This window comes from Phacochoerus africanus, chromosome 11 (assembly GCF_016906955.1).
Source record: "Phacochoerus africanus isolate WHEZ1 chromosome 11, ROS_Pafr_v1, whole genome shotgun sequence".
In the NCBI taxonomy this organism is placed as follows: Eukaryota; Metazoa; Chordata; class Mammalia; order Artiodactyla; family Suidae; genus Phacochoerus; species Phacochoerus africanus.
In genome coordinates this window covers 1,756,822-1,878,717 of record NC_062554.1, presented here as the reverse complement: position 1 = coordinate 1,878,717, position 121,896 = coordinate 1,756,822, and the positions used below count along the sequence as shown (strand labels likewise).

Sequence of the window (121,896 nt, the reverse complement as noted above, 5' to 3'; positions counted from 1 at the left end):
TCCCCTTTTATAAGGACACCGGGCGGAATGGATCAGGGTCCACAGGAATGCATCGTTTCCACCTGACTGCCTTTGTAAGCCCTCCATCTCCAAACGAGGTCACGGATGTCAGGACCCGACGTATCGTTTTGGGAATTCTCCTGTTAAACCCTGACTCGTACACTCTGTGGGCATCTCTTTCTCCAAAACACCTTACCTGACGTATTGGATGGTTCAGGTAGGACATTCCACGTCTCCAGAAACACTGATTCTTTCTCTAATCCGGAGATACTAAAATCTGAGTATAAGCATAGCAGAGTTGCTCAGATCACACAAGCAAAACAGAATTATTATATGCAGATTTCCGGGGCATCTCAGTGAGTGGGGCTGTCTGGGTATTTCAACTGGAAAGTGGAGTATTTTGCTAGAACCTGGGTTTGCCATAAGCAGCCGCTCACCGCCTACCAAGAATGAACAACTTGAGAAGCCAACAGTTGGCTTTGCAGGGTTTGGGCAGAGTGTTCGTGGGTGTGACAACTTGCGAGGAAGCTGTGTCTTCAAGAGTCTAGGGACCGGGGAGGTGAAGAGCTGTCATATCTCTGAGCCTCCCTTTTGTGTCTCACTTGCTCATGGCCAAGTGTACTTTGTCCGACTTAATCCTCCTGCATTCGCACCCGGCCTGTGTTATTCTCTCAGTGTAAAACATGGAGGAGCATGAGTCTTAAATGACTCTCAGATCACACCTCCAGCAAGGACAGGCCAAGACTGATCCTGATTCAGCGGATTCAGCTGATCCTCATCCTTTGCAGATTCCGTGTTTTCGAAGTCACCTGCTGGCTAACATTTATTTGTAACTCCAACCCAATTTTGCGCAGATACGCGCAGAGCAGTGAAGCATCTGAGTCACCTGGTCCCTGCGTCCTGGCTGAGGTCTAGGGAGGCAACAACCTGCCCCAGTCTCAACTCATAAACAAGCGTCCTTTCCCTGGTCTGTTGGCACCACCTTCTGTTTTGTTTTGCTTTTGTGTGCTCTTTGGTTTTGCTGCTTGCAAGGGCCCTCGGCATAGTGCTGAAGTGCCATCTAGTGTTGCCAAGGCCAAAGGGCCTGGGCTGTGCCTTGAGGAGAAAAGACTGTGATGGAGAGGCTTTGTTCGGAGTTATAGGGGCCCTGGCCAAGTTCAATGCTAATGCATCAACAATACATATGAGAGAGGGTGACCTGAGACAGCCACGCACATAAAACCGGAGACTGATGGGAAACCGCGTATCCCCGGGATTCAGCCGCGGTGAACAGTGACTCAGCTGTAACCACGCCGGGCGCCACAGGCTGCCCTTTTACCACAGCGTCAGGTGGGGCTCCATCCTCTCACCTGTTTCCGGGATGAAGGAGACGGCAGCCTGAAAGCCTCTGAAGGTCGAGGTTTCGTCCGACTGGAAGGTGACGGACATGACCTGGGAGGGGCTCACCACTGGGGCAGGAAGGACAAAGCCACACAGCCGAGCTGGTCCACGCCCAGTCCAGGCATGACACAGTCGAGGGCCCAGCAAAGAGACGTGGCATTGGAGAGAAGAAAAAAGTTGTCCGTTAGGTAACTGTGAAGAAATAAACTTGTCCAGTGGATGTCACAATTCGTTTTCGAAACAGAAAGGCAGAGGGCACCTTTTTACTGTGATTTAACCGCATGCATATTTCGATTCTGTTTATCCCCAAACGCTCCCACCGGGAGTGCCAGTAGGGGAACTGGGTCCAGCCCCAGGGCCTACTTCAGTGGCTCTTTCCCCTCGGACCCCTAGGTCACCGCGGGCCTTCCACATTTTCTGATCCAATGGTTCTTGGATTCTCCCTGAAGCTGCTCCCGCCCCTGAGGTAGGAGGCGGGGTGGTGCGGGCACAGGGAGGGATGGAGACGGAGCGGGGGGCGGAGGAACACGGGGCCAGCGCCCTCTTCGTCCCTGAAAGGTTCCCAAGGAGAACTGGGTCCCGACGCGGGGCAGGGACGCGGAGGCTCGGGGGCCACGCACCGATCTCCTCCTTTCTTTCCACGTCCGCGTGCGCGCTCACGTAGTCGGAGGTGCAGTCCCCATTCTCCTCTATCTCCAGGCTCTGAAAGGAGAGCTGAGAAGACTCCACGTTACATCCAGGGGGACTCGCGGGAGGCACTGCCTGCCCTGGACTCAGCAGAGGAAACCGGAGCGTGGGCGTCGGTGAGAACGGCAACGGCTACTCGCGAGTGGGTTACACCGCTCAGGAAACGATGCTAAAGCAGCCTGCCGCCCCTTCTGAAGCATCTAAGCGTCCGAATACAAGGGGGGGGGGGGAATGTGCAAGAGTCTTTTGGTGGGTTGTTTTGCGTTTTGAATTAAAGGCTCCTCTTTGGGTGTTTTTGTTTTTTCGTTTTGAATTAAAGCCCCCTTTCTGTGGACTCATAATACTACACCAGTCTGGTTCTCCTCCTGGGTCTCGGAGCTCTTTTGGCTTCTCACATGTACAGAGCGCCGAGGTCTCTCTCACTCTCACTCCTTCCCCGTTATTTTGTAACTACTCTGTCTCCATATACTCTCTTGCTTTCAGTTATGATTTTAAGAGGACAGCTTCTAAATAAACGCCTAATTCCAGCCTCACCCGGACTGCAGTGTCCAGATGGCCCACTCGTGTCAAGTGAGCCACCACACAGACAAATGGCCACAAGCACCGCAAACTGAAGGCCGAATACACTCCGCATCCTGACGTTCAAAGCCCTCCGTCCTTTGAAATCAGCCTCGCCCTCCTTCTGTCATAGCCCGTGCCAGCCCCTGAACCTGTTCAGCGCTACACTTTTGTTATCCACGCCCCACAAAGTGTTTTGTTAGCAGTGTAATTGATAAGGAAGAAACGCTTGTTTCTAGAAATGACCAGACCCGGATGAAACAAGCTACCCGGTACAGATGAAGGCAGTGTGTTGACAAAAGTGCACTGTTGCCATCTAGTGGTAGGTGCGGTAATTACAGGGATACTTGGCTGGTCTGTTAGTCAAGTGTTTATCAAGAGCCTTGGGTGCCAGGGGCTAGGTTCTCGGTACTAAGGATACAGCAGCGAAGACCTCAGATAAAAACCTCTGCCGTCATGGTGTCAACGTGAGCAATTCTTTGGCGATGCAGAGCAAAGTCAGGGTCCCCAGAGTCTGTACCTTCACTAGATAATGTTTGGGGGCTTGAAAAATCCAGTGGCAGCTGGCCATGTTGCTGTAGTCTCGGGGATAGTGAAGACTCTGTATGAGGCCTTCTTCAAACAGGATAGTTAAGGAGCTGCAGCCTGAATCTGCAACACAGCACAAGGGAGAACGTCCAAAAGCTGGCATCACCCGGGAACAGGGGACCCTCTGCCACGGATTGGACCTGAACTGAGTCTTCAGGCAGCACTATTGAGAAGGGAGAGGCCTGTGCACTGGTTTTCAGGAGCTCAGCAGGCCCTCTCAGCTCACCTGGGTGCAGCAAGTGTGCGTGAGCAGGACTGCGGAAGCCTGAGGTCTTCCCTGCAGCCCGCGTCTCACTGGCCTTGGGCTCCGCTCTGCTGTGGAGCCCAGTGGGCCTTGGGATAGGGCTTCCAACCCCTCTCCTCCTTCCTATGGGGCCTCTACTTCTGCAAAAGGCCTAGTGTGTGATGAAAGCAAATGGTTTTACCAGGAAGGTAGTTTGGGTTAAGAGCTTTATAGGTGAGATTAAACCCAGCGGCGTCATCTGTGGCGTCAGAGATGAAGCTCAGCCTTACAGTGTTGGAGCCAATGAGCACCGATGAAGTCAGGACCTCGCCGCAGAATCTCCCTGCAAAGTAAAGACGGAGCGTCTTTGTTCAGAGCTGAGAGAGCAGCACCCGTTACAAGGCTCAGGGGGAACAGACCTTTCGGGATAGTGCAGGCTTGTCTAAACTGGGGCCTCTGAAATCAGCACTGCTGACATTTGGATCTGAAACGTTGTGTTCAGGCTGCTCCACACCCAGTGGGCTCTTCTGCAGCATTCCCTGGCCTCTGCCCACCAGAGACCAGGAACACCTCCCCCAGTGGTGACCGTCAAAAATGCCCCTACGACACTGCCTACTGTCGTCCAGGCAAGATCATCTCCAGTTTAGAACCACAGAAACACGCCTCCATTTCTGCTACTTTTTTTCTTTTTACGTCTGCACCTGCAGCTTACAGAAGTTCCCAGGCTAGGGGTTGAATTGGAGCTGCAGCTGCTGGCCTGCGCCACAGACACGGCAACCCTGGATCCTTAGCCCACTGAGTGAGGCTAGGGCTTGAACCTGCATTCCCGTGGACACTACGTTGGGTTCTTAACCCACTGAGCTACAATAGGAACTTCATTTCTGCTTCTTATATTAGTAACCTTTGTCTCCTACTCATGGTTATCTGCTGGTCGAGGAAGGTAGAGTCACTTTCATGCTTAGGGGAGCAGCATTCTGCCTGGGAGGCACTGAGAGGCACTGCGGTAGGTCTACATTTTACTCCTGATGGGCTCCAGGTCTGGCAAATGAGTCTAGGAAGCCTGGCTCCGTGGCTGCTGCTGCAGCCCCTGGCATGCACTTTGGCCTTACAGCCGTCACATGGGCTCAGATTTTACCCCTCTCCACCATCAATCCTAAAGTGGGAGACAGGAAGCGGGGTGTTACAGAGGCCTGAGGAGCAGAGCTATGGTTCCCGGGCCCCATTAAGTCAGCGCTAGTGTCCACTTGACAACATGAAAAGCCACTCACCCACGAGTATGTCTTCTAACGAATAGACTGACAGGTAACTGTGGGGACAAGATTCTGCATCAAAGTCAGCAAAAGTAAGGAGCAGGTGCATCCCCTCTGGCACCACGAGGGTCCAGACACACAGCCTGCGGGGAGATACAGAGAGAGGGTGTGACTGCTCCATAGCAGGCGGCTGTCACTGTCCCGATAGTGGGGCAGAGACAAACGGGAGGTGGGAGCCGGGGGAAGGGGTGGCCGCAAGGGCTACTCACTGCTTGCGCTGGTAATACAGGAAGGGGCTTTCTGGGAAGTGCAGCTCCCCCTCTGATGCTCTGATCACACGATCCTGCTCACCGCATGAGGCTGGGAGGCAAAGCCCTGGAATCAGGCCCACGGTGATGGCGCGCCCTCTCCTGCCAGAACCTGTAGAGACGCTAGGGCTTGCTGGTTCTTTGCGCATGCTTCCTTTCTGCAGGAAACCTTTTCCTGTCTTGGCTTTTAGGGTACCCTACTCTTTTTTGTTCCTGGTAGGTGACTGCTTGACCTTGAGACCCTATGGCTCCTCCTTTACTCCTCTTTCTCCGACTCCATGATCCCATTGGATGAATACGGCTGTTTCGCAGCCTCTCCTCGTGGTCTGCATTCTCTCCGTAGGAGCCCTCTGACCATCTCATTCACACCTTCCATTTCAAACGTTTCTATTTCTGCCTTTCGGAACCTCTGATTTTTCAGCCGCCCCCTGTGCCGCCAGGGGGATTCCGCGGGGTCGGCCGGACTGCCTCCGCTTCTCACGTGATTACCTCGCCTGCCCTTCCTCGGCCTTTCGTGCTCGGAGCTCAGCGCTGCTCTTCTTCTCTCTTCTCCCTCACCGCCTCACCGCAGGGACCAGCCCGTCCTGTCCTTCCCACGTCTGTGCCCGCCACTGCCCGAGTCCAGGCCTTATTTTGTTGTCTTTTGAGCTAATGTATAATCTCATAAATCCCCCTTGAATTATTTCCCCTCCAACTGAATCCCCTTATGGCAGCATTACAGTGTAGCTCTAATTTATTTATCTAATTAGTCAACTTCAGACTCAATAAAGTCTAAGCTTTTTTGGGGGGCATGCTCGACGCATGTGGAAGTTGCTGGCGAGGGAATCTGGGGGTCCTGCTGGGAAGGAACTGTCCTGACGGGCTGGGGATGAGTGGCTGTGGATGCTCCAGGTGACGATTTTACTCCAGGGGAACCGATGTTCAGAAATGCTAGAGAGAAGTTCCCGTCGTGGCTCAGCAGCAATGAACCCGACGAGCACCTGAGAGGACAGAGGTTCAATCCCCAGCCTCTCTCAGTGGGTTAAAGATCTGGCGTTGCCGTGAGCTGTGGTATAGGTCACAGATGGGGCTTGGATCTGCTATGGCTGTGGCTGTGGCTGTGGCCAACAGCGGCAGCTCTGATTTGACCCCTTGCCTGGGAACTTCCATATGCTATGGGTGCAGCCCTAAAAAGACAAAACAAAAACAAAATGCTAGAGATTAGTTCATGCTCCAGGCAGGGCAGGCTACAAGAAATACCCACCTCTGTAGCTCTTTCTCTGCTTCCCTGGGAAAGAAAAGAAAGATGTGATTCAAGTTTTGTGGTTTCCTGAAAAATATTTCAAGAAGTTAACATCTCCCTGGCTCAAAAGTACAGAGGTTTTTAAGTGGATTTGTAACTAAAGAAAATATAATCTGTGGAAAGAACAGAAGGGACAAATTGACAAAGCAGAAAAGGGGCCTTTGTGTTTTAAATGACTTCGCTCTTTTTATTAAGCCGGCTGGTTAGCTTGGAGAGGACACAAAGCAAGAAGAGGACATCTGGTCTACCCCTCTAACGTTGCATGGAGAGGGAGGCTGGAGGTAGATATCACACACAAGCAACCACAAAAGAGATGCAGGGATAGCTACCAGCTGAACGGAGGACTCCAATGTGGGCTTGAAAACAAACTCAACAAACTCAAGTTCCTCCTAATTCGAATTAACCCCTCTGGGAAAAAATAAAAGTCTCACAGACGCTGGAAACCTCCAGGTCAGAAGGCAATTACGCTGGACTTGTAGTCCAAGATGAAGTTGAAGTTCGCTCAGTGGTCAGTCTGGTGGAAGGGTGTGCGAAGACACCATCCTTTTCAGACCCACAGTGCCTGGCTCTACGCGTGGCACCCAGCACAGCTGCCGTTTTGGTCCGAGTCACTCTCTGCTGTGGGTGGGCTGTCCTGTGCACTGAAGGATGATCAGGAGCATCCACGCCCCACCCCCAGATGCCAGGGGCACCCCTCCCCTGTCGTGACAACCCCAAGTGTATCCAGACACTGTCCCCTGGGGTGGCGGGGAGAGGGGGTCAGAATTTCCCCGGTTGAAAACCACTGATCCCTGCTATAGCTGCTGAATCTTGCTGGTATAGTTGAAAAGTAAGTGGTAGAAACTGGTTACCAGATGAAGCCAGTTTTAATTAAAGGCAAGTTGGACAAAGTCCAGGGTGGATGTATTCAAGTTTCACGGAATATGTGCATGCTGTACCACACAGCTTAGTTTATCCTCGTTTTAGACTCAGTAAATACCACAATCCCCATGTGAGACAATAAGAACAGAAAGCAGAGGTTGTCTGCTCAGTGGTCCTGACTTGACTCTGCTGATGCTTTCTCTGGCTCTAGTTTCTTGACCTTACATGCTGGCTTGATTACCAATTTGGATGTGTCTGTGGATCCAGGGCAGCACTTTAGTAAGATCTGTGAAGATCCCAGGGGATCCTTGATCATCTTTCTGCAGATTTTTTCTCCAGCCTCGACCGCAGCCCAAACCCCAAGAAGTCACGCCCGCCAGTGTCCACGTCCCTTTCTTATTCCGGCACATGAGGGAACCCCCTGAATCTCCCTGCGGGAGAAAATATCTGTTATCATCACTGTCCGTGTCTGTCCCCAAAGTGCTCCGTTTCCCCCTCAAAGATGCTAGATGAAGATCAGTGAATTTCCTCACTTCTAATTCCTGGAACTCAGAGACCTGGGGGACCAGGGAATCACAACTCGCAGGCGATCTTTAAATACCACTGAAGCCTATCAAGTCTACCTCCTTCTCCCCCATCCTAGGCTTTCATCAGATATCAGATTTCCCCTCTCCTGTCTTATTCTACAGACTCAGAGAAATCTTGTCCAGCAGTACAATCAACCTCAGGTGTTGGTCAGCAGGAGGGACAGAGGGAAGAAAAGCTCCCATTATATACAAACTAGAAACCTCTGAATAGGGAAGTCACGTACCCTTCAGGGGTGGAGTACCCTGAATTCATTGTTGATATCGTCTCAGTTATTTGGTCCTTTGGCAAAAGCAAAAGTCCTCTGAATTCATAGTCTCTGGTAAAACAGGTTGTTTAAATGGTCCCTTTATCACTCCTGATCTTTCTTTCCAGAGTCAGTCTTAACTACATCCTTCTTTCAGCCCCTCATCTGATGACAAAGCCAAGGGAAACCCTGCCTGGGACCTGCCAGCTCGACCATTCCACCTACTTGGCATGCATCTCTTCCTCCATCTGGGAAGCCCGTGCAGAGAAACGTCTGCCCACTGATGGGTTTCTGTAGTGTCAGCAGAGCTGTGATACACTCGTCTTGGGTCAAAATGGGCAGGTCCACTTCCTGCAGGACTTGCGGGGCGATGCCATCTAGGAAACACAGAAATGAGAACCCCAGCAAGGCACTCTTTCACCCTTCCTGAGTTGAAGCTGTCCCATTCCCATTCGTGTCTTTTGTAAAGATCTGGATTGCTAAGTACAATGTAGTATTCTCTACTTTAAAACTGTTTATGCAATGGTCTTTTAAAAATTCTATTTTCTGAGTACCCACCCGAAAGTTCTGAGAGCTGATCAAGAGTAGTGCATACAGGACTCACCCTCATTCAGTCGGCCCCAGCCTGCAGTTGTGCAAATAAATCCAGGTGCGAATCGTTCCCCTGGCTCTGGAAGACACATGGGCCCCACAAACTGGTCTGCAGAAAAGAGAAGGGCTTGTTTCACCCATGGAGGAGGGGACACCATAGCTGCTCACCAGTCGGCATCTAAGTGCGTCCCCAAAGACTTTGTAAGGATTGTGATATTTCTGTCTGGCACCTTCAGGGGTTACCAGTCAAAGAGAGAAAGACCCTCTACTGACCTCACCTAATCCTGCATCTAAAGCCACGAGCAATAAGGGTTTCAGGTAGGGGAACCCCCACCTCAAATTCCCGTCTCCCTAATTCTTGATCATATGGTACATAACTTATACTATAGGAAATGTACTATGAAATGGAAGTTCTGGAGAACATGGGGCAGACAACTCAGAATAAGCTTCAAGTGTTTACCAAGGAAGTTCCCAGTGTGGCACAGTGGAAACGAATCTAGCTTGCATCCATGAGGATGCAGGTTCGACCCCTGGCCTCGATCAGTGGGTCAAGAATCTGACATTGCTGTGAGTTGTGGTGTAGGTTGCAGACACTGCTTGGATCCCGCAGTTGCTGTGGCGGTGATGTAGGCCAGCGACTACAGCTCCTATTCAACCCCTAGCCTGGGAACCTCTATATATCATGGGTGTGGCCCTAAAAATCCACAGCAATAACAACATGTTTACCAAAGTGGAAAGCTCCAGCCATCTTCAAAAGAGCAATGTCATAATCCATTGGTTTCTTGGTGGAGAAATGTGGGTGTGTGATGATGGTTTCAATGGTGAGGGTTTGCTCTCCCGGCTCGGTATAGCTCAAGTCATATTCTCCAGCAGTAACGTTGAATGTTGATGCAATATTTCTATGGGGAGGAAACAGTAAAGGGGGTGGATTTCATTGAACCTTTGGGTACAGCTGTAGTGGTGGCTAAACCGACCTCTTCCAAATGACAAGAACAGAGAGTGTAGGGGTGAAGCTGCTGTACAGAGAAAGCTGGAATAATTCCAAATGCAGACGTTCCCAATGCGAGCGGGGGACTAGGAAAGACGGCCTCGTGTGAAGCCAACGATGTGGTACATGGACTGCTCCTCACTGCTCTTTGTTAAATGTCTAAAAATGCAGGTCTGCTGTAATTCAGGGCCCAACGCTCTGTTCAGCTCTGCGAGATGGTTGGCCTGGCCTCAGCCTCAGTGAGATCCCTTGGGAAGTCTTTGGGATTCCTGCCAAGTATGCGGCTTTACCATCAGAGATCTAATGCATAACGCACACGATGAAAGACCATAGACGGCACCATAGATACACCGTAGCTCTGATGTCCCATGGAGTTCACTCCCTCAGGGCTCTGCGACTGATTAAACAGTGGCAAGTGGGAACCTTCCCTCCTCTCCTTCTGTTTGTGATTCAGAGATCTAGCATGACGTAGGAAACATTACTCTATTTCCTTTCTACCTGCAGCAAAGTTGCCAGAGAGGAAATTGACAGGATAGACTGAAGTGGATTAAAAGCTTTGGGCTTGCCAGCCTTGGGGATTTGGAAGTGATGGCTTTATACAAAATCAGAAAGGGCATCATTTTCTCTTGGTATACTGCCACTGTTCTGGGCTCTATTAGGTACCTAACCTAATACACAGCGTCTCTCTAGCCTAACCACCTGCCACACTGCAGTGGAGTTGTCAGCTGACTCTTCTTTAGACTATCAGCCCTCTGGGGGCAGGAATCATGTCAGTCACCTTTGTGTCTTTGGTACCCACTAGTGTCTTGCACTAAGTATATGTCCAGGAGATATTTTCAGCCTTTAAATGAAAAAGGGCGAATGTGGGGCGTGATCTTGCAGCCTTATGCGTGTCGAGAGCACCAACAACAACAGGCCGTCTGGGGCACACCGATAGCAGATGAAAAAGCGAAGTTGTTAGAGGGCAGCTCCGAGAGGCAGGATCAGGGAAGGAAGACACAGGAGCCTTCCTCATGTCTCACTGGCCTCCCCTCACTTCCTTTTATCCACCTACTAAGATGCATAATGAAATGGATTGTTTTCACTGAAATTCAAAAAAAACTAGGAGAGAATTTTCACAAATCAATCTTTATAATGCTTTTTCCCCACTTGGATATTATTCTTTATTAACCTCTAGTCAATTTTAGGGAAACAAAGTATTCACTCCCAGAAGGAATGTATGTTTTTCCACCAAGGTGAGTACCCTCTGGCCACATCAATGGGCCCTGTTTGTGTTAAGCAGTTAAGATGTTCCCCCCCTAAAGTGTACACCACACAGTTTTGTGTTTTAATAGTTATGGCTGCTGATTATTTATTTATTTAGTCACTTAGTTGTTGCTGCTGATTATTTAGTTCGTCAGTTAGTTGTTGCTGCTGATTACTTAGTTCGTCAGTTAGTTATTGCTGCAGATTCCAAGGGAGAATCAGGGTAACCAGACTTTCGAGGATGGGCTGGGCCTTCCCTACCTGTTAGCAACGCAGTGAGCAGCTGTGATCACCCACTGTGGAGAGATGATGGTCCCACCACAGACATGCTTCTGCCTTCGTTTCAGAGACACCTGAATTGCAAAGATCTTAAATGGCAACAGGTTAATGCCCTGGGATCTCCCCAGACTTGGAGACTGAGCATATTCTGAAAAATAGATCCAGATATCTTACTCATAAATATCAGAAATCACGGATCTTACTCATAAATATCAGAAATCACAGACAGTGAAAGGGTAAAACACACTACAGCTCAGAAAGAAGAGAGATGCTGGAGACGGAATATTCCCACCCCTGGTCTATGGGGGAGCTAGTTGATTTGAGGGTATTGGCTATAAGGTTTTAGTAAAATTGGTAGTAAAAATTGTATTGATGTATGTATTGATTGATAAATGGTACTGATGTATTTATATGATGCTGTTGACTCAGACTGCTACTCTAAAAATGTGAACAATACGAACAATATCTGTGAATGAAGATAAAGAAAGAGAAGCATAAGATGTAGCAGAGTCCAGAAGAAGAAGTTTGGGATCAAGGCAATATGAAGGCTGAAGGGGTCTTCCAGTTTCTGTTCCAAACCGTCCAAGCCTCCTAGAGAGATAGTCTGGATGTACAACTTTCTCATACTCTTCAATTATTTGACCTCTACAACTTCTTCAAGCTTACTTTTTAAACCGCCTCTACAATATATTTTCTTTTCTTTTCTTTTTAAATGGACATATTGCTGCATATGGAAGTTCCTGGGCCAGGGATTGAATCCAAGCCACCGCCGCCACCTACACTGCAACTGTGGCAATGCTGGATCCTTCAACCCACTGCACCGGGAGGGGGATAGAACCCCTGCTTCCACAGCAACCTGAGCCACTGCAGTCAGATTCTTAACCCACTGCACCATGGGAAATCCTACAATGCATTTTCTGTCTTTGGATTATCCTACTCATGGCATTTGGTTTGACCCCAACATGACTTACAGGGTACAAGTGAACACTTTTAATTCTACTGTTGGAATCAGAGAAGAAGTGATTTATTAGAACTGTCTCCTTTTTGACCAAAAATTATTCCATGAATAATTGAAAAAAATTAATACAGAGAAAAGGAGAACAACAAAGCACAAGTGTGAAAAAGGCAATGAGTCACCCTGACTATGACTTGAATATGGACTTCTGAATTGACTAGATAACCAAACGACCAAGTAAGAAATGGATCATTCAACTCTTCACCCAAGTAATTAATTCGTCAGTTAAAGAAATGGCAATGACTCAGCCATTCCACTAGCCCACTGGACACAAAATCAATCAAAAACCTTTACCAAACATGCACTGATCCAGAAGTTAATATGATTGACTCAAGAGAAGTAAAAAGAGAGAGCTATTGTTCTACTTATAGAATGAAGATGGAAGAATACAGCTTGGCTCCCAGGGTGAAGAAAATTGGGAGACTTTCAAAGACAGAAAGTGTGAACATCAGAGGCTGCAGGCAGAAGCACAGGCATTTCCATGGTGTGGGAGAGCCAGGACATTCGACTGAGACAGAATTCCTAGGACGTTACCTACTAAAGATGCAGCACTCCTGGTCATTCCCTGAGAGGTCCTATGGTGTAGGCATGAACCTCACATCCCAAACGCAAAGTAGACCTGTGAGTATGACAATGCTGACTTCCTTACCATCTTTAACTATAAAAAGATAAGTATATTTTAAGCATATTTATTGAATCAGAACATTTTTTTTACATGGTACATTTGGAGTGGAATTTTTGTTTTAGGGACAGAAGGTTTGGGATGGCATTTCCAATTTTTGGAGCAAGCCAACAGTGCTTGCAGCTATTGTGCACACATGTTTTCTAGAACTCAGCTGATGCATATCACGAGGGTCTTGGATCACTGTACACACTCTGAGATCACAAAGAACATGCACATCACCATGAGATCTCGGGGAGCTAAGCAGAGTGGAGCACACTCGTGAGTGAGTGGCGTGGGATTCTGAGAGGTCTCATCCTGAGACCCACTTCTATTTATCTGTCACTTCTCTGAGCCTCACCTGCCAAGGGTAGGCTCCCTTTTCCACTTGGCTTCCCCCAACAATACGACTGAAAATGCTAAGGTGGCTCAAAGGCTGTACCTTCATCCGACTCTGCCCGCAAGTGGGAACTAGGGGGGAAACAGGACAAAAAATTAGTGATTAGACAGTTCTGAGCACTAAGGGGTACAGGAGACTCTTCTGAGTGAGAAAGTAAAACATGGGGTATGTAGAAAATTTCCCAAAATGGCTGTAATTGAGGGATTTGCTGTGAACTGCAGCACAAAGAACATGCATGTCATGAAGAAATCTGTTTTTCTAATATGAGGCTTAAGGGTCTCAGAGGTAGCTACCCACTGGGTTAGTGCAAATACAGCCTTTTCGGTTCTAAATATTTTCTAGGAGAGTCTAGAATGCCCTGCTCCTAATCACCCCACTCCTTTACATACTTGAATCCTCCCATGCCTGTTCTTCAGCTTGGAGATCACCTCAACTGAGCAGTCCTCTTTGATTTATGTGAAACGTGTCTCCCCTTTTGTCGTTTTTGCCCTACAGGATTGTTATAGCGCATTGTTTGTCTATCGCCCTTCTTGCACTATGAGCTACTTAAAAAAACCTTAGGTTTTATTCAGCTCTGTACTCCCAACGTTTAGCACAATTCATAGCATTCAGTAGACACTTAGAACAATTGGAAGATGGACAAGTGATTTTTCTTGAGAACATATCCTTGAAAGCATAACTGTTTAGATTATTATGTTAAAATATGCAAATTTTTTGAGTAACTTCTCATTTAATCCCCATTCTTGGCCTGTGAATCAGGCACTCTTACCCTCACATTACAGATGGGAAAATGAATCAAAGACATGCAAAGCTAATTAATGGCAAAACATGGATGTAACACTGTCTGTTGATTCTGAACCCAATATAGGCATGGCATTGAATCAAAAGTTAATTTTCTAGCTGTTTCAGTTGAATGAATTGTAAATACCTTAGATATAAAATTTGCTATTTCCTGAAATCATTGGAGCAAAGACAAAAAAAAATGATAATTCTTCAGGCTGATACAAATAAGAGTATAGAGAAGCATGCCAAGAACTGTTCTCAGCTTATGTTACTTAAGGGGAAAAAAAACATTTACATATATACAATACACTACAGTGAACATGCTTCATGTTTCCCAGAAATATAATTTTTAAAAATATTACAAGGGCTTCTAAATTTATGCTGATTTCCCAAATTTGCTCCATGAAAGGGGATGGGATTGTGGAATGCGTCCAAATAAGTGACCAATCCCAGTTTTCTCTAGATCAGTTCAACTTGTCCCAGTTGTGTTCCATAAAAGTTCTATTCAGTTTAATATGCTGATTGTAGGAAAGAAGTCCAAATTAATTATATGAAAACCAACGAGGTCTCCGAATTATATTTGCCTCTCCTGTTTTCCTAAATAAATATGGAGGGAAATATGTTCATTGCCAGTCAAGGTTCTTTCTTTAAAGGTAGCTATAGAATTCACTTGGAACTTACCTTTGGGGAGATCGAGAGTTGCAGATTTATTTTGTCCCAAGAAGATCATTCCAAGTAGTAAGATGAGCTTATTCTTGTTCATATGCATTTTGAAACTCAGGGTTTTCCCCTGAAATTTTAGAGAGACTGAAGAGAACCAGAATAGAAAGCCTTGAGAGCAGCAATATACCAATCTAAAAAAAAGTTATTCATTAGCCAAGATCAAGGCATTCAACCATGTCCATATGATATTTCTGAATGTGGTTTCTTGCAAAGATCTCTGCAAGATGTGGGGGGTCAACCACAGAGACAAAGTCTTGATCAAGCAGCAGTACTGGCCCATTACGCCCACGCCAATGCACTGCTTCCCCCAAAGACTCTCTGGCCAGCCAAGAGATTGCTACCTAAGACTTCCATCTGCAAACACTACTTGCATCTTGGGAGAAGTTATCAATTTCTAGAAGACGACTGAATATCGAAGTTGTCTTTATTTGCAAGGATAAATATTTCTTCACTCTTGTGAACAACCCATTAGTATATGCTAAAGCACTTGTCTTTCTCCTGTTTCCCAAATGTAAAAGGGTGATTATAGCCATGTATTAGAAGAGAGGAAAGAATTTGGTAGCACACTCAGGAAGTGAAGCTGCTAGATTGTCATTTAGGATACTGTCATTTAGGATACTATCCATTTGGGGCATTTGTGAATTTGCATGCTTTCACCATTTTTTTTTTGTGAGTGTGTTTATGGAAAGCAAAAACTAAATTGCCTTCACTTTTGCACCTGGTAGGTGATGTGGCAGTGGCATGTGGCTCTGATAACATTCAAGTCTTCCTTTTCTTTGGCTGAGTTTCTGGGCTGTGGTCAGTGTGTGGAGAAACACTTGTGGATTGACCAATGGCATCCATGAACACACTGTAATTGTGATAGCATCTATGAGATTTTTTTTCCTGTCAACTTTTACAAATTACCTCCCCTAAACAGAAAATGTCAAACCAGAAGCCTCTAACTTCCTTGTGGAGACTTTCACCCCTCTACAAAATAAGTCTATAAAAACACAATACATACACATAATATACAGGAAAAACAAAGGAGTTTTAAACTTTGTGAGTATTGCAAATTTAGGGAACAGTCCAGACTATGGCCTTATGAAAAGAGGGAAACTCAAACACCAGTTGAGGCTTTATCCACAAATACTCAGCAAGAAAATAATATCTTCGAAATGCTGAGCAAAAATAATTATCAACTTAGAATGTTTTGCCCAGCTAAGAGATCACTTAAGTCTAAGGGTGACATAAAGATATTTTCAGGGAAAAAAAACAAACACTTGAAAGGATTTAATGTCTGTATACCATTGCTAAGAGAGCCACTAAATGAAGAAAGTACATCAGAAGAAAGAAATTGAGTCTATAAGGAAGGAGAGGGATGTAAGAAGCAATGATGAATAAAGAAAAAAAATGGTAAAGCACATATAAATCTAACCAAGAATAACATAACAATAGTAATAATACTGTAATAATATAGTAATAATACAGTAACAATAGTAACAACCAAGATGAGGTTATATGGTGAAGTTTTCTAGTTGTCTATCCAATGTATAGTCTCCCCTTTTTTTTCTTGGTAACAGAACCCTGATTTTGTTGAGTGCTTCAAAGTGTTCAACTTTTTTTTTAATGGGCCAAACCCATGGCCTATGGACGTTCCCAGGCTAGGGGTCGAATAGGCGCTGCAGCGGCTGGCCTGTGCCACAGCTCAGGGCAATGCTGAGTCCTAGACCCACTGTGCGAGGCCTGCATCTTCATGGATACTAGTCAGGTTCATTATTGCTGAGCCACAAGGGAAACTCATGATTTCTGAATTTAATCCTAACAAATCTCTATTTTATAAGTAAGGAACCTGAGGTTTAGAAAGATGAGGTCACTTGCCCAAGGTTACACAGCTGGAAAGTGCCAGAATCTTGATTCCAAATCAGTTACTCAAGCAATCTGGCTCCAGAGCCCCAATTATCCCTCCACATAATTCCCACCTCTCCCAGGACTGGCCAGACCTTGTAGATTATCAGGCTGAAGACCCACCCATGCTGGGGTGGTCTATGGGCACTTCACTGTCATTCCTGTGCTGGGTGGGAAGGTGCGCCATCACTTCCTGGGGGGCGAGGGTGCCAAGCAAGCCACCCCAGGCTTGCCACCAGGACCTCCAGCCAGGAAACAAGTGTTCAATTTTAAAATGTTTTCCTTGGATATATACCCAGGAGTGGAATCGCTGGATCATAAGATAGTTCTGTTTTTTAGTTTTTAAAGGAATCTCCAAATTGTTTTCCATTGCCGCTGCGACAATTTACCTTCCCACAAGGAGAGCACAAAGATTTACTTTTCTCCACATCATTGCCAACGTTTGTTATTTGTGGTCTTTTTGACTACATCCACTCTGATGTCTCAGTGTGCTTTTGATTTGCACTTCTCTGACAATTAGCAATGTTGAGCATCTTTTCAATGTTACTTGTAGGAACCTGTATATCTTCTTTGGAAACATGTCTATTCAGATATTCTGCCCGTTTTAAAATCTGGTTGTTTGTTTTTGATGTTGAGTCGTATGAGCTGTTTATATATGTTGGACTCCAACCTGTTATTAGTCATGTCACTTGCAAATACCTTCTCTCACTCAGTGCTCTGTCTTTTCGTTTTGTTGATGGTTTCCTCTGCTGTGCCAAAGCCTTTCAGTCTACTTAGGCCCTGTCTGTTTAGTTTTGCCTTTGTTTCCCTTGCCTCAGGAGACTTAGCAAAAAAAATGGTGCTACCATATATGTCAAAGAGAATTCTGCCTATGTTTTTTCCTAAGAGTTTTATGGTTTTTGGTCTTACACTTAGGTCTTTCGTCCATTTGAGTTTATTTTTGTATATGGTGTGAGAAAGTGTTCTAATTTCATTCTTTAGCATGTAGCTGTCCAGTTTTTCCAGCACCATTTATTGGAGACTCTGTCTCTTCCCCATTGCCTTGTTGTGGATTAATTGACCACAAGTGTGTGGGGTTATTTCTGGGCTCACTATTCTGTTCCATTGATATATGTATCTGTTTTTGGGTTGATGACTAGCTTTGTGGTACAGTTTGAATTCAAGGAGCATTGATGCCTCCAGCTTTGTTCTTCTTTCTTAATATTATTTTGGCTATTTGCACTCTTTACGTTTCCATACAAATTTTAAAATTATTTGCTCTAGTTCTGTGAAAAATGTGATTTTTTTTAAAGGAATTGCATTGAATCTATAGATTGCTTTGGGTAGTATGGTCATTTTAGCAATAGTAGTTCTTCCTGTCCGTAAAAAATGTGTATCTTCCATATGTTTGTGTTATCTTCAGTTTCTTAGTGTCTTATAGTTTTCAGAGTACAGGTCTTTTAACTACATACTTAGGTTTATGCTTAATCTTTTTATACTTTTTGATGAAATGGTAAATGGGATTGTTGCCTTAACTTATCTTTCTGTTCTTTGTTAGCATATAGAAATGCAACAGATTTCTGTGTATTAATTTTGAATGCTGCAACTTTACTGAATTCATTGATGAGCTCTAGTAGTATTTTTGTTTTGTGTTTTTATCCTTTTCTATCTATAAACTTATAAGTTTATTATTTATTTCATCTACAAACAATTCAGTATATATTACATTTAAGAACTCATAAAAAACATAACCACGATAGCATTAGTAAACCAAAAAATAATTATTTAATATCAAATATTTGGTGTTTGAATTTTCTTGTCTTACTTTTTTTTTTTTTACAACTGTGTTGAGTTAAAATCTAAAGACAATCTACCCTTTTCATTTAGTTTTGTATTTTGTGCCTTTTTAAGCTATAGCTTCCTATTATCTTGCCTGTGCAATTGTTTTTATTCAATAAATTGGTTAGTGTCTAGAATTCTCTACATTATGTGTTTTGCTGATTGCATAGCTATTGCATTTCATGTGGTCCTAAAACCTCTGTGTGAACTGTGAACTGGTAGGTACATCTAGACAGAGTCTTCACCAGATCCAGGTTAGATTTTTGGCAAGAAATTTTATAGTAGTGTTGTATATGTTGTACATAATATGCATATATAACTTTATAGTAGGGTTTCTATTACATCATACCATGAGGCTCATAATATCTGGTTGTCCTTTCTGTGGTTTTAAAGTTAATAAGTATGTTCATATTCATTCAGTATAAAGTCCCTCATATTTTTTCACTTACTGATTTTAAACGGCCTTTGATAATCATGACCTAGATCCATGGTTTCACTAGTGGCGATAAAATGATTATATTCTAGCCTTATTCCTTCTGTGTTTATCAACTAGAACTATTCTATAAAGAGTTTTTTATCAATTATATAAGTATTTTACAGTATATTTGACATAGGAAAGTTAAGGCAAACGCTTGTTTCTTTAAAAAAATTTTTTAATGATTTTTATTTTTTCCATCATAGCTGGTTTACAGTGTTCTGTCAATTTTATACTGTACAGCAAGGAGACCTAGTTACACATACATGTATACATTCTATTTTCTCACATTATCATGCTCCGTCATAAGTGACTAGACATAGTCCCCAGTGGATCTCATCACTTATTCATTCCAAAGGCAATGGTTTGCATCTATTAACCGCAAACTCTCAGTCCATTGTGATTCCTTCCCCTCCCCCTTGGCAACCACAAGTCTATTCTCCAAGTCCATGATTTTCCTTTCCGTGGAAAGGTTCATTGGTGCCATATGTTAGATTCCAGATATAGGTGATATCATATGGTATTTGTCTTTCTCTTTCTGACTTACTTCACTCAATATGAGAGTCTCTAGTTCCATCCATGTTGCTTCAAATGGCATTATTTCATTCTTTTTTATGTCTGAGTAGTATTCCATTGTGTATATATACCACATCTTCCTAATCCAAACATCTGTTGATGGACATTTAGGTTGTTTCCATGTCTTGGCTACTGTGAATTGTGCTGCAATGAACATGTGGGTGCATGTGTCTTTTTAAAGGAAAGTTTTATCTGGATATATGCCCAAGAGTGAAATTGCTGGGTCATATGGCAGTTCTATATTTAGTTTTCTAAGGTACCTCCATACTGTTTTCCATAGTGGTTGTACCAATTTACATTCCCACCCACAGTGTAGGAGGGCTCCCTCTTCTCCACAGCCTCTCCAGTATTTGTTATTTTGGACTTTTTAATGATGGCCATTCTGACTGGTGTGAGGTGGTACCTCATAGTGGTTTTGATTTGCATTTCTCTAATAATCAGTGATGTTAAGCATTTTTTTTCATGTGCTTTTTTGGCCATCTGTATATCTTCTTTGTAGCAATGTCTACTTAGGTCTTTTGCTCATTTTTCCATTGGGTTGTTGGCTTTTTTGCTGTTGAGTGGTATAAGTTGTTTGTATATTTTAGAGATTAAGCCCTTGTCAGTTGCATAACTTGAGACTAATTTCCCCCATTATGTAAGTTGTTTTTTTTTTGTTTTCTTTTTGGTTTCCTTTGCTGTTCAAAAGCTTGTCAGGTTGATTAGGTCCCATTGGTTTGTTTTTGCTTTTATTTCCACTGCCTTGGAAGACTGTCCTGAGAAAACACTTGTGAGATTGATGTCAGATAATGTTTTGCCTGTGTTCTCTTCTAGGTATTTGATGGTGTCTTATGTTTAAGTTTTTAAGCCATTTCGAGTTTATTTTTGTGCATGGTGTGAGGGTGTGTTCTGCGGGGAGCCAAGGAAATGCAGGAGGCCAAGGAAGGGAACTAGCTTGACAGCACAGTTCTGAAGGCAGGTTTAGAAATAGGGAAAAGGGCTTACCTGGCAGCACAGTTCCGAGGGCAAGTTCTAAAAATAATGAGGCTCACCTGCTAACCCAACAACAATGTCTACAATAACAAAAGGAAGGCTTTGCACAACAGTGCAGGAATAAAAATCGCTTCTTGGAAAAATCAGTCTTTCTTGTTATTGTTTGTTATTCTTTGTTATTTTCCTATATTGTTTTGTGACTCAATAAAATTGGAACAACAAAAAATTGGAACAGTAATAAAATAATAAGAGCTTTACTTTGGTTAAATTCCCCCTATTCAGATCCAATGTAGGTAAAAACAAGTATTCATTAGTTTGTTACTAGTAAGAATAGGTTTTAGAGTTAGGTAATTGTGTATGTACAATAGGTTAAGAATAGGTTAGACATACATGAAAAAACATAATAATAATCTTGCTTTTAATGAATTTTGTAAAAAAGCTTTTAAGTTTTAGGAAATTAAGTTGCTTTGATATAAAAAATATTTTCTCATACTGTCCCCTGACCATAACGCTTTGAAGTTAGTACCCCAAGCTTTAATCTAAAAGATGAAGCTTTGTAAATGTCAAATTCTTGTGCTTGTGACCTTTCTAGTTGTTAAAGATTAGCTTAAAACAGTAACAGGTGGTGCTTGCTAAAAGTAACCACAAAACGTTTTGTACTGAATCGCCTTATCTTCATATAATGTTTTTTCCACATGATGTTTTGTACCCATTATAGTTTTACATGGTATATTGTATCCATTGCTTTTAATTAAAATCCTTAGAATACAATGTATATCTACTGTACCATGTAATCTAAAAGTGTAACCTTTAAAAATATGACCTAAGCACTGTAATGTAAGTTACAATTAAGCTGTCTATATAAAATGCTACTTATGCTAATAAAATTTGTGCAGTCCAGTGCTCTGAAAGAAGGGACAAAGAGGCTGTCTCCGTGTGCATCACTGACACTGTCCATCCCTGTAGGGACACCCTGGCTGTTGGAGCTGGACTCCAGCAGTGTTCCAGTTTCATTGATTTACATGTGGCTGTACAGTTTTCCCAGCACCACTTGCTGAAAAGACTCTCTTTTCCCCATTTTATATTCTTGCCTCCTTTGTCAAAGATTAATTGAGCATAGGTGTCTGTGTATATTTTATTTTTGGGTTCTCTATCTGTTCCATTGGTCTGTATGTCTGTTTTGGTACCAGTACCACACTGTCTTGATGACTGTGGCTTTGTCATATTGCCTGAAGTCTGGGAGAGTTATGCCTCCTGCTTGGTTTTTGTTCCTCAGAATTGCTTTGGCAATTCTGGGTCTTTTGTGGTTCCATATAAATCTTTGGATTGTTTGTTCTAGTTCTGTGAAGAATGTCATGGGAAATTTGATAGGGATTGCATTGAATCTGTAGATTGCTTTGGGTAGTATGGCCATTTTTACAATATTAATTTTTCCAATCCTGGACCATGGACTATCTTTCCATTTCTTTGAATCCTTTCTAATCTCCTTGATTAATGTTTTATAGTTCTCAGCATATAAATCTTTCATCTCCTTGGTCAGGTTTATTCTCAGGTGTTTAATTTTTTTGGGTGCAATTTAAAAATGTATTGTATTTTTGCATTCCCTTTCTTTTTCTTTTTGTCTTTTGTCCTTTTAGGGCTGTACCCATGGCTTATGGAGGTTCCCAGGATAGGGGTTTAATCCAAGCTGTTGCTGCCAGCCTATGCCAGAGCCACAGTAATACCAGATCCTTAACCCACTGAGTAAGGCCAGGGATTCAACCCACAACCTCATGGTTCCTAGTTGGATTTGTTTCCACTGTGCCATGATGGGAATTCCATTTGAATTCCTTTTCTAATATTTCATTGTTAGTATACAGAAATGCTACTGATTTCTGAATGTTAATCTTATATCCTGCTACTTTGCTGAATTTGCTGATCAGTTCAAGTAGTTTTTGGGTTGAGTCCTTAGGGTTTTCTATATATCGTATCATGTCATCTGCATACAGTGACAGTTTTACCTCTTTTCTTCCAATTGGATGCTTTTTATTTCTTTTGTTGGTCTGATTGCTGTGGCTAGGACTTCCAGTACTATATTGAATAAAAGTGGGATGAGTGGACATCCTTGTCTTGGTCCAGATTTTAGGGGGAAGGCCTTCAGCTTTACTCCATTGAGTTTTATATCTGCTGTGGGTTTGTCATAAATGGCTTTGATTATGTTAAGGTATGTTCCCTCTATACCAACTTTAGTAAGAATTTTATTTAGTAAGAATTTTATCATGAATAGACATTAGACTTTGTCAAATGCTTTTTCTGCATCTATTGAGATGATCATGTGGTTTTTGACTTTTCTTTTGTTAATGTGGTGTATGATGTTGATTGATTTGTGTTATGTCGAACTATCCTTGTGAACCTGGGATGAATCCCACTTGTTTGTGGTGTATGATCTTTTTTATATGTTGTTGGATTCAATTGGCTAAAATTCTGTTGAGCATTTTTGCTTTTATATTCATCAATGATACTGGCCTATAGTTTTCTTTTTTGGTAGTATCTTTGGTTTTGCTCTGAGGGTGATGGTGGTGTCATAGAATGTCTTTGAGAGTGTTCCTTATTCTTCAAACTTTTATAAAAGTTTAGGGAGGATGGGTATAAATTCCTCTTTATATGTTTGGTAGAATTTTCCTGTGAAGCCATTTGGTCCTGGACTTTTATTTGTAGGGAGTGTTTTTATTACATATTCAATTTCATTTCTAGTGATTGGTCTGTTCAGTTGATCTATTTCCTCTTGGTTCAGTTTTGGTGGGCTGTCTCTAGAAAGTTGTCCATTTCTTCTAGGTTGTTAAATTTATTGGTATATAATTGATCATGGTATTCTCTTATGGTTTTTTTTTTTTTGTATTTCTGTAGTATCTGTTGTGATTTCTCCTTTTCCATTTATTATTTTGTTTATTTGGGGTTTTTTCCCTCCTTTTTGGTGGGTCTGGGAAAAAAATGCTTGTTTCTTTTTTTTATGAATCAGTTTGAAGGATATTGAGTTCATTTCCTGGCATCCTTCAAAGATAATCAATTAATATTTCTAGCATCATTGTGAAGTCATAAAACCCATTACAATCTAAATAGTTCCTGTAGAATATAATTCCAGTGGATATACAAGAAAATATCTATCTGTTTTTATCCATATTTTACAAATGTGGAAGATAAGGGTCAAATAGACTTTCGCAAGACTACACAATTAGCAAATGTTGATTGTTGATTTCAAGCTTCTTTCCTTCCTTCCTTTCCTTCCTTCTGTCCTTGGCTTTCATTAAGCACCACTCTCCAAATTCACACAAAGGAAAGATTCATTTGCTTTCCTCAACCAAACTTCTATGGAAAAAATAAAACCTTTCTGATTTTATGTTTGCAAATTTTTTTTATTGTTATAAACTACTCTTTCTCTGGCTTTCTCACTCATCCACATATTCCTTGACCCTTTCTTGCTACTGGACCACCAAAATTTGGTCTTCATAAACACTAGTATTTAGGAGGAAGCCTTCAGAGTTTGAACCATAGCACATAAAGTTTTGGAGCTAGTTATATTTCCTCCATTTGCAAACACAACCCCTGTTCAACTTCCTTTTCTCTAACTTCATTCCAGTATGTGAAATATTTTTTTTGCCTTTGCAGTGTTATCTTGGGAAAATACACATGTCATTTCTCTTTTTCTTCTCTCTCTTCTGACTTGCTCAATTTTGAACAAGTTTGTTTCTCTGCTTATCCATCCCCTGTGTCTACTACTTCTGGAAGCACTTGTCCCATTTTCCTCTCCCATATATTCCTGAAATTTCTGGGCATAACTATACCATCTCTCTTCCCTAGAATCCTCCCATGCATATTCTAAGATTCATAATATGAGAACAGGAAAAGTATCCCTTCCTTTTTATAATTTTCCTCTGTTACACCTGTCATTTCCCAGACATCACTTCCTTTTTAGGCTTGATCTTTAAGAGAAATACCCTCATTGTTTTTTTATTGCTTCATGGCATTCTCTGCTTGCTCTTAATAATTTTACAATTCACCTCACAATATGCAGCTTTCGTTTGCTTTCAGTTTCAAGTGTGTTTTCTCCCATCCAATAGGGGATAAACCAACATCTATAAAGACAGAGTCAGTGACTCCCACATAGGAATTTAATTAAAGTGGCAGTCTGCGAACATACTGTAATCTCTTATTCCTGATTCAAATTCATGATAAGAAATGTATATTAAATAAGTGAACTAATAGCAATTCTAGAAAACCAGAAAGGGAAATGCTATTTATAGCCTCAAATTGTTAGTATTCCTAGGCAGATAAAAAGCAGATGAAATGCAATTAAAGGAAAGATGCCTCTTAGGAGAAAGCTGCTGAAAAAGTCCTAGAATTATAGAAATTTGGAAGCTGTAACCATGGTTAGAAGAAGAAATCCCCTGGACCATAACTAGGGTCACTGTTTGGGGTATCCCTGTAGAAAAATTAGGCATTTTAATCTGTTACACTCTAACTTACTTCAATCAGGAATCTATTTCAGAGTTTTCCCTTGGGAGGAAGATGCAAAGGATTAATAGGGTCCAAGAAACAGGGCAGCATCCCGGGAAGAAAAAAAGCAAAAAGTCCAGAAATCCAGTCCCCGGGACCTCCTATCTGACAGTACATCTTGTCTCTGTCTCAGAGGCACTAAGTAGATTTGGCAAATGTTTATGGCCTTCACATAAAGGTTAATAGCTAATCAGAAGTACAAAGTTGACCCCCCCCCAAAAGAGAATGAGCTAATTATTGAGGGAAAAAAAAACAAGAAAGAGAACACCAAATGTAATCATCAAAAGATCCAGCTCTTAAGGAAATGAGTTTAGTAATTAGAATAAAGATCATAGAATAACTATAACTAATACATTCAGAGGAAAATAAGGATATATTGCATGTATGAAAATCAACTGGAGATGCTGAAAAATATAAGTTTATTGTTGAAATAAAAAAACAAACCCTCAGCAGATGGGTTCAACATCAAAATAGACGCAGGGAGGACACCTTCAGCGAGATGGAAAACTAGGTTGACGAGTATACCTAAGAGGTAGCACAGAAGGTCGGAGAGGTGAAGAATAAAAGAAGAGTTAGGAGATGTGGAAGGCAGTAAAAAGGTTGACAACACGTGCCTAGTGAAACTGCAGAAGAGAGCGTGCGAATGGAGTGGGAGAAGAGGAGTAGCACCTAGTGACACAACTGAAGAAAATGCTTCAGTGCTGGACAGAGACAAGAGTCCAGAGCGAGAAGGATCTCATCTAGTGCCACGTATACAGAATGACGAGAAAAACTTATCCTAAAAATTGTGTGATGAAATATGTAAAATACTCCGAAAATTTCTATAAACAGCAACAATTGTCCACAGAAGGACAAAGTATGGGCCTAAGAATTTTCATCAGCAATGTGGAAGGCAAGAAGATAAGGAAGTAACTCTAAATTGTCAGATTATTATGTATACAGAATTATATACTTTAAAACTATATGATTTAAGCAAGAGGGAATCTAAAGACATTTCATGTCATAGAAGGGCTCGGAAATTTTTGTTACTCATAAGACATATTTTTATGGATGAAGAGAGAGAGAGAGAAACTAAGGAAACACATAAAACACAAGAATCTGGAATAAGCAAAGGAACAAATAAAAATTAATTTATAGAAATAAATTGATTCCAAGCATTGGCAGAAAATGCAAAAAAAAATGTTAAGTCTTTAAGAGTAGTGAAAGAACAGAAATAGGATGCGCAAATTCTATATTATTAGATTTAAAAATAGTACAAAAATGGATTTAATCTAGAGTAAATAATGATAGGACAACAACAAAGAAAACGTAGTAAGTGGAAAACTTGATAATTCACACTAGATCACACTGTTCATTGCAAATGGACAAGTTTGATGACATCAATGGTTAACTAAGGTGTGAGGGTACAGCATGTACCCTCAGATACTACCGGGGGGAAAGCAAATCAACACAGATATTTTTAAAGGACTTATAAAAAGCATAACTTACGTGGAAGTTATAGGGTGTCAAACATTTATGTATACTTGCTAACACAGTGTTTAAATATTTAAAGCAAAATCTGAAAGAAATATGGGAAATTTAAAAGTCTGCAATCATAATGTAAGACACTCAGAACTTGGTAGATCAAAGAAACAACCAAAAGTACCTTTGATCTAATAGACTGTCCGTGTAAAACATCGTCTAAAAGGATGTAGTTTTCTTTAGGTGTGACTTGGCTGTACCTATTGGAATTTAAATCACGCAAACCTTTTGACCCAGTTATTCCACTTCTTAGAGTGCATCCAAGAATGTTATTGGTGCAGAAGCACAGTGAGGCACTGGCAGGGATACAGTTAAAATACTTGTTAAATACTCTGGAATCCTAGGACTAATCACAAAGAATGGAGGTAATTAACACATACTCACATGGAAGTGTCTAAAAATATTTTTTAGGAAGAAAAGCAATTTGAGAGTGGTACAAACAGTACCATCACTTGTGAAAAACCACACGGGAATCAGAAAAAGAAAGATTCTTGTCTTATCTAGAAAGGGAGATTCGGGAGGGGATAAAAATGGGGTGGGGGAAGAAAGAAATAGCTTTGATATTTCTGCATCTCTATCCTAAGAGTCCAGGATTTGAGGAAAAAACTTTAACTGGAATTACATTGAATTACATTGTAGGTCACTGTGTCACAGAGAAAAAGCACCTGGCTCTTCCTGCAGCTTCCACGGGCGCAACTAAACAGGAACCACAGGACAGTGCTCAAGAAAACAGTTCCAGACACCGGGCCATGGCTGCTTCTCAGAAATGTCACAGGTGATCACGGCATAGGCCACACTGATTAGCCTGGTCCAAATCAAGTTTCAAACCTGGTTAGATCCTTGTAGCTATAAAAACTGTATAAAAATAACGAGGAGGGTAAACGAAGCCCATGAGACCTTAATGAATACCTCCATCAGCCTAAAACTGTAGGAATAGGTGAACACATCTAATTTTCTCAGTCTCACTGGATTTTCTCCCACTGGATTTTCAGTAGGATATTATCAACCCTGCGCAGGCCTGTTGCCAAGGTACTTATGGTCTTTCTTGTGCTCCAAGTGGTCCTAAGTCCTGCAAAAATAAGCTCTACTGTACTGAGGTGATTCCTGGAGCTTGTTTCCATCATAACATTAGAGCAGCAGGTAATACTCGTTCATTGCTATTGATTTATAAATGTCTGTTGCATTTGTAGTAGCAGAAACATTTCAAGGGCTTCTCATTTATGGATTCTGCATTCATTGCTGTCCATTGCTAGGTGTATTAACATACCCCATTCAACACACTGACTTTTTGAGGTAAATATTATTTTTATTTTATTTTATTTATTTGTTGTTGTTGTTGTTGTTGCTATTTCTTGGGCCGCTCCCGCGGCATATGGAGGTTCCCAGGCTAGGGGTTGAATCGGAGCTGTAGCCACCGGCCTACGCCAGAGCCACAGCAACGCGGGATCCGAGCCGCGTCTGCAAGCTACACCACAGCTCACGGCAACACCGGATCCTTAACCCACTGGGCAAGGGCAGGGACCGAACCCGCAACCTCATGGTTCCTAGTCGGATTCGTTAACCACTGCGCCACGACGGGAACTCCCCAGTAAATATTATTTTTACACCAATTTTTAAAATAAGGAAATTGAATCTCAGAAGGGTTATGCAACTTTTTGAAGATCATCTAGTCAGTAAGTGGTAGACTTGGAATTTATACCTGGGGTTTTTGGCTCTGAAAACTTTTATTTTCATTGCAGGACTGTATGTCATGCTTTGCATATTATACTGGCAATTCATATCATATTTTGAATTCATTTGAGTCTTTCTTTTTCTTTCTCTTTTTAAGGCCACACCCATGGCATATGGGGGTCCCCATGCTAGGGGTTGAATTGGAGCTGCAACTGCCAGACTACACCAGAGCCACAGCAACACGAGATCCGAGCCGGATCTGCAACCTACACCACAGCTCATGGCAACGCTGGATCCTTAACCCACTGAGTGAGGCCAGAGATCAAACCCGTGTTCTCATGGACTCTAGTCGGGTTTGTTACCAGTGAACCACAACAGGAACTCCCATTTGAATTTTTCACGTACATATTTTCTTATAAAAATACAAAATTTATTATAGATTTATGTCTTTTGAACCTCTGACACAATCCTGTGACTAATGCAACCAGAGATTTAACATTCTTACATTATTGTATGAAGTTAATTTATATGTACAATTGATTAAAGGCAGTGGTTTAAGCATCACTTCATAGATGCAAGTTTTTCATAGTCAACTAAGAATTGGGTAAGAAAAGGATATTGATACTTATTTATCCGTATATTTAGTAAAATAAATTTTTAATGTTGAGATTTTTTAAAAAGTAGCAAATATTCTAGTTGGCAATTCAAGAATCTACATGTGCTCCTTTCAAAAACGATGACCTTTCATCTTCCTAAAGCAGCAGGCTTCCGATATTTGATAGCAGTACCTCTGAAGTATTACCTGATGTTTGATAGTACTTGCTGGTCTTTCTCTTTGTTTGGTATCTGCTTTATCAGTGGTCTGGCTTGTTTCCTGTGGGAATGCTGGGACGACCTCAGAACTACAGGTAGTTGCAGTTTGGTTGAGCTGCTTTCACAAAAGATCTTGTATTGGCATTGTCTCGACATTTCTCTTGACTGGACTGCAGATTCCCTTTGAATGCATCAAATATTTCCCTAATCTGTCCCCTATTCTCATCCTTTTTTACTACCACCCACGCCAGCACCATATTGCACCTGGACTACTACATGCAAACAGGGCTTTCTGTTAATCCTCTTTCCTCTACAATTTAGTCCCTCTAGACTTGCCAGAGTGATAATTATGTAAATTAGAGCATGGCATTCTGTTTAAAACTTTGCCTTGTCTTCTCAATGCACTTAAAATAATGTTTAAGCTCCTTATGATGGCTTTTAGAGCCATAAACGATCTGTCCTCTGCCTAGTTCTTTAGTTAATCTTGTACTGCTCTAGCCATCCACACTGTCTTGCTGCTGTTGTTCGAATGTAGAAAGCTGCCACTCACTTTAGGGCCCTTGCATGTCTGTCTACACTGCAGTGCCCTCCCATTCCCTTATCTTGACATGGTTGTTTGGTTGCATCATTTATGTTTTCTTTTAAATGCCTCCTCTAGGAGTTCCCTGGTGGCTCAATGGGTTAAGGATCTAGCATTGTCACTGCTGTGGTGCAGTTTGATCCCTGGCCCTTAAGCATGCTGCAGGCACAGCTCCCCAAAAATCTGAAATGCCTCCTCTACATAGATGCTTCTGCTAACTTAAAATTATCCACCAAAATGCTATCCAATCACCTTATTTTTTTTGTTTTATTTATTTTTTTAAATTAAAAAAATTTTTTTTTGTCTTTTTGCTATTTCTTGGGCCGCTCCCACGGCATATGGAGGTTCCCAGGCTAGGGGTCTAATCAGAGCTGTAGCCACTGGCCTACACCAGAGCCACAGCAATGCTGGATCCCTGCAAGGGCAGGGATCGAACCCGCAACCTCATGGTTCCTAGTCGGATTCGTTAACCACTGCGCCATGACGGGAACTCCCAATCACCTTATTTTATTTTATTTATTTTATTTATTTTTTATTTTCCCACTGTACAGCAAGGGGGTCAGGTTATCCTTACATGTATACATTACAATTCCATTTTTCCCCCAGCCTTTCTTCTGTTGCAACATGATCAATCACCTTATTTCAATTCTCTGCATACCACTTCTCATTGTCTAAAATTTCTTGCTTTTTTACTTTTATATTTTCCTTTCTTCTTGATTTGCAGCCTCCACAGGAGAATAGACAACATGAGAGGACAGTGTTCTTGTCTCTCTTAGCAGAGACTCACAGATAACTAGAGGAGTGTCTGATAAATAGATAGCACTCAATAAATATTTTTATTAATTTTTATTATTATTTTTGGCTGCACCTGTGGCATGCAGAAGTTCCTGGGCCAGGGATCAAACCCATGCCACAGCAGTGACCTGAGTGGCTGTAGTGAAAACACTGGATCCTTAACCCACTGTGCCACAAGGAACTCAATAATTTTTTCCCTCTACCTGGCTTTATTTTTCTCATTTTTTAAAGTTTTATTGACGTATAGTTGATTCACAAGTGTCCGCTGTACAACAAAGTGATTCAGTTATACATATACACACATCCATTCTCTTTCGGATCATTTTCCCACGTAGATTATTACAGACTATTGGGTAGAGTACCCTGTGCTATACGGTAGGTCCCCGTTGGCCGATCATTCCTCATACGTATCTCAGTGTGCATGTGCCAATCCGAAACCCCTACTCCATCCCTACCCTCCTAACTTGTTCCCTTTGGTAACCATGTTTTTCAAAGTCTGTGAGTCTGTTCTGTTCTACAAATAAGTTCATTTGTAGCCTTCTTTGAAAAAGATTCCACATATAGGTGGTATCATATGATGTTTGGCTTTCTCTGTCTTGCTGGTCCTTATTAGGTCATTATTTTCTCTCAAGCGTTTGAAATTATTGCTTCAGCATCGTCTGGTTTTCTATTGCTACTGATGAAGAGTCTGCCTTTAGTCTCAACGTCATGCTTTCAAAGGTTATTGTCTATTACATTGGCTAATTTAAATGTTTTTTTCTTTGTTATTTTTCCACTTTTACTATGTGTTTCCATTTACTCTATTCGTCACTCATGCTTCTCAATACGAGAACTCATATTTTTCATCATTCTCAAAAAACTTCAGCCATTATCTGTTGAAAAAAATCACCTCTTATTGTAAGTTTTTCTTCTGGAATTCCCACTGAATGTAAAAATGAGCCCTCTCATTCTATCTTCTAAGTTTCTCATCTATTTATTCAATTTCATTTTTGGTCTCTGTTTTCTCAACAGTACCCCACATCTATTTCTATGTTACACTTCTTTTAAGCTGCATCTAATATTCTATTTAAACTATTTATTTTTAAATTAAATGACAGTATTTTTCATTTCTAGTAGTTCTTTTGTATTCTTTTATGAAACTCCATTTTTCATATAGTGTCTTGAATCTTTCTCTGATTTTTAGTATTTTATTTTATTTATTTAAGCATTTTAAATAAACAATTATTTTGTATTCTATTTTAGATAATATATCATCTGAAATCTTAGGGTATAACTATTTCTTATTGGTGCTAACTCTTATTCCTGGTGGCTCACTTCTTGTGTGGGCTAGTTTTGAACTATGCATTTAGCTTGGGTGCAGCTTTATCCGCATGGGATTCTTTGGCATTTGGATGAAGATGTGTCTCTTCAGAGAGTATTAGCATTTTGCTCTTTTAGACAACATGTGGTTTTCTAGTGCTGAAAAACGACACCAAAAATGGTTTACAAGAACCATTTAATTTTTTCTCACAATTTTATGGGTCAGGAATTGGGAAGGGCTCATCCAGGTGGTTTGGCTACAATCCACAAGTCATCACTTGGAATGGCCATGGCTATAGCATCCACTTTTCAGGTGGGGTTTTCTTTTCCTTCTTCTTTTTTTTTTTTTGTCTTTTTCTCTTTTTAGGGCCACACTTTCGGCATATGGAGGTTCCTAGGCTATGGGTCCAATTGGAGCTGTAGTTGCTGGCCTATGCCAGAGCCACAGCAGCACGGATCTGAGCCGTGTTTGCGACCTTCACCACAGGTCATGGCAATGCCGGATTCTTAACCCACTGAGTGAAGCCAGAGATCGAACCTGCATCCTCATGGATGCTAGTTGGGTTCATTAACTGTTGGGCCACGATGGGAACTCCTCAGGTGGGGCTTTCATTCACATGCCCGACTTGGGCTGGCTTGTTGATGGGAGCTCTCTGTCGGGAGCTCAGCTGCAAATGCTGACTCCTTTATGATAATCAGAGCTTGGAGTTTTACCCTAAACAAGGAATGTAAATTCGAATCCCAAACTTATATCAGGATAAACCAATTACAATCACTTCTTAGGACAGGAGATTTTTGTTGTTGTTTTCTTTCTCCAAGGAACTAAAGACAGAAAATTCTCCTTCTCATCTCCCTTGGCAAGTAAAAGGATATTTTAAAGACTATTATTATATTGAGGTTGAAGGAAATCATTCTTGAATTATGAGCAGAACTGTGGGGGAGGGAATAGCAGAGGTAACTATGTCCAGTCTTTTGTGTTGGAATGTGATGGAAGATAGTGTGAAAAAAAGGAATGTACTTATATGTATGACTGGGTCACCCTGCTGTACAGCAGGAATTGAAGAAACATTGTAAATAAACCATCCTTCAGTAAAATAAAGAAATAATGAAATGTGCAATAAAAAAGCTTCAGTTTAAACTCTCCAACTTGCACAGTCACAAACCCTTAACCCCAATGCCTGCACAGCTATTGAAGCATAATGGAAAGTTTGGTCCGGATATATGCCCAAGAGTGGGACTGCTGGGTCACAAGGTAGTTCTGTGTATAGTTTTCTAAGGTACCTCCGTACTGTTTTCCACAGTGGTTGCACCAATTCCCACCAAGAGTGCAGGAGGTGTGGAGAGGGGCAAACGTCTCTAGAAAGCTGCAGTTCTGCTTTAGCATGTTTTGCTGATTATCAATTCTCACATCATTTTTGGTTGGTGGAGATTTCCTTTATTAAATGAAAGCTCACTTCTGTATGCTGAATATTTTAAAAAATATTTAACAATTAATTCAAGTATTTTGTTGAAAATATTTTAGGATATTTCATATCCACAGTATTGCTTAAAATGGAAATCTGCTTTAATTTTAATTTTTTCATTCTTATAATTAAACGTACTCATTTTTTCCTTAGGTGAAAAGATTGCTTGATATTTTTTACATTTGTGCACTACTCTTTTGATCTCACATGGCTGGTAATATACACGTGTGGGCATTTTGTTAACGTATTCTGACACATACTTAGTCATGCATGACTCTGAAATGTATTCTTTCACTAGGTCTGTACAGGACCTAAAGTACAATTAATAATCCAAAGTGGACTTGTTTTTCTTATTGTTCTCCAATATGAAACTACAGTTTCTGTTTACAGCCAATATGTAATTACGTGAATTAGGTCAGATGATGAACTATTGTAACACACTATCCCTGGAAACTCACTAGAGTCTAACAGAACAATACATTTATTTCTCACTTCCAGTATATTTCCTGTATATTCTCTGTTCTCCACATTCCCTCAAATCCCAGGCTAGTGGGAGACGCCACTCTCACATAATTGTATCATGCAGAATATGTCACCGAGGAAGAGGAAGAGAGAGTTGTCCACTGGTCATGTAATTTGATCCAGAAGAAAAACATGGCATTTCCTCTCCGAACCATCAGCACGTACTAATTCGTCTCATCTGACAGCAGGGGGTTGGGGAGTGGCCAAGAAACAGAAGCACATTGGATATTGTCAAACTCTAGCACAAGGTCAACTGCTCTGCCCTCTGGTTCTCATCAAATTCTCGGAACATCGTTGCTTTAAGTGTTCAACAATCTGAATTTTTTTTTTTGTCTTTTTGTCTTTTTGCCATTTCTTGGGCTGCTCCCACGGCATATGGAGTTTCCCAGGCTAGGGGTGGAATCGGAGCTGTAGCCTACGCCAGAGCCACAGCAACGTGGGATCTGAGCTGTGTCTGCAACCTACACACAGCTCACAGCAACGCTGGATCCTTAACCTGCTGAGTGAGGCCAGGGACCGAACCCGCCACCTCATGGTTCCTAGTCGGGTTCGTTAACCACTGCGCCACGACGGGCACTCCAACAGTCTGAAGTGATCAAATGATGCGAATGGGAGCACTGACTGTTCTGATATGAGCCACTGCTCCCTTTGTGAGGATCCCTGGCCTTAAGATAATGGCGTTCATATTCTCCAATCAGGCGCGATGTGAGTATGTGCGGAAACATTTTGAGGGTAAGCACTAGACAAAAGTGAGATTGATGTTGATTTTCTGATAGGTTGGCTGGTAAAGTGATTACGTTAATTATGAGATCATTCAGTTTATTTTCATATTGACTGGCTTTTATTTCAACAGGCATCATTCCAAACAAGATGGAGGTTGGAAACCACACGATGGTGACCGAATTCATTATTTTGGGGTTAACGGAGAACCCTTCACTTCGTTCCGTCTTCTCTGTGGTTTTTCTAGGAATCTATGTTGCCACCATATTGGGCAATGTCAGCATAATTGTGTTAATCCAAAGCAGCCCTCAGCTTCACACTCCCATGTACCTTTTCCTCAGCCATTTGGCCTTTGTGGACATTGGGTACTCCTCCTCGGTCACACCTGTCATGATAGTGAGTTTCCTAAAGGAGAGAATGACTATGCCTGTCGCTGGCTGCATAGCCCAGCTCGGCTGCGATGTTGTCTTTGGAACAGCCGAGTGCTTCCTGTTGGCCGCCATGGCCTATGACCGCTACGTGGCCGTCTGCTTCCCACTTCTCTACTCCACATACATGTCTCCCAGAGTCTGCATCCTCTTGCTGGTTGCTTCCTATCTGGGAGGGTGTGCGAATGCTTCATCATTTACCGGATGTTTACTGAGCCTGACTTTCTGTGGGCCAAATAAAATCAACCATTTCTTCTGTGACCTGCCCCCACTGGTGGAGCTCTCCTGTACTCACAGGTATGTTGCTGAACGATCTCCTGCTGTCTCAGCTGGGTCAATCATTGTGCTCACGCTGTGTGCCATCATTGTTTCGTATCTGTACATCGTCCACTCGATCCTGGGGATGCGCTCTGCCGAGGGCAGGCACAAGGCCTTCTCGACCTGCACCTCCCACCTCACCGCCGTCACGCTGTTTTATGGGACAGTCACCTTTGTTTATGTCCTACCAAAATCGAGCCACGCAGCTGACCACGTTAAAGTGGTGTCTCTGTTCTACACTGTGGTGGTCCCCGTGTTGAACCCCCTCATCTACAGCCTGAGGAACAAGGAGGTGAAAGAGGCCATGAGAAAACTGATGGTTAGAACACATCAGTCATTTTGAAATAAATGCAATGTGAATCCAGAAAGTACAAAGAATTATTTCAGGAACATATGTGAAGGGTGTTTATGTTGTCCGTTAGCTTTATCATTTTATATGAAGTATCTTAAATATAAAATGCTCGAATTTTGATTAACGCTAACTTTAATTTACAACTTTCTAGAGTCACAGAGTATAGCATTTTTGTGAGTCTGCTGGCTTCAAATTAAGTGTGTATATTTCAGGGTGAGAATACCTTGAGAATACAGTTTCACTTTTTCTCTCCTCTGTTCATTATTTAGGGAGACTGATTAGAGAGTGTTTTCTTTTCCTTCTGTTAAATCGTAATTTTTAAATATCATATTTCTGAGACGACATCTCGAAAGTCATCATATACTCACTCGGAAATGAAGTTGATGGTAAGGTTGACAGTTCAGGTTGCTTTCTCTGGAAGCCACGACCTCTCCTATACAGGGTACTCATTACCTTTGGAAATAGTGATTTGGAGTCTTAGAAAAGGGTCCTTCCCACCTTATCCAAGCCAGACCAAAATTGCTCCACAGTTTTGTCACCAGGAGACTTGATTCAGATAACAAAGAAGGAACTCTGAAGGCTTAGACTTTTGGAGGTCTGTTTTCTGTACTACTCCAAGATTTGCTTGCTTTTTTTTTTTTTTTTTTTTGCAAAGGTTGTTTTGCAGAGGTTTGCCTTTGAATCTTTGCAGACAAAACTTTGAGTGAAAGGAAAAATCACTGGGGAATGGTGGTGAGAAAAGGGCTGAGGCACAGCGGAGCTTTCAGTAAGCAAGCCAGTTGGTATTTCCAAGGCAGGTAATTATGGACCAAGACACCCTGGCTGCTGCAGGCATGGAATATACCTGCCATCCTTCTTCGTAATCTCTCTCAAGAAGATATTTCTTGCCACACCTTCTCTCCCTGCCTTATTCTAGGTACGTAGCATAAGCCCTCACAGTTGGTTTGTTTTGCTTTGTTGTTGAAAGGCAAGTGCCATATTTAAGCTTTAATTGCGGAGGCATCCACTTCAAAGACAGATGTCTTGAATAAACATTGCCAGCCACACAACCAGGTAAAGGGCCAGGCTGCTCCCTCCCCAGATTCCTTAGATTACTGACATTTAGACCACTTGTGTTTTCTCTTCTCACGCTTCACATTCCTGCTGTTACGTTTTAGAGTCACCAGCAGAGAGTGAGCCCATGAAACAAAGCCTGGCCTCACCCTCAACCCTATAAAGGCAGAACTCCAGGATTTCACGCTTCCTCTCTCTCACTTCATCCCGTGTGGTCCCAGGTGTGCAGTTTAATTTTCAGCCCTTGGAAGTACTAAGTCTTGTCTCTCAAAATTTCCTGCTGGTTATCACTGAGGACATCTTGCGATGAGAACCACAAGGCTGGTCCAGCCACAACAGTCAGGGATGTGAAGACACCTATGGAAGGAGCTGCTTTAAAGAGACCCCAGTAGCTAAGCACTCTGGCAGATGAAGTTATGTATCCATGTTTTTAAAAAGGATACCACCATAGAATCCAGGGAAAGACACCAGTTTTCACAAAGAAATAATCAGGCAGTGCTCTCCCTTCTCCCTGGGCCTCCTATATTGAGCATTTAAAAATATATATTTTTATCAACTATTGGTATGTCCTTTTCTGTATAATGTATTATCAGCCATTTTACCAATTTTATTCCCAGTTTGTATCTTTCTTGTTGATGTGTTCTTATAATCTGTCTATAAGTCCTTCTGTCAGATTTGTAAAGGTATACTTTCATTTTGAAGTATGCCTTGGCATGCTCTTAGTTGTCTTTTGATGAACAAATGTTTTTAATTTACTCACCTAATTTATCAATATTTTCTTTAATGTTTAATGATTTAGTGGCAAGTTTAAGAAATCTTTGCCTAATCCAAGGTTGTAGAGGTATTCTCTACTGTTACCTTCTAGAAGATTTATACTTCTGAAACTCAGATGTGAGTAGCGATTTTAGATATTTTGCTTCACCTATGAATTCAAAAAAAGCGAACCTCACACGTGTATTTGCCGTGAGGATGTGTAGGACTCTGTGATTTCTCTCTTACTACCAGCATCTCCTCCACTGCTGCTTTCTAGGCAAAACTCTTATAGCATAAAGGGAAGGGAATTTGGAGGTGAAATGATTTGTTTTTGCATTTGGGTTTCTTCTAAATTTCTTCTTCTTTTTTTTTTTTTGGCCATGCCTATGTCACATGGACGTTCCCAGGCCAAGGGTCAAAACCGTGCCATAGCAGTGACCCAAGCTGCTGCAGTGACAACGCTCAGTCTTCACCTGCTGCACCACAGGGAACTCTGGCTTTCTTCTAAATTTCTGCCTAGACTGTTTACACTGTCATCCAAGAACTGGCTGCTTCCTTCTCATGCCTTCAAAGTGTCTCTGTGAAGCTGACGAGACTCTGCACCTGTGCTCAGAAATGCACTCCACGCACCTACGTGGATGTCAGAGAGTCAAGGGTTTCTTGAATCCACTGCGCCTGGTTCACTGACCATGTAAATATGATTTTCATTTTGTTGAGGTTTTTCTTGTTACCATATGATCAAAGGTTTTTCCACATCCTTGTACATCCTAATTCAGGGATGCAAGTACCACCTTGATTAATTTATGAAATATTCAATCAATCCAGAATTCCTGGGGATAAACCCACCTTTGGCTGCTTATATCTATTTTATTATAATTGAATTTGATTTGCTAATATTTAGTTTAGGATAGTTGCATCTATGTTCATGGGAGAATTTGGCCTATAATTTTCCATTCTTGAAATAAAATTTTCAGGGGGGATATCAAAATATAAAAATGATTTTGAAAGTGTTTCTTTTCTCAGAAAAAATTTTATAGGCTCAGTGATATTTATATCTGTAATATTTGCAAGACTTCAGTAGTGAAGTCATCTGGGCCTTCCATTTTTGTGGAAAAGTTTTTCACTGTAAGACTCATTTTCATTAATGAATAAAGGAATATTTAGTTTCTCAATTTCTCCCTTTGTCATTTTTGATAAGATATTGTTCAAAATAGTTTGCCAATTCCTTTATATTTCAAAACTATATCTAATTTTTTATTTTCTGTAATTTTTGTAATATTGTTCCATTTTCTTTCCAAATTGTACTTTCTACATTTTTATTAATAAATTTTATAGTGATTTATCAATTTTATTAGCACTTTATTGGGGATTAGACTAAAATCTTCAGTTAAAAAATACACAGAATAGCTGAATGAATTAAAAAAGTAAGATCTAGCTACCTATAAGAAACCCACTTTAGTGGCTTTGTTAAAATCAAAGTAGTCTTTAAGACAAAGACAAAAAGTCTTCAAGTCAAAAGACTTTTGCCTCTGGAAACAGAGGCGACCAGCACATAATGATAAAAGCACCAATTCAATAGGAAAATTGTAAATATGTATGCGCTCAACATCAAAACAATTATATGAACAAATACTGAAAGATCTGAAAGGATAAATTGAAGGATATTTAAATACTTTGATTTCCATAATGGATAGAATATTCAGACAAGATCAATAAACAGTGGTTTTGAACAACGCTGTAGACCAAATGGATCTAAGAGACATATACAGGACTTTTCCAAAGCAGAAAGAAACACGTTCTTCTCAATCACATATAGAATGTTCTTCAGGATTGATTGCATACTAGGTCACAAAAAGTTTTCAACAATTCAAGAGGATCGAAATTATACTAAGTAACTTTTCCAACCACAGTGGAATGAAACTTAAAATCAATGACAGTAAGAAAAGGGGAAAACTCACAAATACATAGAAATCAAGTAACACACTCTTCCACAACCACTGAGTTAAAAAGGACATCAAAAGGGAATGCAAAACTATCTTTTTTTTTGGCCTTTTTTTTAGGGCATAGGGCATATGGAGGTTCCTAGGCTAGGTGTCACATCAAAGCTATAGCTACCGGAATATGCCACAGTCACAGTAATATGGGATCCAAGCTGTGTGCGACCTACACCATAGCTCATGGCAATGTCGGATCCTTAACCCACTGAGTGAGGTCAGGGATCGAAACTGCATCCTTATGGATGCTAGCCAAATTTGTTTCTGCTGAGCCACGATGGGAACTCTGAATATAAAAACATCTTGAGACAAATGAAGAGGGAAATGAAACTTACAAAATGTATGCAGCTAAAGCAGTAATGAAAGGGCAGTTTATAGTGATAAACATCTACAATAAAAAAGAAGAAAAATTTAAAATAAACATGCTAGGCACAAGGACTGCTGTTTCCAGGAAGGAGTTCCTGAGGGGACCACAGAAGTGTCAGCCCAGGCTCCAAGTTTAGAGCATTTTAGATGGGATTAAGGTGGTGGAATAGAAGAACTGGAGCTCAACTTCTCTCATAAAAACAACAAAATTTACAACCAAATGCTGATCAATCTTCAACCAAATGGACTGGAAACTTTCTACTCCAGAAGACAAAGAGGAGGCCACATCAAGAGGAGGCCACATCAAGAGGTAGGAGGGGCAATTACACAATATAAGCAACCCCATACCTCCCAGGTGGGAAGTCCCACAGACTGGAAAGTAATTGTTTCACAGAGACTCACCTACAGGAGTGAGAGTTCTGAGCACCACATCAAACTCCCATATGTGGGGATCTGGCACTGGGAGAAAGAGCCCCCAGAGCATCTGGCATTGGAGGCCAGTAGGGCTTGTGTGCAGGAGCTCCATGGGACAGGGGGAAATGTAGACCCCATTCTTAAAAGGTGCACACAGACTTTCACGTGCACTGGGTCCCAGGGCAAAGCAAAATCTCCCTAGGCATCTGGGTCAAACCTGACTGCAGTTCTTGGAGGACCTCCTGGGAAAACAGGGATGAATATGGCTTGTTGTGGGGGAAGGACATTGAAAGCAAAGCTCTTGGGAATATTCAGCAGCATGCCTTTCTCTGGAAGTGGCCATTTTGGGAAACTCTGGCCCCACCCATCAGTCAGTGCTGAGAAGCCCCAGGGCAAACAACAATCCACTGGAATCACAGGTGTGCCCCTCAGTAAACAGGCTGCCTAAAGACCTTCCAGGCACACAGTCATCTCTAATCTCAACCAGAGACAAAGCCCCACCAAGCACAGGGATAGGATTCAGCTCCACCTACCAGTGGGCAGGCATTAGTCCCTCCCATCAGAAAGCCTAGAGCAAGCCCCCATACCAACTTCAGCATCAAGGGGGGCAGACACCAGAAGTAAGAGAGGCTACAGCTCTATAATCTGTAAAAAGATCACCACACCAAAAAGCTATACAAATGAAAAGACAGAGAACTATAACTCAGATGAAGGAGAAAGGAAAAACCCCAGAAAATCAGCTAAGTGATGAGGAGATTCTCAGCCTCCAGGAAAAAGACTTTAGACTGTTGATGCTGAAGATGATGCAAGACATTGGAATTAAACTGGAGGCAAATATGGATAGTTTACAGGAAACACTGACCACAGATATACAAGATATAAAACTTAAACAAGAAGAGATGCAAAATACAATAACTGAAATAAAAAATTCACTAGAAGCAGCTAACAGTGGAATACAGGAGGCAGAAGAGCGAATAAGTGAGGTGGAGGACAGATTAGAAGAAATTACGGATGCAGAACAGAAAGGAGAAAAAAGATTGAAAAAAAAATGAAGAGAGTCTCAGGGAACTCTGGGACAATGTTAAATGCACCAACATCTGTATTATAGGGGTGCCAGAAGGAGAAGAGAGAAAGAAGGGGATAGAAAAAATATTTGAAGAGGTAATAGCCAAAAATTTTCCTAACATGGGAAAGGAATCACTCACTCAAATCCAGGAGGCACAACGAGTACCGTATAAAATAAACCCAAGGAGGAACACACCGAGACACATATTAATCAAACTGACCAAAATTAAAGACAAAGAGAAAATCTTGAAAGCAGCTAGGGAAAAGAAACAAATAACATACATGGGAACCCCGATAAGGTTATTGGCAGATATTTCATCAGAAATTCTGCAGGCCAGAAGGGAGTGGCATGATATACTTAACGTGATGAAAGGAAAAAACCTCCAACCAAGATTACTTTACCAAGCTGGGCTTTCATTAAGATTTGAAGGAGAAATCAAAACCTTCACAGATAAGCAAAAGCTGAGAGAATTCAGAAACACTAAACCGGCTTTAAAACAAATACTAAAGGAACTTCTCTAGGCAGAAAAGAAAAGGCCACAAACAGAAACAAAAATACCACAAATGACAAGGCTCACCAGTAAAGGTATATATACAGTAAAAATACGAAATCATCCATGCAAAATTATGCCACCAAAATCAGAAATCATGAGAAGAGGATGGTACAAATGCAGGACACTGGGGATGAACTTGCAATTAAGAGACCATAAACTTAAAACAATCTCATATATACATAGACCCTTATATCAAAACTTCAGAATAACTGCAAACCAAAAATCTACAATTAATACACAAACAAATAAGAAAAATCAGCTCAAATACAACACTAAAGAGAGTCATCAAACCAGAAGAGAAGAGAACAAGAAGGGAAGAAAAAAGATCAACAAAAACAAATCCAAAGCAATTAATAAAATGGCAATAAGAACATACATATCAATAATTACCTTAACAAGACCCACATATATGCTGTCTTCAAGAGATCCATTTCCCTTCTAGAGACACACACAAATTGAAAGTGAGATGATGGATGAAAATATTCCATACAAACGGGAATCAAAAGAAGCTGGAGCAGCAATACTCATATCAGACAAAATAGACTTTAAAATGAAGAATATTTTAAGGGACAAGGAAGGTCACTACCTAATGATCAAAGCATCAATCCAAGAAGAAGATATAAAAATTTTAAATATCTACACACCCAACATAGGTTTACCACAATGTATAAGACAACTGCTAAACAACCTTAAAAGGACAAATTGACAATAACATGATCACAGAGGGGGACTTTAACACCCCACTTACAGCAATGGACAGATCATCCTGACAGAAAATCAATAAGGAAACACAGACCCTGAATGAAGCATTAAACCAGATGGACTTAATAGATATTTATAGGACATTCCATCCAAAAGCAACAGAATACACATGGGACATTCTTTAAGACTGATCACATCCTGGGGTACAAATCCAACCTCGGTAACTTTGAGAAAATTGAAATCATATCAAGCATCTTTTCCAACCACAGTGCTATACGACTGGAAATCAACAACAAGAAAAAAACTGCAAAAAACACAAACACGTGGAGACTCAACCACATGCTACTAAACAACCAATGTATCACTGAAGAAGTCCCAGAGGAAATTTAAAAAAATACCTAGAAGCAAATGACAACGAAGATACGACACTCCAAAACCTGTGGGATGCAGCAAAAGACATTCTAAGAGGGAAGTTTATAGCAATACAAGCCCACCTCAGGAAACAAGAAAAAGCTCAAACAAACAAGCTAACTTTACATCTAAAGCAGCTCAAGAGAGAACAGACAAGACCTAAAGTTAGTAGAAGGAAAGAAATCATAAAGATCAGAGCAGAAATCAATGAAATAGAAATGAAGAAAACTATAGAAAAGATCAATGAAATAAAAAGCTGGTTCTTTGAAAAGATCAACAAAATTGATAAACCCTTAGCCAGACTTATCAAGATAAAAAGAGAGAGGACTCAAATCAACAAAATTAGAAAGGAAAAAGGAGAAGTAACAACGGACACCACAGAAATACAAGGATCATAAGAGACTACTATATGCAACTATATGCCAATAAAACGGAAAACCTAGAAGAAATGGACAAATTCTTAGAAAAGTACAATCTTCCAAGACTAAAGCAAGATGAAATAGAAAAGATGAACGGACCAATCACAAGAACTGAAACTGAAACTGGGATTAAAAAACTTCCAACAAACAAAAGTCCAGGACCAGATGGCTTCATAGGCGAATTCTATCAAACATTTAGAGAAGAGCTAACACCTATCCTATGAAACCATTCCAAAAAATTGCATAGGTAGGGATACTCCCAAACTCATTCTATGAGGCCACCATCACCCTGATACCAAAACCAGACAAAGATACCACACAAAGAGAAAACTACAGGCCAATTTCCCTGATGAACTTCGATGCAAATATCCTCAACAAAATACTAGCAAACCGCATCTGACAATACATTAAAAGGATTGTACATCATGATCAAGTGGGATTTATCCCAGGGATGCAAGGGTTCTTCAATATCCACAAATCAATCCATGTGATACACCACATTAACAAAGTGAAGAATAAAAACCATATGACCCTCTCAATAGACGCAGAAAAAGCCTTTGACAAAATCCAACACCCATTTCTGATAAAAACCCTTCAGAAGCTGGGCATAGAGGGAACCTACATCAACATAATAAAGGCCATATATGACAAACCCACAGCGAACATCATTCTCAATGCTGAAAAGCTGAAAGAATTCCCACTGAGATCAGGAACAAGACAAGGATGTCTGCTCTTGCCACTACTCTTCAATATTGTTTTGGAAGTCCTAGCCACAGCAATCAGAGAAGTAAAAGAAATAAAAGGAATCCAAATTGGAAAGGAAAAAGTAAAACTATCTCTATTTGAAGATGACATGATACTATACCTAGAGAATCCTAAAGAGTCTACCAGAAAGCTATTAGAGCTCATTCATGAATTTGGCAATGTCGCAGGATACAAAATTAATACACAGAAATCAATGGCATTTCTATATAGTAACAATGAAAGATCAGAAAGAGAAATTAGGGAAGCAATCCTGTTTACCATCACATCCAAAAGAATAAAATACCTAGGAGTAAACCTACCTACAGAGACCAAAGACCTGTACTCTGAAACCTATAAGACACTGATGAAAGAAATCAAAGATGACACAAATAGATGGAAAGATATACCATGCTTATGGACTGGAAGAGTCGATATTATCAAAATGACTACACTACCCAAGGCAATCTACAGAATCAATGCAATCCCTATCAAATTACCAAGGACATTTTTCACAGAACTCGAACAAAATATTTTAACATTTGTTTGGAAGCACAAAAGATCTAGAATAGCCAAAGACATCCTGAAAAAGAAAAATGGAGCTGGAGGCATCAGGCTCCCGGACTTCAGACTATACTGCAAAGCAACAATCATCAAAGCTGCATGATGCTGGCACAAAGACAGACATGTATATCAGTGGAACAGGATAGAAAGCCCCGAATTAAACCCATGCACCTACAGCCAACTAATCTATGACACAGGAGGCAAGAATGTACAATGGAGAAAAGACAGCTTGTTCAATAAGTGGTGCTGGAAAAACTGGACAGCCACATGGAAAAGAATGAAATTAGAACACTCTCTAACCCCATACACAAAAATCAACTCCAAATGGATTAAAGACCTATATATAAGACCAGACACTATAAAACTCTCAGAGGAAAACGTAGGCCAAACACTATCTGACATCAATGACAGCAACATCTTCTCAGATCCACCTCTTAGAGTATTGACAATAAAAAGAAAAACAAACAAATGGGACCTAATCAAACTTCAAAGTTTCTGCACAGCAAAGGAAACCCTAAACAACACAAAAAGACAACCCATAGAATGGGAGAAAATCTTTGCAAATGAATCGACTGACAAGGGATTCATCTCCAAAATTTATAAACACCTTCTGCAGCTCCATACCAAAAAAGCAAACAACCCCATCAAAAAATGGGCAGAAGATCTAAACAGACAGTTCTCCAAAGAAGACATACAGAACACCAAAAAACACATGAAAAGGTCTTCAACATCACTCATGATTAGAAACATGCAAATCAAAACCACTCTGAGGTACCACCTTACACCAGCCAGAAGGGCCATCATCAAAAAGTCTACAAACAGAGTTCCCGTCGTGGCACAGTGGTTAATGAATCCGACTAGGAACCATGAGGTTGTGGGTTCGATCCCTGCCCTTGCTCAGTGGGTTAAGGATCCGGTGTTGCCGTGAGCTGTGGTGTATGTCGCAGACGTGGCTCAGATCCTGCGTTGCTGTGGCTCTGGCATAGGCCAGCGGCTACAGCTCTGATTAGACCCCTAGTTTGGGAACCTCCATATGACGCAGACGTGGCCCAAAGAAATAGCAAAAAGACAAAAAAAAAAAGTCTACAAACAATAAGGGCTGGAGAGGGTGTGGAGAAAAAGGAACCCTAGTACACTGTTGGTGGGATTGTAAATTGGTGCAGCCTCTGTGGAAAACAGTATGGAGATGCCTCAGAAAACTAAACATAGAACTCCTATTTGATCCAGCAATCCCACTCCTGGGCATCTATTCAGAGAAAACCACGACTCGCAAAGACACATGTACTCCGATGTTCATTGCAGCACTATTTACAATAGCCAAGACATGGAAACAACTTAAATGTCCATCGACAGAGGAGTGGATCAAGAAGATGTGGTACATAGACACAATGGAATGCGACTCAGCCATTAAAAAGAATGAAATACCGGCATTTTTAGCAACACAGATGGACCCAGAAACTATCATGCTAAGTGAAGTCAGCCATACAATGAGACACCCACATCAAATGCTTTCACTGACACGTGGAGTCTTAAAAAAGGACAGACTGAACTTCTTTGCAGAACAGATGCTGACTCACAGACGTTGAAAAACTCATGGTCTCCAGAGGAGACAGTTTGGGGGGCAGTGTGCTTGGGCTGTGGGATGGAAATCCAGTGAAATTGGATTGTTATGATCATTATACAACCCTAGATGTGATAAATTCATTTGAGTAATAACTAAAACTAAAAACTAAAAAGCTTCTCTAAACTAAAAGCTTCTCTACTACAATGGAAATAATCGACAGAGTGAAAAGTCGCCTATAGAGAAGAAGAAAATATTTACAAACTATATATCTGATAAGGGGTTAATTTTCAAACTATATAAGAAAGTCATACAACTCAATAGCAAAAATGCTAACCTGATTAAAAATGGCCTAAGACTTAAATAGACATTTCTCCAAAGAATACATAGAAATGGCCAGTGGGTATATAAAAGTGTGCTCGACATCATTAATCATCAAGCAAATGCAAATCAAAACCACAATGAGAGATCATCTCACGTATGTCAGGATAGCTTACCCCTCCCCCAAAACAAACAAACAACAAAAAAAAGCAAATGCAGGCAAGAACGTGGACAAAGAGGAAACTCTTGTATTAGCACTCCCGTGTTTGCTGCAGCACTATCCACAAGAGCCGACATATGGAAATAACATAAATGTCCATCACCCAAAAAATGGATTAAGAAATTTTTATATATATATATAAAAAAAATGGAGTTCTGTCATGGCACAGTGGAAGAGAATCCGACCAGGGACCATGAGGTTGCGGGTTCAATCCCTGGCCTTGCTCAGTGGGTTAAGGATCCGGCATTGCTGTGAGCTGTGGTGTAGGTTGCAGATGTGGCTCGGATCTGGTGTTGCTGTGGCTGTGGCGTAGGCCAGTGGCAATAGCTCCAATTAGACCTCTAGCCTGGGAACCTCCATATGTCATGGGTGCAGCCCTCAAAAGACAAAAGACAAAAAAAAATAAATTTTTATATATACACACAATGGGATATTATTAAGACAAAAGTAGAAAGAGATTTGCAGTATGTGAGAACAAAGATTATTTGGAGAACTTTATGCCTAATGAAATAAGCTGGTCACAGGACAGGACTTGCAGTGATTCTACTTTATAAGGTCTCTAAAAAGAGTCAAATTCATAGAATCGAGTGGAATGATGGTTGCCAGAGGCTGAGATTAGAGTGAAATGAGGAGTTGCTAATCCATAGACTTAAAGTTTCCATCAAGGAAGATGATTACGTTCTAGAGATTTGTCGTAAACATTAGACCTATACTTAACAACACTGCATTGCACACTTGAAAACCTATTAGAAGGGTAACACTCAGGCTAAGTGTTCTTACAAGAAAATAAACATTTAAAAATAGGTCATTCTGGGAATTTCTCCTGTGGCACAGCAGCTTAAGGATCCGGCCTTACCTCTGAGGTGGCACAGGTTTGATCCCTGGTCTGGCACAGTGGGTTAAGGATCTGGCGTTGCCACAGCTGTGGCATAGGTTGTAGCTGCAGCTAGGATTGGCCCAGGAACTTCCATGTGCTGTGGGCATGGCAGAAAAAAATAGTTCATTTATCATCTCATTTATTCATTCAATTAGTACTGCAATGTTCTAAGAATAAAGCATTGGAAAAGGCAGACGTGACCCCCTCCCTCATGGAAGTCGTAGGATGGTAAGGTAAAAAAGACAGTGTGCAATTATTCACTTCAGTACCTATATAATTAAAAGTGTGTAAGTACGAAACATATTGCAGAATTCTTTGAAATTGTTCACCAGGAGAGTATGACTTAGTCTAGGGTGTCATGGGACGTATTCAACATGAAATAAATGTAAACCTGAGACCTCACATGACTAGAAGTTAGTCTTCCGTTGGAAGCAGGTGGAGAGAGGAATACAATTATAAAATGGTTTGTAGTTGGGTAAAGATAGAGAGTGGGAATATCTACTTATTGTTAAGCCATGGCCCAACGTCTGATACACAGAAAGATTTTTAAACAATTGCTTAGCACTAATTTAACGAACATCTATTTAGTGGCTCCTGTATTCCCAACATCGCACCATTACAGGGGATACAGGAGTAATTAGTCAGGGACACAGCACTTCCCTCCAGGGAAAGAGCAAGATCTCTGACTACAGGGGGTATTAATCACGTGGTGTGAACAAAGCATCAGGAGGAGGACAGGACTGAAGCGAATTTAATTCTCCTAGATGTCTTCCGGAAAGGTTTCTGGATCGCTCATCGGCCACAGCTGGGCTTCCTTACAGCCCAAAGGAGATGCGTCTTTCTAGGACAGATGGAAGCTCTCAGCATCTCCATTTCCTCACTTGTTGGAGTTGAGATGTTTGAGCTGCTAAAGCCTCCTAATGTGAATGATCAGACTTAGCTTTGTTCTGAAGGTTGTTGATCTACAGACTCAAAGGAACCTGACCTTCAGCCTAGAGAATGTCCTACTTTCTGGCCATGGTTCAAGAACACAGCCAGCATCAAGTGTGGCCACGATTTCTGACAACCTGTTAGTCAAGGTGGTAGCTGCATGTCAGGGTCATAAGAACGATTCTAGGGTGGGGAGTTCCTGTTGTGGCTCAGTGGTTAACGAACCCAATTAGTTTCCATGAAGGTGCGGGTTTAATCCCTGGCCTCGCTCGGTGGGTTAAGGATCTGGCATTGCCGTGAGCTATGGTGTGGGTCATGGACGCGGCTTAGATCCCGAGTTGCTGTGGCAGCTGCAGCTCTGATTCGACCCCTAGCCTGGGAACCTCTATATGCAGTGCAGCCCTAAAAAGACAAAACAAGCAAGCAAGCAAACAAACCAACCCAAGGCTAGTGTGAGCTTCATTGTTCTAATAGAAAGCATACATGTTGATAGATCAGAGGTGGCAATGGGGAGAAGGTAGCCCTTATACGTGAGAAACGCCTACAGCCAACAAGCCTTGTATGCATCTCAAGCGTCCTATTACAAATCTATCATACACATGGAAAATTCATGTGATTTCTTTCATTTTTTGTGTGTGTGTGTTTTTTAGGGCCGCACTTGTGTATGGAGGTTCCCAGGCTAGGGGTTCAACCAGAGCTACAGCTGTTGGCCTACACCACAGCCACAGCAACAACAGATCCAAGTCATCTCTTTGACCTACACCACAGCTCACACCACAGCTCAGGGCAACGCCGGATCCTTAACCTATGGAGCAAGGCCAGGGATCGAACCCGAATTCTCATGGATCTTAATTGTGTTTGTTGACTGCTGAGCCATGACAGGGACTTCCATGTGATTTCTAGAAAACATGTCCCTTATCTTGTTGATAATAATACGGCAGTTTCACTGGATGCATGTTTGTGAACTAAACTGTATTAGCAAACCCAAATTATCTTTTTTTTTTGTCTTTTTGTCTTCGTTGTTGTTGTTGTTGTTGCTATTTCTTGGGCCGCTCCCGCGGCATATGGAGGTTCCCAGGCTAGGGGTCCAATCGGAGCTATAGCCACCGGCCTACGCCAGAGCCACAGCAACGTGGGATCCGAGCCGCGTCTGCAACCTACACTACAGCTCACGGCAACGCCGGATCGTTAACCCACTGAGCAAGGGCAGGGACCGAACCCGCAACCTCATGGTTCCTAGTCGGATTCGTTAACCACTGCGCCACGACGGGAACTCCCCAAATTATCTTTAAACACAGGTGACACGAAAACCGGGACCACCGAATGTAGCCCATTTCAGAAATGCCACAAATCATCACAGCCATATTGTCATGTTGCTCCAAAAATCAGCTACAAGGATAGTAAGATATTTTTCAATTTAATTAAACAGAAAATTTCATTTTTTCCTATTAGAAAATAAATGGAACCTCAGGGTATTTGAAAACATTTTAGTCATACTTTTATGTAATCACGTTTACATGCTATTTTTCTGTCCCCATAGATGTACACATGTAATTTCTCTATCCCAGTGGATTCTTGATGTAGTTTTCCAAAACAAGTGAAGTAATTAGTTTTTTAATTACCAGTGACGTGGGTGATTTTGGACCTTACCCCAAGTGACACAGACTTCACTTAAATTTGCCTTTGCATAAAATTGTTGCAAATTGTATAGCAACAACTCCTTAGAGACTCTCACTGGTGTGGTAGTGGGTGTATCACTAGTTCACACTTGTTCTTTTTTAAGAGCACAGACATACGTGCTTTGCTTCTATGCACTAGAAATTACCGTTGATTATTTCAAGGAAACTCTTCATTATTGAGCATTTATTTGTTTTAATACAGTGTTTGGAATTTTTACCCACATTATATAATTTAACACAAGAATCACATGAGGTACGTATTCTTATCTATGTTTTACAGATGAGACAGAAGATCAAAACATTTTTTGTAACTTGCCTATGATTTCACAGACAGCGAGAGGCTTGGCTAGAAACTGACCCCAGGTTTGCATGGCTCTGAAATCCATGGTATTTCTATGCATCCCTTTGCCAGCACTCAAATTCAGCTTTGAGAACATTTGCATCTTTTATACGTCTATTTTCTCTTTAGGGCCACACCTGCATCGTATGGAAGTTCCCAGGGTAGGGGTTGAATCAGAGCTGCAGCTGCCCACCTACACCACAGCCAGAGCAACACCAGATCTGAGCCACATCTGTGGACCCATGTCGCAGCTTGTGTGAGCGCCGGATCCTTAACCCACTGAGCGAGGCTGGGGATCAAACCGGCATCCTTACAGACACCCTGTCAGGTTCTTCACCCACTGAGACACAGTGGGAACTCCCACGCCTCTGTTTTTTTTTAAAGATAACACTCATTTCAGGTTTGAGTCTCTGTCCGGTCAAAAAGCCAGTGTGATAATTTGGATCCCCGTCCCAGCACCACTCATGCTGTCGCATCCACTGTCGTGATCCACGTGTGACGCTGAGGACACTGAGTCGCTGCTGAGAGCAGGTATGTGTCTCTTTAATTCTTCTTAAGGTAAAGCTTCTTTACAAGTGGGTTTCTCATAAGAATGTGTTGGTCTTTCAATCAGAGGAGTCATGGGACTGACAGGAGGCAATTAATATGTTCTCACCTGTCCTTAATCAGAACATTATGCTGAAATGCTAGTCTTTCTTTCAGTCTTATTTCATGGCTTTCCCAGCGGGGCACTTCCAGCCCTACCTTCCTAACTACTCCTCCCCTCATCCTTGTTACATGCCCTAGATTCTTATTTCCCTGTAAGGGCTTAATAGACGCGATACAGGTAACACGTCGCCAGTACAGGTCCCCAAAAGTTTCAGCCCACTTTCCACTTCATCCTTGTTCCTCACTCATGCACACTGTCTAGACGCTTATTGCTTCAAACAATTCCATAAGTATGGAAAGGTGTGGCAGAGGACCTCGGTTCTGGAAGATTTTACAGCATATCCAGGATATTTAACTCCTAACAGTAGTAAAAAATTCTATTTGGCTCCTTCATCTTGAACTTAGACACCTTCTATCCCCTGGTGTCAGATATTATAACTAAGGATGTGATTTTTCTTTAGTTCCAGGAAAAGGATCAAATAGGAAAGAGATGTCAAAGTCAAGATTTTTTTTTTTTTTGCTTCATCAGTTGGCTAAATGGAGAGAACATTCACTAAGTCAGAGACTACTGGATAGAGGGACTTTTGATACGGGCTGGAAAATTGAGATCTGGCCTTTCTATGAACACTCAGGTGGCTTGCAGTTCATATTATTACAATCAGTGTCTCTGTAAACACTTTTTTATGTATCTCCTGTGCATGTGTGAGATTTACTCTTACTCCCTGGTATACAAACAGGAGTAAAACAGTGGCATCGTAAAGTCTCCAATTTTATTATTTTCATGAAAATTGAAAACAAAATTTGGGTGCACAAAAGTATTCTCTGAGGTAAATGCATCATGCTAAATGTTTACAAGGTTAATTTTAGGTTATGCTTAAATAGATGTATTAGCTGTGAAGTCGCTTCAGTCCGTTTGAGCTCTGGTTCTGATTTCAGTAGGCGCTGTTAAGTGAGCGGATGGAGCCTGCAAACCACACAACCGTGACAGAGTTCATCATTCTGGGACTGACAGATAATCCCACCCTGTGTGCCATCTTCTTTGTGGTGTTTCTAGGAGTTTATATCGTCACCGTCGTGGGAAATATCAGCATAATCGTCTTAATCCGGAGCAGCCCGCAGCTCCACACCCCTATGTACCTCTTCCTCAGCCACCTGGCCTTCGTGGACGTGGGCTACTCCACGTCCGTCACACCTGTCATGCTGGTGAGCTTCCTAAGGGAGACCACCGCCATCCCGGTCTCGGGCTGCATAGCGCAGCTCGGCTCTGACGTCGCCTTTGGGACCGCGGAGTGCTTCCTGCTGGCCGTCATGGCCTATGACCGCTACGTGGCCATCGGCTCGCCCCTGCTCTACCCCGCCCGCTTGGCCCCGGGGGTCTGCCTCCGCCTGCTGGGGGCCTCCTACCTGGGCGGATGCATGAACGCTTCATCCTTCACGGGCTGTTTGCTGAGCCTGTCCTTCTGTGGACCAAATAACATCAACCATTTTTTCTGCGACCTCTTCCCGCTCGTGCAGCTTTCGTGTGGCCACGCTTACGCCGCCGAAATCTCTCCTGCCGTCTCCTCCGCCTCGGTGCTCGTCAGCACACTGGCTGCCATCACTGCGTCCTACGCCTCCGTCCTCCGCTCCATCCTGCGAATGCGCTCCACCGAGGGGCGCAAGAAGGCCTTCTCCACCTGCACCTCCCACCTCACTGCCGTCACTTTGTTTTATGGGACCGTTCTGTTTGTTTACGTGATGCCCAAATCGAGCTATTCAGCGGATCGGGTCAAAGTGGCCTCTGTAATCTACACGGTGGTGGTGCCCATGCTGAACCCCCTCATCTACAGTCTGAGGAACACGGAGGTGAGAGAGGCCGTGCGAAGGCTGACGGCTGGAACACACTGCTGTCCCTGAACTGAGTCAGATGTACGTCTATAAACGACAACCCGATGATTTGGGGAACGTTGGTGCTGGACGTGTTAGTCATATTTAGCATTAACTTTATCTCTTGTATAGTGATAAATTCCCATGAATATAAATTCAATGTTTACTTCCATTTATAAAGTTAAGGACATGGATGTCTTAACATGAATGTCTGCTTGATTCAAATTAAATATGGATTTTCCAAGTTCAGAATACAGCTGCAAAATAATTTCTACTTAAAAATCTCATTTACCAATGACGGAGTCCTATTTTTTTTTTTTTTTTTTTTTGGCTGTGCCCATGGCGAGCAGAAGTTCCTGGGCCAGGGATCGAACCCGTGCCTTAGCAGTGACCCAAGCTACAGTAGTGAACAACACCAGACCTTAACCAGCCACCAGAGGACTTCTAGAGTCCTATTTAAATGGAGAGAGATTTCGGCCAAAGACCCAATTTAACTGAATTGCATCTTGTAAGATAACGTTTGGGAAAGAAACTTCTCCCCAGAAGCGTGTATGGATGGTCACATGGGCAAAGCAAGCAGTTTGGGCACCTCCTTTAAAGGCACTGCCCACCCTTGTCCATGGAAAGTTCAACTTTGGGAAACGTTGTTGGTGTCTCAGAAAAACTTCTCTTCGTTTTTACTTTCTTTAAGTCAGAGCAAAGATCGCTATTCCTCTGTCTGCCCATTAAGAGATCCAACAGGGCCACACAGAAGATGCTGTACAAATTTCAGCTGACTCCTCTCACAGCCTGTGTTTCCAGATGAGTATGAGAGCAGGATTTTGGATGCTGGCATTTCTTCGGAGTTAGTGGAGACTGGGACACTGGGCTTTCTTTCAACAAGAGTTGTTAGATAGAAAATGTGAAATTATAGTTGTGGTTTACATGAAGAAGGCTCTACCACGTATCTTGTACTGTTTCTGAAGCTGTCCACTGTCACAGCTTCTTCCCCTGCCCTTTTTGAAGGTGCTTATGACCCAGTTTGGTTGTGGGAATTGCCTCTAAATTAATTCCCTTCCTCCTGTACTCCTTTCACAATGACTTATGATTAATATTTTAGCTAATACACTTTATTTGTAGCATATTAATGTCAGACAAATTCATAGACAGTTTGGAGGGATCATTTTACAAGCTGAGCTCCTATTTCTGAGTTCTTCACTGACCAGATCAAAGGAACCTCCTCCTTTTCTGCCTGGAAGCCACTCTGTGGGATTTCTCCAGTCCCGTTTCCCCGTTTCCCGTTGCATCAATTACAGGCCTATAATTCCACCAGTGCAATAATCCTGGGGTTAAAGCCAGCACAGACATGGCCCTTCGGAAAGAGGGGAGCTCCGAGGTATGACGTCAGTCTTGGAAAGGCCACCTTCAAGTTTCGGGGGTATCTGCACTCTGGAGATTGATGGTTTTCATCGACTGTTTCTGTCCGTCTTCCTCCTCATGTCTCCCTGTGTTTTGCTTTCACCAGGGTTCAGGCTCAGCCCTCTGCCCTCCATCTCCCGAGGTCTCCTGGGGTGACCTCCTCTTTTCCCACGAGCTCAGCTGCCACCTGTGTGTGACGGTATCCCTGTCTCCAAATACAACCTTCTCTTTGGAGGAAAGAAGGACTTCTTCACTGGCCTTTCCCCCAAGACTCTCAAACTCAGGGTGCTCTCATTAAATTTCTCACATTTCTTCCCAAACTGTTCCTTCTCTCCTGCTCCTTTCTCCATACACGGCCAATGTCCATCAAACCTGGGACGACCCTCAATGCACACCCATCAGATGGACCGCTCCCCCCACCTTGTCCTTTCCTAAGTCTCTCTTTTTGGGGGGGAGCTTACACCTCCCTGATTGATGACAATAAATCCACACAGAGATTGTTTTCCTCCCTACATCCACTCAGGAAATTCAAATAATTGGGTCATCCAGGTGCGGGGAGGGAGGTGGCACCCTTACAGTTCTTACTGGAGGGGACAGGCACCGACACCCATTTTCTCCCCCAAGTTCTAAACCCACTGAGGAAGTGACAAAAAGAGAGGGCATAGGAGAGAGAAAATATTACCCGTACGAATGAAGAGCTGATAGTAGAGAATGTGGCACGTCTCTGTGGACACAGATAGTTTTGTGTCCTGAACCCAGAACTGGACACTCTGTCCTTCTCTGTCACCGGCAGTAATGGAAACAGTCCGGTGTCCCCAGTGAGCCCAGGCTGCTACTCGTTTGCTTAGAGCATGGCCATGAGCAGCCAAGAGCACTGAGGGCCGCTGGGTCACAAGAGAGAGGGTGAAGAGGGCTGGGATGGCTGTTATGGGTTGGGGTGTGTCCCTCAAAAATTCACATGCCGAAACCCTATCCGCCAGGCCCTCAGAATGTAGCTTTATCTGGGAATGGGGTTGTGGCGGATGTGATTCGTCAAGATGGAGTCGTGTTGGTAGGCTGGGCTTCTCATACAGTGTGACTGGCATCCTGATTTTAGAAAAGGACATCTTGAACATAGACAGCACACAGAAAAACATGTGGAGATAAAGACAGAGATAGGAGACATGCCTCTACAAGCCAAGCAACTTCAAAGGCTGTCGGCAAGCCGCCCGAAGCCAAACCAGAAGCAAGGAGCAGACCCCAAAGCCCTGGAAGGAACCAACCCCGCCAACACCTTGCTCTGGACTTCTGGCCTCCAGAGATAGAATATTTATGCTGCTTAAGCCACCCAGTCTGTGGTATCTTTGTTACAGCTACCCTCACAAATGAATACAATCGCGTACCCAGATTTCCCTTCCAAAGTTACCACTTAGAGCTGAGGAAGTGAAGGCTTAGAGGGGTGTCAGGGATGCTATGCTAACGATGTCTCTCCAAAAGGGGGAGAAGAATATTGAAACGGTACAAAGGATCCTCCCTAAACAGTGGGTCCAAAACTAAGGATCAAGGATATTCCAGTGGGAACAATAACAAAATAAAAACCTCCTTGTTAAAGATTTTTTTGGAGAAGTGTCCTATTTACTATTCCTGTGTATGGATTGTAGATTGCTACCTGGAAGGGAGGGATTTTAAAATATCCTAAACTGCTGTGATTAAAGGTTCTTAACTGATATCAACTTCAGGAGCATTTTCTTCTTCTGAGGTGGGCTGGGACTTATCAGCTTGTTGACATTTCTGCAATTCTGTAAAACACTTTCAGTGGAATATTGGAGAAGATTGAAAACAAAGGGGCAAGAGGTAATTTATTTTTGGGGGGTGAGGAAATCACTGTAGATTGGGGTGGTGGAATTATTCAAGTGTATACACCTGTCAAAAGTTATCAACCTGTATATTTAAATTGTGCACATATAAATTATACTTCAATAAAGTTGCTATTTTAGAAGGTTCTATAAGGGAGTTACTCTTTTTCCCATTTTAATATCATTAGGCAAATACATTTATTTGTAAGGCTCAAGGAAGGCTTTACTGGAGAAATGACATTTAAACTGAGATGTAAAGAGAAAAAGGAGTTAACTGGTCATTAGAAGTGGAAATGCAGCTGCAGGAACTTTGGTGGGAGGCTGAACTCATTATCCCTGGCTCAGAGTACACTGTCGGTACAGAACAGGCATTCAACGATATCTGTTCGTTAAACATTAATTCAATGAATATTCATTTAGTGTCTCCTTTATTCCTAGCACTAGGTTATGAACTGAGGAAAGAGAGTTGAATGTGTTATGTGCTTTTCTCTCAAGAATCTCACGACAAAGAGATGTTTCTGAAAAATGCCATGGTGTCTATTCAAGTGGTATGAAGAAAGTGCTAGTTGCCATATTTTTTAATTTTTAAAATAATTTTTTTTGTCTTTTTGCCATTTCTTGGGCTGCTCTTGCAGCATATGGAGGTTCCCAGGCTAGGGGTCGAATGGAGCTATAGCTGGTGGCCTATGCCAGAGCCACAGCAAAGCGGGATCCGAGGCACATCTGCAACCTACACCACAGCTCACGGCAACGCCGGATCCTTAACCCACTGAGCCAGGCCAGGGATCGAACCTGCAACCTCATGGTTCCTAGTCGGATTCGTTAACCACTGAGCCACGATGGGAACTCCAATTTTTAGAACAATTTTTAAGACCTTTTAAAATAAAAAATTGCATATATTTAAAGTATTCAACATGAGGTTTTGACATACACATACATAGTGAAGTGATTAATACAACCAAGCTAAAATAAATGTCTCCTCATGATTCCTTACCTTTGGTAGGTGTGGTAAGAGAAACTTAAATTTACTCTTAGAAAATCTCCAGTGTAATATACAGTATTATTAACTACAGTTAGACTGCACTGCATCAACCTCTAGAGCCTCTTCATCCTACATAACGACAGCTCTTTCCCCTTGGACCAGGTCTCATTCCCCACCCCCCGCTCTGGTAACTACTGTGCTAGTCTCTGCTTCTGTGAATTTGACTTCCTTAGGTTTCGCGTACAGGGCGGTCACGCAGTGTCTTTCTCTCTGGGTCTGGCTCATTTCATTTAGCAGCGTCTCCAGGCACATCCATGTGGTTGCAAGGGGCACGATTTCCTTCCTTCCTTTAATGGCTCAACCGTATTTCATTAGGTCCATGTGCCCCATCTGTTGACAAGATTGTGTGATTTTTATTTTTCATTCTGTTAATATGATTTTCATATGTCAAACCAACCCTGCATCCCAGGGATAAATCCCATTTGGTCAAAATTTAGAGACTTAAAAGAATGGATGAAATAAAAAGTTTAGATAATTATATGAAGAGGCAGAGACTTTCATACGGAGCAAGGACATCTGGGAAAATGGGATGATGAGGTTTTTGAAGACCTGCAGAGACACTCTAGCCAAGTTTTAGTTCAGTGTTGAACAAATAACGGGGACTGGAGAACCAGGGGTCTCTGACACCACCTATAACCAAGGATCTGCGATGTGAACCCCAGAGGCGGGCCTTTGGGGAGCTCTCTTTACCTGTATTCACTAATACGCAACTCCCTGCTTCATCTCTTTATTTTATTTTATTTTTTTTTGGTCTTTTTTTAGAGCCACACCCACAGCACATGGAGGTTCCCAGGCTAGGGGTCAAATTGGAGCTAGAACTGCAGGCCTATGCCACAGCCACAGCAACACGGGGTCTGAGCTACATCTGTGGCCTAGACCACAGCTCACGGTAACACCGGATCCCTAATCCACTAAGCAAGGCCAGGGATTTGAACCCGCATCCTGATGGATACTGGTTGGTTTCGTTAACCACTGAGCCACGATGGCAACTCCCTGCTTCTTCTCTTTGAAATTCTCTTTCCTTGCTGGGATTTCTCCTGATACGTTTTGCTTTCATCCTGGAATCTTTTTATTCCACCCTCAACTATTCCCAGTGGATATGCTCTACCCTCTCCATCTCAACCAAACCCAGCTGTCCCAGGAGGCACGTGTGCTTCCTGGCTCTACTGAAGAGAATTTCAAAGAGAAGAAATAGGGAGTTGCTGTCTGGCTCAGTGGTTAACGAAACCAACCAGTATCCATCAGGATGCGGGTTCAAATCCCTGGCCTTGCTTAGTGGGTTAGGGATCCGGTGTTACCGTGAGCTGTGGTCTAGGCCACAGATGTAGCTCAGACCCCGTGCTGCTGTGGCTGTGGTGTAGGCCTGCAGTTCTACAGACACCTGCGCACAGTGCTGACTTTCTCCTAGCTCCTACCGTATTTCTAAATCATTTACTGGCAATCTTCACGACAAAGCAATTCACTCACTGACGCCAGTGCCGTCCAGATATGAAGCAATATGCTGTTGTCCTCAGAGCCCTTCACTATCCACTCAGTTTCTTTTCCTCACGCATTAAAGACTTCGTCACCAGCGGCTTGATCCTTTCTCCCACCTCAGCCCCTCAGTCCTGTCACGGCATTCCTGACGTCGCTCCCCAGGCACACGTGCCAGTTAGACCATGTGGCCACAAGTGCCCATCCTCCCTATGGCGCCTGAGGGTTTCCACCTTCCGTGTGAGACCCTTGCTGCAACGGCCTCAGACTCAGGTGTAGCACCTTCCACCTCGCCGTTTTCGTAAATTTGAAGCTATTTATCTTTATCTGTGCTCTAACTCAAACAGTATGTGAATTATTGGTTTTTGAGAACTTGTAGGAGCTAATTGTGAAACCACTTGGCATACTCCTTTGTTGGAGGATGGAAAGAATAGCTCTTTGACAGATACCGTGTTATTTCTGGAATTTGGTATGTTAAAAATGCATATTTTTTTGCAGTAACTTTTATCAGTTTACTTTTTCCAGAAATTCACCCACTGCCATCTAGTTCCCATGTTTCTTTGAGTAGAGTTAAACAAGGTATTTTCTTTATGTTTTTTGAAATTTCTCTGTCTTGTGATCTTTCACGCATTTCAATACTAAATTTGTGTGTGTACTTTCTCCTTTTTTTTGATTAAGTAAATTAATGATCTTTCTTTCCCCTTCCTCTATCTCACTCTCTCTCTTCCTCTCTCATTCTTTCTTCTTTTCCTTTTTAATATCATTTTCTTCCTACTTCAGAATAAACCAAGATTATGAAAATATGGTATTCTAAATCATTTTTGATACTTACTACATACGCATGTGCCTGTGTGTAGGCATATAGATGTGCATATACACACATAAATATGTAACAACATTTTAAATTATTTTATTTCACTTTAAAATATTTTAAAACTATATCTGGTTTTATAGGAGAAAAGAGTGAGCCCAGAGCATATCAAGCAACTAGAAAAACTAATTGCTCTGTGCTCAGTGATAATTTTTATTGGAATTACTCCACTTTCTCCACTTTTATTTATCAATGCTTTATAAAACTTTTAAGATGTATTCAGGGTTCTTTTATTTACCATAAGGGGGAAACTGACATATATTGTCTAGCACCTTCCTTAGGGCTACCTGCATTTCTTTGTTTCTTAGACTGTAAACGATGGGATTAAGCAGAGGAGTCAGTATTGTGGATGCCACAGCCATCAGCATATCTTCACGGAGGGAGGCCCTGTCCTTGGGCCTCAGATAGACAAAGCCAGCAAATGCATAGTGTATGCACACCACGGTCAGGTGGGAGGAGCAGGTGGAGAAGGCCTTACCCCTCCCCCTGGCAGAAGGCACCTTCATAACTACGGACCCAGTGAAGACGTAGGAAATCATAATTAGGATAAAGCTGCCCCCCAACACAAAGGCGGAGAACACAAATACAGCCATTTCATGGTAGAGAGCATAGTCACGAGCAAGGCACATCACAGGTGAGACGTCACAAAAGAAGTGCTGGATGACGCTGGAGTCACAGAAAGACAGGTTGAATACGACGACGACAAGGCACAGGGAAACCAGGAACCCGACCACCCAGGAGGCCGCCATCAGCTGGAAGCAGACCTTCGGGGTCACCAGGGTGGCGTAGCGCAGCGGGTTGCGGATGGCAGTGTAGCGGTCGTAGGACATGGCAGACAGGATGAAGCAGTTGCTGCACGACAAGCCAAAGAAGAACAGCATCTGTGTGGCACACTCTGAGAGAGAAATGGTCTTGCTTTCTGACCGGAGATCCACCAGCAGTCGGGGGATAATTGCCACAGTGGTACAGGTTTCCGAAAAGGACAGCCCTCCGAGCAGAAAGTACAGGGGGGTGTGAAGGTTGTGCGTGCACTTGATGGCCACCACTACAGACGCATTTGCAGCAAGGATGGTGGCGTGGGAGAAGAGAATCACCACAAAGAGGAGAGTCTGCAGGTCTGGGAAACTGGAAAAGCCCCACAGAAGGAAGGTGCCCACGGGGGTGTGATTGCCCATCCTCCTGGCGCAGGTACAGCTCTCCCCCAGAGGGGCGGGTGTTCTTGAGGTCAAGACTATGATGAGAGTGTAAAAAGCACTGAAGGACAACGGTGATGCAACTGTTAGTGAGAGGCCCTGGGAAGTGGGAGTTAACTGTACTTGGCTGAATTCAAGGTCAAGGCTCTGAGCGATGAAGACAAAGATTCTCACAGGAGAATGTATCCAAGTGCCATGGATGTGGCCCACATATATCCTGGGTGCCCCCTAATTTACCACCCCTTTCTATCCTTTACAGTCAGAATCTGCCCGAAAGAGGGAAATGTGGGGAAAAAAACCCTTATTTTCTCACCTACAGGAGTATGAGGAATAAAGGGTATAAAATATTTAGATGTGATCTAATCATGGCCTGGTGTACAGAATTACCTACCAATTCTGACTGAATCAATACTAATTTAAGGAGACGTGAGGAAAGTTTTTTGAATGGATTCCAAACACTCTTGGAACATAATTCTGTTTTCAGAAGTGCTCCCTGGAGGGCAGTGGCTGCTTGGCTGACACTTACGCCAATGAGTAGACTTAATAAATGAATTTACCATTTTGGAATTTGTACTGGTTTTCTCTACATGACAAGGAGTTGAAGTGGAGTTGTTCAATAACTGTCTGTCATTCAGAGAGATCTTGGAAGCCAAATGGTTATGGAGCGATTATTCCAGTTCTGATGGTTCACTTGGTTCATGACGATGTGGTCAATTCTTGAAAACGTCTAGGATATATCTAACTGATGTAGTGGTGGTTTGCACACAGCTCTGAGAAGAACTCAGCTTCCTCAGGTTATTTTCATCAGTTGTTAAATTTTCCACTCTGGGTTTGAGATGACAGCATGAAAGTAACACATAGATTTTCCACAGATTTTAGGCACTGTTGTTAGGGGTGAAAGGAAAGCAGTGAAAAGACACTCTGAGGAGTTGTAGGGTGGGAAACACGTTAAAAACACAATGGAAAGTATTTTGGAGGATCCATGAAGCTTAAAGAAAAGAGAAAATATACCTTCACCTGGAAAGTTTGTGTGTTTTTTTAATGTTTTGAATTACTGGGCAAAAAATATGCAGCAGGTAATGTAAGTAACCAGTATTTATTCAGCATCTTAGATAGCCTGGTCAATATGCTGTGGGTTTGAAAGAATTTTCTCACTAAATTTTTCCTATAAATTCTGTGTGGTAGGTATTTCAATTCAGATGTTATGAAAATGGGAAGAGGGTGGAATAGAAGGACTGGAGCTCAACTTCTCTCATAAAAACAACAAAATTACAACCAATTGCTGAATAACCTTCAACCAAATGGACTGGAAACTTTCAAAAAGATATCCTACTCCAGAAGACAAAGTGGAGGCCACATTAAGATGGTAGGAGGGGTGATCTTACACAATATAAGGAACCCCATACCTTCCAGGTGGGCAGCCCACAGACTGGAAAGTAACTGTATCACAGAGACTCACTTACAGGAGTGAGAGTTCTGAGCCCCACGTCATGTCCCCATGCCTGGGGATGTGGCATTGGGAGAAGGACCCCTGGAGCATCTGGCATTGAAGGCCAGCGGGGCTTGTGTACAGGAGCTCCATGGGACTGGGGGAAACAGAGACCCCACTCTTGAAAGGTGCACACAGGCTTTCACGTGCACTGGGTCCCAGGGCAAAGCAAAGTCTCCAAGGGAATCTGGGTCAGATCTGACTGCAGTTCTTGGAGGACCTCCTGCGAAAACAGGGGGTGCCTGTGGCTCATTGTGGGGGAAGGATATTGGAGGCAAAACTCAGGAATATTCATCAGTGTGTTTTTGTGGAGGGGGCCACTCTGGGAAAATCTGGCCTCAACCATCAGTGCTGAGAAGCCCCAGGCCAAACAATAATCCAGGGGGTTAAAAAAAACCCAAAAAATAATAATCCAGGATATCAGCCCTGCCCATGAGTAAACAGGCTGCCTCAAGACCCCCCAGGCACACAGCCACCTCTAATCTCAACCAGAGACAAAGCCCCACCCACCAGAGGGATAGGAATCAGCTCCACCTACCAGTGGGGGGCACCAGTCCCCCCCATCAGGAAACCTACAGCAAGCGCCTGTACCAACTTCAGCCACAAGAGGGACAGACATCAGAAGCAAGAGAGGCTACAACTCTATTGTCTGCAAAAAGGAGACCACACCAAAAACCTATGAAAATGAAAAGGCAGAGAACTATGACTCAGATGAGGGAGAAAGAAAAACCCCCAGAAAAGCAGATGTTACAAAAATGGAACCTCAAGTACAGGTTGCTTAAGTGATTATCCAAAGTCAATGCATTAATTCCAGAAATATTTAGTTAATGTCTATGCTGTGTTACTCTGTTCCCTACATGGGAAATGTAACGTGGATCATATGTAACATATATGACCTCTCCTATCTCAGACGGAGAAAAATGCCGTGGAGAGAACGAAAGGAAAGTGATACAAGGGTCAGGGACTAGGTGGTCCCTTTGGACCATGGAGCCAGGAAAGTCCTTCTTACGGAACTGACACTTCCCCGTGCCCAGAGTAGATGTAGAGGGGAAACACGACGGACACAGGAAACAGCAAGTGCGAAACCCCACGGTGGGAATGGGCTCGCCATGCTTAAGACTATGGAGAAATGCACGGTGTCCAGAAAACCTCTCTCATGTCCTTCTAAATCCCTTAGGAGATAAGCTGCAGAATTGTGTGCATTTTAAGATAAGGAAACTATGGCTTAATTCATGAAGGTGATGAAGTTTGTTAAAGGGGGAGCTGCTCTTTATACACAGGGAGGGTGCCTCTGGAGAAGACCTTCCTAACTGGGAGGTTCAAAAGTCTCTGCAAATGCAAGTGCCCTCGCATGTCATTCAAGGTCTATCTGTTCACGCATCTTCTGCCACCAACCTCCCCACAAGGAAAACATCCTCTTGCCCCCCAGGCATGGAAGGTCCTGTGCGGCTCTCCTCCTGTGTGCACATTGACTCTCTATTTGAAATGTTCTTCCTCACTGCTCCTTAAACCACAGTCTTTGTTTCAAACCCAGTTGAAATGTCACCTCCCTGTATGTAAATTGGTGCAACCACTGTGGAAAACAGTATTGATGTTTCTGAAAAAACTAAAAACAGAACTGCAATATGATCCAGCAAGTCCATTCCTGGGTATATATGCAAAAAAGCCTCAAAATGCTAACTGGAAAAAATACATGCACTCCAACATTTATAGCATTATTTATAATTGCCAAGGCTTGGAAGAAACCTATGTCCATAAACAGTTGAATAGATAAAGAAGATGTGGTGTATATGTACAATGGACTATTACTCAGCCTAAAAAAGAATGAACTTTTGCCATTTGTAGCAACATGGTTGGACTTGGAGGGCATTATGTTAAGTGAAATAAGTCAGAGAAAAACAAATACGGTATGACATTACTTAAATGCGGAATCTAAAAAAAAGTACAACAAACTAGTGAGTAAAACAGAAAAGTAGCAGCTTGCAGATATGGAGAACAAACTAGTGGTTACTAGTGGGAGAGGGACGGAAGTGCCATTTAGAGTAAGGGGGAAATGGTCATTATGCTATGATATGAAATAATGTGAGAGGCTGTTGAGAATTGTAAAGCAGTGTAGAATTTAGAGGATCTTCAATTCAATAAAAGGCTTCATTACACATGTATGAGTGACAAAAATTGGTTTCATCCTGATCGAGTTTAAATTTTATTAAAATGGAATTCCACAAAAATAAAGTCACCTCCCTAAAAAATTATCCCTAATCATCCTGATTGAGTTAATGAGTTCTGCGTTCACATCTGATTATATCATGACATTTTTTTTCTTTATCTTTTAAGGGCCATACCTGCGGCATGTGGAGGTTCCCAGACTAGGGGTTGAATGGGAACTTCAGCTGCCGGCCTACACCACAGTCACAGCAACACGGGGTCTGAGCCGCATCTGCAACCTGCACTACAGCTCATGGCAATGCCTGATCCTTAACCCACTGAGCAAGGCCAGGAATCAAACCTGCATCCTCATGGATGCTAGTCAGATTGTTTCCACTGAGCCATGACGGGAATAGCATGATGACACTTTAATATGTCTGACTTCTATACTAGTCAGAGTAGAGGTTTTACCATTTAGTATCCTACCTGCAACATAATATGGTAAATATAACAGTTTGTGGCATAAGAGTTCAATGAATAAATGGAGGGCCATCTTCCCTAGGAAGTCTCACATGCTTTTTTCTAGATGCACTGACTAATCCTTCCCAATTGCTTTCTCTCTATCATTTACTTAATTTTTTTTCTTTTTAGGGCCACACCTGCAGCATATGGAAGTTCCCAGGCTAGGGGTCGAATGGGAGCTGCAGGCCTACACCACAGCCACAGCAATGCTGGGTCCAAGTGGCATCTGCAACCTATGCTGCAGCTTGTGGCAGTGCCGGATCCTTAACCCACTGAGTGAGGCCAGAGATCAAACCATATCCTCACAGACGCTATGTCAGTTTCTTAACACACTGAACCACAATGGTAACTCCTTGTTTACTGAAATTTGACATGTGCTAAGGGTTGTTGACTGACTCCTTCAGTACATTTCAAGACCCATTAAGATATGCCACATCACTTAGCAATGTGGTAAGTACATGCCAATACCATTTCAACAAACCCATAGCCATATAACACTTAATGGGGAAAAGTTGAAAGGTTTCCCACTAAATCCTGGAACAAGACAAGGATGCCCACTCTCACCAGTTCTATTCAACACAGTATTGAAAGTCCTAACTACAGTGATTAGATAAGAAAAAGAAATAAAAGTATCCAAACTGGAAGGGATAGGTAAAATTGTCATACACAGGTGATATGATATTCTGTATGGAAAACCCTAAAGACTCTGTACAAAAACTATTAGAACTAATAAATGAATTCAGAAATATAGCAGGATACAAGATCAATATAGAGAAACCTGTTGCATTTCATTACACTAACAATGTTGTTAGGATAAAGAATCAGAGAGAGAGAGTGAAAAAAATTCCCATTTAAAATCACATCAAAAAACCCACTTAGTAACAAACCTAGCCAAGAATGTGAAAATCCTATGCATGAGAACAAAAACAATTAATAAGGAAATTCAAGCTGATACAAATAAATGAAAAAAATAGAGAGCCCAGAAATAAACCCACACACTTAGTCAATTAATCTTTGACAAAGGAAGCAAGAACATAAAACGGGGAAAAGAAAGTCTCTTCAGCCAAATGGTGTTGGAAAAACTAGACAGCGTCACATAAGTCAATGAAGTTAGAATCCTCCCTCACACCATGCACAGAAATAAACTCAAAATAGTTTAAAGACAAATGTAAGACACAACACCATAAGCTCCTAGACGAGAACAAAGGCAAAACATTCTCAGACATAAATTACATATGCTGCAGGTACAGCCATAAAAGAAAAAGAAGAGAGAAAATATTACTGTAATTTATGTCTGAGAATGTTTTGCCTATGGTCTCTTCCAGGAGGTTATGCATTTAGTATTTGCAGACTTTTTGATGATGGGTATTCTGACCAGTGGGAGGTGATACCTCATTGTGGTTTTGATTTGCATTTCTTTAATAATTAGCAATGTGGAGCTACTTTCCATGTGCCTTTTGGCCATCTGTATGCTTTCTTTGGAAATACCTATTTAGGTCTTCTGCTCATTTTTTGATTTTTTTTATATTGAGTTATATAAGATGTCTGTATATTTTGGAAATAAAGCTCTTATTGGCTACATTACATGCAAATATTTTCTCCCATTCTGTAGCTTGTCTCTGTTTTGTTCATGGTTTCCTTTGCTGTGCAAAAGCTTCTAATTTTGATTAGAACCCATTTGTTTATTTTCCCTTTTATTTTTATTGTCTTGGGAGACTGAAAACTAAGAAAATATTACTATGGGAGTTCCCATGGTGGCTCAGTGGGTTACGGACCTGATGCTGTCTCTGTGAGGATGTGGGTTTGATCCCTGGCCTCACTCAGTAGGTTAAGGATTCAGCATTGCTGCAAGATGGGGCATAGACACAGATATGGCTCAGGTCTGGTGTTGCTGTGGCGTAGCCTGCACTGCACTTCCATTTCAACCCCAGCCTGTAAGAGCTTTATTTCTAAAATATACAGACAGATCATATAATTCAATGTAAAAAAACCCAATCAAAAAATGGGCGGAAGACCTAAATAGGTATTTCTCCAAAGAAAACACATGGAAAGTAGCCCCACATTGCTAATCGTTAAAGAAATGCAAATCAAAACCACAGTGAGGCATCACCTCCCACTGGTCAGAATACCATTATCAAAAAGTCTGCAAATAATAAACACTGGAGTGGGTAAGGAAAAAAAGGAACCCTCCTACACTGTCGGTGGGAATGTAAATTGGTGCAGTTGCTATAGACCAGTCTTGACGTTCCTTAAAAAACTAAAAGTAGAGTTGCCATATGATCCAGAAATCTTCCTCCTGGGCATACATCTGGAAAAGATGCAAACTCTAATTCAAAAAGGTACATGTACCCCGGTGTTCACAGAAGCACTCTTTGTAAAAGCCAAGACACAGAAACAACCTAAATGTCCACTGATAGGAGAACGGATAACGATGTGGCATGTTACTCAGCCACAAAAACGAAGGAAATAATGCCATTTGCAGCAATATAGATGGACCTAGAGACTTCATACAAAGTGAAATAAGTCAGGCAGAGAAAGACAAATATCATTTACATGTGGAATCTAAAAAAAATAATACAAATAAACTTATTTACAAAACAGAAATAGACTCACAGATATAGAAAACAAACATGGTTACGAAAAAGGAAAGGGGAGGGGGAGAGATAAATTAGGAGTATAGAATTAATAGATATATACTAATATATATAAAATAGATAAATGACAACAATTTACTGTATAGCACACGGAACTATATCCAGTATCTTGTAATAACCAATAATGGAAAAGAATCTGAAGCTGTATGCCTGAAACTAATATAACATTGTAAATCAACAACAGTTTAATAAAAAACCAAAAGAAGAAGGAAATAAAGATGAAATGAGTTAAATAAATGCATAAATTAGCAAAGAAAAAAATAAGTTAATACCAGTATTTAATGCATGCTTGTTTAATGAATAAAGTATATTTCCCCTTCCCCTCCCCAAACCCTCTAAACTTTAGGAGCTATTTGCTTGGAACAAAGCAAAACATTTATTATTTTCTGGACAATATACTTCATTTTCTGTGGCATCAAATAAGACACAATTGCAGTAACTGCTTCTATAATAGGAAGCATGTCAGGGCCATCAGAGGAGCCTTCTAGAAAATTACATACCTTCACTCCCGTCCATCCCTAGTTTCTGTCAGGTCTTTCAAATAAAATGAAAGAAAAACTTTGGGAGTAATTGGTGTGTCTAGGTTTTGAAACTCTCACTGTGATTCTGCGACTTCCTTTTCCCATCTATATTCATGTTAAATCCCACTTTCCTCATGTTGCCCAAGGAACTAGTAATTGAAAATATGTCAGTGCAACATTATTCCATTATTTCTGGTCATGTTCCAAGAGACAGAGTTTGAGGAGGTGTTTTCTGGCCAGGCTTCTGTGATTAATTCATCTTCCTTGGGCTATACCACTACCATAGAGTGATAGGGACATAATTGATTTATTTGCCTGAAAAACCCATTTCTAGTTTGTCCAAAAACCCTTGCAGAGAGATCTGGTGGACTTAGCAGGTCTAATTTCTTTGAGATGGCAATGAGACCTTGCAGAAATTTGAGGCTATTTCTTGATATTAAGTCACATGGCAGACTCTTGTGTCCTATCACCACATCAAATCCCTGGATAGTGGACACTTTAAACCAATACACCTCTGAGGTGTATATCAAAGCCATGGCCAGCCTGGGACAGAGGGGACCACTGTGTCACCTATCATTTCCCACAAGGTTGACCTGGAGGATTTTCCTGGCAGCTCCACTTAATTTTTGCTCATGGGAAATCACTGAAAACTGGAGAAATGGTAAATATTCATAAGCAAGTCTTTGGAAAAGTGCATTTTTAACTTTCTCCCAACCCAGTCAAAACAAGAGTCAGCTTTTCTACGATCTTCAGAAAAGATATTGATAATCTTAATGGGAAAAACAAGAATTATGTTTCATTGAATTATAGGTATGAGTTCTTATATAAAATTTAACAAACTTTGCATAAATTAGAGATTTGTGAGGCTTATGCTTACTCTGGTTGTAAATGATGGGTAGATAGGTAGGAACTTATTCTTTCAATGAGGCTGTATATTAGCTTCACCAAGGGAATGCTTGTTGTTTTTATAGATGACCACTACGTCATTATGAACCCACTGACCACACTGAGGTGCCAAAGGAAAATGAGGGGTGGGGAGTACGAATTGCCAATGATTTACAGTAAAATTTACAATTAAATAATGGGTGAACTATGGAAATTGCCTAAGTGTTTTATACGTGGTTTTCTTTACTCTTTCCCACTTAACTGTTTTGATACAATATAATCACTTAATTGACTTGATATTAGACCTGGAATTATATTGGAGAGTATTTGTTAGTGGGATAAATGGTTGGGCAAAATTAGAAGGCCTGTGATCAAGTGCAACTTCTGCTTCTATTTCATACAAAGCGCAAATAGTTTAATTTCCCTGGTAATCACTTCTCTCCTCTGTAATGTGGCCTTAACTATGCCTGTTTACAGGGTGACAACGTTGTGCCTATAGACATGTCAGATGATAATTGCTTAGTTTGTGGTGAGTCCATCTCCATTTGCTAAAATATCACATGGTTTATGGGCAAATTTCCCTACAGTTGCTTAGCAATATTTACCTGCTCATAGGTTGCTGGTAATGCAGCACCAACTCTTCTGCTTAGTAAGCTGTGTAAAATCTTTTTCCCTTAGCACACCTTGCTTTGCTCTGGAGTATGCAGACCTGTTCTCAGCGTGCAGCTTTCTAATCTCCCCTGGTTGTTGTCTGTGTGCTAATTATGCTGGAATAGGAATGCAACAGCATTTATCCCCAGTTCAATTGTATCCTTAGTATTTTCAGTACCTTCTGCCTATTAATACCTGCAGCTATTTGGTTATTAGTGGATAGAACACAGATTTCATAGATAAAAATATAAAGTGAAATCCTACCTTATGCCAAAAAGGAATCTCTTAAAGGAGTCTCTTCCAATCTCTTAAAAGAAGAAAACATTAAACTGTATGAAGAACTCACAGCTCATTCCCTTCTTTCTACAGTTCTCTTTCTCATGTCATTTAGGGATAACTTTTTAAGTCATTTTGCCCTTTGAATGCCTGTGATGCTTGGCTTCTATACCTGTAATTACAAAGTGTCTTATAACCACAGTGTGGCATCACCTCTGTTTCTTATGGCTGGAACCGAGTTTCATTTATATTCCAATGAGAATTTTATGGTCACCTGAGACCATTGCCCCTTGACACAACTTGGATTTTTTTCCTTTCTATTAGCTACCAGGAAGTTCGTTCTCTGTGGACCTAGAGCTCATTGTGAAATCCACAAAACATTGCTTTTATTCTGACAGAGTATCACGATTATTCAGTGAAGTTTGTTCTTATTCACTTGAGAAAACACAAGTAAATGAAATTCAGCTTCTTGAAATACATTTTAGAACATGGGTGATTCCATCACACACACACACACACACACACACCCTTCCTCCTCCTCAGTATCAAGTCCCGCAGGTCTTCGGTCCTGTGCACAGGGCTAAGGACCGGGTTTATCACATTGGGCATTGCCTAGGGAATCATCCAGAAGAAAAACAGAAAGGAAGATGCCTACACAGAATGATTGTTACAATGTGCTCTCATAAGTCTGCTGTAGATGTCCTTGTGAATGAGGAAAATGATTGAAATTAAAAACCTCCATTTAATTCAGTGCCCCCAAACATTTCTCCTGTATTTCAACAAATTTTGAAAACATAAATCCATTCTGAACCAATTACACCGTTAGCATCTGTAATCCAGCTCCTAGATTGTTCTGAGTCTCTCGTATTGCATAGGGGAGTATCCCAAAGCTCAGTGGGTGTAAACAACTAAACTCACACAGACGGGCTCAGTGGGGATGACGGAAACGCCGAATGTCTTGTTCGCTCCTGTGAGTGCTGGCTGTCTTCTGAGACTTGAGAGGTGGGTTCAGCCTTTCTGCATGTCCAGGCTGAGGGTCCTCTGGCAGAGCATTCCACGAGAGCCAAGTGGATGCTGTATCGACTTTTACAGCCTACCCGGCCTTCGCTGAATTCTTTTCATGCAGACAGCCTTAAAGTACCACCCAGGTTCTAGGAGATGGAAATAGATTTCAGCTCTTGCTGGGAGAGTGAAAAATTTCTGGAAGAACATCTGGGACTGGAATTATTGTTATCATGATTTTGGAAAATGCATTATGCCGCTCATAAAGATTTTACTACCTGTGCTTTATCGCATATCTTTTTGTACCTTATCCATCTCTTTTTAAAAAATAGATGATTTTTAGAAATTACAGTTGATTTAAAATTTTGTGCCAATTTCTGCTGTACAGCAAATTGATCCAGACAGACATACACATGCACACATATATATACATTATTTTTCTCATATTATCTTTCATCATATTCTATGCCAAGAGATTGGATATAGTTTCCTGTGCTATACAGTAGGACGTCATTGCTTATCCATATTAATGTAATATTTTGCATCTATTAACCCTAAGCTCCCCGTCCACCCCGCTCCTTCCTCTGCCCCCTTGGCAACCACAAGTCTGTTCTCTATGTCTGTGAGTCTATTTTTATTTTGTAGATAGGTTCATTTGTAGCATATTTTGGATTCCACATATAAGTAATATCATATGGCATTTGTCTTTCTCTTTCTGACTTACTTAGAATGATAATCTCTAGTTGCATCCATATTGCTGCAAATAGCATTATTATTATTTTTTTTGGTGAGCAGTATTCCATTGTGTATAGGTACCACATGTTCTTTTTTAAATGTGGTTTTTATTTTTTCCATTATAGTTGATTTCAGAGTTTTGTCAATTTCTATTGCACAGTGAAGTGACCCAGTCATACACACACACACACACATTCTTTTTCTCACATTATCCTCCATCATGTTCCATCACAGGTGACTAGATATAGTTTCCTTTGCTGTACAGCAGGATCTCATTGCTTATCCACTCAAAATGCAATAGTTTGCATCTATTAAATCCAAACTCCCAGTCCATCTGTCTCCCTCCACCTTGGTAACCATAAGTCTGTTCTCCAAGTCCGTGTGTTTCTTTTCTGGGGAAAGGTTCATTTGTGCCATATATTAGACTCCAGATATAGGTGATGTCATATGGTATTTGTCTTTCTCTTTCTGACTTACTTCCCTAAGAATGATACTCTCTAGTTGCATCCATGTTCCTGCAAATGGCATTATTTCATTCTTTCCCATTGCTGAGTAGTATTCCATTGTATATATGTACAACATCTTCTTAATCCACTCATCTGTCAATAGACATCTAGGTCATTTCCATGTCTTGGCTATTGTAAATAGAGCTGCAGTTGAAATACCAAAGGCATTTACACAAAGATCAGGAGCAAGACAAGGATGTCCCCTCTCACCACTCTTATTCAACACAGTTTTGGGAGTCCTAGCCACAGTTATCCACCTTTCCATTCATCTAGTTTTATGGTACATATCAAAGGACATTTCAGATAACAGTATAGTTCCTCATAGTTTTGCACACATACTATCACTAGAGTTCAATATTTTTTACATGTTTTATTTGATGCAGTTTTATGGAAATTTGCATAAAGTGAAATATGTGAGTCTTAAGTATATGACTGCTATGTACTGGCGAATGTGTTAACCTGTGTAACTCAAGCACCTATTTTCATATAGAACACTACCCCAGCCCAGGAACTTCCCCCACATAAAGGTTCTCATTATTCTGATGATTTTTTCCACCATGGCTTAGTTTTTCAGGTTCCAGAATTTCATACAAATGGAATCATATAGTATGTACTCTTTTTTTGTAAAGTTTCATAGGGTGTTTTAAGTACATACAAAGGCATTTGATTTTGGGGGTGTTTATTTTATATCCTGAAAAATTACTAAATTAATCTATTAATTCTGAAAATTTTTTGTGGAGTTTTTAGTATTTTCTAAGATCATGATGTCATCTGAGAACAGAGCAATTTTATGTTTTCCTTTCAATTTGGATGCCTTTTATTTATTTATTTTTAATTTTGTCTAATTTTTCTTGCTAGGACTTCTAGGACTATGGTGAATAGTAGCAACGTGAGCAGACATCCTTGGCTTGCTCCTGATCTTAGAGGGATGAATAGCTCTTGGCTTTCGTCACTGAGTATAATTTTAACTGCGGGCTCGTTATGTGTAAGCTTTATTATGTTGAGGAACAATGCTGCTATACGCAATTTGTTGAGAGCTTTCTATTAGGAAAGGATGTTGAATTTTGTCAAATGCCATTCTGCATATATTGAAATGATCATATGTTTTTCATCCTGTATTCTGTTAGTGTAGTGTATCACATTATCAATCAGTAAAATGAAAAGGCAACATGTGGAGGGGGAGAAATACTTGCCGACATATATCTGATAATGGGTTAATGTCCGAATGTATGAGGAACTCAGAAATAAATAGAAAAATTACCAAATAATTTGATTAAAAAGTAATTAAAGTAACTAAATAGACATTTCCCCAAAGAAGACATACAACCAGCCAATAGGTTTATGAAGAAGATGCTCAACATCATTAATCATTCAGGGAAATTAAAACCATAATGAGGTATTACCTCACTTGTGTTAGAGCGGCTATTTTCAAAAGGCTAAGAAATAATAAGCACTAGAGAAATGTGGAGAAAAGGGAACTCCCATGGGAATATAAATTGGTGTAGCCAGTATGGAAAACAGTATAGAGGCTTCTGAAAAAAATCAAAAATATGAATGAGAAGTCTCACTTCTGGGTACATATCTGAGGAAATTAAATTAATATCTTAAAGAGGTAAATGAACTCCCACATTCATTGCAGCATTACTCACAATAGCCAAGATATGTAAACAACTTGTATTCATTGATAAATAAACAGATAAGGAAATTCAGATATATATACAATGGAATATTATTCAGCCTTAAAAAGGAAAGCATACCTTTTGTTTATGTGGATAGGCTTGGAGGACATTAAGCTGAGTGAAATAAGTCAGAGACAGACAATTTGTTACACGATATCTATGTAGAATCTAAAAAAGTTGAACTTAGGTGCATGAAAAGTAGAAAAGTGATTGCCAGCAATTAAAGGGTGGGGGAAATGGGATGATGTTGGTCATGGGATACAAACTTTCAGTTATAAGATGACTAAGGTCTAGAAATCTAACACACAACGTGACTAGAGCTAATACGAATGTATTGTATACTTGAAATTTTCTATGAAAGTAGATCTTGAAAGTTCTCATCACAAGAAAAAAGGATAGCTGTAACTAGACTTATCATGGTGGTAATTTTGCAATATATATATGTATTTAGTCATTATGTTATACAGCTGATGCTAATATAATGTTATATGTCAATTATTTCTCAATAAAAGTTGACTACATTAAAAAATAGAACATCTCAATTAAAATACCAAAATTTACACCTTTAGAAACCAAAAAAGAACAAACTAAGTTGAAAACTAGAATAAGGAAGGAAATAAAGAGCAGAAATAAATGAAATAGGGACCAGAAAAACCATAGAAAAGATAAAATATACTAAGAGCTGGATCACTGAAAAGATCAACAAAATTGACCAATTTATTTAGAGTAACTAAGAAAAATCAAGGAGTCAAATAAAATTAGACATGAAAGAGAAGACATTGAAACTAGTATCATAGAAGTACAACGTCACAAGACTACTGTGAATAACGATATGCCAACAAATTGGGTAGCCTGGAAAAATGGATAAACTCCTAGAAACATACAACATAACAAGACCAAACCTGAAGAAACAGAAAATCTGAACACCAATCACAAATAAGAACAGTAATCAAAAACCTCCCAATAAACAAAAACAAGGCCCAGGTGACTTCACTGGTGAGTTATACCAAACATTTAAATAAATCAATGCCAATCCTTCTCATACCAAACATTTAAATAAATCAATGCCGGTCCTTCTCAAACTCTTGCAAAAACTGACAAGGAGAGGATACTCCCAAACTCATTTTATGACACCCACATTACCCTGATGCCATTCAGATGAGAACACTACAGAAAATAAAATTACAAGCCAACTCCTTAATGAACGTAAAAGCAAAAATTCTCAATGAAGTACTAACAGACTTAATTAACAGCACATTAAAATGACCATGTACCACGGTGAAAGTGGCATAGATCTCTGGAATGTAAGGATGGTTCAACATATGCAAATTATACATGTGCTTCATCTTAATAGTAAGAAAGATAAAAATCTTATGACCTTCTCAATAGATGCATCTATGAAATTCAATGGAGTTTCATAATAAAAGTTCTCAACAAATTGGGTATAGGATTGTACTGCAAAATAAAAGGCTGTATGTAGGAAGGCCGCACCTAAAATCATACTCAGGTGAAAGAATGAAAGCTTTTATTCTAAGAATAGGAAAAAGGCAAGGATGCTGACTCTCACTACTCCTTTTTAACATAGTTCTGGAAGTCCTATCCAGAGGAATTAGGGCAAGGTAAAATAAATAAAATAAATAAATAAAAGGCATCCAAATCAGAATAGGAGTAAAACTGTCTCTCTTTCAAGTAGCATGATTTTATATATAGCAAATCCTAAAAACCCACCACAAACTGTTAGAATTAACGAATTCAGTGAAGTTTTAGGGTATAAAATCAACACACGAAAAAAATCAATTGTGTTTCTATACACTAACAATGAACTGCCAAGAAAATACTGTGTTCTGATTTACTATATACACGTATGGTGTATATATAGACATATACATGCACTCACACAAGTTTAAAAATATTTTTAGCAGTTTCTGTCATGGCTCAGTGGAAGCTAATCTGATTAGTATCCATGAGGACACAGATTTAATCCCTGGCATTGCTCAGTGGGTTAACAACACAAAGTTGCCATGAGCTGTTGTGTAGGTTGCAGGCATGGCTGGGATCCTGTGTTGCTGTGGTTGTGGCTTGGGCTGGTGGCTACAGCTCCAATTCTACCCCTAGTCTGGGAACCTCCATATGCTGTGGGTGTGGCCATAAAAAGACTATGTGTGTGTGTGTATATGTATATATATACGTATGTATATATGTGTGTGTGTGTATATATATATATATATATATATATAAAAAATATGGGAGTTTTTTAAAAAATATTTTTAAGCTGTATCCTGTTTGTATCAGAAATATGGTGATGCAAGGACATATCAGGTAATCAGACAATATTTAAAAAATTTTGTATACACAGTCATGATTTTATTGGGACTACTTCACATTTTCTACTTTTATTTATCAAAAACATGGATTTTTAAATGTTCAAGGTTCTATTATTTACCATCTGAGGTTTAGGCCATCTGCATGTCTTCCTTTCTTAGACTGTAAATGATGAGATTAAGCAGAGGGGTCAGTACTGTATAAATGATGAGATTAAGCAGAGGGGTACAGTACATCAGCATATACTCACAGAACGCGTCCCTGTCCTGGGGCCTCAAATAGACAAAGCCACAAACCCACAGTGTAGGCGTGCCTCAGTCAGGTGGGAGGAGCGGGTGGAGAAGGCCTTACACCTCCCCTTGGCAGAAGGCACCCTCATAACTATGGACCCAATGAAGACATAAAAAGTCATCACGAAAATAAAGCTGCCCCCCAACACAAAGGGGGAGAGCACAAAAAGACTCGTTTCATGACGGGAAGCGTAAATCAAAACTCAGGCTGACCACAGGCAGGATGTCACAGGAGTGCTCGCTGGTGTGGGAGTCACGGAAAGATGAGCTGGGTGCAGTGATGGCAATGCACAGAGAAACCAGGAACCCAGCCACCCAAGAGGCCATCGTCAGCCCAAAGTTCTTACGGGTCAACAAGGGGGAAATACTTCGAGGACCCTGAATCCACGTATGACAGTGTTATAGATATGTGGGTCCTGAGATTGTGGTCATGAGGCTTCTCAGTTAGGGCGGCTCCTCTGCCTGTGCTGTCTCTTGGCTTTGAATGAGAAAACCTGTGAGTATTGTTTTCCCCAAAATACATATCTGGGATACCTGCTGACGTGGTAAAATATTCAGTTCTCATGATGGTTGGGCATAGTATTTTGCCATTATTTTTGGTTTTCTGTGACTGTATCCTTTGAAACTTTCATCTTCCTGCACCCACCATCCCACTGCCAACTTGCGTCCATCTCAAATGTAGAAGGTGGCTGTAGGAGGAAAGTGCAAGTGTGTGTGGTCAGCCTCTCCAGCAGTTCCTCATATTTCTTTTTTTGTCTTTTTAGGGCTGCATCCACAGCATATGGAAGCTCCCAGGCAAGGGGTCGAATTGGAGCTGTAGCTGCTAGCCTATGCCACAGTCACAGCTATGCCAGATTCAAGCAGCATCTGTGACCTACACCACAGCTCATGGCAATGACGGATCCTTAAGCCATTGAGCAAGGCCAGGGATAGAACCCTCAACCTCATGGTTACTAGTTGGATTCGTTTCCACTGAGCCACTATGGGCACTCCAAGATTTGCTTTAAAGTGATTTATTAAGGAGGTGCTCCCAAGAGAAACTGTTAAGGGAATCAGGGAAGCAGGACAGGGAGAGGGAAGATAACAGATAAGGATATAATTTCAGAAAAAGTCCAGGTTCATCCTGGTGAATATTATTTACATGGTCATCATAGTATAAACATGTATTTAATTTAATCATTTATAATTAGCTTATGGAACTCATAACATTTAATCCTAAGTGGAGAACACGTGTCAAGGTCCACATGCCTGAAAAAAAGAAGCCAATTTTTGGAAGAGGAGTGAAGGTAGACAGCTATCTTTATCTCCACAGAATAGGGTTCTTTTGATATATTCTGTTCTAGGGCAAAACAATTAAATGTGAGATGTATACTACATAACATTTCAAAGTTTAATAAAATGGAAATAAAAATATAATTATGTTGAAGGAGTTAAAGGAGTGGCAGATATATGTGTGTTTGTTCTAATGTGAATGATGGAGGTATGAAGAATGCCAATGGATTGGATATATAAAAATTCTGTATCAATAAAAGAGGTATAAGCTATAAAAATATAAATTTTAAACTCAATGTTATTAAATTCAGCCTAGATTAAGATTAAAGTTAGAACCAGAGAACGTGGATTAATAACTGGACACTTGAAAGATAAAGAAAAAGAAGTTTTATGTATCAGTCTTTGAGACAACAATGAACTGAGCTGGCCATTATGTCTTGTTTATAAATATGAATAAAATGTTGAAATATGTATATATAGTCATTAGTTAAGGTAACTAAAATCCTGGAGTATTTTTTTGGGGACATTATGATTTATATTTATTCTTAACTTTGCAAGCATAAAGTTGAGTGAGTTGCTTATTAGTAATAAAGTCACACATGAAATTCTACTTTATTGTTACATAACTTTGAAACTTGACACCACTATAATATATTCCTTTCTGGCTCTGAGAAAAGATTATTTTTTATCTTTTCAAAAGAATGTGAAATTAAAATTTGTTCCCTTTTGATAGTTAACATTGATTATTCTGTTCTCTCCTTGTTAAAATAAATTCAACAAATAAAATATTTAATGATTCTCTCAGACTTCAAAAAAACAACTAATTTTTCCTATCAATTATGTTCAAATTAAATAAATGGGGAAATAGCAGGAATATGTATAGAAATTCAAATTATTTTTTATTAAAACATATTATTTACAGATACTGAGGAAATTCAATCATGATATAGCCTCAAAAGTGGTTCTCTGCAGGGAGCTGTATGTTGGATATTTAAAGGAAGAGGGAATGGACCACTGCTTTCTCTTTGAACCATTTTAACGAAGACATGTAATTCTTTGATAGCATTAAAACAAATGTATTAAATTACTGTTTTAAATCACTCACTCTGGCTGCTATGTGGAAGGCCGATTATGCATATAGGAAAATCAATTAGGACAGCTATTGCAGTGTTGAGCTGGAGACAAGTGGACGCATTTGATAGGAATTCATGGGGTAAGACCCACCTGTGTTAGTCGTTGGGGAGCACATATGGGGAAATCGAGATCCCGAGTACTGGCAGAGTGCTCAGGACCAGGAATTAGGTTTAGCCAGTTTTAGGGATTTTGGCAGGGTGTTGAGGGTGGGGACTAGCTGGGAAACGTGGGTCTTCATGAGGCACTGAAATCTTCAAACTGACTAGGAGACAGTAGTGGTAAAGAATATGTATTCTTTATAGAGCGTCGTGTCATCTGTAAATGGGACAGTTTTTCTTCTTCCTTTCCAGTTTATATTCCTTTCATTTTTTTTCTTGTCTGATTGATGTGGCAGGGACTTCCAATACTATGTTTAACAGAAGTGTTGAGATAGGCATCCTTGTCTTGCTCCTTAGAGGAAATGCTGTCAGCTTTTCTCCACTGAGTATGAGGAGAGCAGTGGCCGGGTGGTAGATGTCCTTTATTATAGTGAGGTATGTTCCTTCTATACCTACTTTGTTGAGTGTTTTTATCCTCAGTGAATTTTGTGAAAAACAACTTATGCATCTGTGAGCTGATCATGGGATTTTTTATTCTGCAACTTGTTAGTGTGGTGTATCACACCGAATGATTTGTGTACATTGAACCATCCTTGCATCCCTGAGATGAATCCCATTTGATCATCATGTGTGATCCTTTTAATGTGGAGTCCACATTCTAGCATTCAGTTGGGCCTGAATTTAAACTTGGATATAATTTAAACAGTTGAGTACATTTGGACAAGTATCTTAAACTAAGCCTCGATTCTCTCTTCTGTCCCAAATTAGGATAATGGGAATACTTAGCTCACCAACGTATGGTGAGGGTTAAGTGAGAAATGAAGTTCAGTGCTTAGCAAAGAGTAAAGTCAGAAGAAAACTTGGTTAGTAGCACATCCGTCAAAGCATATGCATTTCAGGAGGGTGAGGCAAGACTTTCTGAAACTGGGATTAGCAAGAATATTTAGACTGAGCCTTCATGTTGAAAATAGCTATTTCTGCCATCATCCTTCTAGGCAAAGAAGCAATTAACTACTAGACTTTCCTTTGAGGCCCGTAGACTGCCTGATCTGGAAGTCATTCAAACCTCTTTTTCCTTCATTGTTCTCAAGCTATAACTTTTCTTTTCTGGCTGGACCTGCAGTATGTGGAAGTTCCCAGGCCAAGGATCAAATCCATGCCAAGGCAGTGACCCAGGCTGTGGCAGTGACAGTGCCAGATCCTTAACTCACTGACCCACAAGGGAACGTGCCCTATCGACAACCATCAAGATTTTCATCTTACATCTTTGGCTGGAAAAAAATATATACATCCTAAGTTACTGTTATTTAAAATTCAACTTTACATGGCATTCTGCTCCATGTTCCCCAAGACACCTAATGAACTCCCTTACATATATCACTATAGAACACACAAATGAATGCACACTGAATAAATGAAGCTAAAGTTACTATATTTTTGGGCTGCACACACAGCATGAGGACATTCCTGGCCAGCGACTGAATCTGCACCAGAGCAGCTACCCAAGTCACAGCATTGACAGTGCCGAATCCTCAACCTACTGGACCACCAGGAACTACAGAAATTAAGGTTACTACTTAACATTTGATGCTTAGTATGCCTTAGCCTGAAATAGCAAAGTCAACTTAGAATCAATATTTAGGTATGAGATAATTTGTCATTTTACTCTCAATAACGACCAATGGAAAGTTCATGGAAATCTAGACACAAAGGAAAAAGTTGACTCCTTCAGAACTGACAGAACCTTAAACAGCTGTTTTTGTTTGAAGTGAGCTGCTCGGTACTCACTTGAGAACGGGATCGTGATCCCTGGAGCTTTGGGATTCACGTTTGAATCTCTAACGTCTTCAGAGGCTTATCCCCAAAGGCAAACAACAATAAAAGAGGGCATGGCTGCTGTATAAGAATAATGACTTTGAGTTTATTGCCATAACATGAAGCACTTCTTATTTCAAGAGGTAAGGTTTTGCCTTTGTGCGTTAGTCTGTCCTGCCGATGTTCCTTTACCATCGGAAAACATTTTACTGTGAAGGTGCATCTGTGTTCACAAGCTGGGGCAGATGCAGTCCAGCAGTCAGCTCTCAAATAACCTCGGCTGAACTAACCTAAGTTTCTACAGTCTGTCTAGTGTGCATAAACAAGCATAATTCGCGAGACTAGGATTCCTCCTTTTTCCACCCCAAATGTCAGAAACTCACATGCTCTTTCAACACCGTTTACACTTGGCCCTTGGCCATTACACTCATAGATTCTCTAGCTTCGAGATGTGTTGGAGACTTACTGTTCGTACCTATCCGTGGATAGACTTCCTTTGTTTATTTATTATTCTTGGAGGCTTTAACTCATAGGCAACCAGAGACTTTGGACAAAGTGAAGGAAATGAATCCAGAAAACATGGAGAGGAGGTTAAACCTGGCCACTCACTGGGTGAACCTGGGTAAACGCCTTAACTTTTCAGACTGGATCTGAATTCAGCTGTATATCATGTTGAAACCAATATTATTTTATCCTATAATACTCCAATGAGAAAACACTGTTACATTAGGAAATGATTTGCTTGCATAAATGTACTTTATTATCTCCTAGTTATTAATCCTATAATGTTTTGCATTGTAGTTAGATTGATATTTCAAACCACTTCATGAAACAATATTTTAATGGCAAACATTATAAATGTGCAATCAATTTACAATAGGTAACCTCATTCATAGCTTTAATTTGGAACTCCTCTCTCTCTCTTCTTTGCCCTATCCAGAAAATGGTACTTCTCCTTTTCAATACATGGCCTTGGTCTATTTTACTCATAGAAACTCTAACCTTCGTGATTAGCCAGGCACTTCTTTTACACATTAGCTGTCAGACAGTAGAAGGGTCACTTGTTATCCATCCATTTTCAAGAGACTTGACGTCATCCTAAATATTGTTTAATTTCACTTAGAGCACAGCTACGTGAGGAATGGACTGGATTCGAACTGCCTGGGGTTCACATGCTGATCCTACTGCTTTCTGTACATAGAAAAAACCTTTTATCTTTTGAAAAAAATTATTTATTTTTTAAATGGTTTCTAATGATTTTTATTTTTTTCCCGTATAGCTGGTTTACACGGTTCTGTCAATTTTCTACTGTACAGCATGGTGACCCAGTCACACGTACATGTACACATTCCTTTTTCTCACATTACCACGCTGAATCATACGTGACCAGACATAGTTTCCAGTGTCACACAAAAACCTTTTAATATTATTTCATGGAAATTAAAAGTAGGACTAAGCATTTATAATTCTTATCCTTGTGTCCATCATTTAATAAGCATTTAGTAAATATTGGCTATTACTTGAGTCCCCATAGCATAATCTTTATATATTTTAATATTTTTGCTATATTGATCATTCCTTTTTCTAGTCTCATAAGCCCTAATTATATACATCTTTAGCTTTGAAGTCACATTAAGTACAATTTTAAATACATAATATTTAAACCTATACAGTATTTGAAGCAGGTTTTCTAGAGTTTTCCCTAAGAATAATTTTCTTGAATATAGAAGACACATCCTGTATACATACAAAATCTGGAATCTGCAGTAAAACAATTCCAAACTTAGTTTGGTAATTTATGTGCTTATAGTAACTTCTATATGTGATAGGGAAAATAGTGAAAATGGAATCATTGAACCACAACTTCTCTAATGCAGTGTTTCATCACAGGTTCATTTTGGCAGCAGCTGCGTCATCTCATGGGTTCCCTGGGAGAGGGGAACCACACTGCAGGGACAGAGTTCATTTCATTGGGCTTAACAAATGCCCCAGCCCTGCAAACCATCCTCTTCGTGATCATCCTGTGTATCTACCTGGTGACCACATGTGGCAATCTCAGCACAATCATTCTTATCAGACTCTCTCCTCAGCTCCGTCATCCCATGTATTTTTTCCTGAGCCACTTGGCCTTGGCTGACATGGGCTGCTCATCTTCCGTCACACCCAGTATGCTTGTAAACTTCCTGGTGGAGAGAAATACCATCTCCTATCCTGGATGTGCCACCCAGCTGGGTTCAGGTGCTTTCTTTGGGGCGACAGAGTGTTTCCTTCTGGCTGCCATGGCATATGACCGCTTTGTGGCCATCTGCAACCCACTGCTCTATTCCACAAAGATGTCCACACAAGTCTGTGTTCAGTTACTCCTCGTGTCTTACATGGGTGGTTTTCTCAATGCTTTCTCCTTTACGATTTCCTTCTATTCTTTACTCTTCTGTGGACCAAATCGAGTCAATCACTTTTTCTGTGATTTTGCCCCCTTGCTGGAACTCTCCTGCTCTGATGTCACTATTCCTGCAGTTGTCCCCTCATTTATAGCTGGCTCCATCATTGTGGTCACAGTGGTTGTCATAGCCACTTCCTACATCTACATCCTCATCACCATCCTGAAGATGCCCTCCACTGAAGGAAGACACAAGGCCTTCTCCACCTGCACCTCCCACCTCACCGCGGTCACTCTGTACTATGGGACCATCATGTTCATTTACACGATGCCCACGTCCAGCTACTCCACTGACCAGAACAAGGTGGTGTCTGTGTTCTACATGGTGGTGGTCCCCATGCTGAACCCCCTCATCTACAGCCTCCGGAACAAGGAGGTTAAGGGGGCTCTGAAGAGACAGCTTGGCAGAAAAACATTTTCTTAGTGAACCCTATTATTTTGTAGGAATTGGCATAATAAAATACCAGAAATAGCATAATAAAAAATTGGAGAGCTGTGATGTGCGTATATTGGTCCATATGTAATTAACCTGTATGGAGCTGTTTGGTAATGGTGGGGGGTGAGTTTTCTGATATCAAAGTGTAAATCAGAGGGCAATAGTGAGTTTCCTTTAATAGAGTAAAATTGAAGTTATCATAATAAACACAAATTTGTTCACATGAAAACATGCTTTGATCTGCTGAAGATTCTTTCGAATGTGTATTCATAGCTTTCCAAAAGGTGTTCTAGCCGTAAGTTAAGGGCTTTGGGCCTCCACATCTTTAAGACTATATCCATTTTTAACAGTGGCTTACTCTGAAATCAGCATGATAATTACGGTGATAACTGTCTCAGTTATCATCTGTGGGGCACTGAAGTGGAACTAGACAGTAAATGTATGGAGGTGTTCTTGCAGGAGGGTTATCTACCAGAAATGTGGTTTGTGGACCCGTAAGTTCTAGCCTGTGTTCTTTATTTCTAGCGCCAGTCTACTTATAAATAACCCATAAAAGAACAGGATGAGAGGCCCTTGAGCAAACCACCTGTGAATTTTTCTGTCAGGTCAAAACAGGTGCCCTCTCGTTGGAAATAAACAGGTTTCTCAAATTCCTAGGGAGTAAATCAACAATCTGACTTGTTCCTGGTTAGATGCACAGTCTATAAGGAAGCTGGAGGGAACTAGGTGTGTTTCCTCTGTTTAACAGGTAAGTTTAACTTACCTATATATACCGATAATACCAATATTTACTTCTATTTCCCTGTCCTCTACTTAGTGCTTTCAACTGAAATATTTTTGTCTGTTGAGTCTCAAGCACAAATAGTCTAAAACTAAAATAATTATACCCTTCCAGTCACAACTTGCTCCCTTCCAATGCTCCATATCCCAATAAGAGTCACCATCATTCATCCAATATATTGAATCAGAAGCCTGATGGTGAGCTATAACTTTTTTTCTTCTTTGGTCTATTTTTTCTTTTCTTTTTTCTAATTTAAATTACAGTTCCTTTTTAAGTTCTGTCAATTTCTGCTGTAAAGTGATCCAGCAATAGGCACATTCTTTTCTCACATTATCCTCCACCCACCACGAGTGATTAGACATGGTTCCCGGTGCTATACAGGAGGATCCCATTGCTTTTCCACTCCAGATGCTAGAGCTTGCATCCGCTGACCCCCAATTCCCATTCCAACCCACTTCCTCCCCGTCCCCCTGGCAACCACAAGTGCGTTCTCCATATCCATAAGTTTGTTTCTTTTCTGTAGATATCTTCATTTGTGTCATATATAAGATTCCAGATATGTGGCATCATATGGTATACCTCTTTCCCTTTTTGACATACTCACTTAGTGTGAGGATCTCTGGTTCCATCCATGTTGCTGCAAATGGCATAAGTTTGTTTTTATGGCTGAGTAGTATTCCACTGGGTATATGTATGCATCTTTAATGCATTCATTTGTCGATGGACATTTAGGTTTTTTCAATGTCTTGGCTATTGTGAATAGTGCTGCAATGAACATACATGTATCTTTTTCATTGAATGCTTGTCCAGATATATGCGCAGAAATGGGATGGCCGTATCACCTGGTAGTTCTATATTTAGCTTTCTGAGGTACCCATACTGTTTCCCATAGTGGTTGTGCCAGTTTACACCAGCAGTGTAGGAGGGTTCCCTTTTCTCCACACCCTCTCCAGCATTTTTTTTCATAGACTTACTAATTTTGACCCGTGTAAATTGGTAACTCATTGTAGTTTTGATTTGCGTTTCTTTAATAATTAGCATGAAGTTGAGCATTTATTCACATGCCTGTTGGCCACCTATGTCTTCTTTGGAGAAATGTCTATTAAGGTCTTTTGCCTTTTTTTCTTGCTCTTGAGTTGTATGAATTATTTATATATTTTGGAGATTAATTGTCTGTTGCTTTGTATGGAAGTATTTTCTCCCATTCCATAGGTTGTGTTTTTTTTTTGGGGGGGGGGTTCCTATGCTGTGAAAAACTTGTCAGTTGGATCAGGTCCCACAGATTTATTTTTGTTTTTGTTTCTATTGTTTGGGAGACTGACCTAAGAAAACATCTGTACGGTTGATGTCAGAGAATGTTTTACCTATGTTCTCTTCTAGGAGTTTGATGGAGTCTTGTCTTATGTTTAAGTCTTTAAGCCAGTTTTAGTTTATTTTTGTGCATGGCATGAGGGTGTGTTCCAGTTCATTGATGTACATGCAGCTGTCCAGTTTTTCCCAGCACCACTTTCTAAAGAGACTTTTTTCCCATTTTATATTCTCGCCTCCTTTGTTGAAGATTAACTGACCGTAGGGGTCTGGGGTTATTTCTGGGTCCTCCATTCTGTTCCATTGGTCTGTCTGTATGTTTTTGTACCAGTACCACACTGTCTTGATTGCTGTAGCTTTGTAATGTTGTTTGAAGTCTGAGGAAATTATGCCTCCTGCTTGGTTTTTGTTCTTCAGGTTTGATTTGGCAATTCTGGGTCTTTTATAGTTCCGTAAATTTTTGGATTGTTTGTTTCAGTTCTGAGAACAGTGTCATGAGTAATTTGACAGTGATTGCTTTGAATCTGTAGATTGCTTTGGGTAATATGGCCATTTTCACAGTATTAATTCTTCCAGTGCAGGAGTATGGTATATCTTTCCATTTCTTTGAATACTCTTTAATTTCCTTGATTAATGTTTTGTAGTTGTCAGCATATAGGTCTTTCACCTCCTTGGTCAGGTTTATCCCTAGGTATTTACTTTTTGGGGTGTAATTTTAAAAGTGAGTGTATTTTTATATTCCTTTTCTAATATTTCATTGTCAGCATACAGAAATGCAACCATTTTCTGAATGTTAATAAAGTATCCTGCTATTTTGCTGTATTCATTGATCTGTTTGAGTAGTTTTTGGGTTGTGTTCTTAGGGTTTTCTATATAAATTATCACATCATCTTCATAGAGTGACAATTTTACCTCTTCTCTTCCAATTTGGGTACTTTTATTTCTTTTGTTTGTCTGATTGCTGTGGTTAGAACTTCCAATACTATGTTGAATAAAAGTGGTGAGAGTGGACGTCCCTGTCTTGTTCCAGATTTTCGTGGGATGGCTTTCAGCTTTTCTCCATTGAGTATTATAATGGCTGTGGGTTTGTCATAAGTGGCTTTCATTATGTTGACACCTGTTGCCTCTACCCCCACTTTGGTAAGGTTTTTTTTTTTTTGTTATGAATGGGTGCTGGGCTTTGACACATGCTTCTTCTACGTCTGTTGAGATGATCATGTGGGTTTTGACTTTTCTTTTGTTGATGTGGTGTGTGATGCTGATGGATTTGCCTGTGTTGAACCATCCTTATGAACTTGGGATGAATCCAGCTTGGCTGTGGTGTATGATCTTTTCTAAATGTTGCTGGATTTGGTTGAGAATTTTTCATGAAAATCACCAAAGATATTGGGCTATAATTTTCTAAAATTTTGTTGAAAAATATTGTGTTTATATTCATCAAAGATACTGGTCTATAATTTTCTTTTTTGGTAGTATCTTTGTCTGTTTTAGGGTGATAGTGGCTTCATAGAATATCTTTGGGAGTGTTCCTTCTTAGTCAAGCTTTTGGAAAATTTCAAGAAGTTTGATATAAGTTCTTTATACGTTTAGTAAAATTTGCCTCTGAAGTCATCTGGTCCTGGACATTTTTGCAGGGAATTTTTTTTGTTTACATATCCAATTTTATTTCTAGTGCTTGGTCTGTTCAATTGATCTTTTTCTTCTTTTTAATTTTAATTTATTCAATTATATGTTATTTAAAATGTTCTGTCAGTATCTGCTGTACAGCTAAGTGACCAAGTCTGTCATATGTGTATATGTGTGTGTGTGTACATATATGTATATATAACATATATGTATATCCGGATATGAATATTCTTCTTTTCACGTTGTCCTCCGTCCTGCTCCATCGCAATGACTAGATATAGTCCCCATGCTACACAACGGGGTCTCATTTTCACCCACTCTAAGTGCAGGTGACCTGTTTCTTCTTGATTCAGTTTTGGCTGGTGGTATGTCTCCAGAAAGTTGTCCATTTCGTCCAGGCTACCAAATTTGTTGGCACATAATTGTTCATAGTATTCTCCTTTTTTTTTTTTGGTAATTTCTGCAGTATCCATTGAGATTTCTCTTTTTCATTTCTTATTTTGTTTGTCTGAGTTCTTTTTTCTCCTCTTTTTGGTGAGGCTGTCTAGAAAATTTGTCAAATTTGTTTACCCGTTCAGCTCTTGGTTTTATTGATTTTTTTCCTCTTGTTTTTTGAATCCCTATTATTGATTTCCTCTCTGATCTTTATGATTCCCTTCCTTCTGCGACTGTAGATTTTGTTGGTTCTTGTTCTAATTTTTTAGGTTGGGCTGTCAGTTTGAGATTTTTCTTCATTTTGAGGAAGGCCTGTGCTGCTATGGACTTCCCTCTAAGCACTGCTTTTGTAGTCTCCCAAGATTTTGGATAGTTGTGTTTTCATTGTCATTTGTCTCAAGCTATTTTTTAATTTTCCTTTTGATTTCTTGGTGGACCCATTGGTTTTTAGAAGCATGTTGCTTAGTCTCCATGCAGTCAGTTCTTTTTCATTTCTTCTCCTGTGGTTGATGATGTACTTCTCTTTTTCCCTTCACACACATATATTCAATCACCAAGTCTTACACGTTTTTAGTTCAAGATTGTTCGCCTATTTATCTTCATTTTCGTGGTCAGCAGGTCTGTCTCTAGCATCCAGTTTGTACACTTATTTATCTTGGCATAGCTAATTTTAGGTGTCAGCTGGGCTATGCTATGGTAACCAGTTCTTTGGCCAAAGACCAGTCTAAATATTGCCACGAGGGTATTTTTTATATAGATGAACATCTGTAACAGTAGTCTTGAGTGAAATGGATTACCCTCCATAATGCAGACGTCCCTTGTTCAATCAGTTGGAAGCCTTACGAGATAAAAAAAACCTTGTGTCTTCTGAATAAGAGGGATTCTGCCTGGAGGCTACCTTTGGCCTCAAGAGTAGGACATTAACTCTTACTGGAATTTCCAACATGTTAAACTGCCTGTTGATGTTGGAATTGACCATTCCCACATTTGCATGAGCCAATAAATCTTTTGTATCTTTCTGCCTATCGATCAATCTAACATCTATCTACCTGTCTATGTATCTAAGTATCTGTCTATAATGTATTATTTATCTAACTATCTATCATCTATCGTGTGTCTGTTAAATGTAAATACTCTTAACGTGGATTACAGAATCTTGAAGGTGGCCTCTGTTTTATTTTTCTCTCTCACTACTCTTCCTTCATTCCTCAAATACCCATGCTGTAGAAATCAATCATTTCCTCTTTTTAAAATGTCTTTACATTTTGCTGCCTCAGGTTTCTCTCACCCGCAGCACATCTACCTGGAAGCATTTCTTTCCCTTAATGGGTCGACACCTCTTAATGCTTATAGGCAGCAACCTACATTTGTTTCCCATCTTCTTGGCAGCCTTTTGCAGCTTCCAGGCCAAATGAAGTATATGCCTCTTACCCTCCTGCCCCAAAAGAGCCCTGAATATTTTTTTTTCAGAATTCGTAGGGACTTGCAAATACAGATTCAGTGTTTGTTTTTTCTAAAATGCTGAAAGCTTCACGTAGACATGGCAGTGCCTTTCCCCATTTATCTAATTTCTGCACAATTCTTGAAATACAGCAGCGTAAATGTGTATTTGAAGTGAATAAATGAAAAAAGGAAAATGAACACATGGCTGAATAAAGTTTTTGCTCTGGTGTGGACCATTGACTCTGTTGCCATTTAATCTGTTGAATGTCAGCCTGATTCACGTGACTGAATATTTATGTCCAATCCTGCTATAACTCTGACAGGTTTTTACACAAACGCATGCTCACCACAATTACACTGCTGCTTCGATGTTGTGTAACTCAGACTGGCACCCAGTCCCAGCCTGGTTTAATAAATGTATTGTGGTCCCGGTCTGCTGAATATGGTCTCCCTCAGGTCTTGGCACGGTGGGAGAGTTAGAACATGCAGAGGTCAAGTGTCCGTAAGAGCAGTACCGGCACGTGCACTGTTTAGCCCAGGGGGTGAGGAGATTGTTCACTCTCTTCCAGGTACTGGCCCCAGTGATGTATGAGAAGTGACCCAATTAATCTTCAGAATGACCCCACAGAGTTTTGTTTTCAATGTGTATATTACACAGGATATTACTGATGCACATAAATATTAACTAAAGGCTCAAGTTCATGTCTATCTTCTAATGCCCTGACTTCTTAAGGCATATGCTTTTAAGGCATATTCTGCCACATGTCATTGTAGGCAACTCTCTGTTCAAAGGAAGAATGCAGACTTCCGCATCTGGATATGTCATGCAAACTTGCATTAGACCAAATTTCTGGTACAAAATAAGAAGGTAGGTGAACATTAAGAAATGTTGGAAGGCGTGGCATTCTGGTTCCATTGAGGATGAAGCATTCCTCTCAGGAATACGGAAAACAACCCTGGATGTAACACAACAAAGAAGCACAGGAAACAGGAAAAAGGACAAAGAAGAGGCAGACTCCTGGGACTTTGGGACCTGAGGAACAAAACAGCAGCAAATCCCTGCATTTTGTTATCACTTCTGTATATTGGTCAGGGTGCTACCACCCAGAACAGCCAAGAGACACAGACAAAAGGAGCTCCAAGAAAAGCCTGGCCCTCTTGGTCAAAGAACTGGGAGAAGAGTGGCCGTAACAGATCAGAAGAACTTTTGGTAATACCCACCCTGCTCTAGACAAACACTGATGGAAAAATCACACTCGTCTCCCTACCCTCAGGTTTCAGTGGGACCAAGAAGGGAAAGGACCCTCCCCGCCCCCCAACACTCTCTGAGTCCCCTGCCAGGGCATTGCCAGAGGGGCACGGGGGAGAAAGGAGCCTCTGCTGCCATTTGGTATCAATGAGGCTTCGTGGGAGGGTGTGAGGTGGGTTAATGGTACTGTTATATCCCACCTCCAAGCCTACTTATAAAGGGGGGCCTATGAGGAGCTGAGCTTCCACCTCCTGCCACCACAAAGCAGTGTCAACTGGCTCTCCAGAGCCCCCTCCCAAGGGACACTAAACTCAATAATGGGCTGAGCTTAGTTAGAGGAGTGGAGGAGTGCAGGTCAGTGTCAACACGTACTAGGGAAAAGACAAGAGAGCCAAGGAGGAGCTCAGAATTCGCCTCACTCTTCTGCAGGGAGGCCGTAGGAGTCAGCGCTCCATTTCTGACAGCTCTGTGGGGAGTGCTCAGCAGGAAGCTGGATGTGCCCCTCAGCTGGTGGTTGCACTGACACCTCGACAGGGGGACTTCTGTCTTTAAAAAGACTGAATGTCATCCAGAGTCTCAGACTATAATACCCTCAATGTCTGTGATACAATCCAAAATCACTGTCCTACCAGATGCCAGCTTTCTGACTGCAGGATATGTCAAGTCCCTGCTTGTCAAAAGCAGTGAATAGCTACAACCTACTGGGCGAGGAACCTCAAGTGTGCCAGCGTGATATTTGACGCTCAGCACAAATGGATCCCTAGGCACTGCTCTTGGCTCAGTTTCTACCATGTCCCTCCACCGACCCTACACTCAAACCAGACAGTAGCACTCTCGTGCTTCAAACACACTTCAGTCCTTCAGGTTGCTGTTCCTTCACAGGTGGTGGTCCCTCTGCCTCAGTTTCCCTTCCTCCCCTTTGCTTCTCTTCACCTTTTACTCATTTTTAGGACCTAGCTTGAATTACTTTGGTTCTTTGCCTCACTTGTCGCCCACATTTTCTGGAGTCCAGGGTCCTGACTAAAACGTGTCTCCTGCATTCTACTCTGTCATTGTCAGATTTTGGAATAGGATCTATTCTTTCTTCTTCCAGACCCATCCTCCACCACCGCCCGTTTTGTCCATATCAAATCTACGGTCATGCTCTCTCTTTTCATTTCAGCATGTCTAAGATACCCTCTGCTTCCAAACCAGGTAATTCTAAGAGCCTCTAAGCCTCACTGTGTGCTTCGGTTGTAATATCTCATTTATACTCATGTCTATCCTAAGATGTAAATGCTTTTAGTAAGAAAATGTTTCAAATACAGAAAGTATGGTTTAGAGAGCACTTAATTTGCCAAAGATGATAGATCTGGTAAGTGTACCATCTGTGTACCATATACACAGAAAGGGAGTGGGAGTCTACAGCCCCATTTGCTTGATGAGTTGATGTTAATTCTTCCCTCACGCAAGTACCCTAGTGTGGCTTTCAAGGTCTTATCCATACCCTCATTTCAATGCCACTGAAGATGGTGAAAAGAACAGCGAATTTTTGAAAATGCCAGCAGTAGTTTCTGAGTGTCTAAGAGAAAATCACTCTCATTTTCTCATATTAGATAATGCCCCAATTTATTGTGGAACCAGAGCACATGAGCTACATCTGTGGCCACCTGCTAAGGGGCACAGAAGACTCTAATAGAGAGCTTTGTCGAAACAGGACCTCTCCACTCACATCTATCACGTGTTCTTGGAAGGCCTCTAAAAGGAAATCTCTAGAACATGAGGATACATACACTGTTTATAGGCTTTTTTTTTGGTCTTTTTATCTTTTCTAGGTCCACACCTGCAGCATATGGAAGTTCCCAGCCTAGGGGTCAAATTGGAGCTACAGCTGCTGTCCTACGCCACAGCCACAGCAATGCAGGATACAAGCTGCATCTGCGACCTACACCACAGCTCACAGCAACGCCAAATCCTTAACCCACTGGGCAAGGTCAGGGATCGAACATGTAACCTCATGGTTCATAGTTGGATTCTTTAACCACTGAGCCACAACAGGGACTCCTCATAGGCTTTATCATTAATTTTTGTTGTGACCTTTTTTCTTGTATGTTACTTTTCATATATTTTGATGCTAAATTCACATGTTTTAAAAATACCCTTCCGGAATAGAGTAATGACAGAAGGTTATGTCAATATGACATTATCTCCCTTCACTCGGCTGACCCTGTCGGGAAGTGGAGAATAAGATGCCCAGGACATTGTTTCAGCCTTATATTTGTTTTTCACAAGCATTGTTCTTTTTACTGTCATGGTGTTTGCCTCGAGTTTCCCATCCTATTTTCTGTTTGGAGTTTCCCAGTGCTCCCCCAATAGTGTTTTTTGGGTCCCAACTGTACCAGGAGTAGGAAGTTGACAGCATTCTTAATTCCTGGATTACCTCTGCCCATTTGTCCATTGATATTTTCCAACAGGTTATTAACATCTACAGATACTTGATTATTAGAAGACATAAAATAATACTTACCATAAAGGGAAAAACTATAATTCTATGTTCTACAGAAAAAAAAAACCCACTTTCTATTCTTTTAACTTCATGAGGTCCTAAGCCAGAAGAAGTTAGAGTCTTACAACTCAGATGTACATTCTGCAGTACTACCTAAGACTTCATATATCTCATTAGGCAGGCATAAGTTCTAAGACAATTTTTTTCTTTTGAATGCCTGCAATAAGTCCCCCATCCAACATTAGTCTCCACAACATAAGAAGTTGTGTCTTCTCTATTCCTTAAAGCGGAGCTCATAGCATAAAGTTTTTAATGAGCGTTCTGTGACCAGTGGAGACCATTGTCTTAAAGCTGCTGCTGGAAATATCGGGAGTCTGTGCTTTGTGGAACTTAATCACAATATGATGTCCTCAACGATGGTTCTCATCTTCCAAGGAGACTTTCTAGTGATGTTTGCAGGGATAATTCTGAATAACAATGGAAGCGGGGAACTCAACTCGCTAAAAATCTCGGCATGTAGAGGATTTCCTCAGGGATATTTTATTTCCTGCACGATATCATTTCCTTTCCATTCTGAAAATTTGGCAAGTTCCTCATGACTCCTCTGTCTTATACACAGGGCAAGGGAATGGCATGGCCTGGGAAGCTATTGCCTGGGGAAATATTCAGAAGAAGATGAACGCAAACATCAAGACACAGTAAAAGCACTGTGATTTCGCTCTCAGAGAAGAACTTTCTCTGAAGGAAAATCCTCTTTCCTCCAAATCCCCAGTTACTCTACTGGCATTTATAAAATCTGCAAATACCTTCTAATTTCCTCTCTTCTCAGCCTGGGAGTTTTCCATCGTCTGTACCACCTTCTAACTAACGCACTACCAAGTCTTATCTCGAATATCTGCATTCAGAACCTCAACACCTTATGGCAGCCAGTCAACACACTGCCTTCTGCTTAGTGTCTGCACTGTTTTCATAGTGCACTCTGCTCTGTGTGTCCTAAAATCCCAGGTCCTAAGTTCAGTCATCCAAACTCTTGCCCATTTTTTTAATGTTCAGCACAAATCCTACTTCACAAGAAGCCCCTATTTGAATAATGCGTACAAACTAAGAAATAAATCGCAAACAGTAAGAATGAATTCTATAAGGAAAGACATAAAGTTGTGCCTTTTCTTCAACTACATGACCAGGCCAGTGAACATTTAATCTGCTCTTCAGTGAATGAAAGAATACATACAGCTGCTAATGTATTCTTTTAAGAACTACTCTTGGCTAAAGGGAACATAATTGACTGACAATGTCTGGGAGTTCATCCTCATCCTGGGCTACCCCAGAGCCAACAAATCAATGATGAAGTATTTCAAAATGATTATGAGAAAAACACCCTGTTGTCAGAGGGTAGGACAGCTCTGGTGCCATTCCTGCTCCAGTGCTTCCCGTGGGATCTGACTGAGGCTACATTTCAGCAGAGTCCATATCTTTCATCTGGCTTCTCCCCATGCCTTGTCTAGCCCTTCTCTCTCTCTTTAAAGTTTTCCCCCTAAGATCACTCCTCACTAAATCACTTGCATGAGAATCAGAGTCCAAGATCCTGCTTTTGGAGTATTTGTCATGAGACATGTCACAGTGCATACCTAGGAACAAAGACTATATAAACTCTTATTACGCCCACCCAAAATATTGTAAAATTAACAACATCAAGTCCTTATTGCTGGCATAGTGTCCTCCTCCCTGGAACCAGTTATAACCATTAGCCATCACTACTAGTCATCTGGTCTTACAGACTGGATCTCTGTCTCCAGGTCTTACTGTACTTGTTTCTTGAGGGGCTGGGGTTTCTGCTTTCTGCAAAATAGCGCTGATAACTAGAGATGGGTAGTTTTTTTTTCTTATGCAGCTATTCAGAGAATGAATAGTGAATTTTGAGTTCACACCATTGATTTTCTAGGGATGCCTGTGATACAATATGCCAAAGACAGATGGAGCTGCGTGCTGCTGCTCTGCTATGTCTCTCTACCCTAAATGATCTATCTCTGCTACCATCTTCATTCAATACTCTTCCAAATGCATTGTAAGTCAGCTTCAGGAAAAGTAACAGAAATAAAAGTGTTATTTACTGCTAAAAATAAATGAAGCTAAGCACCATAACACTGCCTCCCAACCCTCAAACTTGAGGAAATATATGCAATTAACCTCAAGTTGTTTAAGCTTACTTTACTAATTTCTACAAAGGAATGGAGAAGAACAAGATCAGGAACCAGACAAGGATGTTCCTTTTCATCAATCTTATTCACCATAGTTTTGGAAATCCTAGCCCTGACAATCAGAGAATGAAAAGAAATAAAAGGCATCCAAATTGGAAAAGAAGAAGTAAAACTATCACTCCTCACCATACATAGAAAGTCCAAAAGACACCACCAGAAAAGTGTTAGAGCTCATCAATGTATTTGCTATTGTTGCAGGATACAAAAGGTAATATGCAGAAATCAATTGCATTTCTATATACTAACGATGAAAAACCAGAAAGAGAAATTAGGGAAACCATCCCATTTACCATAACATAAAAAAGACACCTAGGAATAAAACTACCTAAAGAGACAAAAGACCTACACTCTGAACTATAAGACAGGGATGAAAGAAATCAAAATGACTCAGATACATGGAAAGATATACAATGCTCTTGGATCAGAAGAATCAATATAGTCAAAATGGCAATACTACCTAAGGCAATCTACAGATTCATTGTAATCCATGTCAAATTGCCTATCGTGTTCTTTATAGAACTATAACAATACATTTTAAAATTTGTATGGAAATACAAAAGACCTCGAATAGCCAAAGCAATATTGAAAAGAAAAAATGGAACAGGAACAATTAGGCTACCAGTCTTCAGACTTTGCTACAAAGCATTAATAATCAAAACAGTGTGGTATTAGCACAAAAACAGAAATATGGATGAATGGAACAGGATAGAAAGCCCATAAATAAACCCAAGCACCCATGGTCAATGAATCTATGACAAAGGAGGCACGAACATACAGTGAAGGAAAGATAATCTCTTCAGTAAATGGTGCTGGGAAAACCAGACAACCGCATGTACGAGAACGACATTGGAATATTTTCTAACACCATACTCAGAAATAAAATGAATTCAGGACTTAAGTGGAAAGCCAGATACTATAAACCTCCTAGAGGAAAACATAGGCAGAATGCACTTTGACATAAATCACAGCAACATCTTGTTTGATCCACCTTCTAGAATAATAAAAATATAGACAAAAATAAATCAATGAGACCTAATTAAACTCAAAAACTTCTGCACATCAAAGGAAGGCATTAAAGAAAATAAAAAGATAACCCACAGGATGGGAGAAATTCTTTGTTAATGATTCAACACACAACAGTTCAATCTCCAAAATATACAAACAACTCATACAACCCAACAGCAAAAATACAACCCAATAGATGAGGGGGTGGAAATCCTAAATAGACATTTCTCCGAAGAAGACATACAGGTGGCCAACAGGCCCATGAAGAAATGCTCAGCATCACTAATTATTAGAGAAATTCAAATCAAAACTGCAATGAGGTACCACCTCACACCGGTTAGAGTGGCCATGATTCACAAGACAACAAAGAGCAAATGGTGGAGAGAGTGTTGAGAAAAGGGCGCCCTCCTTCACTGTTGGTGGGAATGTAAATTGGTACAACCACTATGAAAACAGTATCGAAATACCTCAGAAAACTAAATATGGAACTAGCATATGACCCAGTAATCCCACTCGGGCATATATCCAGACAAAACTCTCATTTAAAAAGATACATGTACCCATATTTTCAGTACAGCACTAGTCACAAAAGCCAAGACTTGGAAACAACCTATATATCCCTCAACAGATGAATGGATTAAGAAGATGTGGTACATATATAATGGAGTACTATTCAGTCATAAAAAGGACGAAATAACGCACTTTGCAGCAACATGGATAGAACTAGAGATTCTCACACTAAGTGAAGTAAGAACGAGAAAGACAAATACCACATGATATCACTTACATGTGGAGTCTAAAATATGGCACCAATGACCTATTTACAAAACAGAAACAGATCATGGACATGGAGGGCCAACTTGTGTTTGCCAGCAGGGAGGGGGGAGAGATGGAGGCTGACGGTTGAGTTTGGGGTTGGGAGATGCAGACTGTTACATTTCGAACTAATGGGTGATGGGGTCCCGCTGTACAGCACAGGGCAACATATCTAGTCCCTTGGGTAAGAACTTGATCAATAATGAAAAAATTAAATGGGTGTGTAGGTGTGACTGGGTCACTATACTGTTAAGTGGAAATTGAATGAACATTGTAAATCAACTATAAGAAAAATTTAAAAAAAATTATGATCAATTGGCCTGCATGCATAAGGATGTATCCAATACATATGTGGATTTATTTACGAAATGTCTTTTTTTTTTGTTTCTGTAATCTATGTCTAAACTTTACTCAATACTGCACTGTCTTGATTATTTTAGCTTTATGGTAAGTCTTGAAGTCATGTAGTACAAACCATCCAAGCCTATTTTTTGATTATTAAAACTACTTTCATTATTCTGGTTAGTTCGCACACTCACATAAAATCAGCCTATTTATATGAAAAGTTCTTATAGAATTTTGATCTATATTGCTCTGTATACATACATCAGTTTTTGGAGAATTGGTTCCTCAAGAGCAATGAATCTTCCAATCCGTAAACATGGTATGCCTCATTACATTTATTTATATCTTCTTTATTTCTCTCAGCAGTGTTCTATAATTTTCAGTAAAACTTTAAGAAATATTTGTTCTTAAATACTTATGGGTTTTAACATATCATAAGGTTCTTTTTAATCCTTCCATTGTTTATTAAAGTATATAAAGAATAATCATTTTTGTGTTATGTTTATATTCTGTGATCTTACGAATGAGTTACATTCTATGTTTTGTAGATTTCCTAGAATTTCCTGCTTGAACAACACGTTTTCATCCAGAGAAAGTTTTACTTTTTCCTGTTTAATCTTTATACTTTTAAAAATTGTTATTACCTTATTTAAATTACTGAGACCTTGAAGTGTAATGCTGACTAAAAGTGATGAGGATGGGCGACCTTGTTGTCTCCCAGATACAAATCAAATCATTCTATATTTTACTGTTAAAATGACATTAACTAAAAGTTGTTCTTCCTTGCTCTATGTCAGATACTGCTGTTAGGCGTCATGCTTCTTTCTTCCCCTTTCCTGCCTTCCTTTGGATTATCTGAATTACAAAAATCTCATTTTAATTTTTCTTTGGCATTTTGGGCATATGTCTTGCATTACGTCCTCAGTGCTATTGTCGGGATATGAATACATTTTCCCGAATAGTCACAGTTTACCTAGAGTTACTAATAGTGTAATTTACCTAAGATATAGAAACCCTGAGATTCTACATGTTGATTTTCCTCCTTCCATCTTTATGTCGTACTTTTCAGACATATGTCTCAAATCTCTGTACAGAAAGACCCCACTAGACAATGTTACTTGTTTACTATGGTGAGTTTGATGCATTTTAAAAGGAATTAAGAGGAATACAATATGTTTTTCTATTAAACCAATACTAAACCATGTTTACCAATGTAAACCAATGTTAAACCAATATTTATCATTTTAGACTCTTTTCATTCATTCCTGAAAATCGGAGACTTCTATTCTCTCCTTGATGTCTTGCTCTTGTTTATCAATGTCACTGCTATGGCAACACCAGCCTGATTGCCATGGGAGTGTGAAAAGGCCAGAATTTGTCTTTTAGAATTGACCATCTGATTAGGAGAAGAATGCTTATGCACTGACTCCCAGCCTCTCCTGGTTGGGGTTACCTGCTTTTCTCCATTGTATATTCTTGCCTTATTTATTGTAGATTGATTGACGAGAAGTGCATGGGTTTACTTCTAAGCTCTGTGTTCTGTTCCATTGATCTATGTGTCTGTTTTTGTGCCGCTAATACACTGCTTTGACTTCTGTGCTCTACAGTATACGCTCAGGTCAGGGAGTGTCATTCCTCCAGATCTGTTCTCCTTTCTCAAGATTGTTGTTGATATTTGGAGTCTTTTGGGTTTCTAAACAGATTTGGAAATTATTTGTTCTCATTCTGTGAAAAATGCCCCTTCGTGGCACAGCAGAAATGAATCCAACTGGAATCCATGAGGATGCAGGTTCAATCCCTGACTTGCTTAGTGTGTCGGGGATCTGGCATTGCAGTGATCTGTGGTGTAGGTTGCAGACACTGCCTCAGATCCCACCATTGCTGTGACTGTGGTGTGGGCTGGAAGCTGTAGCGCCCATTTGACCTCTAGCCTGGGAACTTCCATATGCTGAGGGTGCAGCCCTAAAAAGCAAAAAAAAAAAAAAAAAATCCCTTGGAGTTTTTGTGGTGTTTACACTGAATCTGTAGATTGCCTTTGGCACTATGGTCATTTTAACAGTAGTTATTGTTCCTGTCCATTAACATGGTATGTCATTCCAACTGTTTGTGTTGTCTTCAATTTCTTTCATAAATGCCCTAGGGTTTTCTATTTTCTTCTTAAGGTAGGTATTCCTAGGTATTTTATACTTTTTCATATAGTTATAAATGAGATTGTTTTCCTTAATTTCTCTTTAAATAATTCACTAATAATGTGTAAAAATACAGAGTTCCCATTGTGGCACAACAGGGTTGGCAGTGTCTTGGGGGATGGGGATGCAAGTTCAGTCCCTGGTCCACAAGCTTGGTTAAAGATCCAGCATTGCCACGGCTGCTTCAGTCACAATTGTGGGTTGGATTTGATCCCTTGCCCAGGAACTCCATATGCCATGGTGCAGCCAAAAGAGAAAAAAGAAATAAATAAATGCAACAGATTTCATTGTATTAATTTTGTATCCCACAATTTTACCAAATTCATTGTTGATCTCTAGGTGTTTTTAGGATTTTTTTTTTGTCTTTTTGCTATTTCTTTGGGCCACTTCCGTGGCATATGGAGGTTCCCAGGCTAGGGGTCTAATCGGAGTTGTAGCCGCTGGCCTACGCCAGAGCCACAGCAATGCGGGATCCGAGCCGCATCTGCGACCTACACCACACCTCAGGGCAATGCCGGTCCTTAACCCACTGAGCAAGGGCAGGGACCAAACCCGCAACCTCATGGTTCCTAGTCAGATTCGTTAACCACTGTGCCACAACGGGAACTCCCCACGGATTTTCTACATATATAATCAAGACCTCTGCATAGAATAGTGACATTTCTATTTCTTCCTTTCCAATTGGATATTTATTTATTTATTTATTTACTTGATACTGTGGCTAGGGCTTCCAATAACGTGTTGCATAAAAGTGGCAGGAATGGGCATCCTTGCCACGTTCCTGATCTTAGAGGATGTGCTTTCAGCTTTTCCCCAAGGAGTATATTAACTCAGGGCTTATCGCATATGACCTTTATTATGTTGAGGTATGTGCCCTCTCTACCCACTTCCTGGAGAGTTTTTATCATAAATGGATATTGAATTTTGTGAAAAGCTTTTTCTGCAACTATTGAAAAGATTATATGATTCATATTCTTCAATTTTTAATGTGCTATATCACATTGATTGATTGGCAGGTATTAAAAACCTCTTACATCCCTGAGATAAATACTACTTGCTCATGTTTTATGTTGATTTTGATACATTGCTGGATTTAATTTGCTAATACTTGGGGAATGTTTGCATCTATATTCATCAGGGACATTGACTTATAATTTGGCTTTTTCAGATATTTTTGTCTGATTTTGGTATCAGGGTGATGGTTGTCTTGTAGAATAGGTTTAGAAGAATTACTTTTTCCTCAGTTTTTAAGAATAGTTTGAGAAGAATAAGTGTTAGCTCCTCTATATCCTTGGTAGAATTCACCTCTGAAGACATCTGGTTCTAGATTTTTGTTGGGAAGTGGTTTGGGGTTTTTTGGGGTTTGTTTTTTTGTTTGTTTTGTTTTGTTTTGTTTTTCTGGTTCAATTGCACTACTCATAATTGGTCTTTTCATATTTTCTGTTTCTTCCTGGATCAGTCTTGGGAGAGTGTACATTTCTAGGGTTTGTCCGTTTCTTCTAGGTTGTCTATTTTATAGGCATCCTGTTGTTCCTGGTATGCTCTTAGAATCCTTTGTATTTCTGTGGTGTTCATTGTAATTTCTTCTTTTTCATCTCTGATTGTATTGATTTGCCTAACTATGACTAAATGTTTACCAAGTTATTTTAAAGAACCAGCTGTAAGTTTTATTCATCTTTTTTAAAGTTTATATTTGATTTATTTTGCAATTATACATATATATGTAATTGTTTCAAATTGCTAATCCCTTATTATCGGATTGATTTTAACAACCATATGTTTGTACTGTACTCTGTACATGATTATGATTTTTGACATCATATTTTGCATCCAATTGTTTTGTGTAAAAAACTGTTCCACAAAACTATTGAGAATATAGACAATTTTACTACTTTTTTCCCTTCCTAGTAGTTTTGTGCATGGAGGATTTTCTAAGTGTATTGTATGTTTGCCTCTCCTGATGAGTTTTCTCCTTTCATAATTTTCATATTTCTAGTTGTGACTTTTCTTTTTGGCTTAGAGAATTCACTGTGGCATTTCTCATAAAGCTGATTTGGTATTACTGAACTCTTTGTTTTGGCTTATCTCTAAAACCTTTGATCGCTCCATCAAATCTGAATGAGAGCATTGCCAAGTATAGTAGAGTATTCTTGGTTATAGGTTTTTCACTTTCATCACTGTAGATATACTCTGCCATACCCTTCTTATGTGCAGGGTTTCTGCGGAAATTCAGGTGACAGCATTATGGGAGTTTCTTTTTATATGTGTTGCTTTTCTTTTCCTGCTTTTAGTATTCTCTCTTTGATTTTTGTCATTTTCATTCCAATGTTCTTGGTGTGTTTCTTTCATGTTGATCCTGTTTGGTTCTCTCTGTGATTCAGACGTGGATGGTTGTTTCCTTTCTCAGGGTGAAGAAATTTTCAGTTATTATGTCTTCAAATATATCCTCAGAAATTTTCTCTCTTCTTTCTGGCACCTCTGTAACACAAATATTAGTACATTCGGTGTTGTCCCAGAGGTCTCCTAACCTGCTTTCATTTCTTTTCATTCTTTTGTTCTGTTTGGAGGCCAGTGATTTCCACTTCTCTGTTTTCCATCTTGCTTTTCGATTCCTCTGTATCATGTAGTCTACTGTTGAGTCCTTCTAGTGTCTTTCTTATTTTCAGTTATTGCATTCTTCATCTGTTCCGTTGTTCTTTACGCTTATCAATTCTTTGGGAAATAGGTCCATATCTTCTCATTTTGTGCATCCATTTTTCCCCCAAGTCCTTTGATTATCTTTATGATCATTACCCTAAAGATAGCTCATCTACATTTCACTTAGTTAGTTCTTCTGGGATTTTATATTTTTCCTTCATTTGAAACATCTTCCTCCATCACCTCATGTTGTCTAATTTGCTGTTTTTATTTATATGTATCTGATAGGTTGGTTACATTTCTCAATCTTGAAGACGTGGCCTTTTAAGCAAGATGTCCTATATATCCCTGCATTACACACCCCTAAAATCACCAGAGCCATATACTTTAGGGGCTTATACTCTAGGAGTGTTGACTATATGGGATTAATGGGTCCTTCTACTGTGGAAGGCTGACTACTGTGGGCAGTTTGGCAGGTGTGTTGGCTCCTGGTATGGTTTGTTGCAAGGCCCTACCTTGTGCAGAGGCTGCTGGTAAGGCCAGGTTATGAGGCAGCTGATCATAAAAACAGAGGGTACCAGAGGGCTAGTACTGAGTTACTGGTGGAGCAGTAGGGTCAGGAGATCATATGTCTACTGCAGCCCATTGGTGAGCAGTGGTGGGTCCTGGGGTCTGGCTGCATGGCTCAGGGGTCGTCCAAGCCCCTTCTTACTTTGTAGTTCTCTATTTGATTTTCAAGGGTGTTACTTCATTACCTCTGATATGATAATTAATGTATAGATCTTAAATTTTTTGTTATTTAAAATTCAACTGTACATCAATTACCACCAACAATTCTCCCAAAGTGGCATGTCTTATAAATATCAAAACAAAACACTTATCAATAAACACAAGTTGAATGCATACATCTAAGTTATACTGCTAGGCCTGAAGTTTAGTACTGAGTGTTTCTTAATCAGAAATATTAATGAAATCTTACAATCAATATCTATCCCTATGACAATTTATTATAATTCCTGATAACTGTAAATGAAGACTTTAGAAGCATGTGTAATCACACAGAGAGAAGCAGAAGTCTAATTGGGCCACTTGAGAATTGATCAAATTTGAATGATTAATTGCTTTTGTGTGTGCACTGAGCTGCTCAATGTTCTTATAGAACATAATGACATTTCTTCTGCATTCACATTTGAATCTCTAGATTCTTCAGAGATGTATTCCCAAAGGGAAACAAAAAATAAAGAAATCTTTATAACCTCAATCACCAGTATTTGTTACAGATAAATGAGTTTTTATTCCAGGAGGTAAGATTTTGGCTTCTGCTAATGAATCTGAAGTATATAATTTCATTTAGATTTGAGAACATTCTTCCTAAAGTTATATCTGTACTCACAATCTATAGATGGGGAGCAGGGCAGATATAATCAAGCAATTAGTAAGCAACATTAGCTGAATTGTTCTTTCATCCATCAATTTCCTGTGAATAAACAGGCATTGTCCATGACAAAGAGCCCTTGCTCATCTACCCATAATGGAGACCCATATGTTATGTTTAAAATAATATTTCACGGAGTTCTCACTGTGCTTCAGTGGGTTAAGAATCTGACTGATGACGCTCAGGTCGCTGTGGAGGCATGGGTTTGATCCCACTGTGGTGCAGTGGTAAAGGATCTGCTATTGCCACAGCTGTGGCATAGGTTACATGTGCAGCTCTGGAACTGTCCATTTGCCATGAAATTGGCCATCAAACTTAAAAAATAATAAATAATATTTCATTCTGCAAAAGTCCAATTAGGAAAAATTGTTCAAGTAGGAATTTTTTTGACGTGTTTGAATAAATGTGTTTTAATTTTGTGTTAAATATCAACCATGCTTCCTGCAAAAGAAATTACATCAATATTTCAAGCTACTTGATTCTAACTATTATTTCTAATTAAAGAATATACAATAGATTTACAATGTGTAACTTTACTTATAACCCTAAATTGAAACTCATTTCTGTTATAGTCTCAATTTTTATTTCTTCTTTAAAAATTTTAAGGGATAGATATTGTGAAATACGTAAGTAACTAGATATTTATTTTATACATATCTGCCAAAAAGCTTAAGGATAATCCATTATCCATTCACTGCAAGGAGTACTGGACTTCATGGTCAGTATTATTTATTGCAGGGTGACTAAAGGAATGGAAAGTCAGAAATTCCTGAGCTTCTTATTCGGACTCTACCAATTGCTACATAAAATTTTGCAACTTACATAACCACCTTTGAATCAGTTTACTCGCTTAAATAATAAACATAATTAACATTTTTTATGGAAAAATACATAGACTATAAAAATAAACATTAAATACATATATCTACCAACCATTCCTATACTATAAATACAGACTAAATTATAAGCATGTAAAAATTTTATCCCTATGCTTGTAATTTAGTAAGCATGTAATAATCGTTAGTTATAACTCAAGACTGTTTTAGAAAACCCTAGACATTTCTTTTCCTTTTTTATAATAACCACTGGTCATTTTTGCTATTCTCATCTGTCTTATATTATTAGTTCCTTGACTTTAAATCCACAGTAAGTGCCTTTTTGGAAACACTATAATACAAAAGGTAAAAGAAATTAATTTCAGAAAGTTTTCAGGCATTTATGCTAAAAAAGGTTTAAAAAGAGTTAGGCTCATAATTGCATGTAAATATGAATTGATTCTTGAATATTTTTACAACTTCCTACACAAGAATTACGCACAAAGAATTATAAAATTTATAATTTATTTGATGAATTTTTCTATCACAGATTCATTTTGGTAGCAGCTACGTTATCTCATGAATTCTCTGGCTCAGAGAAATCACACTGCAGGGACAGAGTTCATTTTATTGGGCTTAACAAATGACCCAGCCCTGCAAACCATCCTCTTCGTGATCATCCTGTGTATCTACCTGGTGACCATATGTGGCAATCTCAGCACAATCATTCTTATCAGACTCTCTCCTCAGCTCCATCATCCCATGTATTTTTTCCTGAGCCACTTGGCCTTGGCTGACATGGGCTGCTCATCTTCTGTCACACCCAATATGCTTGTAAACTTCCTGGTGGAGAGAAACACCATCTCCTATCCTGGATGTGCTGTCCAGCTGGGTTCAGGTGCTTTCTTCGGGTCAACGGAGTGTTTCCTTCTGGCTGCCATGGCATATGACCGCTTTGTGGCCATCTGCAACCCACTGCTCTATTCCACGAAGATGTCCACACAAGTCTGTGTTCAGTTACTCCTCGTGTCTTACATGGGTGGTTTTCTCAATGCTTTCTCTTTTACGATTTCCTTCTATTCTTTACTCTTCTGTGGACCAAATCGGGTCAATCATTTCTTCTGTGATTTTGCCCCCTTGCTGGAACTCTCCTGCTCTGATGTTACTATTCCTGCAGTTGTCCCCTCATTTACAGCTGGTTCCATCTTTGTGGTCACAGTGGTTGTCATAGCCATTTCCTACATCTACATCCTCATCACCATCCTGAAGATGCCCTCCACTGAGAGAAGACACAAGGCCTTCTCCACCTGCACGTCCCACCTCACCGCGGTCACTCTGTTCTATGGGACCATCACCTTCATTTACGTGATGCCCACGTCCAGCTACTCCACTGACCAGAACAAGGTGGTGTCTGTGTTCTACATGGTGGTGGTCCCCATGCTGAACCCCCTCATCTACAGTCTCCGGAACAAGGAGGTTAAGGGGGCTCTGAAGAGACAGCTTGGCAGAAAAACATTTTCTTAGTGCAACCTGTTATTTTGAAGTATTTGATAAGAAGAAACTGAGTGAGTGTGGTTTAACAATATCCATGGTATGTCATTAGTCAAGGCACAATTTTTTAGTAAGTGTAGGGAGTGGATTTTCAGATATCTAATTATAAACCAGAGATCAATAGTGCCTCATTTTTCCCTTAGTAAAATAAAATTATACTTAAGATAAACAAACTGGCTCTCATGAAAACATACTTCACCCACTGAAAATCACTTGAAAATTTCATTTATATATTTTTCCATATTTGTACTGTGACATATATTAGGATTATTATACCACTGAATCTTTGTGACTGTGTCCATTTGGAAGAGCAGTTTTCTGGTTATAAGTGTGATAACAAAGGTTTTGATTTTGTACATTCCAAGAGGAGATGACACGTGGGATCAGAACGTTTCTGGAGAGGATCTCGCAGGAAGGTTATCTGCTGAGGAGGGACTTTATGGACCCATAAACTCTGGCCCATGTTCTTAGTCTCTGGCTCCAGGCACCCCAGAGGGTCCCCAGAGAAAGACAGGAGGAGATGTCCCTGACCAACCTGTGAATTCTGGCTGCTCCAAAGATGACTCCTCTGTGGGAATACGTAGGGTCCCTCAACTCCTCGCGGTCTGAGACAAATGAAACCTGTTCATGGTCAGGTCTGCATCCTGCTCATGAAGTGGGAAGGCATTGGGTTGGGTCTCCCCTGAATTTCTGACCCCCTTCCCCATAGAGAGGCTGAATCAACCTCATGTGCTGATGACAAACACACTTACTGACCTTTCCCGTCCCCTCTTCCCTGTTTCAGGCGCAATTCTGTCTTTTTGCTGAGAGACTCATGAGGCCTTAATCTTCTCACTCACTCATTTGTTCTTTCATATGTTCAAAGATTATGCTGAGTTATTTTTATACTGCAGAGATGTTCATAGGCCAGTGGAAATATAAATGACAAAAATCTAATCTACCTGTCTTTGTATAATGATCTTATAGCATAAAAGAGGTAATAAAACTAACAAGTTAGTGGTTCAGACTATTCAAAGGGGATGCCAGGAATGAAGAAGAAGAAAGCAGATAGAGTCATGGAGCTTAACATCCAGGGCAGGCAGTGCCAGTGCGGGTCCCACTGGGAAGAGAACATCTGAGCAAGGATGCAGGAGGTGAGGACACTGCCTGTTGGATATGGTGTCACCTGTGTACATTTCTGCAAGTCTAATCTTCCCTCACAGGCATGCAGTTTACCTTTGGGGCTTCTGTTCCCATTATGCCAGGTGTGGTCATTTGAATCCATCCCAAGGTGAGCACAACCAAAACATAGGTTAGGATGTTCGAGACATTTTAATGTCACTGTAGAGGCTACAGGATAACAAGGAATTGATTCAGCAGAACTGGGAGAAACCAGGGAACCAACACTAAGGCTTTAGTCATGAGGCCAGTAGGAAATGTTACCCCCCAGCCCTGGATTTAGTGACTTTGTGGAACATACATCAAAGCCTAGAACGCATCCAGGTGAGAATTCTGACCAATGCACCTCACGTATATAGTCAGGATAATGGAAACCCTCCGTGACGAAGTCTTGCCCAGAAGTGCAGCCCTGGCGAGCTAGAGAGTCTCGAGCCTTGAGCTTGGCTGTAAGATGGTCGGGGACAGGTTGTGCCTCAGGGTGAACTGACTGAGCCAGCAACCTACTCAAGCCTCAGTTATTCCTTTCCAACCCTAAAACAAAATATCCAGCACCCCAGGAAAAACAATGACCAGCCCCCCCAAAAAAAACAATGAACCAAAGATATCGTGGAAAGAACAGACATCGGAACTAAGATTTACTTATGGGAATCAATAGACACAGACTATAACATTACAACAAAGGCAATTTGAAAATATACGTAATCACCGAAAACCAGAACGAATGACTAAGCTGTATGCAAAAAACCCCATGGAGCTTTGTAACTGGAAACCTCACATGCCCGCGTGGGCACCAGGCATTTCTCTCTGGGGAACGTCATCCTCACAGGTCTTTAGTGGCTCCGCAGGGACAGCACTGGCAGAGGAGCCATCCCACCTGGGAAGCCTCAGGATCAGAATTGGGACCACTGTATCTCATTCCTTGCCAGTTATAGCGTCAGGTCCCTGCAAGCACCATTTCCAGTTGTGAGAATCCCTGCACTCCAAGAGGCACGAAAGCATGAATGATATATTTCAGAAGTTGCCCTCCCTGTCCAGACTTTACAATTAAAGAATCGCTTATTACCTTTTTTTCTTTTTTACAAACAATGCTGCATGCAAAAGAGAAAACATTCTTTTTTTTTCTCAAGATTTAGGGGAAATAGAAAGTTCACACATGGTAATTTTGTCCTTAGGGAATCAAGACTTTTGTTAACTTTTGCCATAAGAGGCAAAGGAGGCCTTAAGAAAAACAACTGTCAGAACAGATTCTTAGGATCCATTCTTGACAATTCAGATGACCTAAGAAATTTATGTTTATCAATATCACATTTAGGGTCTATCCAATAAATGCTGTCTAAATGAACGCTTAAATTTAAATTATATTCCTTCTCTCTTTTTGTACATTTATACACCAAAGGGGAGTCACTTTGAAATCAGTCACAATGAGAGATTTAATTATCACTGTTACGTATTAGCACAATGTTAGGTACCAAGGATTCTTTAATATTTAGCAAACAATAACTTGCAATTAATACATGCCAAGCCCTAGTCTAAGCACATTATATACATTAACTGGTTTATCTTCACAAAAACCAATGAAGGTGTAATATTATTACTGCTTTAAAAATGAATCATCTGTTGCACAGAGACATTAAGTAGACTGTCCCAAGTCACGCAGCTAGGATGCTGTGGGACCAGCGCTTGAATCCGGAAAGTCTGTGTTCCAGACTCCTCGGTTTAATGGTCACAGCAATCTCCTGATGCTGCTGATATTAACTTACCCCTATTTGCACAGATAATACCGAGTCCTAGAGACAGACAATAGTTTTCCTGAAGGTGTGCAGAGATAGTCAACCGTGTTTCTCGAGAGAGTCCTCACACTTGATCTGCTCTCTAAGGTCACCGTCAGTGCGCCGACTTCAGGACTGTTACTGCTCTGGAGGAGCTGGGCAGGGTCCTCGAGTCTAAGCTGCTCCTCTGTGTCAGTCTTTTGAACAAACTCTACCACCAAGTAGGTCTAGACTGTGAAGCCTCCACAGCAAGGGTGAGAGGGGAAACCCAGCCTGGTCCCCATCTCTCGGAAGTCAGGGGCAGACGCCACAATGACGTGATCTGACTGGAAGTCTAACCATATTTAAGCACATGTTGACAACAGGCTCATTGGGCATCAGCTAGACGTCCCTATGTGGAGGAATTACAAAGTCTATCTTTTAAATCTAAGCATTGAAATTAGTGTGTTAACAACTACCATAGTTCCATGATCTCATTTTGTAAAGATATTAGAGGCATAGAGAAAACCCCAGAAATGTCGTCAAAGACTGTCCTGTATGTATTTCCTGGGCAATAATCTCGTTTACATCATCACCATGGCAATGGAAAGGGGAGGAGAGGTTTTCTGGAATAAAGGAACTCCCAGCCCAGAGAAAATACTGAAATAACTGGGTAAAGCATCCAAATTCAAGACACAGATCTTAAAAGACCTTGGGTGAGTGTAACGGGGAAACAGCAGTGGGGATGGGAAGGCATAAATTTAAGAAGTAATGAAATGAAAAATATTTTTCATATACTGCTGAGGTCAGAGTCAAGAAAACGGGGCAGGTGCGATGATATTACAGGATGGAGGGTTTCTTCAGGAGGTGACGACAACGTTCCATTAAGAGTCACTCCTGAATAGCGGACAGGGTCAGTGGAGTCTTCAGCCTCTGAGGTCTTGAAAACTACAGCTCCAACACCAGTTGTATCTTTCATCTGGAGCCATTTCTTCCCTTGAGACTCTTTTCCTGGAAAGTATCAAGGAGGAGAAATAGCCCTATTTTCAAACCCAGCAAGACCTGCTTTCCTTATGCTTTTTCTAACCATGTCTCAAAAATCAAACAAATCCTTCTACGGTTCATGTATCTCTCCTCATGCTTTAGCACAAGCAGCTATGAGGCACTAGATGGAAGCTTTTATACTCCTCTTGGGAAGCATCCCAGCCAAATGCAAGAACTTTCGAGGCACCCTTTATATTTTCATGTTATCACAGGTGATAATACCGACCAATTTCCTACCAGGACTTAGCAAGTGTCTTCTTTCCTTTAGTCCCTGAGATACTCTCCTCACCCTCCTTCAAGGCCACACCATCTCCCTAAGAGCCTTCCAGACGTCACTAAAAGCCCCCACCACCCCACACCGAGTTTCTTTCTGCTTCTCCTTCAAAGCCAGTGCCACAGGATTTGGGCCTCTGTTACAGCAAACTCTCACTCCCAGGTGTCACACTGGGAGGTGGTGTTCTGTACTGCACACACACTGCTCTAATCCTTAGTGTTTAAAGCAACAGCTACTTGACTCTAGCTTAGGATGCCGTGATCCAGGAATTGAGGCCAGACTTGGCTCTTAGTCTTGGCTGTGGGACGACTCCAGGGACCAATGCAGGTTGGATCCCTGGCCTGTCATGGTGGGTTAAAGGATCTGGCATTGCTGCAGTTGCAGCTCAGGTCGCAGGTACAGCATGGATGCAACCCCTGCCCCAAGAACTTCCATATGCTGTGGGTGTGGCCATAAAAAATATCAATAGTAGAATTACTATATGAGCCATCAATTCCTCTTCTGGTTGTACCCATCCGAAGGAAATGAAAACAGGAGTCTGAAGAGATATCTGCACTCCCATGATTATGGCAATGGTGTGATATTATTATAGTAGCCAAGATATAAAAACGGCCAAGGTATCAGTCAGAAAATGAGTGGATGAAGAAGTTGTGATAAATGTATATGTCATAATGGAATATTGTTCAGCCTCAAGAAAGAAGGTAACCCTGCCATTTGTGACAACATGAATACAGCTCGAAGGCTTTATGCTAAGTGAAATAAGTCAGACAGAGAAAGACTACGCCTGTACATTTGAACTTATATGTGGAAGCTAAAGAAGCTACTCTCATTAAAAAAGAACAAAGGAGGAGAGGTAGGTGTAATTGAAGAGGTGTTATGTAAAGGTACAAAGTTGGAACTAGCAGATATGTCTAAGTCCTGGAGAGCTAATGCACAAAACTACGCTCATTATCTCTAATACCAGAGTATAAACTTCAAAGTTGCTGTGTCTAGAGCTTAGTTGTTTCACCACAAAAAATAAGCTCTAATTATGTGATCTGATAAACGTTGTAGCTGTGCTGCAGTAGAAATCGTCCTGCAATACGTAAATGTGGCAAATCAACACTTTGAACATCTACAACTTATGCAATCCTGTGTGTCAGTATTTCAACAACAATAAACTTCTAAAATAATATAGATAATACACATGAAACAGAGAACTAAAAATATTTTAGGGAAAAAATGGTTTTCATTTGCAAGTGACTGTAGAATAAAATTTTAACACATTTGGAGTGTAGTTGATGAAGAAACTATGTTACTTTCATGTTTACAGCAAAGTAATTGGTTCTTCATATACACATCTTGATTCCTATTGAAGAGATTACCCTGGGCTATATAGTAGCTCCTTGTTACCCATTTATTTTATGTACAGTAGTGTCTATATATGTCAATCCCAAACCCCTAATTTTTCCCTCCTGCTCCACATCTCCCCTTTGGTAACTGTGAATTTGATTTCAATTTTTTCCTTTTTTTTAGCTATTTTAAAGGGCCACACATAAGGCATTTGAAAATTCCCAGGCTAGGGGTTGAACCTGAGCTGCAGCTGCTGGCCTAGGTCATAGCCACAGCAATGCAGGATCCTAGCCATGTCTGTGAACTACACCACAGCTCACAGCAAGGCTGGATCCTTGGTGCACTGAGTGAGACAAGGAATTGAACCTTCATTCTCATGGATACAGGTTGAGTTTGTAACTTGCTAGCCACAACCTAAACTCCTGATTTCAATTTTTAAATAAGTGACTAGACCCTGTTTGGGAAAAGCCTCTTAGGAACTCATTTGGAAACAAGCAGTTTTAGAAGAAATCACTAACCATTCTCTCTCTAGATTGCTGCTCTAATCTATAGATCCTGGACTTGAGCAGCAGTGTTCCAGCCTACAGCCAACCCTGATCACTTTAGACTTGCCCCTACAATCTGAACTGGCCATCTATCCAGTTACTATCTGTCCTATGTCAGTGGTTTCTGTATACTGACAGACTCTTTGGGTTGTCTCAAGTCTGAAGTCAAGGGGAGATCCTACTAGCAAACAAGGACCTCTGTTCAGTCCTGAATTGGGTTTTTTCTCTACTTGCAGGGCTTATCCTTATGCTTGTGCATAAGGGTATATAGTTATACCACCCCCTATATTTTTTCTAATTGCTAGCATATTATGGTGTGTTTAACATTTTGCACCCTCAAAGCTGCCTGTTGATTTTTTTTTTAATTTCAAAAATCTGAAAAAGACAGTCTTTTTAGCTAGTGGTGCTGGGAAAACTGGACAGGTGCATGTAAATCAATGAAATTGGTACATACCCTCACCTCACACCATGCACAAAAATAAACTCCAAACGGCTTAAAGACTTAAACATAAGACAAGACACCACCAAACTCCTAGAAGAGAATATAGGCAAAACATTCTCTGACATCAACCTGCCAAATGTTTCCCTTAGGTCAGTCTCCTGAGGCAACAGAAATAAAAGCAAAAATAAACCAGTGGGACCTAATCTAACTGACAAGCTTTTGCACAGCAAAGGAAACCATTAAAAACCAAAAAGACAACCTACAGAATGGGAGTAAATAGTTTCAAATGATGCAACTGACAAGGGTTTAATTCTAAAATAATAGAAAGAGCAAAAAAACTAACAACCCAATTGAAAAATGGGCAAATGATCTGAATAGACATTTCTCCAAAGAAGTTATAAAGATGGCCAACAAAAACATGAAAAAATGCTCAACATCACTGATTATTAGAGAAATACCAATCAGAACTACAAGAGTACCACCTCACACATGTCAGAATGGCCATCATTAACAGGCCAACATATAACAAACGATGGAGAAGGGGTGGAGAAAAGGGGACCCTCCTACACTGTGTGCGTGGGGGGGGGAATGTAAATTGGTATAACACTGTGGAAAACAGGGTGGAGAATTCTCAGAAAACTAAACATAGAACTACCATATGACTCAGCAATCCCACTCTTGGGCATATATCTGGACAAAACTTTCCTCGAAGAAGACACGTGCACGGGTATGTTCATTGCAACACTATTCGCAATAGCCAAGATAGGGACACAACATAAATGACCATCGGCAGAGGAATGGATTAAGAAGTGGTACATGTATACAGTGGAATACTACTCAGTCATAAAAGACAAAATAATGCCTTTTGCAGCAACATAGATGTACCTAATGATTCTGATACTAAGTGACATCGGAAAGACAAATACCATAAGGTACCACTTTTATGTGGAATCTAAAAATATGGCACAGATGAACCTATCTACGAAACAGAGACAGATCATGGATGTGTAGAGCAGACTTGTGCTTGCCAGGGGGTGGGGAGGCGGGAGTGGGATGGATGGGGTATTTGTGGTTGGTACATGAAAACTATAACATTTGGAATAGATAGGCAATGGGGTCCTTCTGTACAGCACAGAAAAACTGTGTGTGATTGGGTCCCTTTGCTATACAACAGAAACTGAAGAAATATTGTAAATCAACTATACTTCTATAAAATAAATAAAGTGCTTGAACCTACAGGTGCTAATATAGTGATAATTATTGCTATGATCATTCCTGATTTTAAGGTGTCTCCCATTTGGTGTACAAGGAAATAAAGGTGAGAGTTGAAAGAAGCATGATTTTAACTTAAACTTAAGTTAACCCAATTAAGCAATATTTGCTAGGTCTTGGTTAAAAATAATACAGTATTTAAAAAATTTATGGATCACCCAAAATGCTAAGAACGAGTCCTACTGAGATAGTCTGAGAGTGGCCTTCCTCAGGGCCTCCTTTACATCTCTGTTCCTCAGGCTGTAGATGAGGGGGTTCAGCATGGGGACCACCACCGTGTAGAACACAGACACCACCTTGTTCTGGCCAGTGGAGTAGCTGGACGTGGGCATCACGTAAATGAAGGTAATAGTTCCATAGTAGAGCGTAACAGCCGTGAGGTGGGACGTGCAGGTGGAGAAGGCCTTGTGTCTTCCTTCAGTGGAGGGCATCTTCAGGATGGTGAAGAGGATGCGGATGTAAGAGAGAGCTATGACAAACCCTGTGACCCCAAGGATGGACCCAGAGGAGATGGAAGGGAGAATTTCAAGAACAGAGACTTCTGAGCAGGAAAGTTTCACCAAAGGGGAGAAATCACAGAAAAAGTGGTCTATCTGATTTGGTCCACAGAAAGACAGACTCAACAAGCAACTAGCAAATGTCCAAGCATTCACACACCCACCCAGATAGGAAGCCCCCACTAAGGGGACACAGACTCTTGGGGACATGTGGGTGGAGTAGAGCAGGGGCAAGCTGATGGCCACATAGCGGTCATAGGCCATGGTGGCCAATAGGAAGCACTCGGCTGTCCCAAACAGGACTGCAGAACAGAACTGGGCCTCACAGCCAGCAGTGGTGATGGCCACTCCATGTCTAAGGAATCCTATGAAGCATCACAGGCGTGACGGATGTGGAAGAACCACTGTCCACAAAAGCCAAATGGCCAAGAAAGAGGTACATGGGGGTGTGAAGCTGGGCACAGCTTCTTACTAAAGCAATTATGCTGACATTGCCTACCTAAGGTGACAACATAGATGCCTAGAAATATCACAAAGCAGATGACACCAAGCACAGGGTCCTCCGTGAGCCCCAAAAGGATGAACTCTGTCACACTGCTGTGGTTTCCAGCCTCCATCTCTCCTGGGAATTAGTCCTGTTGAGGGAAATGAGAATGTTTGTTTATACTTTCATTCTACACTTTCCATGTTTTCTTTGTTTATTCTGCAGACTCATGCACAGGAAGTTCTTCTTCTGCACTGCCTGTAAACACAGTGCTTTATAGGATTTTTGTTTGTGCTTCTTTCTTCTTCCCATAACAGGATAATTGTTATGTATCAAAGAACAAGTGATGCCAAAAGGATTCTTTTAAGGCTTTCACGTTTCGCCTGCCTCCAGGATGCACCCTAACTTCTCGAGCACAGCACAGTGTACACTTTCTGATGCCCCCCTCTGCATGCGACTCTTTGCTTGTTCCTTGGGATATTTCTACCCTACACCTGCACTGATCCAACCTTCCTGAGCTATTTAGAGTCCCCTTCCCCCCCCACACACTCTACTCTCTCTGGCTTTTGTCCCTTTTTCTTCAACTTGAATGGCTTCCAACCTCCCCCCATCACCCCCCCTTGGGACTTCTGTTCATCCTAAGATTCATTTCTCTTAAAGTCTTCTCTGCCTTCCAAGGGGTAATCAGATGACTTTCCCTTGGCTTGACATCATGTTTGAAGATGTCCAGATCACCATTGTTTATACTGGTTATGCTTTTTGTTGTTGTTTGCATGTTTGCTCTTCACTCTCCTCAATTTATACACATTTCCCTCAACAATGGTGTATTTTCTTCCTGTATCATAACTAGTGTTGGGAATAAAATGTACTGAAAAAAAACATTTGATGGACGAATGCATGGACAGTTTGATAAAGCATCAGGTGGATTACATTACAAAATAAGATCTAAAAACTGCCATTACTAGCTGCTTTTCTTAATGCCCAATTCAAAAGAAATATGTGCTGAGCTCTAAGATAAATGTATCTCTACTATTTTCAATAATGAATATACGCAACCCCTGTGCTAAGCTACATTCACTGATCTGTTGAGTTTTGGGTGACATTTTCTTCTTTTTATGTTAAAAAAATTTTTTTTGCCTTTTTAGGGTTGCACCCACAACGTATGAAGGTCCCCAGGCTAGGTGTCGAATCAGAGCTATAGCTTCCAGCCTATGCCACAGCCACAGCAATACCAGATCCAGGTGCCTGCTGAGCAAGTCCAGGGATTGAACCTGGGTTCTCCTGGATGCTAATATGATTCATTTAGTTGAGCCACGATGGGAACTCCCTAGGGTGACATTTTCATTAGTACCTTCTCTATGTTTTGGCATTGTGTTGTGACTTAGGCAAACTTCCTGTGTTTTGAAACAATCCTGAGAAAGCAGAATTAATGATAAATTATAAGGGAAGACACAGAGAAATCATTGCAATCCAATGCAGTAGTTTTAGGGAATACTACAGATTCAGTAAAATTTAGAAAAAAAAGTGGTATTTGTCAGAATGAGAAAATAGAGTATGAAAATCTTTTTAAATTGTTTCTTTCAAGTATTATAAAATAAAAAATTAGAGATTTCTTTCAGTAATCTGAAATTTTCACTTATGCACGTCTTTTCTTTTCACTAACTTCAATTAAATATCAATCCCTTCAGGTAATTTCTTCCGATTTACAAAACCTATTTGCATGCATTTTTCTCTTACTTCTCTCTACATAATTAACTATAGAAAGAGTCACTCACAAATCCTTAATGTTAACAATGCCTCACAATCTATTTTGGTTTCTTTTAATGTCATTTGCAAATAGTTTTATATATTTGTAATCATATTATAAATTACATTTAGTATTTATATTTTCACTTAGTTATGTTGATAAAATATTTCCTGATTTCTCAGGTAATACTCATAGCGGAAATGCTGGATATGATATTCATGGAACTTCAAAACATATCCCCAAATACTTTCCTAAATGTATCTCTCTATATGCTCTTTGGAAAGTTTATTCTTTTAACACATTAACATGACACTGAAATTTTCTATTCAGTACAACTGGTTCTGATCTTCATAGAAAGAAAATTTTCTGCCAACGACTTTATTTGCATTCTTTAAAATTTGGAATATTTAATGCAAATGATAATATATGCATTAAATAGCTTCAAAATGTCCTTCTAACTTAAAAATATAAAAATGTCTCATTTTACGAAAGCATTTAGCATTTCTACTCATACCACTTAGTTCATTGATAGAATGAATTGTGACATATAATGAATGAATAGCTAAGAACCTACAGCTCATTGAACAATATGTTATGATCTGTCTTCATTAAATGCATTAAATTACTCTAGTGATAGGCTAGTTTACTGCCATGGATGTAGCTCTTTCATGAAATATCTGTTTTTAGTCTTATCACTTGATCTCCCATGACTTTAATGGCACAAAGCCTCTCCTTTCTACATCAAAACACTGAAATATCTGAATACAGCCAGCACACACCTACTGCCTTCCCTTTTCCAAGAGTAAGCCCCCATTGATCCTTTGGCCATTCCACCTGTGACCTACTTTTCAGATCCCTCACCATTCTCTGGTCAGCCTCTCAACAGGCTCTTGTCTGAGGAATGGGGCCAAGCACTGAGCAGCATGTGTGCTCTTTGCCCTCTGACCCAAGCAGAGTTCAGTAGGGCCAACCCTGCCTTCACTGCGGGCTTCAGTCTGTGCTCACAGCATTGTGGACCCTGGAGAAAGAAGACGCAGATCCTGGGCCTCCCAGGGGCCAGCATTTTCTTGCATCTGACATTTCCATCTGTCTCACTCAGTATTTTTTCATTTGTAGAACATGAAAAATTGTCCCTATGACGCAGCTTTGTAGTGAGGTTGAAAGAAATGACATCTACAAAGTACTCATCAGAGGTGTTTGTTCATATATCAGAATTGTTACTTTTCCTTAAGTCAAATTAAAGTGTTGGTGGGTTTTCAATTATTTTACTTTGATGAGGATCATAGTATAATTTTCCCTTCAACCCATGTCAGGAGATTTTCACAAATTCAAAGGTTGTCAGGAAGGACAGCCTATGCGCCTTTCTCTGTTTGGGGCTGTGTCATTCACAGCCACATGCATAAAAGGAAACTGATTTTTCCCTTTTCTTCCCCTCCCCTGGCTACCTGGAGATCTTTCTAGAGCTCTTACCTTTGGCACGAGGTTCATGCTGGCTCCCGTGAGTCAGAGATTTAATGCTCACCCCACGCTCCCCCTCACTGCTCGGGGCATCAGGATGAAGGGGGCCATGGGCTCCGTGCCTCCGACAACCTGAACGTCAGGTGGTTTCCTCCTGATTTGCTTTCCACTGTTTCAGCTACACAAGCTGAGCACTGCTTTGCAGCTGCTGGGGACCGTCCAGACGGCATTCTAGGGACTCCTGGGCAGCCTGGTTTGGGTGCCCAGAATGACCATTCTGCAACGCCAGGCTTGCTGAGGCCACCCTTTCCACAGGGCTCAAGAGCTAAAATTGGTTAGAGTTTCTTTTATTTTTAAGTTCTCACTTACTTTGGTGGTTCTTATTTATTTTTAATTAAAGTATAGCTAATTTACAGTGTTGTGCCAATTTCTTCTGTACATCATAGTGACCCAGTTATACATACATATACCTTTATTTTCTCATACTCTCTTCTATCATGTTCTATCCCAAGAGACTGGATGTAGTTCCCTGGGCCGAACAGTAGGACCTCATTTCATATGCATTCTAAACGTAATAGTTTGCATTTACAAACAAAATTTTACATTATTTAGACAAACCCATGACTAGTGCACTCACCTCTCAGAGCAGAAGTGTTGATGCTGACCTCTAAGGAGAACTTTATAAAGCAGATGTTTGCCATGTAATTGTATAGTAGCTCTGCACTAAATACCTGACAGCATAAATGGTTGAAGGCTCTGCTCCCTCTAGAAACATAGTTACAAACATTCTGTGAGGATGAGGGGGGTGTCTTTGTGTGTGTGGTGGGAAGGAAATGAAGGTTCTAATAGAACTTGATGAATCTCTAGGGCTGTTCTTCCTGGCCCCTTTGAGATAAAGGTCCCTGGGTTAGCTCTCCAGAAATGACTTGCAGAGTATGTGACGCATTCAGGTGGCATAAATAGAAGGTCCAGTTGGAACGAATTCCAAGGAGCCTGATGAACACTTTTTCCAGAGAATAGGATTAAAAAAAAAAACAGTTGAAAAAGAAATTTGGTGGGAGATGGGGGCCAGGGTCAGGGCCACCAGGCTCTAACTTCGTCTATGTAGACAAAACAGTCCCTTTAGCTGAGGACATCAGGTGGTGGGAGAAAGCCATGGAGTAATACGAGTCAGGCAGCAGAAACAAAGCACGGTCTCCTGTCCCTCAACGTGCAGCCCACAGACTGGTGCTCGCTGGCAAACTGTTTATTATCAGTCCACGATGCATTAAGGACAGGAGTGAAGGGAACCACTTCTACAGTTTCATAGCAATTTGAGAAAGTAATTTTAAATGTGTTGACTCTAATAATAAACATTTAGATTTACATTGTTTATTTCAGTCCTTGTTACTGATTTTCCCAGCCATTCTAGTTTTGTAATAGATCTCATTACCAATCATCCTTGGAGGCTTGGGGGAAAATGGATAAAAACTTAAATGGTTTGAAAATCACTAAGTGTGGCTTTTATAGCCAGGAGACCTGAGGTTAGCTTGATGTGTATGAGCTCAAGAAAGTTGTTTAAGCTCTTTGAGACTGAATTTCATGTTCTATAGAGTGGGATTAATAATCCCTATCTCACAGTGTAGGCCTAAGACTTAACTGGGATAGCATATAATTATCTGGAACAGCTAAGTGAAGTTACTGCTCTTAGATTAGAAGAAAGGGCTTGGATGTGTTGACTCTGATGATTCACACTCATCAGGGTTGGGAGGTGCCCTGCCACCTTTTGCAAATTATTCCATTGCATCCTCAATCCCAGATACTTTCTTCTTTGAAACCATGGTGTTCCAGCAATGGCATCTCCTGTCCACCCCATGAAGCTCCCTGCTATTCCTCATCCCCTGAGGACCTGAGCTCCTGCATCTCAAATTTTCCCTCCACCTCTATCTTTGTCCCCAGCAAGGACAACTTCTAAGTATTTGGATACATCAACTGAGAGCTTAACCTCAAATTTCCTCTACTTTCTGAGAGGATCCTAAAGGCAGCAAGAGAAAAACAGAATGTTACCTACAAGGGAACCCCCATAAGATTATCAGCTGATTTCTCTACAGAAACACTACAGGCCAGGAGGGAATGGCAAGAGATATTTAAAGTGCTAAAAGGAAAAAAATATGCAACCTAGAATACTCTATCCAGCAAGAATATCATTTAAAATAGAAGGAGAAATAAATTTTTTTTCCAACAAACAAAAACTTAAAGAATACAGCAACACAAAACCCAGGTTAAAGGAAATATTGAAAGGGCTTCTCTAAACCAAAAAGAAAGGAAGGAAAGGGAAGAAAAAAGAAAAGAAGAAAAAAAGAAGAAGAAGAAGAGGAAGAACTAGAACTGAGGAAACTGCAATCAGAGAGCAGTCATTCAAATAAGCCAGCATACAGATCTAATCATGAACATGCTTCAAACAAAATAAAATTAAAAAGAAAAAAATAAAAAAGAGTCATCAAAACCATAAAATGTGGGCAAGGGATGTTAGGAAATAAATAACACTTTTTGTTTGTTTGTATGTTTCTCTTAATTTTTTTTTTGTCTTTTGTCTTTTCTGCTGTTGTTGTTGTTGTTGCTATTTCTTGGGCCGCTCCCGTGGCATATGGAGGTTCCCAGGCTAGGGGTCCAATCAGAGCTGCAGCCGCTGGCCTACACCAGAGCCACAGCAACGCGGGATCCGAGCCGCGTCTGCAACCTACACCACAGCTCACGGCAACGCCGGATTGTTAACCCACTGAGCAAGGGCAGGGACCGAACCCGCAACCTCATGGTTCCTAGTCGGATTCGTTAACCACTGCGCCACGACGGGAACTCCTCTCTTAATTTTAATATAGTAATGAAGTGTTTGAACTTACAGGACCATCAGGCTAAAACACACAATTATGGGAAGGGGTTAGCATACTTAAAAAACAGGGCAACCACAAGCCAAAACCAAATATTGCATTTGCAAAAAATGAAAAAAAAAATACACTCAAGCAGATAATAACAGGAGACCATCCAACCAAAAAAAAAAAAGAAGAATGGAGAACCATAGAATCAACTGGAACACGAGGTTCAAATGGCAATAAATAATCATCTATCAATTATCACCTTAAATGTCAATGGACTGAATGCCCCAATCAAAAGACACAGAGTGGCTGAGTGGATAAAAAGGCAAAAACCTCCAATATGCCGCCTACAAGAAACTCACCGTAGGACAAAAGATACATATAGATTGAAAGTGAAAGGGTGGGGAAAAATATTTCAAATTTCCTCTACTTTCTTAACTGCAATAACTTTCATTCATCCACAAGCTACTTATGGAACTCCCTATACTATTCATACCCCAAGTCTCATTTAGGATAGTGAGACCTTATGTTCCGCCACTAAACTGTAAATATGTAAAACTACAGTTTCAAAGGCTATTCGGCCATAGACCACCAGAAACAAACCTGTAGTCCAACAATCAAGTTTATTGGGTCAGTGCAGCGAGGGAGGGCTCGCCGAAAACCATCATGCATCTCTCAACAGGGGAGAGAAGGCAGATGCCTCTGGGAAGGACCGGATTCTCATTGAAGATACTGAGGACAATGAAGGGGTGCAGGAATCAGTGCCGGACTGGTTGCTGCTTCTGAGGTGAGATGAGGAGAAGGACGTAGTCTGGGGTTGGACGCCATTAAGAAATGATGGCAATTTACTAACTGGGCGTCTCCCGTAATAAGTGGGGATGATGCCTCAGCCCTGCGTGTTTTTATCAGTAAGGACGCACTCGTGAGCGAGAAATTGGGTCATTATGGTACATAAACTTGGGGGAAGCATTTTCTACTAATTTTGTTGCTAGATTCTTGTGTGTCAGTCCTCCTAGTCTGAAGAACAACAGAAATGTTTTTCTGTTTCTGTCCCGAGGTAGGTTTTCCTTACAAAATCCATTACTGTTTACTAAATTTATTGATAC

The 121,896-nt window shown here is 40.7% G+C and overlaps 6 protein-coding genes and 1 pseudogene across 7 annotated transcripts; 4 read left to right on the top strand and 3 right to left on the bottom strand.

Moving 5' to 3' along the window:
- Nucleotides 1–1,314: 1,314 nt before the first annotated feature.
- Nucleotides 1,315–14,700, bottom strand: OVCH2 (ovochymase 2). Its single transcript, XM_047753274.1, has 14 exons — nt 14,613–14,700; nt 13,110–13,219; nt 11,055–11,146; nt 9,279–9,459; nt 8,574–8,664; nt 8,195–8,346; nt 7,371–7,568; nt 6,238–6,253; nt 4,956–5,046; nt 4,705–4,829; nt 3,639–3,779; nt 3,146–3,276; nt 2,001–2,094; nt 1,315–1,481 (listed from the first exon to the last, which is right to left on the bottom strand). Exons 1-14 carry the CDS (start codon nt 14,698–14,700, stop codon nt 1,315–1,317), a joined length of 1,677 nt encoding a protein of 558 aa, XP_047609230.1.
- Nucleotides 14,701–34,449: 19,749 nt separating this feature from the next.
- On the top strand, nt 34,450–35,388 carry LOC125111653 (olfactory receptor 481-like). The gene has a single exon (XM_047753673.1). It carries the CDS (start codon nt 34,450–34,452, stop codon nt 35,386–35,388), a length of 939 nt encoding a protein of 312 aa, XP_047609629.1.
- A 16,578-nt stretch (nt 35,389–51,966) lies between these two features.
- Nucleotides 51,967–52,905, top strand: LOC125111334 (olfactory receptor 481-like). The gene has a single exon (XM_047753272.1). The coding sequence runs from the start codon at nt 51,967–51,969 to the stop codon at nt 52,903–52,905; it is 939 nt and encodes a 312-aa protein (XP_047609228.1).
- A 6,819-nt stretch (nt 52,906–59,724) lies between these two features.
- On the bottom strand, nt 59,725–60,669 carry LOC125110805 (olfactory receptor 10T2-like). The gene has a single exon (XM_047752404.1). The coding sequence runs from the start codon at nt 60,667–60,669 to the stop codon at nt 59,725–59,727; it is 945 nt and encodes a 314-aa protein (XP_047608360.1).
- Nucleotides 60,670–75,125: 14,456 nt separating this feature from the next.
- On the top strand, nt 75,126–83,547 carry LOC125111656 (olfactory receptor 502-like). 2 transcript variants are annotated; one of them, XM_047753678.1, is made up of 2 exons: nt 75,126–75,143; nt 82,621–83,547. In XM_047753678.1, exons 1-2 carry the CDS (start codon nt 75,126–75,128, stop codon nt 83,545–83,547), a joined length of 945 nt encoding a protein of 314 aa, XP_047609634.1. The 2 variants fall into 2 exon arrangements, with proteins under 2 accessions (XP_047609634.1, XP_047609633.1); XM_047753677.1 differs by lacking the exon at nt 75,126–75,143 and having other exon boundaries at nt 82,603–83,547.
- A 21,418-nt stretch (nt 83,548–104,965) lies between these two features.
- On the top strand, nt 104,966–105,910 carry LOC125111465 (olfactory receptor 502-like). Its single transcript, XM_047753403.1, has one exon. It carries the CDS (start codon nt 104,966–104,968, stop codon nt 105,908–105,910), a length of 945 nt encoding a protein of 314 aa, XP_047609359.1.
- An 8,021-nt stretch (nt 105,911–113,931) lies between these two features.
- LOC125111333 (olfactory receptor 491-like) lies at nt 113,932–114,866 on the bottom strand (annotated as a pseudogene).
- Between the last annotated feature and the right edge of the window lie 7,030 nt (nt 114,867–121,896).

Bases quoted from the DNA above. Each gene is read 5' to 3' on its own strand.
- OVCH2 (XM_047753274.1), bottom strand. From the start codon at position 14,700: ATGCATATGAACAAGAATAAGCTCATCTTACTACTTGGAATGATCTTC. The intron at 8,665-9,278 runs GTTGTTATTGCT...TCTGCAGACCAG, and splicing joins CTTTCCACTTTGGTAAACAT to TTTGTGGGGCCCATGTGTCT. The intron at 8,347-8,573 runs GTGAGTCCTGTA...TGTGTTTCCTAG, and splicing joins CTGGGGCCGACTGAATGAGG to ATGGCATCGCCCCGCAAGTC.
- LOC125111653 (XM_047753673.1), top strand. From the start codon at position 34,450: ATGGAGGTTGGAAACCACACGATGGTGACCGAATTCATTATTTTGGGG.
- LOC125111334 (XM_047753272.1), top strand. From the start codon at position 51,967: ATGGAGCCTGCAAACCACACAACCGTGACAGAGTTCATCATTCTGGGA.
- LOC125110805 (XM_047752404.1), bottom strand. From the start codon at position 60,669: ATGGGCAATCACACCCCCGTGGGCACCTTCCTTCTGTGGGGCTTTTCC.
- LOC125111465 (XM_047753403.1), top strand. From the start codon at position 104,966: ATGAATTCTCTGGCTCAGAGAAATCACACTGCAGGGACAGAGTTCATT.